At 44.8% G+C, this 117,343-nt stretch overlaps 3 protein-coding genes, 4 long non-coding RNA genes and 1 pseudogene across 14 annotated transcripts; 2 read left to right on the top strand and 6 right to left on the bottom strand.

Moving 5' to 3' along the window:
* The first annotated feature begins 17,112 nt into the window (after positions 1-17,112).
* Positions 17,113-23,433, top strand: LOC121563691 (annotated as a pseudogene).
* Positions 23,434-26,425: 2,992 nt separating this feature from the next.
* LOC121552205 lies at positions 26,426-85,717 on the bottom strand. 4 transcript variants are annotated; one of them, XM_045218633.1, is made up of 19 exons: positions 85,373-85,717; positions 85,095-85,151; positions 82,474-82,539; positions 82,275-82,361; positions 80,660-80,737; positions 80,457-80,543; positions 29,951-30,049; positions 29,712-29,816; positions 29,363-29,461; positions 29,193-29,240; positions 28,990-29,070; positions 28,650-28,886; positions 28,364-28,422; positions 27,884-27,953; positions 27,707-27,796; positions 27,163-27,261; positions 26,952-27,035; positions 26,741-26,845; positions 26,426-26,615 (listed from the first exon to the last, which is right to left on the bottom strand). In XM_045218633.1, the coding sequence occupies exons 2-19, from the start codon at positions 85,098-85,100 to the stop codon at positions 26,481-26,483; spliced, it is 1,635 nt and encodes a 544-aa protein (XP_045074568.1). In that variant the 5' UTR covers positions 85,101-85,151; positions 85,373-85,717; the 3' UTR covers positions 26,426-26,480. The 4 variants fall into 4 exon arrangements, with proteins under 4 accessions (XP_045074568.1, XP_045074566.1, XP_045074567.1 ...); XM_045218631.1 differs by lacking the exons at positions 85,095-85,151; positions 85,373-85,717 and adding exons at positions 82,919-82,962; positions 83,380-83,660; XM_045218632.1 differs by lacking the exons at positions 27,163-27,261; positions 85,095-85,151; positions 85,373-85,717 and adding exons at positions 82,919-82,962; positions 83,380-83,660.
* On the top strand, positions 35,978-53,389 carry LOC123481271 (phosphatidylinositol 4-kinase beta-like). Of its 3 annotated transcripts, XM_045218636.1 has the most exons (11): positions 35,978-36,563; positions 38,817-39,266; positions 47,895-48,122; positions 48,382-48,615; positions 48,750-48,880; positions 50,584-50,707; positions 50,822-50,935; positions 51,201-51,352; positions 51,630-51,762; positions 52,022-52,142; positions 52,296-53,389. In XM_045218636.1, the coding sequence occupies exons 2-11, from the start codon at positions 38,826-38,828 to the stop codon at positions 52,475-52,477; spliced, it is 1,860 nt and encodes a 619-aa protein (XP_045074571.1). In that variant the 5' UTR covers positions 35,978-36,563; positions 38,817-38,825; the 3' UTR covers positions 52,478-53,389. The 3 variants fall into 3 exon arrangements, with proteins under 3 accessions (XP_045074571.1, XP_045074572.1, XP_045074570.1); XM_045218637.1 differs by lacking the exon at positions 38,817-39,266 and having other exon boundaries at positions 35,982-36,563; XM_045218635.1 differs by lacking the exon at positions 35,978-36,563 and having other exon boundaries at positions 38,668-39,266.
* On the bottom strand, positions 54,587-56,826 carry LOC123487397. 2 transcript variants are annotated; one of them, XR_006659759.1, is made up of 3 exons: positions 55,070-56,826; positions 54,859-54,963; positions 54,587-54,776 (listed from the first exon to the last, which is right to left on the bottom strand). It is a non-coding gene; the product is annotated as an uncharacterized LOC123487397 (long non-coding RNA). The 2 variants fall into 2 exon arrangements; XR_006659758.1 differs by having other exon boundaries at positions 54,859-56,826.
* On the bottom strand, positions 62,258-63,608 carry LOC121565029. Its single transcript, XR_006000342.2, has 3 exons — positions 62,724-63,608; positions 62,513-62,617; positions 62,258-62,422 (listed from the first exon to the last, which is right to left on the bottom strand). It is a non-coding gene; the product is annotated as an uncharacterized LOC121565029 (long non-coding RNA).
* Positions 66,611-67,140, bottom strand: LOC121565030. The gene is made up of 3 exons (XR_006000343.2): positions 67,075-67,140; positions 66,864-66,968; positions 66,611-66,775 (listed from the first exon to the last, which is right to left on the bottom strand). It is a non-coding gene; the product is annotated as an uncharacterized LOC121565030 (long non-coding RNA).
* LOC121571795 lies at positions 76,790-79,152 on the bottom strand. 2 transcript variants are annotated; one of them, XM_045218638.1, is made up of 7 exons: positions 78,963-79,152; positions 78,677-78,735; positions 78,197-78,266; positions 78,020-78,109; positions 77,267-77,350; positions 77,056-77,160; positions 76,790-76,979 (listed from the first exon to the last, which is right to left on the bottom strand). In XM_045218638.1, exons 1-7 carry the CDS (start codon positions 79,146-79,148, stop codon positions 76,845-76,847), a joined length of 729 nt encoding a protein of 242 aa, XP_045074573.1. In that variant the 5' UTR covers positions 79,149-79,152; the 3' UTR covers positions 76,790-76,844. The 2 variants fall into 2 exon arrangements, with proteins under 2 accessions (XP_045074573.1, XP_045074574.1); XM_045218639.1 differs by lacking the exon at positions 78,677-78,735.
* Positions 81,377-81,844, bottom strand: LOC121571798. The gene is made up of 3 exons (XR_006001765.2): positions 81,801-81,844; positions 81,582-81,680; positions 81,377-81,414 (listed from the first exon to the last, which is right to left on the bottom strand). It is a non-coding gene; the product is annotated as an uncharacterized LOC121571798 (long non-coding RNA).
* Positions 85,718-117,343: the final 31,626 nt, after the last annotated feature.

Here is a 117,343-nt window from a genome sequence, read left to right as displayed (position 1 = left end):
GAGCTCCGCCCCATAGGGGAGCTCTGCTCCTAGTGGTTTACCCTCTGCCCTACGGCAGAAACAGCCTGAAGCAAAATTATGCACACACCTGCAGCCAATGGGAGCACAGGTGCCCCCTATAAGAAGGGACCCGTTCCCTCAATCTGCCTCCCATTTATCTTCAGCGACTGGACTAGAACTGAAGAAGCCAAGAAGTATTGAAGACTCAGGAAGAACTCGCCGTCGATATCCAGCCATCGACGTCTTCCAGCATGAGCACACCGGGAAATTTTCCACCCCCAAAAGCCCTTTTCAGGGCTCTATGTCGATGTACTGACATGGCGCCTACGGACCCCCACGACCTTTGCTTCGTGTGTTTGGGACCGCAGCACGCCAAGGAAGGTCTCAACGACCCCCCTAACTGCGCCTCCTGCGCCCTCCTTCCTATGAAGGGGAGGAAGCAGCGTTGGGCGTTTTTTAGGGAGGACATCCCCCTAGAGGATGTATTGTCCATTCTCGCCTCTGCTTCAGAGGCGTCTTCGGACAGTGCTGGCTCAGGGGACGACAAGGAGGAGGGCACAGAGATGGATATCCCAGTGGGACAATCCGGAGCTCTGGCGCCAACGTTCAAGACCCCCTTTCCTTTGGAGAGCGCGAGGTCTGAGGGCTCCTTGGGCGATGACGACACGGGCTCTGTTAGGTCAGAAGCCCTGTCCTTCGCGGCGGCCTCTCTGCGTTCGGACTTTCCCGAACTCATTGAGAAGGCTGCCAATCGACTGGAGATAGCGCTGCCCCCAGTTCCCCTCCCTGTGGAAGTGGATCTGATGGAGGGCGGCCCCTACTCCAAGCCAAGGAAGGCGGCTGAGCCGATGGCTCCAGCCATGCCTTCCCTTGGCAAATATGTCGAGGGCTCATGGGACTCACCTCTGGCGGCGCGTTCGCCGGCCAGAGCGTACACCCCATTCACCAGAGTGGCCGGTCATGAGTGGGCAGCGAAGGGAATCCCCAGGCTCGAAGGCGCCATGACGGCGTATCTAGTGCCGGGTTCGAGTCCCTGGGCAGCCTCCAAGAAGGCCACCCTACCGGCGCAAAAGGACAGGCTTACAGCACAGCTGGCCGAGAAGTCCTTCACGCTAGGAGCCCAGAGCGTGTCAGCGGCGAACAATATCGCCCTCCTCGCGGCCTCCCTATCCCGTCTCACAACGGGTAGGTCAGAGTTGACCGGCGAGGAAATTGAGGAGGCGTCCAGGATTTCCGGAGCCATCCTTCACCTGACACAGGCCGTGGCAATATGCGCAGGCAGAACCATGGCCACCTCGGTGGTCACAGAGCGTCACCTATGGCTATCCATGACGGCCATGAAGGAGACTGACAGGGCCTCGCTACTCAACGCTCCTGTCTCCAGCGAGGGCCTATTTGGGGTCGCTGTTAAATGGACGAGGAGAGGAAGCACCTAGCCAAGCATCTGCCGTTGGCGATGAAGGCTAGCAGAGCCCCAACTATTCCGTCCATCTCCAACGCCCCCAGTAGATCTACAGGGAGGCGACGGGCCAGGCGACAGGCGTCCACCACAGGCGGCAAGCGAGCGGGCTCGGCCCCTCCGGCGGCGACAGTGGTAGCGACGGCTCCGCCGGCGAGGGAGGTCACCGTCAAGCCGACCTGGCAGCACCAGAAGGTCTCCCAGAAGAGGCGGCACCAATGACGAGGCGAGGGGGAGAGGACGGATGACGGCTCGGCGCAAGACGCAATTGAGCCTACTGTTCCCCCCCACCCCACTGTTCAGGGCGTGGAGGGAGTGTTTTGTGATTATGTGAATAAAGAGCTGGTTCTCACTGACATTGTCAAAGAAGGACATTTCTTCCATAACACACTACAGAACACTTCACGTTCTATAATTTTCTCTCACCATCCTGAGTGTAGCTCAACCCACCAAGAGTGCGTAGTTGAGCACACTCAGGAGAGGAAAGGGAAAAAGGTAGCAAGGCGCAGCCTTAGCTCACCTGATAAGGACCTTTTACTACAGACTCCTAGGAGCTCTGTAGTAAAGGTCTCACACAGCAGGCAGCAGTCTCTGTCCCAATGTGACATGAAGACGCAGCCGCTAGCTGGGAATGACGCCTTGCTGCAGGCTAATGCCTCAGCCAGCGCAGATCAGACCCATGCGACGTTCAAGGAGGGCGGGAATACTAGAGTTACAAGTGTAACCAATGTATGGACGCCCCCAGTGTATTCAGAACGTAACAATGCCCATGGCTCTGAGTGCAGCTCACCACACATAGAGTGTGCTGCTGAGCAGCCGCATGAGACCAGTGAAGAGGTATTGTGGCACCACCTTGTGGTACCAGTCAGAGATCACACCTTTCAGACTCTGTTGAGTACTGCAGTGGATGGGTCTCATGGCAAGCAGCAGTCTCAGTCAGACAATGACATGATGACGCAATTGCTATCCGGGGAGGGCGCTCTGTCTCAGGTTAATGCCTCAGCCAGTGCAGTTCAGAACCGTGCTGCGTTCACGGAGGGCCGGATTACTGGAGTTACGGTCGTAACTAACGTATCAAGGCCCCCGATTCACTCAGAACGAGCTGATGTTTCCTCTCCCTTTCGAGGGGGGCCCGCCTTGGGCTATTCCACCAACCCAGTGTTGGGGAATAGCGGCGGCGAGGGCCATAGAGGAATACAGGTCCTTCCTACTGGACGCACCACAGCTTCGTGCGCGCCCGCTTTCTCTGCATTGCTGGCAGTGGCAACGAAGCTGTACCCTCTCACGCTGGCTAGAACAGACGTTGCAGAAGGGTTATGCCCTCCAATTCCATCGGACCCCACCCCCGTTCAGGGGAGTGGTGGAGACGGTGATGAAAACGCCGGACAAAGTAGCCGCTCTGATGTCAGAGATTACTGAACTTTTGGCGAAGGAGGCGGTCACAGTAGTTCCCCGAGAGCAAAGGAACAAAGGGCTGTATTCGCCTTATTTCCTAGTGCCCAAAAAGACGGGGGGAGTGAGGCCGATTTTGGATTTACGCATTCTCAACGAGAGCATAACCAAACGGCCCTTCCGAATGCTGACGACAAAACGTCTACTGGAATGTGTCCAGAAAGGGGACTTTTGTACAAGCATAGACCTAAAGGACGCGTACTTCCATGTGCCGATACAATCGCGTCACAGGAAGTTTCTGCGGTTCGCCTTTCAAGGGGTGGCGTACGAGTTCACGAGGATGCCATTCGGGTACGCCCTGGCACCTCGAACGTTTTCCAAATGTGTGGAGGCGGCATTGGAGCCGCTGCGTCGTCAAGGGATAAGGCTATTAGCCTACCTAGACGACCTGCTGGTTCTCGCCCCGTCAGCAGAGCTGGCGTTCACTCACACGACACAGACAGTGATTCATCTCACGCGTCTGGGGTTCGCTGTGAATTGGAAAAAGAGCGCACCCTGGCCCAGTCATCAGATTGTCTACCCGGGACTACAGCTAGACACTGTATTGATGAGGGCTCGAATATCGGACCCTCGAAGGGCAGCATTGTTGCTAGCCCTGAGGAGGTGTCGTCCGAATCACACAGTAACGGCGCTATCGATCATGTCACTTTTGGGTCTCATGTCATCAGCCCACTCTGTGGTCCCGCTGGGACTTCTGCACATGCGCAGAATACAGCGGTGGTTCGCCCAACTAAGACTAGACCCAGTGCGTCAACGTCATCGGTTGGTGGTGGTTCCTCTCTCGCTAAGAGCAGACCTGGACTATTGGAGAAACTCGAGCGTTCTCACGCACGGAGTTCCGATGGGCAAGGTGTCATCCTACATTCCAGTGTTCACAGATGCCTCTCTGACTGGATGGGGAGGGACATGTCAGTCTCAAGCGATAGGAGGTGCATGGCCTCAATCAGGTCGTCACATCAACCTCCTGGAGTTGGAAACGGTTCGACTGGTTCTGACCCACTTCGCGTCTACCCTTCGGGGTCGCGATGTGTTGGTCTGGTCAGACAACCGGACCACAGTGGCTCACATAAATCGCCAGGGAGGGGTCAGGTCTCCTGCCCTCCATCGGGCGGCAGAGGAATTGTGGCTGTGGGCTCACAAGCACCTTCGCTCGTTGAGAGCAGCACACATTCCGGACTACTTGAACGTAGGGGCAGACCTCATGTCAAGAGGGGGTCCTCGAGACGACGAGTGGTGTCTGCACCCGAACATTGTTCTACGAATTTGGGAACAATTCGGGAGAGCCGAGGTGGATCTGTTCGCGTCACGCGTGAACGCGCAGTGTCCCCTATGGTTCTCTCTGAGGGAACAGGACGAGCCACCACTGGGAAGAGACGCATTCGCGCACTACCCGTGGCCGAAAGTTCTCCTGTATGCATTCCCTCCACTGTCTTGCATTCTCCCACTGCTAGCCAGGGTGAGGTCAGAGGAGCTGTCAGTGATACTGATAGCGCCCGATCGCCCGGGGGCTCCGTGGTTTGCGGAGATGAGTCAGATGTTGATTGCGCCACCTTGGCCAATTCCACATCGACGAGACGCGTTGACCCAGGCGGGAGGCTCGATAGGGCAGTGGCCCATAATCGGCCAACCACTGAAGGCTTGGTTCCTGAATGGGACAGGTTGAGGCGCCGTGGGTTATCTGATGCAGTGATCAGAACCATACAAGGCGCACGAGCCAGTTCCACTTCTAGGATGTATACCAGCAGATGGAACGTTTTCTCACGATGGTGTGACACACAGGATGTAGACCCCATGAACTGTCAGGTGGAGAGTGTGCTCTCATTCCTGCAGTTTATGTTTGATAAGCAGAAATCGCCCTCCACCATTCGGGTGTTTGCAGCGGCAATTTCAGCTGGTCATGAAGGGTTTAATGGAAAAAACGTGTTCAGTCACCCATTAGTGAAACGTTTCTTATTGGGGACAAAGCGGCTTAGGCCAATGCCTAGAGCTACGCTGCCCCAGTGGGATTTGGCTTTGGTTCTCGAAGCGTTATGTAAGTCGCCGTTCGAGCCACTGAATCAAATACCCCTCAAGATGCTGTCTATCAAGACGGCGCTGTTGCTCGCCTTGACTACCGCTAAGCGAGTCAGTGATTTGTGTGCACTGTCGACGAGACCCGACTGCCTTGCCATCAATGGCGATCTGAGCAGAGCGGTGTTACGTCCTAACCCGGCATTTGTGCCGAAGGTTATTAACAGTGCATATAGATCACAGATCGTGGAATTGTGGGCTTTTTATCCCCCTCCCCATGGGGAGAGGAGTGAGGAAAAGCTTCATTGTCTGTGCCCAGTACGCGCTTTGGCGTGTTACGTTGAGCGCACAGCAGCGGTTAGGTCATCGCCTCAGCTGTTTGTGTGTCACGGTGCGGCTGCATTAGGTAGACCACTTTCAAAACAGCGATTGTCTCATTGGCTTTGTGAAGGTATTGAGACAGCGTACGAGGTGGCGGGGCGACAACCACCTCAGGGTATCAGAGCTCATTCCACTCGTGGAGTAGCAGCTTCTACTGCCCTCTTCAGAGGAACAGAGGTAGAGGATATTTGTAGAGCAGCGTCATGGTCGACGCCGTCTCCTTTTATCCGTTTCTATCTGTTAGATATGTCTTCTAACTCTTTGGCTCGATCTGTACTCAGTGTGGCTGAGGGAAGATCTTGAGCAAAATAGAGAGGAAAAAGCAGGATTGTGACCATGTTCATAGGGGCCGCTTTTGTTAGAAGGACATATTATGGACAGACATGTTTTTTAACTCTTTGGCTCGGTCGGCTTTCAGCAGAGCTGAAAGGCGATTTTGAGCTAGGAAGAGAGGACAAAGCAGGACCATGGACTGGTTCCAATCAGGTCCGCTTTGGTTAGGAAAACATGGTTGTTGAGGATAGGCTTTTTAACTCTCAAGGCTCGATTGCACTCAGCATAGCTGAAGGAGAATCTTGAGCGGGAGGAGAGAGAAGCAGGACGATGGACAGGTCTCTATCAGGTCCGCTTTGGATGGAAAGCATATCTTGTGGCATGTCTCCTGACTGACAGGGTCAGTATGGTAGAGACATGTATTGAATTGACAGAATGTGAGGTCATCTATCTGAGGTTCAGTTTAGTATGACTGGTATATTTTGTTCCTGCCTACTAATCTCTGGGTTCCATTGAGTGAGTAAGGCGGTTTATTGGACACATAATGTAGAATGACATTTTATGTCATTCCATTAGTGGACGATAGTGTTGTCACAGAATATTGAGGCACGGCTATCTGCTAGTACAGATTAGCATGGCTTCTATTCTGATGATCTGCCCACTAGTCATTGGCATTGCCATTGAGCTAGATGGGGCGGGTCTATAACCGATGACGCGGTATATTGTGACGCCCGGATGGGTTTTTAGTTGCAGTACTGCGGGAATTGGTTGCAGCCATTGCTAGGCTTGACCTTTTTTCATTTTTTTATGGGAAGTGTCAGGCTCGGCAGGGAGTACATTTTGGAGCGTTTCGCTCCGCCTTAAACCACTAGGAGCAGAGCTCCCCTATGGGGCGGAGCTCCACGATATAGAACGATTAGTTACCGGAGTGTAACTCCAGTTCTATGAGTGGAGCGGAGCCCCATAGGACTTAAGGCCCTGCCGACCCTCTCTAGTCTCGCTGAAGATAAATATCTCGGAAGGCAGATTGAGGGAACGGGTCCCTTCTTATAGGGGGCACCTGTGCTCCCATTGGCTGCAGGTGTGTGCATAATTTTGCTTCAGGCTGTTTCTGCCGTAGGGCAGAGGGTAAACCACTAGGAGCAGAGCTCCCCTATGGGGCTCCGCTCCACTCATAGAACTGGAGTTACACTCCGGTAACTAATCGATTGCTCTGCAGCTGGTGTCAGAGTGAGGTTGAGGGTGGGTCCCTCTCGAATGGAGAGCTTGGTGAAAAAATTGGTCACTTTCTATCATTGCAGACATTAGATTGTTTAGCAGATGCTATTGTGAGCATGTTTGTGTTGGGGCAGGATTTGTGTCAGTGTTGACGAGCGATATGGTTCTGGTGGAAGTTTTCTGCTTCCTCTTGTCTGGCCTTTCTCTCGGTCTCACTGATTGTCTGGCTTGCAACCTTCTGTCAGCCCTCTCTCTCTCTCATCAGGGGATCAGTTATTTTATGAGAAATCAAATTGGGTAGTTTTAGATGGGACAAGGTCCTGAACTATAGCAGAAAGATGGTCCCTCTCCCCTCGTTCAGCGCTTTCTTGGACTCTCCCAGGCATCTTGCTGTGTTATGCATTTTCTCCCTACTACCAATGTTTCCTCTCACCTCTAGTCTCTCTCTCACCTCTCTCTATTCTGTTTTTTTGTGCCTGTTTTTGTCATCCTTTTAAAAAATCCTCTACCCATCCCTCTCTCAGCTAATCTCCTCTCCTTCTCTTTCGCTCTCCCTCACTCTGTTTTCCTCCCCTCCCTTCCCCACGTATGCCTGCATCAAACCTCCCTGCTGATGTTGTTGTGGCCAGTGATCCCTGTTTAATCTGTGTCTGTGCTGCAAAGAATCCTGTAGGGCAGGTGGAGCACATTAACAATCCACAGAATGCAACCAACAGCCCAAAGGAGTTCAAGGGCACTTTGCTTTATTGACTTTGCTCTTTAGGATGTATTAGCAAAGATGGGCAGAAACTGCTTCTCCAATAGAAATCCCCGATCACGCTTGTAGGTGATGTTTTGGCAACGTTAGCTAGCTAAGCTCATGTGCAGAAACACATCGTCGGGTTTAACGGTCGTGCAGGCCGTCAAATCAAAGGCACATAGATTCAAGCTAGGCTTAAGTAGCGGAAACTGTCATTACTACAACCTCATGAAAGTGACAGGTTTTTATTTTCAACAAAAACAACTTTATATCAACGTTTTTGTCAAATAAAAACCTGTCACTTTCATGAGGTTGTAGTAATGACAGTTTCCGCTACTTTAGCCTAGCTTGAATCTGTGTTGCATTTAGATTTCGAGAAACTTAACAACTAAGAATACATTTTTCACTTCTCCCATTAACTTACCAAACCCTGGTCTGGTCTGCTGAGTCTGCTTCGCAAGCATTATGGGAAGTCTCGCGTGTTGCGCCTCTGGGTTTAGAAACTCTGTGGTATTAGTACACAGTGATCACTAGTTGGATGCCAAGCAGTCCATTTTGCTTTGATAATAAATACTGTACTGATAGTCCTTATTGATAAGGCTTCACACGCCATCTTGTTAGTCCTGGTTATTGGCCTAAGGACTGACCTGACTAATTTTGTTTTGATCTTTTTACTTGGCCTCTGGCTGGATTGCAACAGTGAGGAAAAACCAAGAGGCACCAATCACAGTGAAGAGGAAGAAGAATGCTGTGAAATATGTCCACAATTTTGAGCCGCGCTGTAATGTGAGTGGGACCACCCCCGCAGTGCAGATTGGGTGGGTGTTGCATTACAGCCCTTTTTTGTTTACAGTCTGGGCTCAGCTGTCAGTGCCCAGGTATGCCCTCTCCGCCACAATACTTCCCTCTTCCTGCCCACCTCGCGTCGTCTTGGCAACATAGCCGCCGGGCTGGGGCACTGTGGTGGATTCAGATAGTACCATTTCCCCCCCAGAGTGGGATTCAATGTAAACATACATGAGGGGTTTAACTACAGATGCAGCTGTCGCTTTACACAAATTATTTCTGTTTCTATATACACTACCGTTCAAAAGTTTGGGGTCACTTAGAAATGTCCTTGTTTTTGAAAGAAAAGCATTTTCTTTGTCCATTTTTAAAATAACATCAAATTGATCAGAAATACAGTGTAGACATTGTTAATGTTGTAGCTGGAAACGGCAGATTTTTTATGGAATGTCTACATAGGCGTACAGAGGCCAATTATCAGCAACCATCTGTCCTGTGTTCCAATGGCACGTTGTGTTTGCTAATCCAAGTTTATCATTTTAAAAGGCTAATTGATCATTAGAAAACCATTTTGCAATTATGTTAGCACAGCTGAAAACTGTTGTGCTGATTTTAAAGGAGCAATAAAACTGGCCTTCTTGAGACTAGTTGAGTATCTGTGTCACGGCCGTCTACGGAAGGAGTGGACCAAAGCGCAGCGTTTGTAGCGAACATGACTTTATTAAAGTTAAAGTGCACGAACGAGAAAACAATAAACAATGACGGATAGTGAAGTCCTCAGTACACAGACTGAAACATGGAACAAAAACCCACAACCCTAAGGTGAACACTGACAGTATAAATATGGCTCCCAATCAGAGATAACGAGCCGACAGCTGACACTCGTTACCTCCGATTGGGAGTCACATGACGAGACAAGACACTACAACCAAAACCAAACACAACCAAATGAACACACCCTATACCCAACACAACCAAATGAATACACCCTGGCTCAAACTACACAGTCCCGGAGCCAGAGCGTGACAGTACCCCCCCCTAAAGGCGCGGACTCCGACCGCGCCTACACCCCAAAATAGGGAAGGGCTGGGTGGGTGTTGCTCCTCGGAGGCGGCTCCGGCTCCGGGCTTGACCACCACCCCACTTCACTCCCCCCGTAGTGCCCCCGGTCCGATCTGACCCAGCTTGCTGGATCAGGACCTCCGACGCGCACCCCTGGCTTGGCGCGTGAGGTAGGAATGGACCGGAACTGGCAGACGATACGCACCCTTTGCCTGGTGCGTGGAGCCGGAACAGGCCTCACCAGGCTGAAGACTCGCATCCTTGGCTTGGTGCGAGTAGCAGGAACGGGCTGGACCAGGCCGACGACTCGTACCCCTGGTTTGGTGCGAGTAGCAGGAACGGGCTGGACCAGGCTGACGACTCGCACCCTTGGCTTGGTGCGAGTGGCAGGAACAGGCTGGACCGGGCTGGCGACGCGCACCGTAGGTTTGGTGCGAGTGGCAGGAACAGGCCGGGTCGGGCTGGCGACGCGCACCGTAGACTTGGTGCGGGTGGCAGGAACAGGCCGGACCGGACTGGCGACGCGCACCGTAGGTTTGGTGCGAGTGGCAGGAACAGGCCGGGTCGGGCTGGCGACGCGCACCGTACACTTGGTGCGGGTGGCAGGAACAGGCCGGACCGGGCTGGCGACGCGCACCGTAGGTTTGGTGCGAGTGGCAGGAACAGGCCGGGTCGGGCTGGCGACGCGCACCGTAGACTTGGTGCGGGTGGCAGGAACAGGCCGGGCTGGGCTGGCGACGCACACCGTAGGTTTAGTGCGTGGAGCAGGAACAGGCCGGGCTGGGCTGGCGACGCACACCGTAGGCTTAGTGCGAGGAGCAGGAACCGGCCGGGCAGGGCTGGCGACGCACACCGTAGGTTTAGTGCGTGGAGCAGGAACAGGCCGGGCTGGGCTGGCGACGCACACCGTAGGCTTAGTGCGAGGAGCAGGAACCGGCCGGGCAGGGCTGGCGACGCACACCGTAGGTTTGGTGCGAGAGGTAGGAACAGGCCGGGCTGGGCTGGCGACGCACACCGTAGACCTGGTACGTGGAGCAGGAACAGGCCGGTCCGTACTGGGAACACACACCACTGGCCTTAACCGGGGATCAGGAACGGGCCGGACCGGACTGGTAACACACCTCAGTCTCTCACGCCGTGCCTCAATTACTTCCCTCCCTCTACTCGCCAATGGCTCCCGTAATCCGGTAGCCTTCTCTCCACGTCTCCCTGTGGCAGCCTCCTGCTGCCCAGCCGCCCAAGCCATGTGCCCCCCCCCAAAAACTTTTTGGGGTTGCCTCTCGTCCCTCCGACGATGGCCCTGCTGACGCCGTTGCTCCTCTCTCGCCAGGGCCTTGATCCTCCCCCAAGGTCCCTTGCCCCCGAACATGTCCTCCCAGGACCACGATTTGCCCACCTGGGCCATCGCCAGCCTCTCGATCTCCTTACCCGGCGCTTCCTCCCATGTCCAGTCTCCTTGCTCCTGGACACGCTGCTTGGTCCTTTTTTGGTGGGTTTTTCTGTCACGATCGTCCAATGAGGGAGACCAAGGCGCAGCGTTTGTAGCGAACATGACTTTATTAAAGTTAAAGTGCACGAACGAGAAAACAATAAACAATGACGGATAGTGAAGTCCTCAGTACACAGACTGAAACATGGAACAAAAACCCACAACCCTAAGGTGAACACTGACAGTATAAATATGGCTCCCAATCAGAGATAACGAGCCGACAGCTGACACTCGTTACCTCCGATTGGGAGTCACATGACGAGACAAGACACTACAACCAAAACCAAACACAACCAAATGAACACACCCTATACCCAACACAACCAAATGAATACACCCTGGCTCAAACTACACAGTCCCGGAGCCAGAGCGTGACAATCTGGTGCATCAGCAATTGTGGGTTCGATTACAGGCTCAAAATGGCCAGAAACAAACAACTTTCTTCTGAAACTCGTCAGTCTATTCTTGTTCTGAGAAATGAAGGCTATTCCATGCGAGAAATGCCAAGAAACTGAAGATCTTGTATAACGCTGTGTACTACTCCCTTCACAGAACAGCGCTCTAACCAGAATAGAAAGCGCGTATTACACTGTATTTCTGATCAATTTGATGTTATTTTAATGGACGAAAAATTGCTTTTCTTTTGAAAACAAGGACATTTCTAAGTGACCCCAAACTTTTGAACAGTAGTGTGTGTGTGTGTATATATATGTGTGTGTATATATATGTCAGAATTACATGGCCAGTATTGAATAGAGGAGAATCCTAGCAAATTCTGAGCGTTTGAGAGACTGTTTTACAACCGGAGTATGCAATATTGGTTTCATCAACACACCTGTATCAACTGCATGTCGGCCATTTGCGGTTATACGTGAGTGCCGGTGGAAAGTTTATCTGGATATAGGACATCTGACATGACAATGACATTAATACATGCTAATAGTTAACTAGCGAGAACCAGCCACTCACTATGTTTTGAAATGGCTATCTAGTTAGTCTATAGGCGATATCATTATTTTACCTGCTGCGCAATGTCTCTCACCCCCTCTCTCCTCTGGCAACTACCCACTTGAACACATGCAGGTGATGGACACACCATGACTTTTCCAAGATTTTCATTGCTGACCAAAAATTGGCTATAACTGGGTAAATAGCTCACTAACTAGCAATCAATATCAACATGTTCACGTGGAGCTAGTCTCGCTTTGATCTCAAAAACACATATTGCGACTGCATGATTGAAAGACCAATCGTGCCTGTAGGCCTACAATAACAGAGGACACTTTGATCAAATTCTGATTGGGGTAGCATAATTGTTTGATTTTTAGCGTGATTTATTATTTTTTACTTATCCGTTCGGTCAAGCATCAATGTCGGGCCCAGCATTATTCACTTGAACATAAAGACGTTCGGTGGCAGGCAAATGCCTCAACATTGATTTGACTGCTGTAAAATCAGTTGTAGGTCTTTAGACTGACTTCCTCATCAGATAGGCTAGTACAGAGGAGCTATGCGTTGTCACCCGATTTTAGCTCCGCCCTTACAAAATGGTATTCTAACACGTCGCCCTGTGTTCAACAATCACCTGGACAACAAGTGCAAAGGACGTCTGCTCTACTGCTGACGTACATGCACACAGAGAAAATGCATTTCTGCCACACCTTGTTGTGTTCTGCAGGTAACCCAAGCCTCCGGCTCGGTCTCCCTGTCGACTCTATCCCCAAGGCAGTTGTCATCAGCAACGTGTACTTTGGTTACATGTCTATTGGGTGAGCAGTTACTGTCTATACAGGTACATTCCGGAAAGTATCCTACAGCTAATTGCTCATTTTAGGCTAGACTCCTGAAATGCATTACATATTTGAAAATCTAATCAGCATGAGAATTACATTTTCAGTTATTTGGATCCAGTTGCGGTCAAATACACTATATATACAAAAGTATGTGGACACCCCTTCAAATTAGTGGATTTGGCTATTTCAGCCACACCTGTTGCTGACAGGTGTATAAAATCGAGCACAGCCATGTGATCTCCATAGACAAACCATGGCAGTAGAATGACCTTACTGAAGAGCTCAGTGACTTTCAACGTGGCACCGTCATAGGATGCCACCTTTCCAACAAGTCAGTTTGTCAAATTCCTGCCCTGCTAGAGCTTCCCCGGTAAACTGTAAGTACTGTTATTGTGAAGTGGAAACGTCTAGGAGCAACAACGGCTCAGCCGCAAAGTGGTAGGCCACACAAGCTCACTGAACGAGACCGGCGAGTGCTGAAGCGCATGGCGCATAAAAATAGTCTGTCTTCGGGTTCCAAACTGCCTCTGGAAGCAACGTGAAGTGGGTTCCCATGGCCGAGCAGCTGCACACAAGCCTAAGATCACCATCCGCAATGCCAAGTGTCGGCTGGAGTGGTGTAAAGCTCACCGCCATTGGACTCTGGAGCAGTGGAAACGCGTTCTCTGGAGTGATGAATCATGCTTCACCATTTGGCAGTCCGACGGACTAATCTAGGTTTGGCGGATGCCAGGAGAACGCTACCTGCCCAAATGCATAGTGCCAACTGTAAAGTTTGGTGGAGGATGAATAATGGTCTGGGGCTGTTTTTCAATGTTCGGGCTAAGCCCTTAAGTTCCAGTGAAGGGAAATCTTAACGCTACAGCATACAATGACATTCTAGACGATTCTGTGCTTCCAACTTTGTGGCAACAGTTTGGGGAAGGCCCTTTCCTGTTTCAGCATGACAATGCCCCTGTGCACAAAGCGAGGTCTGTACAGAAATGGTTTGTTGAGATCGGTGTGGAAGAACTTGACTGGCCTGCACAGAGCCCTGTCCTCAACCCCATCGAACACCTTTGGGATGAATTGGAACGCTGACTGCGAGCCAGGCCTAATCGCCCAACATCAGTGCCCGACCTCACGAATGCTCTTGTGGTTGAGTAGAAGCAAGTACCCGCAGCAATGTTCCAACATCTTCCAACATGCCCACGATTTTGTAATGAGATATTTGACAAGCAGGTGTCTACATACTTTTGGTAATGTAGTGTATATTGTCACCCTTGCACTTTACAATGGAGTGCAATAGAGCAGAAGACTCGTTTGCTACAACACCTTGCTTGTTTCAGCAAGGAGCAAAGTTTCATCATGTTGTTGAGTCCATGAACAGTTGTTCCACAAAAAAAAAGATGGGTTATTTTATTCTTGTGCCGGCTTCATCCATAACCGAGTGGCGCAGTGGTCTAAGGCACTGCATCTCAGTGCTTGAGGCGTCACTACAGACCCCCTGGTTCGATTCCAGGCTGTATCACAACTTGCTGTGATTGGGAGTCCCATAGGGCGGCGCAGAATTGGCCCAGCGTCATCTGGGTTTGGCTGGTGTAGGCTGTCCATTGTAAATAAGAATATGTTCTTAACTGACTTGCCTAGTTAAATAAAGGTAAAAAAAATGTGTATACGGTAAATGTGCCAGCCCTAACAGGACTCGACTCTATATGATAGAGCAGATATCCACTCTACCTTTTCAAATCTATGAATTACATTTTGGGAAGTGTTACCCAGCCACTTTATTTGATTGGAACACCAATTATTTTGCCTCGTTAAGCATGGGTCCAGAATCAGTTGTTTTGAATAGGGAAATCCAATCCCAGTAACACTCGGGGACCCTTCCTCAACAGAACGTCCTGTCCACTCTGGAAGTAATGTCAGGAAGTCATGACGTTTGGTCATGATCCAGAAAATACACTTCTTCACAGGAAAGGCATTTTGACATTTGACTACAAAAGTAGAATGTTAAGGAAGCTGATTGGTTTGCCTGTCAACACAAAAAGACCAAGGAAATGCTATGAAATACAGGTTCCTCGTCCTGGAAAATCTGTGGTTTTGAATAGGCCTAACTAGGGCTGTGGTGGTCATGAAATTTTGGCAGGCGGTAATTGTCATGCAAATGACTGCCGGTCTCACGGTAATTGACCGTTAATTAACATAAACATGTTTAGCTCGCTTTTGGAACATCTAGATTTTAAAAAGTCAAAGTACATTTTTAATATAGCCATCACAATAAAATCCATTATTGATTTAGTTGTGATAGGCTTATAAACCAGGGAATGTCTTAGAAATCAAAACATAAAGGGCTGCATGATGCAACTCTATATATTGATGATTTGGAGAGGGGGAGATCTAATCAATGGAAGATGGAATTAAAAGTGAAATGAGAGGCTACAACGACCAAAAGCCAACGGGTATGCTGCTATTTACGCTATAGTCTGAGTGGAGTTATGTGTAGGCTAACGGTAGGACAGTGAAAAGCGCAGTAATGTTATGGCTAGGCTCAATTAGCCGAGTTAGCTAGCTTCTCTCAGTTTGATACAGTCAAGACAGGTACTGAATAATCGGATTGGATGATAAATAACTACCAAGAAGTTAACAGTGGTTGCGGTCTCTCTTTCAGGCTCATGGTGCTTACTCATACATTCACACACACACCGAACGGCCTCCACTCCCTAACAGCCTCGCTCTCGCTCTCTCCCCTCCCATGGGTCCGGTTGAATAAAGTAGCAAAACAATTGGCTTTTCTGCTGCTTCCCTCACTCGGATCAGACCAGTTGTCCTTTCGGGAGAGTTTTTAAAAATGTATGCATATTGGGTCCGGGGCTTTCCCGTGTCCATTTCGGAACAGGAACTGTAACTCCCATAATTATTTGTCCTCATCATTCAGATTATTCAAATTAAATCATGATGTGATTAGAGGGACAATAGAGCACTGAGTTCCAGGCCATTAGCAAGTTTGGTAGGCTATCCATCAGCACCGTTCATTTGCGCAGTTTTGGATTGGGATTACCTTTACCAACGGGAATTTAACTGCGGTCACGACTCGTGACTGGCGGTAATAAGGTCACCGCAACAGCCCTAGCCCAAATCTGTGTGTCAACGCCACCTCTAGGCTCTGTTTCAATGTCCACACCAACTAGCACATGTATGCATTGGGCATGATTTCTTTGTGGTATAAAAGTATGGACATTGGCATGTAGTGCAATGGTCTCAACCCCTTGGGTTGTTTTTCTCTCTGTAATCGGATAACTTGCTTCATGTTTTTGAAAAATGCTTCTGGGAGTTTTGGAATGGGGAGACTCAGCTAAATGTAAAGACACCTGGAGTAACCTTTACTGAAGGAGAGTCAGTCAAAGTCAGTCATAATTACACACGTTTACACATTTTACATGGTAGTCCTAAGCAACAAATACGCCACTGGCAGTAGTTCATGTGGCAAAAATTGGCCTACCTGGTATTAAAGGTAGACTCAGTGGGATGACGTAGATGCAGAAAGTAAACAGCATAGTGGGTCAATTTCCACAACAACTAAGAGCGTTGAAGTGCGAGGCTCAACTTCTCCGCTGTTTTGGTCCCTTGGCTACCATGCTGTAACAGTGCGACTGTGTGAGCAAAGTATTTTATCTCGCTCATCTCAATATCTGCGGTGCTGCTCGTGGCAACATACATTTCACTGAGTCTACCTTTAACTAAGAACTAACAAATTAACCTTTTTTTTCTTGTGTTAAGTATTTTAACAAAAATGTTAACTGTCCCATATGTTAGCCTACTTAATTGGAACTTGTTTCCATAACAAAACAAAATGTAAGTACTTTTTTTATATAGTAACCTTATGATTGAGATGTTATCTAATTTCAAAGTAGCCTTAATGGTGGACTGTAGAACAAAGGACTTCCTAGATTTGTACTTTGACCTACTATAATGGTATTGAATATTGCTCATACTTTAAATATGAAGATATTGGACACCATAAGTTGACTAAACATCTCCAAGGCCCAAGAGCTTGTTTGGTATCTGGGTTTCGCTCAAGTCTCTCATTTTAACCATTGTGGTACTGATCTCTGGTGCTGGAATGTGGTACTGCAATGGGTTGACATAATTTAATTTATTTGCTTCTTTCTCCCTGTGCCCATGCATTCTTAGTCTTATACCTCCCCTTGGTTTTCTCTTCAGATTCCGCTCCTAAAACATCCTTCTTTCAATTCCCATCATACCCATCTTCCTCCCTCCTTTCTCAGCCTCTTTTTTTTTTTTTTGTGTGTGTAGTCATTCATGGAAGGACCCTAAAAAAAAGATGTGCCACTTGTTATTTGCTGTAGCTTGTTGTAAATGTCTTCAGAACACAAAAAGCCATCTGTCTTGATCTAGATTCTAACCAGCTCTCCTCCTCCTAACCTCGCTCCTCCTCTCTGTGGCCGTTGCGCCTGACGCTGCAGAGGGAGTTCATCAAGTCTCTGATGGGCATCGGAAAGCGGCTGGCCACGCTGCCCACCAAGGAGCAGAAGACCTGGCAGCTCATCTCAGAGCTGTCACAGCTCAACCACAAGCTGCCAGCCCGCGTCTGGCTGCCCACTGCAGCCTTCGACCACCACGTGGTGCGCGTGCCCCACACACAGGCCGTGGTGCTCAACTCCAAAGATAAGGTGAGGCAACTTGTTGTAATACACATGTATAAGGAGGTACACACACACAACAGGCTCCAAAAACAAGGTGACCAGAATGCCTAGTAGTTTGACACGATTAATTAGTTAACTCATTTGTTAGTTTGTTATTTATTTCTGAGGAGCCTGGAGTTTAGATGGAGTGGGCCCCAATGCTCTTTGTCAATGGGACTTCCTGCATAAATGTACCTTACAAAAATAGGTCTAGAACTCCAGTGACCTCTTCATTCTCCCCTTCCTCTCAGGCCCCGTACATCATCTACGTGGAGGTGCTGGAGTGCGAGAGGTTCGAGACGTCCGGCATTCCCCTGCGCATCCCGGAGACATGCATCCGCAGCGCCCGCTCTGTGGACAACCTCCTCCCGGAGTGCGTTGGCATCACAGCCGAGCAGCGCGCCGGGCAGTTTCTCCACCGTGCCCAACTACGACAACGACGACGAGGCCTGGGCAGTGGATGACATCGGCAAGTTGGAAGTGGAGGTGGGTACCCATGGCAACCACATGGTGGCACCGTCTGACTTTAAGTCACATTTTGATGACTAGGTTGTTGGGGAAGGAGGAGGTGAATCAGATATGAATGTACTTTTAACTCTGGGGTCCTTCTATGGTTTCAGCTCCCAGAAGGCCACACCAGTAGCAGTGACAACATCTCCCAGTTCTCTGTGGACAGCATCACCAGCACGGAGAGCAAGGAGCCTGTCTTCATCGCCGCTGGCGACATCAGGTACAGGGTCACTGCCTGACAGAATTGCCCTGCTAGCTTGTAGTTTCTCTTTAAGACTTTCTTGTTATAGAGTTTTGGTCTGGATAGCTGTTTTACAACCGCATGTTTCTTTTGTCTTAGGCGACGTCTATCAGAGAACCTGGCCCACACCCCCACAACGTTCCGGAAAGATCCGGAGGACCCGTCCGCTGTGGCGCTCAAGGAGCCCTGGCAGGAGAAAGTCAGGTGGGTGATTGGTACATAGAAATATACACTGCTCAAAAAAATTAAGGGAACACTAAAATAACACATCCTAGATCTGAATGAATGAAATGATCTTATTAAATACTTTTTTCTTTACATAGTTGAATGTGCTGACAACAAAATCACACAAAAATTATCAATGGAAATCAAATTTATCAACCCATGGCGGTCTGGATTTGGAGTCACCCTCAAAATTAAAAAGTGGAAAACCACACTACAGGCTGATCCATCTTTGCTGTAATGTCCTTAAAACAAGTCAAAATGAGGCTCAGTAGTGTGTGTGTGTGGCCTCCACGTGCCTGTATGCCCTCCCTACAACGCCTGGGCATGCTCCTGATGAGGTGGCGGATGGTCTCCTGAGGGATCTCCTCCCAGACCTGAACTAAAGCATCCGCCAACTCCTGGACAGTCTGTGGTGCAACGTGGCGTTGGTGGATGGAGCGAGACATGATGTCCCAGATGTGCTCAATTGGATTCAGTCATAGCATCAATGCCTTCCTCTTGCAGGAACTGCTGACACACTCCAGCCACATGAGGTCTAGCATTGTCTTGCATTAGGAGGAACCCAGGGCCAGCATATGGTCTCACAAGGGGTCTGAGGATCTCATCTCGGTACCTAATGGCAGTCAGGCTACCTCTGGCGAGCACATGGAGGGCTGTGCGGCCCCCCAAAGAAATGCCACCCCACACCATGACTGACCCACCGCCAAACCGGTCATGCTGGAGGATGTTGCAGGCAGCAGAACGTTCTCCACGGCGTCTCCAGACTCTGTCACGTCTGTCACATGTGCTCAGTGTGAACCTGCTTTCATCTGTGAAGAGCACAGTGCGCCAGTGGCGAATTTGCCAATCTTGGTGTTCTCTGGCAAATGCCAAACGTCCTGCACGGTGTTGGGCTGTAAGCACAACCCCCACCTGTGGACGTCGGGCCCTCATACCACCCTCAGGGAGTCTGTTTCTGACCGTTTGAGCAGACACATGCACATTTGTGGCCTGCTGGAGGTCATTTTGCAGGGCTCTGGCAGTGCTCCTCCTGCTCCTCCTTGCACAAAGGCGGAGGTAGCGGTCCTGCTGCTGGGTTGTTGCCCTCCTACGGCCTCCTCCACGTCTCCTGATGTACTGGCCTGTCTCCTGGTAGCGCCTCCATGCTCTGGACACTACGCTGACAGACACAGCAAACCTTCTTGCCACAGCTCGCATTGATGTGCCATCCTGGATGAGCTGCACTACCTGAGCCACTTGTGTGGGTTGTAGACTCCGTCTCATGCTACCACTACCAAAACATCAGCCAGGAAGCATAGGAACTGAGAAGTGGTCTGTGGTCACCACCTGCAGAACCACTCCTTTATTGGGGGTGTCTTGCTAATTGCCTATAATTTCCACCTGTTGTCTATTCCATTTGCACAACAGCATGTGAAATATATTGTCAATCAGTGTTGCTTCCTAAGTGGACAGTTTGATTTCACAGAAGTGTGATTGACTTGGAGTTACATTGTGTTGTTTAAGTGTTCCCTTAATTTTTTTGAGCAGTGTAATTACTAGAAGAGACAAAATGGATGGGCATACACAATCCCCCACCCGAGGATACATGTCTGTCCCACTTAGTGCAGCGAAGACAACACATTGTGGCATTGTAAAGTCATTTGCTGTGTCTCACTATTTCTTTCCGCTCTCTCCATCCCTCAGGCGGATAAGGGAGGGCTCCCCCTACGGTCACCTGCCAAACTGGCGGCTGCTGTCGGTCATCGTGAAGTGTGGGGACGACCTGAGGCAAGAGCTACTGGCCTTCCAGGTGCTCAGCCAGCTACAGGTACTTGACTCTCCACAGTAGAGTCCCATTCCACAGAAATGCTCTGAATTATTTATTCTTATTAGCATTCATTCAATCACTAATTCGCTCCACTACTCCCCTTTCCTCTCCAGTCCATCTGGGAGCAGGAGCACGTCCCCCTGTGGATCAAGCCCTATAAGATCCTGGTGATGTCATCGGACAGCGGGATGATCGAGCCCGTGCTGAACGCTGTCTCTCTGCACCAGGTGAGCAGAGAAAATGAGATGGACCCAATTGTGCACTTGAAATCTCATGACAAAGTTGCCTAACAATAACTTCAAGCCGAGTTGTTTAGCTATGTAATCCAGTACCTCTTGGGATGAAAGATTTTGATAATCTAAGTAATGGTTGATCACGCACTGGAATTTCGTGTCAGTTGCTAATTCTAATGGAATGCCGTGTCGGTAGCTTTTTCTAATGGAATACTGTGTCTGTTGCTATTTCATACAAAATGCTGTTTCTGTGCTCCAGGTGAGGAAGCAGAGCCAGCTGTCTCTGCTGGACTACTTCCTGCAGGAGCACGGCAGCTACACCACCGAGGCCTTCCTCACCGCCCAGTGCAACTTTGTGGAGAGCTGCGCCGGCTACAGTCTCATCTGCTACCTGCTGCAGGTTAAAGACAGGTGGGCAGCCCTCCCTTTTCACCCCTCTTCAGTTTCACTCGTTACATTACTCACATGTTCCATTTCCCCTCTTAGCTTCCTTTGTCTTTGAGCCTGTTTGGCTACATTTACACAGGCTGCACAATTCTGATCTTTTGCCAATAATTGGGCAGAAGGTCAGAATTGGGCTGCCTGTGTAAACACAGTTTTTGTGGTCTGATATCAACTACCACATCCCACCCTCTCCTCTATTCCTATACCCTTTACTCAGTTCCCCTATCCCTCTTATCTCCTTTCTGTCTTTCTCCAGACACAATGGAAACATCCTCCTGGACTCGGAGGGCCACATAATCCACATTGACTTTGGCTTCATCCTGTCCAGCTCGCCCAGGAACCTGGGCTTTGAGACCTCCGCTTTTAAGCTCACCAGCGAATTTGTGGATGTGAGTCAAATGAATTATACTGCATGCGAATTTGCATTGTCATATAAGTGTAAACTGGAGAACACTGTGGAATTGATCATACAACTATCTAGCTAGAAACCTCACAAAATGTTCACTGCATAAATGCATACATTTGTTAGTGTTCAAAGATGCTATTAGCGAGTTTGCTGGTTAGCTGCAGTAGCCTGCATAACCTGTTGGTTTTTTATGTGTAAAGACTAACCTCTGTTGTCTGTGGTTCTCTCAGGTGATGGGAGGCCTGGATGGAGACATGTTCAACTACTACAAGATGCTGATGCTCCAGGGCCTGATAGCTGCTCGCAAACACATGGAGAAGGTGGTCCAAATAGTGGAGATCATGCAGCAAGGTACTGTTAGCTAAAACGGTATATTAGCATGACCAGTGTGTTGTGGTGTTTTTCCATAAACATTATCTATCTGCCCGGTTTCTCTGTGGTCTTGGGATTGCAACTCCTCTGACTCCCTCTCCCTGGGTCTCCCCTCTCCTCCCCCCACCAGGCTCTCACCTACCCTGCTTCCATGGCTCCAGCACCATCCGCTACCTGAAGGAACGTTTCCACATGAGCCTGACGGAGGAGCAGCTACAGGTGCTGGTGGAGCAGATGGTGGATGGCTCCATGCGCTCCATCACCACCAAGCTTTACGACGGCTTCCAGTACTTCACCAACGGCATCATGTGAACAGTTCGACACCAAACTCTACTACATGGGACAACCACATGGGAGAGCAAGTAAAAATACATATAAAGATGGTGGTGAACATGTGCATATGGACTCACGCATGTGTGCTTGCCATAGCAGCACATTTAGGAAAATGGACTTGTGTATAGACTAGTGCTACAGGACCTGTTTGCAAACTCGGTATGTTCTTTGTCTTAGACGGACCACTGTTTACCCCCTCCTTGTTTTGGCCTTGTGGAGGGGGAGTCCGCACCTCCTCTCCCTCTTGTCCTCCTATCCATAGGACATTTACCGCATTGACTGTTCTAAAACGAGGCATAACGCACAGTTCAAATCACACACGAAAAGGATAAGTATCAATATCGGAGAAGGTACTTCATTGATAAGGGGGAGGGGCAATGTGGGAGTGGTCTATATTCAGAGGAGCCAAGAATACTTTTCTCAGAATGGATGAAAAATGAATAACTGTAGATCAATTGTGCAAGAGCATCACAAAGCAGTACATATAGAATATATGTACTTATTTTTGTTCTTAGAGCAAAATTGACTTTGAGAAGTTGAGAAACCACTATGTAACGACAACGAAAGCACAAGACATATCAATTGCTGAGGTTTTCTAATGGACATTTTCTTTGTTCTCTGAAAGTTCTGTGGTTATCAAGAATGAGCCAACCCAAAGAGAGGGGAAAAAGGACTATAACAACCATTGGTGTATGAGTGTTATCTGTCTGGAAAACAACTCCTTAATCCAAGGTTTTTATGTGTTTTGAACGATGTTTAAACTTGAACTGGAAAATTGAACTAGGACCAACTAATCTCTTATTAGGGGTCCAAGCATGCAGCAAAGCTGCTGGTTGTATGTGTTTTTGTTCCCATCCTTAATAGCAGGTGCAGTTTCATTTCAATCTGGGTTTTGGACAACTGGGGCTCATTCAGTAGAGCACATCTGTAACGCACTTAGTGTTATAGATAGAAATGCAATGAATAGAAAAGAGACTGTTCTCTATCGTCACAGTTCAATTCTCTAGGGACTCTTGTCCTTACTGAATAAGCTCCATGCAACAGTCTGTCTAGTATGTGAAACCATCAGGAAAGGGCAGGACATTTTACCATTTGAATATGCCGACTGTGTCATACCAACATGCATCATGTAGATATTTTCTAGTTTCACTCTGTAAACCACCATACTTGAAGGAACATTAATGTAGTAATGAGCCTCATGCACTTGATGACAGTTATGTTGAACCAAAATGGCTACCTGTGGTTAAATTTACAAAACCATTACAATGGATTTATGCAAAAACTCAACATTGCTGTTCCACTAATGTTAGTCTTTAATCTCTAACGAAATGTGTATATTAACACATTATTATTGTATGTTATGTTAACTTAGGTTGCATATTTAAAGAATGCTCAAATGTTCCCCTGGTTGGCTCTCGGATGCATTCCTGTGAATAACTCGGGTGTCACGCTCTGGCTCCGGGACTCTGTATGTTGAGCCAGGGTGTGTTCGTTCTGTGTGGGTTGTTTCTATGTTGGGTGTTCTAGGTTGTTGTTTTCTGTGTTGGCCTAAGTGACTCCCAATCAGAGGCAACGAGTGTCAGCTGTTTGCTGGCTGTCTCTGATTGGGAGCCATATTTAAACTGTCTGTTTTCACTTTGTGTTTGTGGGTTCTTGTTTCGAGTTGGTTGTGTTATACCATGTACTGTCACGTTTCCGTCTTTTGTTGTTTTTGATATCGTTTCGATTAATAAATGAGTATGTTTGCCTGCAACGCTGCGCCTTGGTCTACTCCTTACCCTGACGTTCGTGACATCGGGCCAATCCAGAGAGAGGGTTGTCCTTGAGCAGATTATGTAAATAATGGGAGTGTTTCTCTCATTCCTCTGTCTGTTGGACTGTTTTATTTCTCCTTGTTTTGAACAGTATGAGCTCGCTATCACAAGTCAACTTCCTTGATTTATGTGAAAAATTTAAAAAAAAATTCAGTCTCAAACACAAGCATGTATTCAGTATTGAAGAGAGCGGTTTCAAGAGCTACATGCTTGGATAACTTATTATCTGCTCATGTCTTATGTTTGAAAGCTAAGTCGTTGGTGGGGGGCTTTTGTGTGTAGAAAAATGGACAACTTGTCTCTCCAAAATGCAGTCATTCCTGTGAGCAAACAGATGCCTTGATGTACGGGAGGTACAACTTTTATCAATGCAACAGTTGGGACAAGGGTGTACAGGTCATGTACCCAGGAAGTGCTTTTATCAGTTTAACACTCCTGCTTACTTTTCTCTAAATACTACTTCATTGCCTTTCCCTTCATTCATTCCAACCCAAACATTATTCTGTAAGATTATATAAATAACTAAAGTGCATTTATCTTTGCTGGAGCGGGTTCTGTCAGTCAAACCTGGGTGTTGATTTTGATGTCTCCCCATTCAGAACCATGGAGAAGCAGAATTTTTGTCTTCGTCCAGTGTCACACCAGATAAATGATTGTCCATTCAGATGGCCCTGAGGCCAAGGGGTATATTCAGTGCAGAACAATGTTCAGACTGCTCCAGATAGAAATGTATTGTATAGATCACACTTGTTTCAAATCGAAAGTGATGTCTGCTCTATATGTATTTATTCCAGTAAATTAACTATGGTTGATATGGAGTGCCTTGACCTTGATACTAAAGACATTTAGAATGTACAGGGGAAGAAATATTGTCCACTTTACATTGTATCAAAACACTAACACTTAAGAAGCGTTCTAATTCTGTTTCACTTTTCATTCACGTGGTACAGAGACTGACCTTTTATCATGTCGAGACTAAATGCATGACTCATTCAATAAATCGGAAATTGTTTAGTTTTTTACTTTTCTTGGTTTTTAACATTTTGATAAATATTACATATATAGACATTCATTCAGACTAGTAGTTTGTGTTGCAGTAGATTTATACAGTTTCCCATAAAGGATAGACTAGCCTCGACTATTGTTAGTTCAGCAGTTTAATATGGAATGACGCTCAACGTGCTATGGTAGGCTATTGTAATCAACTGGCGATTTTAAATAAATATTATGAATACTAATAATTTGCAGCGCTGATGCCACTATGGCTGTGTTGAGACGGGCAGCCCAATTCTAGTATTTTCACTAGTTGGTCTTTTGACTGATCAGCTCTGATGTGATTGGTCAAAAGACCAATTAGTGAAAAATATCAGAATTGGGCTGCCTGTGTGAATGCAGCCAATAACTTCTAATGCTAGGGTTATAGCTACTTTGTCTGGGCATGGACTCTACAAGGTGTCGAAAGCGTTGCCCACAGGGATGCTGGCCCATGTTGACTCCAATGCGTCCCACAGTTGTCTCAAGTTGGCTGGATGTCCTTGGGCCATTCTTGATACACACGGGAAACAGTTGAGGGTGAACAACCCAGCAGCGTTGCAGTCATTGACACACTCAAACCGCATGTGCCTGGCACCTACTACTAGGGGTGTAACGATTCGTTTTAACAACGATTCGATTTGTATCACGATTCGTGGTTGTCGATACGATTCAAGGACGATATTGGTTCATTTAGAACGATACGATCCGAAACGATTCAGTGACTTGAAATCGATTCAGTAACCTTTTAGCCAAAAATTCAACCAGTGTGACTGAAATAAATACCTGGATACTGGACAGTGCAGGTGAAGTTTCCTAGATTCCTGTTTCTTGTAAGGACCGCAATGTTGGATTGATAATTTCTAGCTCGTCGGCTTCTCCTCTGTCATCCGCCATGCTATGCTTTGTTGTCTTGGCGCCTTTGCGCTGCTGCTGGCGCGATGACGTCACGGATAGGCAGAGTGAATCGAGTAATGTTTAAAGACTTTATCATTAAAAGTGCTAAGAAAAAACATCCATATAAAGTCTGACGTGCTTAAATCCAATGGGTTATTTCCTAGTATCGATACAATCGATTTATTACATTTTAAAACGATGTTAGATCAATATATGTTGTCCAAAAGGCCAACTTGCCGAGCACAGATCGATGTAGTTGGATCATAGGAATATAAATCGATACATCGATGTAGTAGATGGATCGTTACACCCCTAGTAAAAACACTCCAGTGCACAAAACAGGGGCACTGGAAAATACAAGGCACACAGGGAATATTCCCGGCGATACAAAATACATGGAGCTCCACCGAGCTTCTCTCTCCTCCACAATAAACAATCACACACAAAGACAAGGGGGGCAGAGGGAACACTTATACAGGTACTAATGAGGGGATATGAACCAGGTGTGTGTAATAAACAAGACAAAACAAATGGAATGATGAGATGAGGAGCGGCAGTGGCTAGAAGGCCAGTGACGACAAACGCCGAAGCCTGCCCGAACAAGGAGAGGGGCAGCCTCGGAGGAAGTCGTGACAGATACTGTATATTTTTGAAAGAATACTATATTTCCCTTGACAGAGTAATGCTGAATGTAAAAAATTGCTCAACTTACCCCACTCTCCCCTACACATGATGTAACATTTGTTTACGATTGACAGATAATGTTTAAATGCAAAACACTTTATTTTGTGATGGGGCCCTCAGCTCAGTTTGGGAACCTTAATCCAGGCTGGACAGCAGGAACTCAACCTGTATTTCTAGATTCCGCATCACCTCCCCCGAGAGCCTCTCTGGGCTTTCATAGATTGACTCATTGAGGTTGAAGATGGATTCTAGCCATGCCTTCATCTGGTCCTGTTGACAACAGACACATCATCAACTATTATTGAGAGAGAGAGAGAGAGAGAGAGAGAGAGAGAGAGAGAGAGAGAGAGAGAGAGAGAGAGAGAGAGAGAGAGAGAGAGAGAGAGCAAATGTACCTTAACGAGGAGGTAGAAGTTCTCAGCAGCCTCTGTCCAGGCTCCTCCAGGAGGGTCAATCCTCATTATGACTTGCAGGAGCAGATAAAGGAAGCTACCAGGCTCCTGGAGAAGGAACAGGGGACATGAGTGAGTGTCTACAGATCTGATATGACAACAGTGTGTATAGCATAGATAAACAACAGGATGTTCCATTCTTAGGGCCACTTACAGATATAGGAAGAGATGTCTTTCCTTCTAGAAGGCTTAGTAGAACGAATTCATAAAAAACATCTGCGAAGTTGATGCGGTCGATCTGAAGTCAAACAAATAGGATAATTACATAATCTTCATTGACAAGCACTTTAGAAAGTCTCATTGAGTAGATGTTAGATGAGAAGACGGTGCCTGCAGCTAACGCTCAAGCTTGCATGTAGACCTACTCCTACGAGAGCCATCTCCTGCTCTAGTCGCTCCCTGTTTGCTGGCTCATTAATGAAGTTCACCAGTAGGTCGTAGGCCTGCTGAAACTGCCTCACATCCTCAAAACAAAACAATCATAAAATTCCTTAAAACTTAGATCATAAACTCAAAGATTCAGGTCTGTAATTCAAAGGGCCTCCGATTGTTTGGCTAGTATGACGTTGAAACTTTTCAACTAAACCCTATGAATCACTGTTGCCTAAAGGTAACCCACTGTGCAAGAACTGGTTGAATCAATGTTGTATCAATAAAAAATGTCAATGTGATGATGTTGAATCAAAGTGGGAAACTGATTGGATTTGAAAGAAGTCATCAACGTAAGGGAATTTCGTCTTTTAACCTAAATCCAATTACGTTAATTTTTGGGGGGATTTCACATTGAATTCACATTAGTTGACAACTCAACCAAATGTAAATCAAAACGAGACGTTGAAATGACATCTGTGCCCAGTGGGAACTATATATCTGGTCTGATGAACGTTGCACAATTATGTAATTGGTTACCTGCTGGTTGAGCTCGGATAGTCCACTCAACACCATCCTCCCAGCGTGGGTGAGGTAATTGAGGGAGGTACTGTCTGAGGATGTCAGAGCCTGTGAGAACAAGACAGTACATTTACAAATAGTCCAGAAATGTTCATGAAGTGAAATACAAAAGGTGCTAAATTCACATTTTCTCACCTCCATAGCACGTCTGATAGCGGCCAGCCTCAGAGAGAAGTTGGTTGTCCCTTGGTTTTCAAAGTAACGCCTGTAAATAGAAATGTTCAATAACAAATGTTCAACCTAAGAAGCTAAAACATCAGTGCCATGAAATTAAGAAATCATTTTATGTTAGCCTATATTATAACTGCAGGATTCAGAAAGACCATACCAATGTAGGATCTTAATTTGATCACTCTTTTGTTGCTGAGAATTTTCCTGCACGGCAGGAAATGCAAACTTGTAGCGTATTTGGAATTTTCAAGTTTGTAATTTCCACTTTGAAATTTTAGACTCGATTTGCCCTAACGAAAAATGTATCCTGTTGCTGCAGGATTATTTTCCTGCTGTAGCAAACTGTCTCAAATTAAGATCCTACATCTGTATAACTACAATATTGGGCAGATTATTTCAAAGCAAAGGTTTTTACTATAGATGAACACATGAAAGCGAACCCACCGCAACTGGGGCACATCTGCAGCATTATTTTGCTCCTCCACAAACTCCTCCTCAAACTCCTAAAACAGACATCACATTAACTTAAACTCTACTAAACTGCATTTCACCTGCAACATCAACTGAAGCAGACAAAACATTCAGTGACATCATAACAATACTTTCATCTTGACCTAACAACTTGACCCTTGACAGACAACACAAACCTATCGATACCAAAACAATGACACACACCTGTACACACAAGTACAAATGAAATAAGAATTATTGACTGTAGAAAGAGTTTTACCTGAGGAGTGCTGTCAGGGGTCTGGTCCTGGTCCTGGGTGGAGTGGTAAGGTGGAGGGGGACTGGGAGGGGAATCGGAAGGGAAAGGGGGAGGCGGAGAATTCTGGGGGAACTGGTGAGAGGAGCCAGAGGACGGCTCATGAGGGGTGGTGATGATGTCAGAGGTGGAGAACTGATATGCCATCATCTCATCCCCCCTCTCCTGGTACCCCTCCACTGTGGTGGAGATATCCACCTGCTGTTTAACACACAACATGTGACACTGTCAGCCCAACACTGAAAACCACCATATTGAAAACCCCTCAACCAAACACTGAAATAAATCATAACACGGGGTGTACCTGGGCATCCTCATAATAGGTGAACTCAGACCTCCTCTTGACAAGGCCGGACATGAGTCCATGGATCCTTCTACCAAGGAACTAAAAATGAGGCAAGAGATTAGAACGTGTAATTTCATTTTCTGTCAACATGTATTTATTCAAATAGGTAAATGGACATTTGCCACTTTACATTTTTTCTGTGAAAAATTGCCTGACTGTACCTTAATACCAATCAGCTTCTTGTTGGTGAGGACCACCTGGACGAGACCCTTTAAAAGAGACAGAGAAACATTACATTTCATCCAGGAAATATAAGTAGACCTATAGCATGTGCGTCATTTGACACAAATCAGGTGCATTTGAGACGAAAGACCAGTTGAGAATCTCTCACCCATGGGTCCAGGATTTTTTCCTGGATGACTCTGCTCCACCACAGCTGCTTCTCCACTCCCCTCACAATGCACAGGTGATGCATGTCCTCTTCATTTTGCTATAAAGAAAAAACTCCTTCAGTCTCCAGACCTCTCTCTATATGTTAGCTGTAGATGTCTATAACATTTGGCAGGCGATTTCAGTTCTGAGTATAATCCCTGGCAGTGATATAGAGCCCACATGATGTTCGTACGACAAGTTTCCCCTAGGTTTCAATTAGGGACAGACATACAAAAGAAAACCCAGAGACAATTGGGAGTTCAAATACACAGGTGTGTTCATAAATGTTAAGAATATGTCTGAAGTACCTGCACTCGTCCATAATGGATATTCCAGTAATGGAAATGAAACGAACCCCAGTTCCCAACCAGCTGCAACTTCTCATAGGGAAAACCAGAGTCTTCCCTATTTGGCTGAAAAACAAAGACATCCCCTAATTATAGAGATTGCTCTGTGATTAATAAGACACACAATTGTGGAGATAGAGGACATGGTAATGTGTACTATTACTAATCAGCTATGACTGTCTAATAATGTGATTGACTACCTGTGAATGGCTATCTGAAGGTGCTGACAGTTCGTCAAGCACTAGCCTCCCAGCTTCAGTGAGGTGAATGGTAGGCTCCTCAATAACCAATTTGGAAGTCTGTGAAAAAAAGGGAACAGGGTAAAGTAAATTCTCCCTATAAGATCAGATGAGCTTTGGTTAATAATGTGTTTGGTTACCTGTGTGTTTAACACTGCAAGCTCTGTTACCAGCATCCTCCCAGCACGAGTGAGGTAGTAGACTGGTTTGGCCTTGGAGTAGACAGGCTATAAAGACAAGGGAATATGTTTTTTCATTATGTGGTTTTATAGAAAACTAGTGACTTGATGTTAATCTTTAATATCCTCTAAAGACCAGAGAGTATCAGAATGGATAGACTCACAAAGATAGGAACACACAAGGGTCCAGACCAAGGGATTAAAGCCAGACAGGACCGGTGCCCAACCTCCTCATCCACGTACTAAGGAACAAGACAGGATCAATTTAAGAGTCAGTTTGAATGATAGACTGGTACTGCCTATAGGAGTAAAATACTGGCATAGGGAGGATCGCAAGAGGAGGCCACTGCAATGATAATTGGCAGTTGAAATACACATGTCTGAGATCTAAATGTTAAGAACATTCTGAGGTACCTGCAGATGAATGGCTACCTCTTCAAGCTGAGAGGACAGTTCCTCCCATACCATCCTGCCAGCACGAGAGAATGATGAAATGTGCTGCTCAATCTTGCAAAATCTGTAGAAAATGAGGGAACAGTTTTAAGGGCATCAAAGTATCCCACTACCATAGTGGATACTGAAGGTAATCCTGCCAATTAGATAAAATGAGCTTTGTCCAATAATCTGCATGGTTACCTGTGTGTTTAACACTGCCATCTCTCTCACCAGCATCCGTCCCAGCGTGGGTAAGGTAATAAATTGGCTGCAGTTTACAGACTATCAAAAATAGGGAATATGTTTACAGAAATGTATTTTCATATTCTTCTACAGAAAGCATCATGTTTATGTTTAAGCTACTCCCTAAAGACCAGAGAGTATCAGAATGGATGGACTTACAGAGTTGGGAACCCACAGAGGACCAGACCAAGGGATTAAAGCCAGACAGGTCCGCTGCCCAACCTCCTCATCCACATACTAAGGAACAAGACAGGATCAAATTAAGAGTCAGTTTGAATGATAGACTGGTAGCCTATAGGTCTGACAGACTGCTATAGGGAGGATCGCAAGAGGAGGCCACTGCATGATAGATTCTGAGACACTACACAGGTCTGTGTTGTAAATGTTAAAGAAACATGTCTGAGGTACCTGCCTATGAATGGCTACCTGTTCATTTTGAGAGGACAGTTCATCCCATACCATCCTCCCAGCACGAGTGAACTGTGATAATGGGCTGCTCCATTGTGAAAATCTGAGAAAATGAGGGAACAGCTTTAAAGGCATCAAAGTATTCTACCATAGTGGATACTGAAGGTAATCATCCCTATTAGATCAGATGAGTTTGTTCAATAATCTGCATGGTTACCTGTGTGTTTAACACTGCCAGCTCTCTCACCAGCATCCTCCCAGCGTGGGTAAGGTAATAAGTTGGCTGCAGTTTGACAGGCTATTACAAAAAAAGGGAATATGTTTACAGAAATGTATTTCCAGAAGTTTCTTTTAGAGAAAGTTATGTTTATGTTTAAGACCCCCCTAAAGACCAGAGAGTATCAGAATGGATGGACTTACAGCGCTTGGAACCCACAGAGGTCCAGACCAAGGGATTAAAGCCAGACAGGGCTGCTGCCGAACCTCCTCATCCACGTACTAAGGAACAAGACAGGATCAATTTAAGAGTCAGTTTGAATGATAGACTGGTACTGTATAGGTGTAAAATATTGGCATAGGGAGGATCGCAAGAGGAGGCCACTGCAATGATAATAGTTGAAACTACACAGGTCTGTGATGTAAATGTTAAGAACATGTCTGAGGTACCTGCATATGAATGGCTACCTCTTCAAGCTGAGAGGACAGTTCATCCAATACCATCTGCCAGCACGAGAATGAATGTGCTCTCAATCTTGCAAATCTGTAAGAAAATGAGGGAACGTTAAGGGCATCAAAGTATCCCACTACCGTAGTAGATACTGAAGGTAATCCTGCCTATTAGATCAGATGAGCTTTGTCCAATAATCTGCATGGTTACCTGTGTGTTTAACACTGCCAGCTCTCTCACCAGCATCCGTCCAGCATGGGTAAGGTAATAAGTTGGCTGCAGTGTTACAGACTATTACAAAAATAGGGAATATGTTTACAGAAATGTATTTTCATATTGTTCTACAGAAAGCATCATGTTTATGTTTAAGTTACATAAACCAGTCTAAAGACCAAAGAGTATCAGAATGGATGGACTTACAGAGCTGGGAACCCACAGAGGACCAACCAAATTACCAACATCCGCTGCCCAACCTCCTCATCCACATACTAAGGAACAAGACAGGATCAAATTAAAAGTCAGTTTGAATGATAGACAGGTAGCCTATAGGTCTGACAGACTGCTATAGGGAGGATCACAAGAGGAGGCTACTGCATGATAGATTCTGAGACACTACACAGGTCTGTGTTGAAAGGTTAAGGAAACATCTGAGGTACCTGCATATGAATGGCTACCTGTTCATTTTGAGAGGACAGTTCATTCCATACCATCCTCCTAGCTATCTGTGAGAAAATGAGGGAACGAACATCAAAGTATTTCACTACCGTAGTGGATACTGAAGGTAATCCTGCCTATTAGATCAGATGAGCTTTGTCCAATAATCTGCATGGTTACCTGCGTGTTTAACACTGCCAGCTCTCTCACCAGCATCCTCCCAGCATGGGTAAGGTAATATGTTGGCTGCAGTTATAAAAAATAGGGAATATGTTTACAGAAATGTATTTCCATATTGTTCTTCAGAAAACGTCATGTTTATGTTTAAAGTACATAAACCAGTTTTAAGACCAGAGAGAAGACCAAAGAGTATCAGAATGGATGGACTTACAGAGCTGGGAACCCACAGAGGTCCAGACCAAGGGATTAAAGCCAGACAGGGCCGGTGCCCAACCTCCTCAACCACATACTAAGGAAGAAAATCAGGATCAATTTATGAGTCAGTAAAATGACAGTTTGAATGACAGATTGTTATTGAACCAATCCTGCTAATGAAGCAGTATTGTTATAGCCTGGGTGCCAGTCTGTTTCAGCTCTCTGTCCACTCCTTATGGGATTGTGATGCCAATATCATATTGCCACGATGGAATTGGCAAGAGAGCAGAAAGACTGGCACCCAAGCTATTGATAGGCCTGCAGCATTCTTACCTGAACAAGGACTGGGTCCTCCTGGTCCAGGGTGGGCTCATTATCTTTATGAAAAACAATAAAGGATTGTTTTCTCTAAGTTTAAGAAATACTAGCTACAAGACACCAGACATCTGTCCATGTAGTTAGGCTGATCATATATTTACTTGTGTTTTATATTGTATGACATCAAATGTATTTATGTGTCTGCATAATGTACCAACATGTTCAATTAAACCTAAAGCAAAGGTTTGGTTTCAAAGGAGCAAGTTTGTTTGTTGTTGTTAATCTAGGGCTACACTGTAAAAAATGTCATCACCATGATTGCTACCTAAATGACACCCTATTCCCTATTTAGTGCACTACTTTTGACCAGCGCCTTTTAACCATAGAACTATGGGTCCTGGTCAAAATAAGAAATAGGGTATTGGGTGGCATTTGGGACTATTACTATTTAGACATTGTCAAATATGTAAACTTACCCTCCTCAACCGTGACAACACGGTCCACGCTCTCCACGGTGGCCAGTGCATCCTCACCGATACCGTAATATTTGCTATAAAAGTAGACTGCCGAACCGGACGCAAACAACAGGCCAGCTGCACTCAGAAGCGGCCTCTCGCGGAGGAATCTCAGCGGGGTCGCTGTCAACAAACGACTGAACATAGACCTACTCATTATCGCTCTACATACTGCAGTGATTTTGACTGAGTTCAAAACCATCTGACAATTCTTTCTTAGAATTACAGGGTTTTATAGGGACCATTAATACGTCAAATTCTTCCATAAGTCATGGTTGGCTATGTCACAATGGGACAAACATGTTTATCAAACTGATTAAAAAACACTCAACAGTGACATCAATTAAATTGAATTTTGAGCATGATTTGGGAGTTTATACAATTGTAAACTATGAAACCATTGTTTAGAGAACAGTAGGAGTATAACCATTTAGAAAATACTGTATCAATGGCTCTGAGTAGGAGTAGAAGGGACAGCGTCACAATGCGCTCGCCATGGTTCTGAAAAAGAACGTTGCTGCGTTCATCAGCTCTGTGATGTTCTAGGCGGAGACACTCACTGAACCACTCACTTTCACGTTCAAGGTGTCAAAGCGTTCAACCAACATGCATTGGACTAAAACATCATTCAAATAGTTACTAAAAAGCCTACAGATATGTTTTACATTATTATTTTAAATCTCCTGCATAAATCAGCTGAGATAGCCTACTCTTCTCATCTCTTCGCCCTCCTGCCCTGGTGGTTATATCTGAGCGTTTTGATAACTGATTGATTTTGATTATTCTCATGCTGATTGTGTCATATTTATAATGTAGGCCTAGTAGCCCACGTTTCATGACATAACCCTAATCCTAAAATAGACTAAAATTGAAACCCTGGGCGAGCACACAAGCTCTGGCTGTACAGCCGGCAACAATAATACATCCAAAGAGGGTGGCTGTTGAGGAAAACCAGTACACCAACACACATCTTCATTAGGAGATAAAAGTAATCAGAGGCTAAAAGAAAATGGCAGACAATAGAAATCGAATGCGTATGTTACGGCTGGTTAGTGTTTTAATTACGAAGGACTCCCACAAATCTATTGTCTCTCTAAAAAACTGTAGGCTGCATATTGGTGGTCAAAGTGGTCGAAACGGTGTAGTGATCCTCGCTAATACAGTGAGCCACATTACAATTCTGACCAAGTGGGTTAAATCTGTTGGAGCGATGCGTAGGGTGTGTGCCTTTCACGCATGTAACCTGGGTTCGCTTCCCCGCCCCTTGTTTGCTACAATATTTTAGGAAAGGGACATCTTCATGACCAACAATCTTACTCTAAAAACGTTTGTGAAAAAAGTTTGGTCAGTCTGTGAAAGTTAGAAAAGGTTGGTTAGTCTGTGAAAGTTAGAAACTTCCAGCAGGAATTGACAGTCATCAGTCAAGGTGGTTGGATTATATAGCTACAGTGGTGCTATGGTTCCAAAAGTGCTGGTGATAAAATTAACATTACTGGCATACACATTTCAAAACAAAAGCCTATGATCAGGTATGGAGTTTTGGAAATGTTGTTAAACCCAACAGTCTATACTCTATAGCACAAAGTGTGATGTCCCCAATGATAAAATTGCATGTTACTCTAATTGTGAGATGTGTTACAGTTTACAATAGGCTACTTGGGTCTACTATACCTTCATCCTTTATTAAAGCATTCGGTTGCTAGCATTATCTCCACAAGCAAGGGTATCCTGGGGAAAGACACATCTTCTCCTCCCAGTAGACTAACTGAATCAAAGCCTCTAACATTACTCCTAGATAGCCATGTAAACACGAACCTCAGTGGCAGAGCTAAAGCTCATCTGAGATCTTGCATAGGCTGCTGTTTACCATAATCAGGATATTTTTTTACAAACCTTGGCGATACTTTCTTTGTTCTCGATTCGGAAGAAACTTGTCTCTTATGAACATCTGTGTGCAGTTGCAGGTGGAACTCCAAAAAACAGAGAATATTCAGAAAAATATTAAATCCACTTTTTGTATTGAGCGATAAATACCCCTTGCATATGTGTAGATCTTTCTTTTGGTCGCACTGTGGGAAGTGCTGTCATTAAGTCTACTTCTACAAGCGGCCGCAGCCGCTTCGCATAGAAACGACTAGTTACTGCAACGGTGTTGGGAAATGTGAGATGTGCACAGCTAAAATGCCGAGGACTTTGCAAAAGGTGGATTTAATATATTTTTTGTCGAATTTTCTCTAGTTTTTGGAGTATGCTACCTGTAACTGCACACAGACGTTTATAAGAGACACATTTCTTCCTAGGTTAGGGGTCTATAATTGTAAAATAAATGTGTTTGATTGAATAACTAGCCTAATCTAACTATCGTGGTCATACATCTGGACTCTTCATCATCATCATCAACACTTTGAATTACTAAGGAATATTCCTATAGCAACTGGTTGCTAGGGGAAACGAGACACTAGCATTATCCTCTTGTTGTGAGACTGAGAGGGAGGATTGGAGAAGTGCACGAGGAGGGGTGGGAAGCAGAGAAGACGGAGCATGGTTGAAATTCCACCAAATGGATAAGAAGAGGCAGACAAAGTTTGACACATTTATGTTTTCAGTGGTTGACCGACACGAATGAACGAGTAAACCTTGTTTTAGCCTAGTGAAGTATCACAAATTAATACCTCAGTATTAATTATCCACTGCACGGAATCTCCATGAGGGCACAAGTCTGCATGACGATTTTCGCGTAAAGAGAGGCAGCGCGGGAGAGCTGACTTGTCGCCTGGCAGGTATGTTCTGCTATTTTGAATAAAGCTAGCCATACAGCTAATATAAGTTTTAGGCTATTATTAATTTCGTATAGCTAACTAAATAAATGAAGCTATCTAACAGCAATGCTGTTGTGGGCTTACACATGTAATAATTACAACCAGGAGCCTATAATGGAGGAAGTCAGCTTTTCAGTCAGTCCTATCATTTAAATTGAAAATAGGTTATTATAACACAAGGTAAACACACATTTACAATAATTGTTAGGTCTATGTTATTAGCCAAAAATGTACTGATACAAGTACATAAACATTCATAGCCAGAGGCAACCTAGGCTACACTGCAATTAACACTATACTTATTATACACGCTATGTTCTACAGTGCTGATTCTAAGAACAGGGTTAATTCCCATAAAGTATTAGTATCTCTGTCTCTATCACATACATGCATGGCCAAGGAAGATAGGTTGCATAAACAGATACAAATATAGAGCGATAAGGCGCAAGGGGAAGAGAATAAACAGTGAGAGGGAAAGAATTGGTGAGTACGCTCTGTCCTGTAAATGCCAGAGCACATCAGCGCCGGAGCTACATCTAGTTTGATGTAAGGAAGTAGCCTACTCGATTGCCTATCCAGGGGCCTTGTATGTGATCAGACCTGTTGAAGGTGGGGTTCGTGTGTGAATGTGAGTATGAAAGTGTGAGTATGTATAGCTGTAAGTATGAGAACGTATCAGTGTACCATACCCCGTTCAAAGGCACTTAAATATTTTGTCTTGCCCATTGACCCTCTGAATGGCACACATACACAATCCATGTCTCCAGGCTTTAACCTCTCCTCCCCTTCATCTACGCTGATTTGAAGTGGATTTAACAAGTGACATCAATAGGATAATAGCTTTCCCCTGGTCTGTCATGGAAAGAGCCATCAAAGATGGAGCAGAAAAAGATGGAAAATGAGAGACAGAAGTAGGAGAAGAACAAGAAGTTGGGACAAAAGAGGCATCACAAAGATATGAAGTTTAAGAAGGCCCAGAAGGATTTCATAAAGGAGAAATGGGTCAAGGTAGTCAGAAACAAGTATCTGGCTGCTTTTAAGAGTGAGAACGAGTGGGACAAACTTACACAGAAACGGATTAAAGCTGACTAGAAGAAACAGGAGGACCTCAAGACAAAGGAAGATATGAGAAAGGTGGAAACCAAAGAACACAAAGGCAGCCAGAAGAGAAGAGGCTGCAAGGGAAGAAAAAACCTATGATTGGTTTTGGAAAAACTGCAATGGTCCTGCAACAAGTGGAAAATAAATATGTGTGTTTGTATGCGTGAGTAACTTCCATTTTAGTGTCCGGTTCCACTGTAACCCTTTAAGAACATTCAAAAACGTTTCCACAATAATTAGAAAATGGAGCTTGGCAGGTAAAAACAACAGATATAAAACCAGCTGTGTACAGTATCATTACATATTGGTTGAATGAGTCAATTGTGAAATAATGAATGACATTCACCAGACAAATTAGTCATTGGACACCATGAGTTTGTTTAGATTTTCCTTTACTGACATGACAAATTAAATACAAAGCAAGAAGTGGCGACGATTAAGACTTCAAGGTGTGGTCTAGTACTGTAGTGTGTTGCTGAAATTCCCTCCCCCTGAAGCTACTTCAAAAGGGCCTGTATATCCGACCTTCGCAAAACTGCAGTAACCGCCTGAACTGACCTTTGTTCGTAAGTACTGTAAATCAAATGCCGACTTCTCATAGTTGGTTCAAGTCCCAGGTTTGCTTAAAAACCTTAGTGTAGTCAACATGATTTTCCTGTGTTTTATATATATTCCACACTGAGGTTGGAATAACAGTGAAATTCTGAAAGATTACAATGCCGTTTTTAGTGTAAGAGCCATTTTAAAAGACGCCTGAAATGTCATTCTATGGTGGTGAGACGAAATGTTGGCCTGCCTGGTGACATCACACCTCCAAACCGCTGTCAATAACAGCTAGTTTTCCCCCTCCCCACTCACACCACTCCCAGACAGTCCTATCAAAATTCTTGCTTGAGAAATGTCTCTTTGCTAAGAAGCTATTAGTTTCTTTTTGACCATTTTAATTTAAAATAAATCACAGTAAGGTACTTAATTGTTACCCAGAAACTATTTTAAATTGAGAGAAAACAGCTGCATTGGACCTTTAAATGGGACTCTTCTTCTCTTACTCCCATATAGTCATCTTTAACTTTAGCTCTAATTTTAACCAAACTTTTTTGCATCTCCTATATGGACGAGGATATGGGCGACGCCATCCGGCCCTACGTGGTGCACCGCTGCCGCCAGAGCATTGCCTTCTCCCTGCAGACGGCATGGCTGCTCGGCGCCTACTCCTCCGACATGCACATCTCTACCCAGCGCCACTCGCGCGGCACCAAGCTGCGCAAGCTAATCCTCTCAGACGAACTAAAGCCCCACTCAGCTTCTAAAGGTGTGGGTCCCGCCGGTGCTGCGGACGCCAGCCCTGGGCTGCGGGACGTTGCCCACATTCGACACCACCAGCGGCACACCGTGGAGCCGCCCCCGGCCCCCGACAGCCAAATCATCCCTGCCGATGCCTACCTCTCGCCTTCCAAGCGGACACATCAGCGATCCAAGTCGGACGCCACGCATTGCACAAGCCTGGGGAGTAGCCTCAGGAGAACAGCCAGCAACCCCAAGGTGGAAAGCGGCTACGATGAGGTGAGTACCTTTTTTAACATATTTTGTCATACAAAAAGAGGGAAGGGAGAGTGGGATCAGAGTTGTAGAGTATAGAATGTCTTTGTACGTTTTTAATCTTTAATAGTAGGCCTGTTGCATACATGTTCTCTTTTATAGTCCCTATGGATGATAAAGCACAGGAAACCCTGAGTAACCTGAATACCAAGTTTTTCTCCATCTGTGTGTCAGTAGTAAATGGTTGTCCTACAGAACACTGTGGGATTCAGCAAGGGAAACTTGGATCAGCCATGCTGGAGTGTGCTGAGTCAGCAATACTTTTTATTATTCGCAGGTGCAGCGTTTGCTTGCGACTTGCAGGCTCATCTTCCATGTCTCACAATAATATTACTTGTGCAAAAACTGTTCTGTCAAAATTGAACATTCTTTGGGAGCCCAGGAGTACGAGTTTTGGACATTGAAGAGCGTTATTCCAGCTCTTTCTATGGTCTAGCCAGACTACCCTCAGTCTAACTAATAAAGAAGGGGGGTGGGGTTAGGTAGCATCTGTCCCACATCTCCAGAGTTCCCTCCCCTATTGTTTTGGGCGTGCAGTGTCCTCCCTCTCCTTTTTGGCTGGACTTCTCAGCCAGATTGCTCTGCAGCTGGTGTCAGAGTGAGGTTGAGGGTGGGTCCCTCTCGAATGGAGAGCTTGGTGAAAAAAATTGGTCACTTTCTATCATTGCAGACATTAGATTGTTTAGCAGATGCTATTGTGAGCATGTTTGTGTTGGGGCAGGATTTGTGTCAGTGTTGACGAGCGATATGGTTCTGGTGGAAGTTTTCTGCTTCCTCTTGTCTGGCCTTTCTCTCGGTCTCACTGATTGTCTGGCTTGCAACCTTCTGTCAGTCCTCTCTCTCTCATCAGGGGATCAGTTATTTTATGAGAAATCAAATTGGGTAGTTTTAGATGGGACAAGGTCCTGAACTATAGCAGAAAGACGGTCCCTCTCCCCTCGTTCAACGATTTCTTGGACTCTCCCAGGCATCTTGCTGTGTTATGCATTTTCTCCCTACTACCAATGTTTCCTCTCACCTCTAGTCTCTCTCTCACCTCTCTCTATTCTGTTTTTTTGTGCCTGTTTTTGTCATCCTTTTTAAAAATCCTCTACCCATCCCTCTCTCAGCTAATCTCCTCTCCTTCTCTTTCGCTCTCCCTCACTCTGTTTTCCTCCCCTCCCTTCCCCACGTATGCCTGCATCAAACCTCCCTGCTGATGTTGTTGTGGCCAGTGATCCCTGTTTAATCTGTGTCTGTGCTGTGAAGAATCCTGTAGGGCAGGTGGAGCACATTAACAATCCACAGAATGCAACCAACAGCCCAAAGGAGTTCAAGGGCACTTCGCTTTATTGACTTTGCTCTTTAGGATGTATTAGCAAAGATGGGCAGAAACTGCTTCTCCAATAGAAATCCCCGATCACGCTTGTAGGTGATGTTTTGGCAACGTTAGCTAGCTAAGCTCATGTGCAGAAACACATCGTCGGGTTTAACGGTCGTGCAGGCCGTCAAATCAAAGGCACATAGATTCAAGCTAGGCTTAAGTAGCGGAAACTGTCATTACTACAACCTCATGAAAGTGACAGGTTTTTATTTTCAACAAAAACAACTTTATATCAAAGTTTTTGTCAAATAAAAACCTGTCACTTTCATGAGGTTGTAGTAATGACAGTTTCCGCTACTTAAGCCTAGCTTGAATCTGTGTTGCATTTAGATTTCGAGAAACTTAACAACTAAGAATACATTTTTCACTTCTCCCATTAACTTACCAAACCCTGGTCTGGTCTGCTGAGTCTGCTTCGCAAGCATTATGGGAAGTCTCGCGTGTTGCGCCTCTGGGTTTAGAAACTCTGTGGTATTAGTACACAGTGATCACTAGTTGGATGCCAAGCAGTCCATTTTGCTTTGATAATAAATACTGTACTGATAGTCCTTATTGATAAGGCTTCACACGCCATCTTGTTAGTCCTGGTTATTGGCCTAAGGACTGACCTGACTAATTTTGTTTTGATCTTTTTACTTGGCCTCTGGCTGGATTGCAACAGTGAGGAAAAACCAAGAGCCACCAATCACAGTGAAGAGGAAGAAGAATGCTGTGAAATATGTCCACAATTTTGAGCCGCGCTGTAATGTGAGTGGGACCACCCCCGCAGTGCAGATTGGGTGGGTGTTGCATTACAGCCCTTTTTTGTTTACAGTCTGGGCTCAGCTGTCAGTGCCCAGGTATGCCCTCTCCGCCACAATACTTCCCTCTTCCTGCCCACCTCGCGTCGTCTTGGCAACATAGCCGCCGGGCTGGGGCACTGTGGTGGATTCAGATAGCACCATTTTCCCCCCAGAGTGGGATTCAATTTAAACATACATGATGAGTTTAACTACAGATGCAGCTGTCGCTTTACACAAATTATTTCTGTTTCTATATACACTACCGTTCAAAAGTTTGGGGTCACTTAGAAATGTCCTTGTTTTTGAAAGAAAAGCATTTTCTTTGTCCATTTTTAAAATAACATCAAATTGATCAGAAATACAGTGTAGACATTGTTAATGTTGTAGCTGGAAATGGCAGATTTTTAATGGAATATCTACATAGGCGTACAGAGGCCAATTATCAGCAACCATCTGTCCTGTGTTCCAATGGCACGTTGTGTTTGCTAATCCAAGTTTATCATTTTAAAAGGCTAATTGATCATTAGAAAACCCTTTTGCAATTATGTTAGCACAGCTGAAAACTGTTGTGCTGATTTTAAAGGAGCAATAAAACTGGCCTTCTTGAGACTAGTTGAGTATCTGGAGCATCAGCAATTGTGGGTTCGATTACAGGCTCAAAATGGCCAGAAACAAACAACTTTCTTCTGAAACTCGTCAGTCTATTCTTGTTCTGAGAAATGAAGGCTATTCCATGCGAGAAATGCCAAGAAACTGAAGATCTTGTACAACGCTGTGTACTACTCCCTTCACAGAACAGCGCTCTAACCAGAATAGAAAGCGCGTATTACACTGTATTTCTGATCAATTTGATGTTATTTTAATGGACAAAAAATTGCTTTTCTTTTGAAAACAAGGACATTTCTAAGTGACCCCAAACTTTTGAACAGTAGTGTGTGTGTGTGTATATATATGTGTGTGTATATATATGTCAGAATTACATGGCCAGTATTGAATAGAGGAGAATCCTAGCAAATTCTGAGCGTTTGAGAGACTGTTTACAACCGGAGTATGCAATATTGGTTTCATCAACACACCTGTATCAACTGCATGTCGGCCATTTGCGGTTATACGTGAGTGCCGGTGGAAAGTTTATCTGGATATAGGACATCTGACATGACAATGACATTAATACATGCTAATAGTTAACTAGCGAGAACCAGCCACTCACTATGTTTTGAAATGGCTATCTAGTTAGTCTATAGGCGATATCATTATTTTACCTGCTGCGCAATGTCTCTCACCCCCTCTCTCCTCTGGCAACTGCCCACTTGAACACATGCAGGTGATGGACACACCATGACTTTTCCAAGATTTTCATTGCTGACCAAAAATTGGCTATAACTGGGTAAATAGCTCACTAACTAGCAATCAATATCAACATGTTCACGTGGAGCTAGTCTCGCTTTGATCTCAAAAACACATCTTGCGACTGCATGATTGAAAGACCACTCGTGCCTGTAGGCCTACAATAACAGAGGACACTTTGATCAAATTCTGATTGGGGTAGCATAATTGTTTGATTTTTGGCATGATTTATTATTCTTTTTTACTTATCCGTTCGGTCAAGCATCAATGTCGGGCCCAGCATTATTCACTTGAACATAAAGACGTTCGGTGGCAGGCAAATGCCTCAACATTGATTTGACTGCTGTAAAATCAGTTGTAGGTCTTTAGACTGACTTCCTTATCAGATAGGCTAGTACAGAGGAGCTATGCGTTGTCACCCGATTTTAGCTCCGCCCTTACAAAATGGTATTCTAACACGTCGCCCTGTGTTCAACAATCACCTGGACAACAAGTGCAAAGGACGTCTGCTCTACTGCTGACGTACATGCACACAGAGAAAATGCATTTCTGCCACACCTTGTTGTGTTCTGCAGGTAACCCAAGCCTCAGGCTCGGTCTCCCTGTCGACTCTATCCCCAAGGCAGTTGTCATCAGCAACGTGTACTTTGGTTACATGTCTATTGGGTGAGCAGTTACTGTCTATACAGGTACATTCCGGAAAGTATCCTACAGCTAATTGCTCATTTTAGGCTAGACTCCTGAAATGCATTACATATTTGAAAATCTAATCAGCATGAGAATTACATTTTCAGTTATTTGGATCCAGTTGCGGTCAAATACACTATATATACAAAAGTATGTGGACACCCCTTCAAATTAGTGGATTTGGCTATTTCAGCCACACCTGTTGCTGACAGGTGTATAAAATCGAGCACAGCCATGTGATCTCCATAGACAAACCATGGCAGTAGAATGACCTTACTGAAGAGCTCAGTGACTTTCTACGTGGCACCGTCATAGGATGCCACCTTTCCAACAAGTCAGTTTGTCAAATTCCTGCCCTGCTAGAGCTTCCCCGGTAAACTGTAAGTACTGTTATTGTGAAGTGGAAACGTCTAGGAGCAACAACGGCTCAGCCGCAAAGTGGTAGGCCACACAAGCTCACTGAACGAGACCGGCGAGTGCTGAAGCGCATGGCGCATAAAAATCGTCTGTCTTCGGGTTCCAAACTGCCTCTGGAAGCAACGTGAAGTGGGTTCCCATGGCCGAGCAGCTGCACACAAGCCTAAGATCACCATCCGCAATGCCAAGTGTCGGCTGGAGTGGTGTAAAGCTCACCGCCATTGGACTCTGGAGCAGTGGAAACGCGTTCTCTGGAGTGATGAATCATGCTTCACCATTTGGCAGTCCGACGGACTAATCTAGGTTTGGCGGATGCCAGGAGAACGCTACCTGCCCAAATGCATAGTGCCAACTGTAAAGTTTGGTGGAGGATGAATAATGGTCTGGTGCTGTTTTTCAATGTTCGGGCTAAGCCCTTTAAGTTCCAGTGAAGGGAAATCTTAACGCTACAGCATACAATGACATTCTAGACGATTCTGTGCTTCCAACTTTGTGGCAACAGTTTGGGGAAGGCCCTTTCCTGTTTCAGCATGACAATGCCCCTGTGCACAAAGCGAGGTCTGTACAGAAATGGTTTGTTGAGATCGGTGTGGAAGAACTTGACTGGCCTGCACAGAGCCCTGTCCTCAACCCCATCGAACACCTTTGGGATGAATTGGAACGCTGACTGCGAGCCAGGCCTAATCGCCCAACATCAGTGCCCGACCTCACGAATGCTCTTGTGGTTGAGTAGAAGCAAGTACCCGCAGCAATGTTCCAACATCTTCCAACATGCCCACGATTTTGTAATGAGATATTTGACAAGCAGGTGTCTACATACTTTTGGTAATGTAGTGTATATTGTCACCCTTGCACTTTACAATGGAGTGCAATAGAGCAGAAGACTCGTTTGCTACAACACCTTGCTTGTTTCAGCAAGGAGCAAAGTTTCATCATGTTGTTGAGTCCATGAACAGTTGTTCCACAAAAAAAAAGACGGGTTATTTTATTTTTGTGCCGGCTTCATCCATAACCGAGTGGCGCAGTGGTCTAAGGCACTGCATCTCAGTGCTTGAGGCGTCACTACAGACCCCCTGGTTTGATTCCAGGCTGTATCACAACTTGCCGTGATTGGGAGTCCCATAGGGCGGCGCAGAATTGGCCCAGCGTCGTCTGGGTTTGGCTGGTGTAGGCCGTCATTGTAAATAAGAATATGTTCTTAACTGACTTGCCTAGTTAAATAAAGGTAAAAAAAATATGTATACGGTAATTGTGCCAGCCCTAACAGGACTCGACTCTATATGATAGAGCAGATATCCACTCTACCTTTTCAAATCTATGAATTACATTTTGGGAAGTGTTACCCAGCCACTTTTGGAACACCAATTATTTTGCCTCGTTAAGCATGGGTCCAGAATCAGTTGTTTTGAATAGGTAAATCCAATCCCAGTAACACTCGGGGACCCTTCCTCAACAGAACGTCCTGTCCACTCTGGAAGTAATGTCAGGAAGTCATGACGTTTGGTCATGATCCAGAAAATACACTTCTTCACAGGAAAGGCATTTTGACATTTGACTACAAAAGTAGAATGCTAAGGAAGCTGCTTGGTTTGCCTGTCAACACAAAAAGACCAAGGAAATGCTATGAAATACAGTTTCCTCGACCTGGAAAATCTGTGGTTTTGAATAGGCCTAACTAGGGCTGTGGCGGTCATGAAATTTTGGCAGGCGGTAATTGTCATGCAAATGACTGCCGGTCTCACGGTAATTGACCGTTAATTAACATAAACATGTTTAGCGCGCTTTTGGAACATCTAGATTTTAAAAAGTCAAAGTACATTTTTAATATAGCCATCACAATAAAATCCATTATTGATTTAGTTGTGATAGGCTTATAAACCAGGGAATCAAAACATAAAGGGCTGCATGATGCAACTCTATATATTGATGATTTGGAGAGGGGGAGATCTAATCAATGGAAGATGGAATTAAAAGTGAAATGAGAGGCTACAACGACCAAAAGCCAACGGGTATGCTGCTATTTACGCTATAGTCTGAGTGGAGTTATGTGTAGGCTAACGGTAGGACGGTGAAAAGCGCAGTAATGTTATGGCTAGGCTCAATTAGCCGAGTTAGCTAGCTTCTCTCAGTTTGATACAGTCAAGACAGGTACTGAATAATCGGATTGGATGATAAATAACTACCAAGAAGTTAACAGTGGTTGCGGTCTCTCTCTCAGGCTCATGGTGCTTACTCATACATTCACACACACACCGAACGGCCTCCACTCCCTAACAGCCTCGCTCTCGCTCTCTCCCCTCCCATGGGTCCGGTTGAATAAAGTAGCAAAACAATTGGCTTTTCTGCTGCTTCCCTCACTCGGATCAGACCAGTTGTCCTTTCGGGAGAGGTTTTAAAAATGTATGCATATTGGGTCCGGGGCTTTCCCGTGTCCATTTCGGAACAGGAACTGTAACTCCCATAATTATTTGTCCTCATCATTCAGATTATTCAAATTAAATCATGATGTGATTAGAGGGACAATAGAGCACTGAGTTCCAGGCCATTAGCAAGTTTGGTAGGCTATCCATCAGCACCGTTCATTTGCGCAGTTTTGGATTGGGATTACCTTTACCAACGGGAATTTAACTGCGGTCACGACTCGTGACTGGCGGTAATAAGGTCACCGCAACAGCCCTAGCCCTAATCTGTGTGTCAACGCCACCTCTAGGCTCTGTTTCAATGTCCACACCAACTAGCACATGTATGCATTGGGCATGATTTCTTTGTGGTATAAAAGTATGGACATTGGCATGTAGTGCAATGGTCTCAACCCCTTGGGTTGTTTTTCTCTCTGTAATCGGATAACTTGCTTCATGTTTTTGAAAAATGCTTCTGGGAGTTTTGGAATGGGGAGACTCAGCTAAATGTAAAGACACCTGGAGTAACCTTTACTGAAGGAGAGTCAGTCAAAGTCAGTCATAATTACACACGTTTACACATTTTACATGGTAGTCCTAAGCAACAAATACGCCACTGGCAGTAGTTCATGTGGCAAAAATTGGCCTACCTGGTATTAAAGGTAGACTCAGTGGGATGACGTAGATGCAGAAAGTAAACAGCATAGTGGGTCAATTTCCACAACAACTAAGAGCGTTGAAGTGCGAGGCTCAACTTCTCCGCTGTTTTGGTCCCTTGGCTACCATGCTGTAACAGTGCGACTGTGTGAGCAAAGTATTTTATCTCGCTCATCTCAATATCTGCGGTGCTGCTCGTGGCAACATACATTTCACTGAGTCTACCTTTAACTAAGAACTAACAAATTAACCTTTTTTTCTTGTGTGTCGTTAACTGTCCCATATGTTAGCCTACTTAATTGGAACTTTTTTCCATAACAAAAAAAATGTAAGTACTTTTTTTATATAGTAACCTTATGATTGAGATGTTATCTAATTTCAAAGTAGCCTTAATGGTGGACTGTAGAACAAAGGACTTCCTAGATTTGTACTTTGACCTACTATAATGGTATTGAATATTGCTCATACTTTAAATATGAAGATATTGGACACCATAAGTTGACTAAACATCTCCAAGGCCCAAGAGCTTGTTTGGTATCTGGGTTTCGCTCAAGTCTCTCATTTTAACCATTGTGGTACTGATCTCTGGTGCTGTAATGAGGTACTGCAATGGGTTGACAGAATTTAATTTATTTGCTTATTTCTCCCTGTGCCCATGCATTCTTAGTCTTATACCTCCCCTTGGTTTTCTCTTCAGATTCCGCTCCTAAAACATCCTTCTTTCAATTCCCATCATACCCATCTTCCTCCCTCCTTTCTCAGCCTCTTTTTTTTTTTTTTTGTGTGTGTAGTCATTCATGGAAGGACCCTAAAAAAAAGATGTGCCACTTGTTATTTGCTGTAGCTTGTTGTAAATGTCTTCAGAACACAAAAAGACATCTGTCTTGATCTAGATTCTAACCAGCTCTCCTCCTCCTAACCTCGCTCCTCCTCTCTGTAGCCGTTGCGCCTGACGCTGCAGAGGGAGTTCATCAAGTCTCTGATGGGCATCGGAAAGCGGCTGGCCACGCTGCCCACCAAGGAGCAGAAGACCTGGCAGCTCATCTCAGAGCTGTCACAGCTCAACCACAAGCTGCCAGCCCGCGTCTGGCTGCCCACTGCAGCCTTCGACCACCACGTGGTGCGCGTTCCCCACACACAGGCCGTGGTGCTCAACTCCAAAGATAAGGTGAGGCAACTTGTTGTAATACACATGTATAAGGAGGTACACACACAACAGGCTCCAAAAACAAGGTGACCAGAATGCCTAGTAGTTTGACACGATTAATTAGTTAACTCATTTGTTAGTTTATTTATTTCCTGAGGAGCCTGGAGTTTAGATGGAGTGGGCCCCAATGCTCTTTGTCAATGGGACTTCCTGCATAAATGTACCTTACAAAAATAGGTCTAGAACTCCAGTGACCTCTTCATTCTCCCCTTCCTCTCAGGCCCCGTACATCATCTACGTGGAGGTGCTGGAGTGCGAGAGGTTCGAGACGTCCGGCATTCCCCTGCGCATCCCGGAGACATGCATCCGCAGCGCCCGCTCTGTGGACAACCTCCTCCCGGAGTGCGTTGGCATCACAGCCGAGCAGCGCGCCGGCAGTTTCTCCACCGTGCCCAACTACGACAACGACGACGAGGCCTGGGCAGTGGATGACATCGGCAAGTTGGAAGTGGAGGTGGGTACCCATGGCAACCACATGGTGGCACCGTCTGACTTTAAGTCACATTTTGATGACTAGGTTGTTGGGGAAGGAGGAGGTGAATCAGATTTGAATGTACTTTTAACTCTGGGGTCCTTCTATGGTTCCAGCTCCCAGAAGGCCACACCAGTAGCAGTGACAACATCTCCCAGTTCTCTGTGGACAGCATCACCAGCACGGAGAGCAAGGAGCCTGTCTTCATCGCCGTGGCGCTCAAGGAGCCCTGGCAGGAGAAAGTCAGGTGGGTGATTGGTACATAGAAATATACACTGCTCAAAAAAATTAAGGGAACACTAAAATAACACATCCTAGATCTGAATGAATGAAATGATCTTATTAAATACTTTTTTCTTTACATAGTTGAATGTGCTGACAACAAAATCACACAAAAATTATCAATGGAAATCAAATTTATCAACCCATGGAGGTCTGGATTTGGAGTCACCCTCAAAATTAAAGTGGAAAACCACACTACAGGCTGATCCATCTTTGCTGTAATGTCCTTAAAACAAGTCAAAATGAGGCTCAGTAGTGTGTGTGTGTGGCCTCCACGTGCCTGTATGCCCTCCCTACAACGCCTGGGCATGCTCCTGATGAGGTGGCGGATGGTCTCCTGAGGGATCTCCTCCCAGACCTGGACTAAAGCATCCGCCAACTCCTGGACAGTCTGTGGTGCAACGTGGCGTTGGTGGATGGAGCGAGACATGATGTCCCAGATGTGCTCAATTGGATTCAGTCATAGCATCAATGCCTTCCTCTTGCAGGAACTGCTGACACACTCCAGCCACATGAGGTCTAGCATTGTCTTGCATTAGGAGGAACCCAGGGCCAGCATATGGTCTCACAAGGGGTCTGAGGATCTCATCTCGGTACCTAATGGCAGTCAGGCTACCTCTGGCGAGCACATGGAGGGCTGTGCGGCCCCCCAAAGAAATGCCACCCCACACCATGACTGACCCACCGCCAAACCGGTCATGCTGGAGGATGTTGCAGGCAGCAGAACGTTCTCCACGGGCGTCTCCAGACTCTGTCACGTCTGTCACATGTGCTCAGTGTGAACCTGCTTTCATCTGTGAAGAGCACAGGGCGCCAGTGGCGAATTTGCCAATCTTGGTGTTCTCTGGCAAATGCCAAACGTCCTGCACGGTGTTGGGCTGTAAGCACAACCCCCACCTGTGGACGTCGGGCCCTCATACCACCCTCATGGAGTCTGTTTCTGACCGTTTGAGCAGACACATGCACATTTGTGGCCTGCTGGAGGTCATTTTGCAGGGCTCTGGCAGTGCTCCTCCTGCTCCTCCTTGCACAAAGGCGGAGGTAGCGGTCCTGCTGCTGGGTTGTTGCCCTCCTACGGCCTCCTCCACGTCTCCTGATGTACTGGCCTGTCTCCTGGTAGCGCCTCCATGCTCTGGACACTACGCTGACAGACACAGCAAACCTTCTTGCCACAGCTCGCATTGATGTGCCATCCTGGATGAGCTGCACTACCTGAGCCACTTGTGTGGGTTGTAGACTCCGTCTCATGCTACCACTACCAAAACATCAGCCAGGAAGCATAGGAACTGAGAAGTGGTCTGTGGTCACCACCTGCAGAACCACTCCTTTATTGGGGGTGTCTTGCTAATTGCCTATAATTTCCACCTGTTGTCTATTCCATTTGCACAACAGCATGTGAAATATATTGTCAATCAGTGTTGCTTCCTAAGTGGACAGTTTGATTTCACAGAAGTGTGATTGACTTGGAGTTACATTGTGTTGTTTAAGTGTTCCCTTTATTTTTTTGAGCAGTGTAATTACTAGAAGAGACAAAATGGATGGGCATACACAATCCCCCACCCGAGGATACATGTCTGTCCCACTTAGTGCAGCGAAGACAACACATTGTGGCATTGTAAAGTCATTTGCTGTGTCTCACTATTTCTTTCCGCTCTCTCCATCCCTCAGGCGGATAAGGGAGGGCTCCCCTTACGGTCACCTGCCAAACTGGCGGCTGCTGTCGGTCATCGTGAAGTGTGGGGACGACCTGAGGCAAGAGCTACTGGCCTTCCAGGTGCTCAGCCAGCTACAGGTACTTGACTCTCCACAGTAGAGTCCCATTCCACAGAAATGCTCTGAATTATTTATTCTTATTAGCATTCATTCAATCACTAATTCGCTCCACTACTCCCTTTTTCCTCTCCAGTCCATCTGGGAGCAGGAGCACGTCCCCCTGTGGATCAAGCCCTATAAGATCCTGGTGATGTCATCGGACAGCGGGATGATCGAGCCCGTGCTGAACGCTGTCTCTCTGCACCAGGTGAGCAGAGAAAATGAGATGGACCCAATTGTGCACTTGAAATCTCATGACAAAGTTGCCTAACAATAACTTCAAGCCGAGTTGTTTAGCTATGTAATCCAGTACCTCTTGGGATGAAAGATTTTGATAATCTAAGTAATGGTTGATCACGCACTGGAATTTCGTGTCAGTTGCTAATTCTAATGGAATGCCGTGTCGGTAGCTTTTTCTAATGGAATACTGTGTCTGTTGCTATTTCATACAAAATGCTGTTTCTGTGCTCCAGGTGAGGAAGCAGAGCCAGCTGTCTCTGCTGGACTACTTCCTGCAGGAGCACGGCAGCTACACCACCGAGGCCTTCCTCACCGCCCAGTGCAACTTTGTGGAGAGCTGCGCCGGCTACAGTCTCATCTGCTACCTGCTGCAGGTTAAAGACAGGTGGGCAGCCCTCCCTTTTCACCCCTCTTCAGTTTCACTCGTTACATTACTCACATGTTCCATTTCCCCTCTTAGCTTCCTTTGTCTTTGAGCCTGTTTGGCTACATTTACACAGGCTGCACAATTCTGATCTTTTGGGCAGAAGGTCAGAAATGGTCTGCCTGTGTAAACACAGTTTTTGTGGTCTGATATCAACTACCACATCCCACCCTCTCCTCTATTCCTATACCCTTTACTCAGTTCCCCTATCCCTCATCTCCTTTCTGTCTTTCTCCAGACACAATGGAAACATCCTCCTGGACTCGGAGGGCCACATAATCCACATTGACTTTGGCTTCATCCTGTCCAGCTCGCCCAGGAACCTGGGCTTTGAGACCTCCGCTTTTAAGCTCACCAGCGAATTTGTGGATGTGAGTCAAATGAATTATACTGCATGCGAATTTGCATTGTCATATAAGTGTAAACTGGAGAACACTGTGGAATTGATCATACAACTAGCTGCCTAACAATCTAGCTAGAAACCTCACAAAATGTTCACTGCATAAATGCATACATTTGTTAGTGTTCAAAGATGCTATTAGCGAGTTTGCTGGTTAGCTGCAGTAGCCTGCATAACCTGTTGGTTTTTTATGTGTAAAGACTAACCTCTGTTGTCTGTGGTTCTCTCAGGTGATGGGAGGCCTGGATGGAGACATGTTCAACTACTACAAGATGCTGATGCTCCAGGGCCTGATAGCTGCTCGCAAACACATGGAGAAGGTGGTCCAAATAGTGGAGATCATGCAGCAAGGTACTGTTAGCTAAAACGGTATATTAGCATGACCAGTGTGTTGTGGTGTTTTTCCATAAACATTATCTATCTGCCCGGTTTCTCTGTGGTCTTGGGATTGCAACTCCTCTGACTCCCTCTCCCTGGGTCTCCCCTCTCCTCCTCCCCCACCAGGCTCTCACCTACCCTGCTTCCATGGCTCCAGCACCATCCGCTACCTGAAGGAACGTTTCCACATGAGCCTGACGGAGGAGCAGCTACAGGTGCTGGTGGAGCAGATGGTGGATGGCTCCATGCGCTCCATCACCACCAAGCTTTACGACGGCTTCCAGTACTTCACCAACGGCATCATGTGAACAGTTCGACACCAAACTCTACTACATGGGACAACCACATGGGAGAGCAAGCAAACATACATATAAAGATGGTGGTGAACATGTGCATATGGACTCACGCATGTGTGCTTGCCATAGCAGCACATTTAGGAAAATGGACTTGTGTATAGACTAGTGCTACAGGACCTGTTTGCAAACTCGGTATGTTCTTTGTCTTAGACGGACCACTGTTTACCCCCTCCTTGTTTTGGCCTTGTGGAGGGGGAGTCCGCACCTCCTCTCCCTCTTGTCCTCCTATCCATAGGACATTTACCGCATTGACTGTTCTAAAACGAGGCATAACGCACAGTTCAAATCACACACGAAAAGGATAAGTATCAATATCGGAGAAGGTACTTCATTGAAAAGGGGGAGGGGCAATGTGGTAGTGGTCTATATTCAGAGGAGCCAAGAAGACTTTTCTCAGAATGGATGAAAAATGAATAACTGTAGATCAATTGTGCAAGAGCATCACAAAGCAGTACATATAGAATATATGTACTTATTTTTGTTCTTAGAGCAAAATTGACTTTGAGAAGTTGAGAAACCACTATGTAACGACAACGAAAGCACAAGACATATCAATTGCTGAGGTTTTCTAATGGACATTTTCTTTGTTCTCTGAAAGTTCTGTGGTTATCAAGAATGAGCCAACCCGAAGAGACGCTCAACGTGCTATGGTCGGCTATTGTAATCAACTGGCGATTTTAAATAAATATTATGAATACTAATAATTTGCAGCGCTGATGCCACTATGGCTGTGTTGAGACGGGCAGCCCAATTCTAGTATTTTCACTAGTTGGTCTTTTGACTGATCAGCTCTGATGTGATTGGTCAAAAGACCAATTAGTGAAAAAATATCAGCGTTCCACAGGGATGCTGGCCCATGTTGACTCCAATGCGTCCCACAGTTGTCTCAAGTTGGCTGGATGTCCTTGGGCCATTCTTGATACACACGGGAAACAGTTGAGGGTGAACAACCCAGCAGCGTTGCAGTCCTTGACACACTCAAACCGCATGTGCCTGGCACCTACTACTAGAGGTGTAACGATTCGTTTTAACAACGATTCGATTTGTATCACGATTCGTGGTTGTTGATACGATTCAAGGGACGATATTGGTTCATTTAGAACGATACGATCCGAAACGATTCAGTGACTTGAAATCGATTCAGTAACCTTTTAGCCAAAAATTCAACCAGTGTGACTGAAATAAATACCTGGATACTGGACAGTGCAGGTGAAGTTTCCTAGATTCCTGTTTCTTGTAAGGACCGCAATGGTGGCTTGATAATTTCTCGCTCGTCGGCTTCTCCTCTGTCATCCGCCATGCTATGCTTTGTTGTCTTGGCGCCTTTGCGCTTGCTGCTGGCGCGATGACGTCACGGATAGGCAGAGTGAATCGAGTAATGTTTAAAGCCTTTATCATTAAAAGTGCTAAGAAAAACATCCATATAAAGTCTGACGTGCTTAAATCCAATGGGTTATTTCCTAGTATCGATACAATCGATTTATTACATTTTAAAACGATGTTAGATCGATATATGTTGTCCAAAAGGCCAACTCGCCGAGCACAGATCGATGTAGTTGGATCATAGGAATATAAATCGATACATCGATGTAGTAGATGGATCGTTACACCCTAGTAAAAACACTCCAGTGTGCAAAACAGGGGCACTGGAAAATACAAGGCACACAGGGAATATTCCCGGCGATACAAAATACATGGAGCTCCACCGAGCTTCTCTCTCCTCCACATAAACAATCACACACAAAGACAAGGGGGCAGAGGAACACTTATACAGGTACTAATGAGGGGATATGAACCAGGTGTGTGTAATAAACAAGACAAAACAAATGGAATGATGAGATGAGGAGCGGCAGTGGCTAGAAGGCCGGTGACTGACAAACGCCGAAGCCTGCCCGAACAAGGAGAGGGGCAGCCTCGGAGGAAGTCGTGACAGATACTGTATATTTTTGAAAGAATACTATATTTCCCTTGACAGAGTAATGCTGAATGTAAAAAATGGCTCAACTTACCCCACTCTCCCCTACACATGATGTAACATTTGTTTACGATTGACAGATAATGTTTAAATGCAAAACACTTTATTTTGTGATGGGGCCCTCAGCTCAGTTTGGGAACCTTAATCCAGGCTGGACAGCAGGAACTCAACCTGTATTTCTAGATTCCGCATCACCTCCCCCGAGAGCCTCTCTGGGCTTTCATAGATTGACTCATTGAGGTTGAAGATGGATTGTAGCCATGCCTTCATCTGGCCCTGTTGACAACAGACACATCATCAACTATTATTGAGAGAGAGAGAGAGAGAGAGAGAGAGAGAGACAGACAGACAAATGTACCTTAACGAGGAGGTAGAAGTTCTCAGCAGCCTCTGTCCAGGCTCCTCCAGGAGGGTCAATCCTCATTATGACTTGCAGGAGCAGATAAAGGAAGCTACCAGGCTCCTGGAGAAGGAACAGGGGACATGAGTGAGTGTCTACAGATCTGATATGACAACAGTGTGTATAGCATAGATAAACAACAGGATGTTCCATTCTTAGGGCCACTTACAGATATAGGAAGAGATGTCTTTCCTTCTAGAAGGCTTAGTAGAACGAATTCATAAAAAACATCTGCAAAGTTGATGCGGTCGATCTGAAGTCAAACAAATAGGATAATTACATAATCTTCATTGACAAGCACTTTAGAAAGTCTCATTGAGTAGATGTTAGATGAGAAGACGGTGCCTGCAGCTAACGCTCAAGCTTGCATGTAGACCTACTCCTACGAGAGCCATCTCCGAAAGTTCTGTGGTTATCAAGAATGAGCCAACCCGAAGAGAGGGGAAAAAGGACTATAACAACCATTGGTGTATGAGTGTTATCTGTCTGGAAAACAACTCCTTAATCCAAGGTTTTTATGTGTTTTGAACTATGTTTAAACTTGAACTGGAAAATTGAACTAGGACCAACTAATCTCTTATTAGGGGTCCAAGCATGCAGCAAAGCTGCTGGTTGTATGTGTTTTTGTTCCCATCCTTAATAGCAGGTGCAGTTTCATTTCAATCTGGGTTTTGGACAACTGGGGCTCATTCAGTAGAGCACATCTGTAACGCACTTAGTGTTATAGATAGAAATGCAATGAATAGAAAAGAGACTGTTCTCTATCGTCACAGTTCAATTCTCTAGGGACTCTTGTCCTTACTGAATAAGCACCATGCAACAGTCTGTCTAGTATGTGAAACCATCAGGAAAGGGCAGGACATTTTACCATTTGAATATGCCGACTGTGTCATACCAACATGCATCATGTAGATATTTTCTAGTTTCACTCTGTAAACCACCATACTTGAAGGAACATTAATGTAGTAATGAGCCTCATGCACTTGATGACAGTTATGTTGAACCAAAATGGCTACCTGTGGTTAAATTTACAAAACCATTACAATGGATTTATGCAAAAACTCAACATTGCTGTTCCACTAATGTTAGTCTTTAATCTCTAACGAAATGTGTATATTAACACATTATTATTGTATGTTATGTTAACTTAGGTTGCATATTTAAAGAATGCTCAAACGTTCCTCTGGTTGGCTCTCGGATGCATTCCTGTGAATAACTCGGGCCAATCCAGAGAGAGGGTTGTCCTTGAGCAGATTATGTAAATAATGGGAGTGTTTCTCTCATTCCTCTGTCTGTTGGACTGTTTTATTTCTCCTTGTTTTGAACAGTATGAGCTCGCTATCACAAGTCAACTTCCTTGATTTATGTGAATTTTTAAAATATTACTTCTTTTTTTTGCAGTCTCAAACACAAGCATGTATTCAGTATTGAAGAGAGCGGTTTCAAGAGCTACATGCTTGGATAACTTATTATCTGCTCATGTCTTATGTTTGAAAGCTAAGTCGTTGGTGGGGGGCTTTTGTGTGTAGAAAAACGGACAACTTGTCTCTCCAAAATGCAGTCATTCCTGTGAGCAAACAGATGCCTTGATGTACGGGAGGTACAACTTGTATCAATGCAACAGTTGGGACAAGGGTGTACAGGTCATGTACCCAGGAAGTGCTTTTATCAGTTTAACACTCCTGCTTACTTTTCTCTAAATACTACTTCATTGCCTTTCCCTTCATTCATTCCAACCCAAACATTATTCTGTAAGATTATATAAATAACTAAAGTGCATTTATCTTTGCTGGAGCGGGTTCTGTCAGTCAAACCTGGGTGTTGATTTTGATGTCTCCCCATTCAGAACCATGGAGAAGCAGAATTGTTGTCTTCGTCCAGTGTCACACCAGATAAATGCTTGTCCATTCAGATGGCCCTGAGGCCAAGGGGGTATATTCAGTGCAGAACAATGTTCAGACTGCTCCAGATAGAAATGTATTGTATAGATCACACTTGTTTCAAATCGAAAATGATGTCTGCTCTATATGTATGATTTTTGCCTTCAAAGTTCTGAACATTGTGCCTTCCTGAAAGAGACATGGTTTTAGACGGAATTGGTTCACACCAAGCAAAGCATTTATTCCAGTAAATTAACTATGGTTGATATGGAGTGCCTTGACCTTGATACTAAAGACATTTAGAATGTACAGGGGAAGAAATATTGTCCACTTTACATTGTATCAAAACACTAACACTTAAGAAGCGTTCTAATTCTGTTTCACTTTTCATTCACGTGGTACAGAGACTGACCTTTTATCATGTCGAGACTAAATGCATGACTCATTCAATAAATCGGAAATTGTTTAGTTTTTTACTTTTCTTGGTTTTTAACATTTTGATAAATATTACATATATAGACATTCATTCAGACTAGTAGTTTGTGTTGCAATATATTTATACAGTTTCCCATAAAGGATAGACTAGCCTCAACTATTGTTAGTTCAGCAGTTTAATATGGAATGACGCTCAACGTGCTATGGTAGGCTATTGTAATCAACTGGCCGGAGAAGATGGCTGCCGTTTTACAGCCCTCTAACCAATTGTACTATTATGTGTGTTTTTCCGCGTTATTTGTAATTTATTTTGTACATAATGTTTATGCCATCGTCTCTTATAACCAAAAAGAGCTTCTGGATATCAGGACAGCGATTACTCACCTCGCATTGGACCGCAAGACTTTTTCTTCAACGAGTCGGACGCGAAGGATATTCTACAGACACCCGGCAAGGCCCAGATCCCCGTCATTCGCCTGAGGAAGAGACGGAGATATCGTGGGCGTAGGTCGGGTGCCTTGTATGGATCCGACGGCGGCGAGTAAACTGCCTCTCCCATCAATACTATTAGCCAACGTTCAATCTTTTGAGAATAAAATTGACGATTTAAGATTACGGTTATCCTACCAACGGGACATTAAAAACTGTAATATCTTATGTTTCACGGAGTCGTGGCTGAACGACAACAATGATACCATTCAGCTAGCAGGCTACACGCTACATCGGCAGGACAGAACGGCTGGCTCCGGTAAGACAAAGGGTGGCGGTCTCTGTATATTTGTAAACAACAGCTGGTGTACAAAATCAAATACTAAGGAAGTCTCGAGGTTTTGCTCGCCTGAGGTAGAGTATCTTATGATAAGCTGTAGACCACACTATTTACCAAGAGAGTTTTCAGCTATATTTTTCATAGCTGTCTATTTACCACCACAAACCAATGCTGGCATTAAGATTGCACTGAATGAGTTGTACAAGGCCATTAATCAACAGGAAAACGCTCATCCAGATGCAGCGCTCCTAGTGGCCGGGGACTTTAATGCAGGGAAACTTAAATCCGTTCTACCTAATTTCTACCAGCATGTCAAATGTGCAACCAGAGGGAAAAAAACTCTAGACCACCTTTACTCCACACACAGAGACGCATACAAAGCTCTCCCTCGCCCTCCATTTGGCAAATCTGACCATAACTCTATCCTCCTGATTCCTGCTTATAAGCAAAAACTGAAGCAGGAAGCACCAGTGATTCGGTTAATAAAAAGTGGTCAGATGACGCAGATGCCAAGCTACAGGACTGTTTTGCTAGCACAGACTGGAACATGTTCCGGGATTCTTCAGACAGCATTGAGGAGTACACCACATCAGTCACTGGCTTCATCAATAAGTGCATCGATGATGTCGTCCCCCACAGTGACCGTACGTACATACCCCAACCAGAAGCCATGGATTACAGGCAACATCCGCACTGAGCTAAAGGGTAGAGCTGCCGCTTTCAAGGAACGGGACTCTAACCCGGAAGCTTATAAGAAATCCCGCTATGACCTCCGACGAACCATCAAACAGGCAAAGAGTCAATACAGGTCTAAGATTGAATCATACTACACTGGCTCTGACGCTTCGTCGGATGTGGCAGGGCTTGAAAACTATTACAGACTACAAAGGGAAGCACAGCCGCGAGCTGCCCAGTGACACAAGCCTACCAGACGAGCTAAACCACTTCTATGCTCGCTTCGAGGCAAGCAACACTGAAGCATGCATGAGAGCCACCAGCTGTTCCGGACGACTATGTGATCACGCTCTCCGTAGCCGATGTGAGTAAGACTTTTAAGCAAGTCAACATTCACAAGGCCGCTGGGCCAGACGGATTACCAGGGCGTGTACTCCGAGCATGTGCTGACCAACTGGCAAGTGTCTTCACTGACATTTTCAACATGTCCCTGACCGAGTCTGTAATACCAACATGTTTCAAGCAGACCACCATAGTCCCCGTGCCCAAGAACTCTAAGATAACCTGCCTAAATGACTACCGACCCGTGGCACTGACGTCTGTAGCCATGAAGTGCTTTGAAAGACTGGTCATGGCTCACATCAACAGCATAATCCCAGAAACCCTAGACCCACTCCAATTTGCATACCGCCCCAACAGATCCACAGATGATGCAATCTCTATCGCACTCCACACTGCCCTTTCCCACCTGGACAAGAGGAACACCTACGTGAGAATGCTATTCATTGACTACAGCTCAGCATTCAACACCATAGTGCCCTCTAAGCTCATCACTAAGCTAAGGATCCTGGGACTAAACACCTCCCTCTGCAACTGGATCCTGGACTTCCTGACGGGCCGCCCCCCAGGTGGTAAGGGTGAGGTAACAACACATCTGCCACACTGATCCTCAACACGGGGGCCCCTCAGGGTGCGTGCTCAGTCCCCCTCCTGTACTCTCTGTTCACCCATGACTGCATGGCCAGGCACGACTCCAACACCATCATTAAGTTTGCCGACGACACAACAGTGGTAGGCCTGATCACCGACAACGATGAGACAGCCTATGGAGGAGGTCAGAGATCTGGCCGTGTGGTGCCAGGACAACAACCTCTCCCTCAACGTGACCAAGACAAAGGAGATGATTGTGGACTACAGGAAAAAAAAGAGGACTGAGCACGCCCCCATTCTCATCGACGGGGCTGTAGTGGAACAGGTTGAGAGCTTCAAGTTCCTTGGTGTCCACATCACCAACGAACTATCATGGTCCAAGCACACCAAGACAGTCGTGAAGAGGGCACGACAAAGCCTATTCCCCCTCAGGAGACTAAAAGATTTGGCATGGGTCCTCAGATCCTCAAAAAATTCTACAGCTGCACCATCGAGAGCATCCTGACTGGTTGCATCACCGCCTGGTATGGCAACTGCTTGGCCTCTGACCGCAAGGCACTACAGAGGGTAGTGCGTACGGCCCAGTACATCACTGGGGCAAAGCTCCCTGCCATCCAAGACCTCTATACCAGGCGGTGTCAGAGGAAGGCCCTCAAAATTGTCAAAGACTCCAGCCACCCTAGTCATAGACTGTTCTCTCTGCTACCGCACGGCAAGCGGTACCGGAGTGCCAAGTCTAGGTCCAAAAGACTTCTCAACAGCTTCTACCCACAAGCCATAAGACTCCTGAACAGCTAATCATGGCTACCCGGACTATTTGCACTGCCCCCACCCCATCCTTTTTTACGCTGCTGCTACTCTGTTAAGTATTTATGCATAGTCACTTTAACTCTACCCACATGTACATATTACCTCAACTACCTCAACTAGCCGGTGCCCCCCGCACATTGACTCTGCACCGTTACCCCCTGTATATATAGCCTCCCTACTGTCACTTTATTTTACTTCTGCTCTTTGTTTTTCTCAACACTTTTTTTTTTGTTGTTGTTTTATTCTTACTTTTTTGTTTAAAATAAACGCACTGTTGGTTAAGGGCTGTAAGTAAGCATTTCACTGTAATGTCTGCACTTGTTGTATTCGGCGCATGTGACCAATAAAATTTGATTTGATTTGATTTGATTTAAATAAATATTATGAATACTAATAATTTGCAGCGCTGATGCCACTATGGCTGTGTTGAGACGGGCAGCCCAATTCTAGTATTTTCACTAGTTGGTCTTTTGACTGATCAGCTCTGATGTGATTGGTCAAAAGACCAATTAGTGAAAAATATCAGAATGGGCTGCCTGTGAAGCAGCCAAACTCTAATGCTAGGTTATAGCTCTTTGTCTGGGCTGGACTCTCAGGTGTCCGTTCCACAGGGATGCTGGCCCATGTTGACTCCAATGCGTCCCACAGTTGTCTCAAGTTGGCTGGATGTCCTTGGGCCATTCTTGATACACACGGGAAACAGTTGAGGGTGAACAACCCAGCAGCGTTGCAGTCCTTGACACACTCAAACCGCATGTGCCTGGCACCTACTACTAGAGGTGTAACGATTCGTTTTAACAACGATTCGATTTGTATCACGATTCGTGGTTGTTGATACGATTCAAGGACGATATTGGTTCATTTAGAACGATACGATCCGAAACGATTCAGTGACTTGAAATCGATTCAGTAACCTTTTAGCCAAAAATTCAACCAGTGTGACTGAAATAAATACCTGGATACTGGACAGTGCAGGTGAAGTTTCCTAGATTCCTGTTTCTTGTAAGGACCGCAATGGTGGCTTGATAATTTCTCGCGTCGGCTTCTCCTCTGTCATCCGCCATGCTATGCTTTGTTGTCTTGGCGCCTTTGCGCTTGCTGCTGGCGCGATGACGTCACGGATAGGCAGAGTGAATCGAGTAATGTTTAAAGCCTTTATCATTAAAAGTGCTAAGAAAAAAACATCCATATAAAGTCTGACGTGCTTAAATCCAATGGGTTATTTCCCTAGTATCGATACAATCGATTTATTACATTTTAAAACGATGTTAGATCGATATATGTTGTCCAAAAGGCCAACTCGCCGAGCACAGATCGATGTAGTTGGATCATAGGAATATAAATCGATACATCGATGTAGTAGATGGATCGGTACACCCCTAGTAAAAACACTCCAGTGCGCAAAACAGGGGCACTGGAAAATACAAGGCACACAGGGAATATTCCCGGCGATACAAAATACATGGAGCTCCACCGAGCTTCTCTCTCCTCTACAATAAACAATCACACACAAAGTCAAGGGGGCAGAGGGAACACTTATACAGGTACTAATGAGGGGATATGAACCAGGTGTGTGTAATAAACAAGACAAAACAAATGGAATGATGAGATGAGAAGGAGCGGCAGTGGCTAGAAGGCCGGTGACGACAAACGCCGAAGCCTGCCCGAACAAGGAGAGGGGCAGCCTCGGAGGAAGTCGTCACAGATACTGTATATTTTTGAAAGAATACTATATTTCCCTTGACAGAGTAATGCTGAATGTAAAAAATGGCTCAACTTACCCCACTCTCCCCTACACATGATGTAACATTTGTTTACGATTGACAGATAATGTTTAAATGCAAAACACTTCATTTTGTGATGGGGCCCTCAGCTCAGTTTGGGAACCTTAATCCAGGCTGGACAGCAGGAACTCAACCTGTATTTCTAGATTCCGCATCACCTCCCCCGAGAGCCTCTCTGGGCTTTCATAGATTGACTCATTGAGGTTGAAGATGGATTGTAGCCATGCCTTCATCTGGCCCTGTTGACAACAGACACATCATCAACTATTATTGAGAGAGAGAGAGAGAGAGAGAGAGAGAGAGAGAGAGAGACAGACAGACAAATGTACCTTAACGAGGAGGTAGAAGTTCTCAGCAGCCTCTGTCCAGGCTCCTCCAGGAGGGTCAATCCTCATTATGACTTGCAGGAGCAGATAAAGGAAGCTACCAGGCTCCTGGAGAAGGAACAGGGGACATGAGTGAGTGTCTACAGATCTGATATGACAACAGTGTGTATAGCATAGATAAACAACAGGATGTTCCATTCTTAGGGCCACTTACAGATATAGGAAGAGATGTCTTTCCTTCTAGAAGGCTTAGTAGAACGAATTCATAAAAAACATCTGCAAAGTTGATGCGGTCGATCTGAAGTCAAACAAATAGGATAATTACATAATCTTCATTGACAAGCACTTTAGAAAGTCTCATTGAGTAGATGTTAGATGAGAAGACGGTGCCTGCAGCTAACGCTCAAGCTTGCATGTAGACCTACTCCTACGAGAGCCATCTCCGAAAGTTCTGTGGTTATCAAGAATGAGCCAACCCGAAGAGAGGGGAAAAGGACTATAACAACCATTGGTGTATGAGTGTTATCTGTCTGGAAAACAACTCCTTAATCCAAGGTTTTTATGTGTTTTGAACTATGTTTAAACTTGAACTGGAAAATTGAACTAGGACCAACTAATCTCTTATTAGGGGTCCAAGCATGCAGCAAAGCTGCTGGTTGTATGTGTTTTTGTTCCCATCCTTAATAGCAGGTGCAGTTTCATTTCAATCTGGGTTTTGGACAACTGGGGCTCATTCAGTAGAGCACATCTGTAACGCACTTAGTGTTATAGATAGAAATGCAATGAATAGAAAAGAGACTGTTCTCTATCGTCACAGTTCAATTCTCTAGGGACTCTTGTCCTTACTGAATAAGCACCATGCAACAGTCTGTCTAGTATGTGAAACCATCAGGAAAGGGCAGGACATTTTACCATTTGAATATGCCAACTGTGTCATACCAACATGCATCATGTAGATATTTTCTAGTTTCACTCTGTAAACCACCATACTTGAAGGAACATTAATGTAGTAATGAGCCTCATGCACTTGATGACAGTTATGTTGAACCAAAATGGCTACCTGTGGTTAAATTTACAAAACCATTACAATGGATTTATGCAAAAAACTCAACATTGCTGTTCCACTAATGTTAGTCTTTAATCTCTAACGAAATGTGTATATTAACACATTATTATTGTATGTTATGTTAACTTTAGGTTGCATATTTAAAGAATGCTCAAACGTTCCTCTGGTTGGCTCTCGGATGCATTCCTGTGAATAACTCCGGGCCAATCCAGAGAGAGGGTTGTCCTTGAGCAGATTATGTAAATAATGGGAGTGTTTCTCTCATTCCTCTGTCTGTTGGACTGTTTTATTTCTCCTTGTTTTGAACAGTATGAGCTCGCTATCACAAGTCAACTTCCTTGATTTATGTGAATTTTTAAAATATTACTTCTTTTTTTTGCAGTCTCAAACACAAGCATGTATTCAGTATTGAAGAGAGCGGTTTCAAGAGCTACATGCTTGGATAACTTATTATCTGCTCATGTCTTATGTTTGAAAGCTAAGTCGTTGGTGGGGGGCTTTTGTGTGTAGAAAAACGGACAACTTGTCTCTCCAAAATGCAGTCATTCCTGTGAGCAAACAGATGCCTTGATGTACGGGAGGTACAACTTGTATCAATGCAACAGTTGGGACAAGGGTGTACAGGTCATGTACCCAGGAAGTGCTTTTATCAGTTTAACACTCCTGCTTACTTTTCTCTAAATACTACTTCATTGCCTTTCCCTTCATTCATTCCAACCCAAACATTATTCTGTAAGATTATATAAATAACTAAAGTGCATTTATCTTTGCTGGAGCGGGTTCTGTCAGTCAAACCTGGGTGTTGATTTTGATGTCTCCCCATTCAGAACCATGGAGAAGCAGAATTGTTGTCTTCGTCCAGTGTCACACCAGATAAATGCTTGTCCATTCAGATGGCCCTGAGGCCAAGGGGTATATTCAGTGCAGAACAATGTTCAGACTGCTCCAGATAGAAATGTATTGTATAGATCACACTTGTTTCAAATCGAAAATGATGTCTGCTCTATATGTATGATTTTTGCCTTCAAAGTTCTGAACATTGTGCCTTCCTGAAAGAGACATGGTTTTAGACGGAATTGGTTCACACCAAGCAAAGCATTTATTCCAGTAAATTAACTATGGTTGATATGGAGTGCCTTGACCTTGATACTAAAGACATTTAGAATGTACAGGGGAAGAAATATTGTCCACTTTACATTGTATCAAAACACTAACACTTAAGAAGCGTTCTAATTCTGTTTCACTTTTCATTCACGTGGTACAGAGACTGACCTTTTATCATGTCGAGACTAAATGCATGACTCATTCAATAAATCGGAAATTGTTTAGTTTTTTACTTTTCTTGGTTTTTAACATTTTGATAAATATTACATATATAGACATTCATTCAGACTAGTAGTTTGTGTTGCAATATATTTATACAGTTTCCCATAAAGGATAGACTAGCCTCAACTATTGTTAGTTCAGCAGTTTAATATGGAATGACGCTCAACGTGCTATGGTAGGCTATTGTAATCAACTGGCGATTTTAAATAAATATTATGAATACTAATAATTTGCAGCGCTGATGCCACTATGGCTGTGTTGAGACGGGCAGCCCAATTCTAGTATTTTCACTAGTTGGTCTTTTGACTGATCAGCTCTGATGTGATTGGTCAAAAGACCAATTAGTGAAAAAATATCAGAATTGGGCTGCCTGTATGAATGCAGCCAATAACTTCTAATGCTAGGGTTATAGCTACTTTGTCTGGGCATGGACTCTACAAGGTGTCGAAAGCGTTCCACAGGGATGCTGGCCCATGTTGACTCCAATGCGTCCCACAGTTGTCTCAAGTTGGCTGGATGTCCTTGGGCCATTCTTGATACACACGGGAAACAGTTGAGGGTGAACAACCCAGCAGCGTTGCAGTCCTTGACACACTCAAACCGCATGTGCCTGGCACCTACTACTAGGGGTGTAACGATTCGTTTTAACAACGATTCGATTTGTATCAAGATTCGTGGTTGTTGATACGATTCAAGGACGATATTGGTTCATTTAGAACGATACGATCCGAAACGATTCAGTGACTTGAAATCGATTCAGTAACCTTTTAGCCAAAAATTCAACCAGTGTGACTGAAATAAATACCTGGATACTGGACAGTGCAGGTAAAGTTTCCTAGATTCCTGTTTCTTGTAAGGACCGCAATGGTGGCTTGATAATTTCTCGCTCGTCGGCTTCTCCTCTGTCATCCGCCATGCTATGCTTTGTTGTCTTGGCGCCTTTGCGCTGCTGCTGGCGCGATGACGTCACGGATAGGCAGAGTGAATCGAGTAATGTTTAAAGCCTTTATCATTAAAAGTGCTAAGAAAAAACATCCATATAAAGTCTGACGTGCTTAAATCCAATGGGTTATTTCCTAGTATCGATACAATCGATTTATTACATTTTAAAACGATGTTAGATCGATATATGTTGTCCAAAAGGCCAACTCGCCGAGCACAGATCGATGTAGTTGGATCATAGGAATATAAATCGATACATCGATGTAGTAGATGGATCGTTACACCCCTAGTAAAAACACTCCAGTGCGCAAAACAGGGGCACTGGAAAATACAAGGCACACAGGGAATATTCCCGGCGATACAAAATACATGGAGCTCCACCGAGCTTCTCTCTCCTCTACAATAAACAATCACACACAAAGTCAAGGGGGCAGAGGGAACACTTATACAGGTACTAATGAGGGGATATGAACCAGGTGTGTGTAATAAACAAGACAAAACAAATGGAATGATGAGATGAGATGAGGAGCGGCAGTGGCTAGAAGGCCGGTGACGACAAACGCCGAAGCCTGCCCGAACAAGGAGAGGGGCAGCCTCGGAGGAAGTCGTCACAGATACTGTATATTTTTGAAAGAATACTATATTTCCCTTGACAGAGTAATGCTGAATGTAAAAAATGGCTCAACTTACCCCACTCTCCCCTACACATGATGTAACATTTGTTTACGATTGACAGATAATGTTTAAATGCAAAACACTTCATTTTGTGATGGGGCCCTCAGCTCAGTTTGGGAACCTTAATCCAGGCTGGACAGCAGGAACTCAACCTGTATTTCTAGATTCCGCATCACCTCCCCCGAGAGCCTCTCTGGGCTTTCATAGATTGACTCATTGAGGTTGAAGATGGATTGTAGCCATGCCTTCATCTGGCCCTGTTGACAACAGACACATCATCAACTATTATTGAGAGAGAGAGAGAGAGAGAGAGAGAGAGAGAGAGAGACAGACAGACAAATGTACCTTAACGAGGAGGTAGAAGTTCTCAGCAGCCTCTGTCCAGGCTCCTCCAGGAGGGTCAATCCTCATTATGACTTGCAGGAGCAGATAAAGGAAGCTACCAGGCTCCTGGAGAAGGAACAGGGGACATGAGTGAGTGTCTACAGATCTGATATGACAACAGTGTGTATAGCATAGATAAACAACAGGATGTTCCATTCTTAGGGCCACTTACAGATATAGGAAGAGATGTCTTTCCTTCTAGAAGGCTTAGTAGAACGAATTCATAAAAAACATCTGCAGAGATCACGTGACCCTTGAACGAGATGGCCGCATGAACTAGGAGCTCCGCACAAGTAGTTTCCAATTCCTAATCTTACCTCCACTTCAAGTTTAAACTCATTTAGCTTTAGTCAAAAAGTCATGGCGGCTTCAAAAGGCAACACTACAGGTGACATTTTTACCCGGACTCGAGTACTAGCGACGGAAAAAGCCTCCAAGAAGCAGCTAGCTTCAGAAAAAGCTAGCGCCATTAGCCAGGAGAAAGAGGACCCGTCCCCCCCCGAGGCCCAACGAATGCCAACCTCGCACTCTGTCGAAGACATCTTTTCTGAGCTGAGATCCCAACGTACAGAACTCAACACTAAACTAGATGCCATTAACGCTCAGCTCAGTGCGATAGGGGGCAAGGTGACAATCCTGGAAAATGCCTTGCCTGACATAAACAACAAGATAACCATAAACGCGGGCGCCTGGACGAGGCAGAGGGGCGAATCCTATCCACGGAAAACTTATTGACAGACGCCATGGAAACAATAGCATATGCTAAAAAAAAATAGAGCAGCTGGAAGAGAAAACAGAGGACCTGGAAAACAGGGGGCGAAGGAATAATTGTGTTCTATTAAATCTGGGCGAAAAAGAAGAGGGAAACATGCCACTGATCCGCTACCTGCAAGACAAACTTCCCGAGTGGCTCCACCTGTCCACCGACAGGCCCATAGAACTCGAGAGAGCTCACCGAGCACTGAGGCCCCCACCAGCAGCCAGACAACCACCGCGCCCAATCACCATACGTTTCCTGAGATTCACCGACAAGGAACGAGTCCTACAGGCGGCGAAAACCAACACCATTACAGTGGGAAACGCCAAACTCACCTTACTCCAGGACCTGTCAGCTGGAATACGCCGAAAGCGCCGAGAGTTTGACGAGGTGAAGAAATGCTCCATTGACCGAGGCATCTTTAGGGGATTCAAATACCCAAACGAGCTCAGGATTCTTCACCAAGGAGCCCTGCGACACTTCAAAACTCCCGAAGAGGCAAAACGTTTTTTGAAAGACAACCCCGGTCAATGAGAAATGGACCATTGACTAAATGCGATTAATGCGATTACTGTTATTACTAAAGGAGGTAAGACAACATATAGCCGATATCCAAAGACCCACCGCCCTGCTAAATTTCATTATAGCCGTCCAATCTATATTTATGTTCCTTTAGCTGAGAGGGATAGGCCCCATATTATAACTTAGGCCTACTGTATGTAGGCTGGGCTATTGATTTTATTTTCTCCCTTTCTTAATGTGGTCTGGACGGGAGCTACGTTGTCAGTTACTCAATGCGGGCGGAGAGGATGAGGCATTTCTTTGGTGGGGAGGGGAAGACGTTGTGCGTTGCTAACTGTTCCCGGTCTTTTTTTTTTGTTGGAACACAGAATTGTGACTGAGCGGGGAGGTAATAGATCCAACGGGATATGTCGAGTTGTTTGGGAACTCGGCTGGGGTGTTCAGAGATTGTTATTTTATGTAAACCATTTATTTTCCTTTTATGTGAACGCAGCTGTAACTACGATCCACCTTTACCCAGAGATGACTTGCACTAAAGTTCGATTACTGTTCGATGACGATGACTAGTACCTTAAATCTATTGACATGGAACTGCCACGGTCTAGGCCATGCAATAAAACGGAAAAAGATACTATGTGCTCTAAAAAAGGAAAAAGCAGACATCGCGCTATTGCAAGAGACACACCTCTGTGATGCTGAACATGCCAAACTCCGCAGAGCTTGGGTGGGACAGGTGTATTTCTCATCTTTCAAATCCAACAGTAGAGGTACAGCAATACTTATCCATAAGAATGTTCCATTCATAATTGACAAAAACATATCTGATCCGGAGGGGAGATTTATCTTGATAACTGGGTCACTGTATGGGCAACCAATTACTATCTTAAACATATACGCCCCTAACACAGATACTCCTGCTTTTATGTCGAAAATGATAACCCTGTTGAAGGTAAAAAGAGATAAGTTCCCTTCCATACAGGGACAACGAATTTTTCTTCCCGGGGTCCGGGGAATAGAACCAACGACCTATTTTTATTGGCAACACGCCCCAACCCCATACGCTACCTGCCACAATGAGCATTGTGTTTCCTTTGGAGTGTTGGCCGGAGATTTTAATTGTACCCTGAACCCAACCCTAGACAAATCATCTCAAATCACCACCACAAATCCTAGATCTGCAAAGATGTTGAACTCTCTTACTAAAGAGATGGGACTGATAGATATCTGGAGAGAGACTAATAGCTCAGCTATGGACTATACATACTACTCTAATGTCCATAACACCTACTCCCGTATAGATTACATTTTTATCCCAAAGAGTTTCATAAATTCAGCCACGTGTACAATCGGACCCATAGCGCTTTCGGATCACGCCTTTGTCCACCTCCGCTTTGACCTCTGCAAAAACATCCTGAGATCAAAGAGCTGGAAATTCAACACCTCCATGCTATCAAACGAAGCATTCCATACATTGGTAACTACATGGATAGACAACTACACACAAGACAACAAAGATTCTCCTGTTTCTCCGGCCACAATGTGGGACGCTGCTAAAGCCACACTAAGAGGTCATCTAATTGCATATGCTTCCTCTAAGAAAAAAGCAATGGAAGCACACAGGCTAGATATGGAGAGGGAGCTGGAACGCTGTGAAAAAGTACATAAACAATCCCCAGACAGCACCTCCTGGAGTCAACTTAAAGCAGCCAAAGCCAAACTGAATTTGGACTATACTCGGGAGATTAAAAAAAAAGTTTTCTTTACTAAACAGAAATACCATGAGTATAGCAATAGGCCTAGTAGATTGCTTGCTTATCAATTAAAAAAGAGCAGTCAGAGCGTACAATTATGGCTATCCGAACAGCAGAGGATGAGGTCACATATGATCCAAAAAAGATCAATTTAACTTTTCATGATTTTTACTGCAAACTATATACCTCTGAGAGAAAACACACGGAGGCAGAACTCCACTCCTTCCTAGAGGGAATCTCGCTACCTAAACTATCAGAGACCGACCAAGAAGATCTCAACTCCCCCTTCACTCCTGAGGAGATCCTGGAGGCAATTACCTCCATGCCACCTAACAAGTCCCCAGGCCCAGATGGATTCCCCAGAGAGTTCTACAAAGCTTTTTGGCCCCAGCTTAGCCCTATTTTCATGCCAATGCTGGAGGATTTTTGCAAAAACTGAGTTCTCCCAGACTCAATGCACACAGCTCGCATTACAGTGTTGCTCAAAAAGACAAGGATCCCCTATCCTGCTCCTCCTTCCGGCCCATAAGCTTGTTGGATTTCGACTACAAAATAATCACCAAATTGCTCGCCAAAAGACTAAACACTCTTCTTCCCAAAATAATAAAAGCGGACCAGACGGGATTTATTAGAGACAGATACTCTTCTGATAACATTCGCCGTCTTTTTGATATTATTGATCAAGTAAACGCACAGAAGACCCCTGTCCTGCTGGCTTCACTGGATGCTGAGAAGGCGTTCGACAGGATGGAGTGGAGCTTTCTGTTCTCAGTCTTAGAGAAGTTCAACATGGGCCCAAACTTTATTAAATGGATCAAATCACTATACTCTCATCCAAATGCCATGGTGACTACTAACGGACTGAACTCTGACAGATTCCCTTTGGGACGGGGCACAAGACAAGGGTGCTCGCTGTCCCCCTGCTCTACTTGTTGGGGGCGGAGCCTCTGGCAGAGTTGATAAGGAGCAATCCAAGTATTATGGGTGTTCCTGCAGGCGGCCTGCAGCACAAGATTTCGCTTTACGCGGATGATGTCTTGCTCTACATATCCAACCCTGAGAAATCCCTTCCTCCCATCTTAGATACAATTGCTCAGTATGGCACGTTTTCAGGTTATAAGATTAATTTTAACAAATCCACTGTCTGCCCTCTCAATATTATACTCACCAGTTCTATGAAGACACTATGCCCATTCCAATGGAAGACACAGGGGTTTCAATACCTTGGGATATTCATAACACCAGATCTGAATAGGCTTTTCAAAGAGAATTATCTTCCACTCCTGGATCAAATCAAGAACAACCTCCAAACCTGGATCTCCCTCCCAATTAGCTTAGTAGGAAGAATTAATGTAATCCGTATGAACATCCTCCCTAGACTGAACTATTTATTTCAGATGCTCCCATGCTATCTCCCAGCTTCCTTTTTCAAAACAATTAACCAAAGCATCACCAAATTTATATGGGGCAATAAAAAACCTAGGATCAAGCTTTCCACTCTATCGAAAACCTGAATCTAAGGGTGGTCTTGCCCTTCCCTCCCTTCAATTGTACTACTGGTCTGCCCAAATCCGCAACATGCTAACATGGATCACAAACAGACAAGAGTCAACGTGGAGCCAGATAGAAGCCCAATCTTGTGGTTCATTGCCACTAAGCTCAACTATATTCATTGATAACTTTAGTGAAGTGGGCAACATAGCCAAAACATTTGTGATTTACAGTACCCTACGAGCGTGGAGGGACTGTAAGAAATACTTGGGCATCTCCTCCCAAATATGTTCTCACTCGCCTATAGTAGGCAACCCAGACTTGCCAAAAGCCCTGAGAGATGCCAACTTTAATCTTTGGCATACTCTAGGAATCAGGACCTTTTCAGACCTATTTCATCAGAAGACCACTACACTGAAATCCTTTCAAGAGCTCTGCAATGAATTCAATGTGCCAAGATCCCATTTTTTTAAATATCTACAAATTAGACATGTCATCTCCTCATTTACTTCCAAGAGGAGGTTTAGAACTCAGTTGAATGAAGTTGAAACCCTTCTTGTCACAGCACAATCCATTAAAGGCAAAATATCCTATATCTATAGACTCCTTTCTGAGAAAGGAGGATCCTCCTTTACTCCTTTGAAAATAATATGGGAAAAGGACCTTGGTCTGACTATCAGTGATGAGTTATGGGCGGAGGTTTGCGACAGGGTATACTGCTCCTCTACTAATGTAAAAATGAAAGAATCTAATTACAAATTTTTGTACAAATTTTATTACACTCCCCTGAGACTCCATAAAATGAAAACAGACATTTCTCCTAATTGTAATAGATGTACCTCTGAAAGTGGAACCTATATGCATGTATTTTGGAGCTGCAGAGAGATTGCCAGATTTTGGCAATCTATACATACTGCTGCACAGAAAATACTAGATGTACAGTTTGATATGACCCCGTGTCTCTATCTTCTTAATGCCCAGCAGGACTTTGTTCTTGATCCTGACAGAGAAAATTTGCTCATGACCATTACATACTTTGCTAAGAAATGTATTCTTCTATTGTGGGCCTCTAATACTTCTCCTACATTTAAAATGTGGATTGACAAGATTGTTGACTTTCTCCCTCTTGAAAAGCTCACTTATGACCTCCACAAGAGACAGCCCAAGTTTGATAGACTCTGGTCTCCACTACTCAACTATATTTCAAATTGGACAGAGTGAATGGGGGAATCAGGGAGATGGGCAGATGCGTGTTGTGTAAGGTGCTGTAAAACCTAAAAACTAATTATTGGCTCGTCATCTCAGCTAAGGCTGGAAATAGCTAATAAGAACCTTGATAGTGCTGCTGCAAGTTCTATAATTTAAATTTTGTTATAATTATTATTTGTGTGTGTATGTATGTATGTATGCATGTATGTATGTATGTATGTGTATGTATATATATATACATATATAAAACAATTTTTTATTATTATTATTTTTATTTTTAATTCACATCTGTGAATGTGGAATGTGTTTGGTTGGTTGATTGAAAACTTAATAAAACTTTAAATTGAAAAAAAAAAACATCTGCAAAGTTGATGCGGTCGATCTGATGTCAAACAAATAGGATAATTACATAATCTTCATTGACAAGCACTTTAGAAAGTCTCATTGAGTAGATGTTAGATGAGAAGACGGTGCCTGCAGCTAACGCTCAAGCTTGCATGTAGACCTACTCCTACGAGAGCCATCTCCGAAAGTTCTGTGGTTATCAAGAATGAGCCAACCCGAAGAGAGGGGAAAAAGGACTATAACAACCATTGGTGTATGAGTGTTATCTGTCTGGAAAACAACTCCTTAATCCAAGGTTTTTATGTGTTTTGAACTATGTTTAAACTTGAACTGGAAAATTGAACTAGGACCAACTAATCTCTTATTAGGGGGTCCAAGCATGCAGCAAAGCTGCTGGTTGTATGTGTTTTTGTTCCCATCCTTAATAGCAGGTGCAGTTTCATTTCAATCTGGGTTTTGGACAACTGGGGCTCATTCAGTAGAGCACATCTGTAACGCACTTAGTGTTATAGATAGAAATGCAATGAATAGAAAAGAGACTGTTCTCTATCGTCACAGTTCAATTCTCTAGGGACTCTTGTCCTTACTGAATAAGCACCATGCAACAGTCTGTCTAGTATGTGAAACCATCAGGAAAGGGCAGGACATTTTACCATTTGAATATGCCGACTGTGTCATACCAACATGCATCATGTAGATATTTTCTAGTTTCACTCTGTAAACCACCATACTTGAAGGAACATTAATGTAGTAATGAGCCTCATGCACTTGATGACAGTTATGTTGAACCAAAATGGCTACCTGTGGTTAAATTTACAAAACCATTACAATGGATTTATGCAAAAACTCAACATTGCTGTTCCACTAATGTTAGTCTTTAATCTCTAACGAAATGTGTATATTAACACATTATTATTGTATGTTATGTTAACTTAGGTTGCATATTTAAAGAATGCTCAAACGTTCCTCTGGTTGGCTCTCGGATGCATTCCTGTGAATAACTCGGGCCAATCCAGAGAGAGGGTTGTCCTTGAGCAGATTATGTAAATAATGGGAGTGTTTCTCTCATTCCTCTGTCTGTTGGACTGTTTTATTTCTCCTTGTTTTGAACAGTATGAGCTCGCTATCACAAGTCAACTTCCTTGATTTATGTGAATTTTTAAAATATTACTTCTTTTTTTTTGCAGTCTCAAACACAAGCATGTATTCAGTATTGAAGAGAGCGGTTTCAAGAGCTACATGCTTGGATAACTTATTATCTGCTCATGTCTTATGTTTGAAAGCTAAGTCGTTGGTGGGGGGCTTTTGTGTGTAGAAAAACGGACAACTTGTCTCTCCAAAATGCAGTCATTCCTGTGAGCAAACAGATGCCTTGATGTACGGGAGGTACAACTTTTATCAATGCAACAGTTGGGACAAGGGTGTACAGGTCATGTACCCAGGAAGTGCTTTTATCAGTTTAACACTCCTGCTTACTTTTCTCTAAATACTACTTCATTGCCTTTCCCTTCATTCATTCCAACCCAAACATTATTCTGTAAGATTATATAAATAACTAAAGTGCATTTATCTTTGCTGGAGCGGGTTTCTGTCAGTCAAACCTGGGTGTTGATTTTGATGTCTCCCCATTCAGAACCATGGAGAAGCAGAATTTTTGTCTTCGTCCAGTGTCACACCAGATAAATGCTTGTCCATTCAGATGGCCCTGAGGCCAAGGGGGTATATTCAGTGCAGAACAATGTTCAGACTGCTCCAGATAGAAATGTATTGTATAGATCACACTTGTTTCCAAATCGAAAGTGATGTCTGCTCTATATGTATGATTTTTGCCTTCAAAGTTCTGAACATTGTGCCTTCCTGAAAGAGACATGGTTTTAGACGGAATTGGTTCACACCAAGCAAAGCATTTATTCCAGTAAATTAACTATGGTTGATATGGAGTGCCTTGACCTTGATACTAAAGACATTTAGAATGTACAGGGAAGAAATATTGTCCACTTTACATTGTATCAAAACACTAACACTTAAGAAGCGTTCTAATTCTGTTTCACTTTTCATTCACGTGGTACAGAGACTGACCTTTTATCATGTCGAGACTAAATGCATGACTCATTCAATAAATCGGAAATTGTTTCGTTTTTTACTTTTCTTGGTTTTTAACATTTTGATAAATATTACATATATAGACATTCATTCAGACTAGTAGTTTGTGTTGCAATAGATTTATACAGTTTCCCATAAAGGATAGACTAGCCTCGACTATTGTTAGTTCAGCAGTTTAATATGGAATGACGCTCAACGTGCTATGGTCGGCTATTGTAATCAACTGGCGATTTTAAATAAATATTATGAATACTAATAATTTGCAGCGCTGATGCCACTATGGCTGTGTTGAGACGGGCAGCCCAATTCTAGTATTTTCACTAGTTGGTCTTTTGACTGATCAGCTCTGATGTGATTGGTCAAAAGACCAATTAGTGAAAAAATATCAGAATTGGGCTGCCTGTGTGAATGCAGCCAATAACTTCTAATGCTAGGGTTATAGCTACTTTGTCTGGGCATGGACTCTACAAGGTGTCGAAAGCGTTCCACAGGGATGCTGGCCCATGTTGACTCCAATGCGTCCCACAGTTGTCTCAAGTTGGCTGGATGTCCTTGGGCCATTCTTGATACACACGGGAAACAGTTGAGGGTGAACAACCCAGCAGCGTTGCAGTCCTTGACACACTCAAACCGCATGTGCCTGGCACCTACTACTAGGGGTGTAACGATTCGTTTTAACAACGATTCGATTTGTATCACGATTCGTGGTTGTCGATACGATTCAAGGACGATATTGGTTCATTTAGAACGATACGATCCGAAACGATTCAGTGACTTGAAATCGATTCAGTAACCTTTTAGCCAAAAATTCAACCAGTGTGACTGAAATAAATACCTGGATACTGGACAGTGCAGGTGAAGTTTCCTAGATTCCTGTTTCTTGTAAGGACCGCAATGGTGGCTTGATAATTTCTCGCTCGTCGGCTTCTCCTCTGTCATCCACCATGCTATGCTTTGTTGTCTTGGCGCCTTTGCGCTGCTGCTGGCGCGATGACGTCACGGATAGGCAGAGTGAATCGAGTAATGTTTAAAGCCTTTATCATTAAAAGTGCTAAGAAAAAACATCCATATAAAGTCTGACGTGCTTAAATCCAATGGGTTATTTCCTAGTATCGATACAATCGATTTATTACATTTTAAAACGATGTTAGATCGATATATGTTGTCCAAAAGGCCAACTCGCCGAGCACAGATCGATGTAGTTGGATCATAGGAATATAAATCGATACATCGATGTAGTAGATGGATCGTTACACCCCTAGTAAAAACACTCCAGTGCGCAAAACAGGGGCACTGGAAAATACAAGGCACACAGGGAATATTCCCGGCGATACAAAATACATGGAGCTCCACCGAGCTTCTCTCTCCTCCACAATAAACAATCACACACAAAGACAAGGGGGCAGAGGGAACACTTATACAGGTACTAATGAGGGGATATGAACCAGGTGTGTGTAATAAACAAGACAAAACAAATGGAATGATGAGATGAGGAGCGGCAGTGGCTAGAAGGCCGGTGACGACAAACGCCGAAGCCTGCCCGAACAAGGAGAGGGGCAGCCTCGGAGGAAGTCGTGACAGATACTGTATATTTTTGAAAGAATACTATATTTCCCTTGACAGAGTAATGCTGAATGTAAAAAATGGCTCAACTTACCCCACTCTCCCCTACACATGATGTAACATTTGTTTACGATTGACAGATAATGTTTAAATGCAAAACACTTTATTTTGTGATGGGGCCCTCAGCTCAGTTTGGGAACCTTAATCCAGGCTGGACAGCAGGAACTCAACCTGTATTTCTAGATTCCGCATCACCTCCCCCGAGAGCCTCTCTGGGCTTTCATAGATTGACTCATTGAGGTTGAAGATGGATTGTAGCCATGCCTTCATCTGGCCCTGTTGACAACAGACACATCATCAACTATTATTGAGAGAGAGAGAGAGAGAGAGAGAGACAGACAGACAAATGTACCTTAACGAGGAGGTAGAAGTTCTCAGCAGCCTCTGTCCAGGCTCCTCCAGGAGGGTCAATCCTCATTATGACTTGCAGGAGCAGATAAAGGAAGCTACCAGGCTCCTGGAGAAGGAACAGGGGACATGAGTGAGTGTCTACAGATCTGATATGACAACAGTGTGTATAGCATAGATAAACAACAGGATGTTCCATTCTTAGGGCCACTTACAGATATAGGAAGAGATGTCTTTCCTTCTAGAAGGCTTAGTAGAACGAATTCATAAAAAACATCTGCGAAGTTGATGCGGTCGATCTGAAGTCAAACAAATAGGATAATTACATAATCTTCATTGACAAGCACTTTAGAAAGTCTCATTGAGTAGATGTTAGATGAGAAGACGGTGCCTGCAGCTAACGCTCAAGCTTGCATGTAGACCTACTCCTACGAGCCATCTCCTGCTCTAGTCGCTCCCTGTTTGCTGGCTCATTAATGAAGTTCACCAGTAGGTCGTAGGCCTGCTGAAACTGCCTCACATCCTCAAAACAAAACAATCATAAAATTCCTTAAAACTTAGATCATAAACTCAAAGATTCAGGTCTGTAATTCAAAGGGCCTCCGATTGTTTGGCTAGTATGACGTTGAAACTTTTCAACTAAACCCTATGAATCACTGTTGCCTAAAGGTAACCCACTGTGCAAGAACTGGTTGAATCAATGTTGTATCAATAAAAAATGTCAATGTGATGATGTTGAATCAAAGTGGGAAACTGATTGGATTTGAAAGAAGTCATCAACGTAAGGGAATTTCGTCTTTTAACCTAAATCCAATTACGTTAATTTTTGGGGGGATTTCACATTGAATTCACATTAGTTGACAACTCAACCAAATGTAAATCAAAACGAGACGTTGAAATGACATCTGTGCCCAGTGGGAACTATATATCTGGTCTGATGAACGTTGCACAATTATGTAATTGGTTACCTGCTGGTTGAGCTCGGATAGTCCACTCAACACCATCCTCCCAGCATGGGTGAGGTCATTGAGGGAGGTACTGTCTGAGGATGTCAGAGCCTGTGAGAACAAGACAGTACATTTACAAATAGTCCAGAAATGTTCATGAAGTGAAATACAAAAGGTGCTAAATTCACATTTTCTCACCTCCATAGCACGTCTGATAGCGGCCAGCCTCAGAGAGAAGTTGGTTGTCCCTTGGTTTTCAAAGTAACGCCTGTAAATAGAAATGTTCAATAACAAATGTTCAACCTAAGAAGCTAAAACATCAGTGCCATGAAATTAAGAAATAATTTTATGTTAGCCTATATTATAACTGCAGGATTCAGAAAGACCATACCAATGTAGGATCTTAATTTGATCACTCTTTTGTTGCTGAGAATTTTCCTGCACGGCAGGAAATGCAAACTTGTAGCGTATTTGGAATTTTCAAGTTTGTAATTTCCACTTTGAAATTTTAGACTCGATTTGCCCTAACGAAAAATTTATCCTGTTGCTGCAGGATTATTTTCCTGCTGTAGCAAACTGTCTCAAATTAAGATCCTACATCTGTATAACTACAATATTGTGCAGATTATTTCAAAGCAAAGGTTTTTACTATAGATGAACACATGAAAGCGAACCCACCGCAACTGGGGCACATCTGCAGCATTATTTTGCTCCTCCACAAACTCCTCCTCAAACTCCTAAAACAGACATCACATTAACTTAAACTCTACTAAACTGCATTTCACCTGCAACATCAACTGAAGCAGACAAAACATTCAGTGACATCATAACAATACTTTCATCTTGACCTAACAACTTGACCCTTGACAGACAACACAAACCTATCGATACCAAAACAATGACACACACCTGTACACACAAGTACAAATGAAATAAGAATTATTGACTGTAGAAAGAGTTTTACCTGAGGAGTGCTGTCAGGGGTCTGGTCCTGGTCCTGGGTGGAGTGGTAAGGTGGAGGGGGACTGGGAGGGGAATCGGAAGGGAAAGGGGGAGGCGGAGAATTCTGGGGGAACTGGTGAGAGGAGCCAGAGGACGGCTCATGAGGGGTGGTGATGATGTCAGAGGTGGAGAACTGATATGCCATCATCTCATCCCCCTCTCCTGGTACCCCTCCACTGTGGTGGAGATATCCACCTGCTGTTTAACACACAACATGTGACACTGTCAGCCCAACACTGAAAACCACCATATTGAAAACCCCTCAACCAAACACTGAAATAAATCATAACACAGAGAAACAACGGGGTGTACCTGGGCATCCTCATAATAGGTGAACTCAGACCTCCTCTTGACAAGGCCGGACATGAGTCCATGGATCCTTCTACCAAGGAACTAAAAATGAGGCAAGAGATTAGAACGTGTAATTTCATTTTCTGTCAACATGTATTTATTCAAATAGGTAAATGGACATTTGCCACTTTACATTTTTTTCTGTGAAAAATTGCCTGACTGTACCTTAATACCAATCAGCTTCTTGTTGGTGAGGACCACCTGGACGAGACCCTTTAAAAGAGACAGAGAAACATTACATTTCATCCAGGAAATATAAGTAGACCTATAGCATGTGCGTCATTTGACACAAATCAGGTGCATTTGAGACGAAAGACCAGTTGAGAATCTCTCACCCATGGGTCCAGGATTTTTTCCTGGATGACTCTGCTCCACCACAGCTGCTTCTCCACTCCCCTCACAATGCACAGGTGATGCATGTCCTCTTCATTTTGCTATAAAGAAAAAACTCCTTCAGTCTCCAGACCTCTCTCTATATGTTAGCTGTAGATGTCTATAACATTTGGCAGGCGATTTCAGTTCTGAGTATAATCCCTGGCAGTGATATAGAGCCCACATGATGTTCGTACGACAAGTTTCCCCTAGGTTTCAATTAGGGACAGACATACAAAAGAAAACCCAGAGACAATTGGGAGTTCAAATACACAGGTGTGTTCATAAATGTTAAGAATATGTCTGAAGTACCTGCACTCGTCCATAATGGATATTCCAGTAATGGAAATGAAACGAACCCCAGTTCCCAACCAGCTGCAACTTCTCATAGGGAAAACCAGAGTCTTCCCTATTTGGCTGAAAAACAAAGACATCCCCTAATTATAGAGATTGCTCTGTGATTAATAAGACACACAATTGTGGAGATAGAGGACATGGTAATGTGTACTATTACTAATCAGCTATGACTGTCTAATAATGTGATTGACTACCTGTGAATGGCTATCTGAAGGTGCTGACAGTTCGTCAAGCACTAGCCTCCCAGCTTCAGTGAGGTGAATGGTAGGAGCTCCTCAATAACCAATTTGGAAGTCTGTGAAAAAAAAGGGAACAGGGTAAAGTAAATTCTCCCTATAAGATCAGATGAGCTTTGGTTAATAATGTGTTTGGTTACCTGTGTGTTTAACACTGCAAGCTCTGTTACCAGCATTCTCCCAGCACGAGTGAGGTAGTAGACTGGTTTGGCCTTGGAGAAGACAGGCTATGAAGACAAGGGAATATGTTTTTTCATTATGTGGTTTTATAGAAAACTAGTGACTTGATGTTAATCTTTAATATCCTCTAAAGACCAGAGAGTATCAGAATGGATAGACTCACAAAGATAGGAACACACAAGGGTCCAGACCAAGGGATTAAAGCCAGACAGGACCGGTGCCCAACCTCCTCATCCACATACTAAGGAACAAGACAGGATTAAATTAAGAGTCAGTTTGAATGATAGACAGGTAGCCTATAGGACTGACAGACTGGAATAGGGAGGATCGCAAGAGGAGGCCACTGCATGATAGATTCTAAGACAATTGGCAGTTGAAATACACATGTCTGTGTTCAAAGGTTAAGGAAACATCTGAGGTACCTGCCTATGAATGGTTACCTGTTCATTTTGAGAGGACAGTTCCTCCCATACCATCCTCCTAGCAGGAGTGAAACTGATGATAATGGGCTGCTCCATTGTGAAAATCTGAGAAAATGAGGGAACAGCTTTAAAGATATCAAAGTATTCTACTAGTGGATACTGAAGGTAATTATCCCTATTAGATCAGATAAGTAATGGTTAATAATCTGAATGGTTACCTGTGTGTTTAACATTGCCATCTCTCTCACCAGCATCCTCCCAGCGTGGGTAAGATAATAAATTGGCTGCAGTTTGACAGGCTATAAAAAAAAGGGAATATGTTTACAGAAATGTATTTCCAGAAGTTTATTTTAGAAAAAGTTATGTTTATGTTTAAGCCCCCCTAAAGACCAGAGAGTATCAGAATGGATGGACTTACAGCGTTTGAAACCCACAGAGGTCCAGACCAAGGGATTAAAGCCAGACAGGGCTGCTGCCGAACCTCCTCATCCACGTACTAAGGAACAAGACAGGATCAATTTAAGAGTCAGTTTGAATGATAGACTGGTACTGTATAGGAGTAAAATATTGGCATAGGGAAGATTGCAAGAGAAGGCCACTGCAATGACAATAGTTGAAATACACAGGTCTGAGATATAAATGTTAAGAACATGTCTGAAGTACCTGCAGATGAATGGCTACCTCTTCAAGCTGAGAGAACAGTTCATCCAATACCATCATGCCAGCACGAGAGATGAAAATGTGCTGCTCAATCTTGCAAATCTGTAAGAAAATGAGGGAACAGTTTTAAGGGCATCAAAGTATCCCACTACCATAGTAGATACTGAAGGTAATCCTGCCAATTAGATAAAATGAGCTTTGTCCAATCATCTGCATGGTTACCTGTGTGTTTAACACTGCCAGCTCTCTCACCAGCATCCGTCCAGCATGGGTAAGGTAATAAGTTGGCTGCAGTGTTACAGACTATTACAAAAATAGGGAATATGTTTACAGAAATGTATTTTCATATTGTTCTACAGAAAGCATCATGTTTATGTTTAAGTTACATAAACCAGTCTAAAGACCAAAGAGTATCAGAATGGATGGACTTACAGAGCTGGGAACCCACAGAGGACCAGACCAAGGGATTAAAGCCAGACAGGTCCGCTGCCCAACCTCCTCATCCACATACTAAGGAACAAGACAGGATCAAATTAAAAGTCAGTTTGAATGATAGACAGGTAGCCTATAGGTCTGACAGACTGCTATAGGGAGGATCACAAGAGGAGGCTACTGCATGATAGATTCTGAGACACTACACAGGTCTGTGTTGAAAGGTTAAGGAAACATCTGAGGTACCTGCATATGAATGGCTACCTGTTCATTTTGAGAGGACAGTTCATTCCATACCATCCTCCTAGCAGGAGTGAAACAGATGAAAATGGGCTGCTCCACTTTGAATATCTGTGAGAAAATGAGGGAACGAACATCAAAGTATTTCACTACCGTAGTGGATACTGAAGGTAATCCTGCCTATTAGATCAGATGAGCTTTGTCCAATAATCTGCATGGTTACCTGCGTGTTTAACACTGCCAGCTCTCTCACCAGCATCCTCCCAGCATGGGTAAGGTAATATGTTGGCTGCAGTTATAAAAAATAGGGAATATGTTTACAGAAATGTATTTCCATATTGTTCTTCAGAAAACGCTGGGAACCCACAGAGGTCCAGACCAAGGGATTAAAGCCAGACAGGGCCGGTGCCCAACCTCCTCAACCACATACTAAGGAAGAAAATCAGGATCAATTTATGAGTCAGTAAAATGACAGTTTGAATGACAGATTGTTATTGAACCAATCCTGCTAATGAAGCAGTATTGTTATAGCCTGGGTGCCAGTCTGTTTCAGCTCTCTGTCCACTCCTTATGGGATTGTGATGCCAATATCATATTGCCACGATGGAATTGGCAAGAGAGCAGAAAGACTGGCACCCAAGCTATTGATAGGCCTGCAGCATTCTTACCTGAACAAGGACTGGGTCCTCCTGGTCCAGGGTGGGCTCATTATCTTTATGAAAAACAATAAAGGATTGTTTTCTCTAAGTTTAAGAAATACTAGCTACAAGACACCAGACATCTGTCCATGTAGTTAGGCTGATCATATATTTACTTGTGTTTTATATTGTATGACATCAAATGTATTTATGTGTCTGCATAATGTACCAACATGTTTAATTAAACCTAAAGCTAAGGTTTGGTTTCAAAGGAGCAAGTTTGTTTGTTGTTGTTAATCTAGGGCTACACTGTAAAAAATGTCATCACCATGATTGCTACCTAAATGACACCCTATTCCCTATTTAGTGCACTACTTTTGACCAGCGCCTTTTAACCATAGAACTATGGGTCCTGGTCAAAATAAGAAATAGGGTATTGGGTGGCATTTGGGACTATTACTATTTAGACATTGTCAAATATGTAAACTTACCCTCCTCAACCGTGACAACACGGTCCACGCTCTCCACGGTGGCCAGTGCATCCTCACCGATACCGTAATATTTGCTATAAAAGTAGACTGCCGAACCGGTCGCAAACAACAGGCCAGCTGCACTCAGAAGTGGCCTCTCGCGGAGGAATCTCAGCGGGGTCGCTGTCAACAAACGACTGAACATAGACCTACTCATTATCGCTCTACATACTGCAGTGATTTTGACTGAGTTCAAAACCATCTGACAATTCTTTCTTAGAATTACAGGGTTTTATAGGGACCATTAATCGTCAAATTCTTCCATAAGTCATGGTTGGCTATGTCACAATGGGACAAACATGTTTATCAAACTGATTAAAAAACACTCAACAGTGACATCAATTAAATTGAATTTTGAGCATGATTTGGGAGTTTATACAATTGTAAACTATGAAACCATTGTTTAGAGAACAGTAGGAGTATAACCATTTAGAAAATACTGTATCAATGGCTCTGAGTAGGAGTAGAAGGGACAGCCCTCATCACAATGCGCTCGCCATGGTTCTGAAAAAGAACGTTGCTGCGTTCATCAGCTCTGTGATGTTCTAGGCGGAGACACTCACTGAACCACTCACTTTCACGTTCAAGGTGTCAAAGCGTTCAACCAACATGCATTGGACTAAAACATCATTCAAATAGTTACTAAAAATCCTACAGATATGTTTTACATTATTATTTTAAATCTCCTGCATAAATCAGCTGAGATAGCCTACTCTTCTCATCTCTTCGCCCTCCTGCCCTGGTGGTTATATCTGAGCGTTTTGATAACTGATTGATAATTTGGATTATTCATATCCAAAGTGAAATGCTGATTGTGTCATATTTATAATGTAGGCCTAGTAGCCCACGTTTCATGACATAACCCTAATCCTAAAATAGACTAAAATTGAAACCCTGGGCGAGCACACAAGCTCTGGCTGTACAGCCGGCAACAATAATACATCCAACGAGGGTGGCTGTTGAGGAAAACCAGTACACCAACACACATCTTCATTAGGAGATAAAAGTAATCAAAATGGCAGACAATAGAAATCGAATGCGTATGTTACGGCTGGTTAGTGTTTTAATTACGAAGGACTCCCACAAATCTATTGTCTCTCTAAAAAACTGTAGGCTGCATATTGGTGGTCAAAGTGGTCGAAACGGTGTAGTGATCCTCGCTAATACAGTGAGCCACATTACAATTCTGACCAAGTGGGTTAAATCTGTTGGAGCGATGCGTAGGGTGTGTGCCTTTCACGCATGTAACCTGGGTTCGCTTCCCCCCCCTTGTTTGCTACACTATTTTAGGAAAGGGACATCTTCATGACCAACAATCTTACTCTAAAAACGTTTGTGAAAAAAGTTTGGTCAGTCTGTGAAAGTTAGAAAAGGTTGGTTAGTCTGTGAAAGTTAGAAACTTCCAGCAGGAATTGACAGTCATCAGTCAAGGTGGTTGGATTATATAGCTACAGTGGTGCTATGCTTCCAAAAGTGCTGGTGATAAAATTAACATTACTGGCATACACATTTCAAAACAAAAGCCTATGATCAGGTATGGAGTTTTGGAAATGTTGTTAAACCCAACAGTCTATACTCTATAGCACAAAGTGTGATGTCCCCAATGATAAAATTGCATGTTACTCTAATTGTGAGATGTGTTACAGTTTACAATAGGCTACTTGGGTCTACTATACCTTCATCCTTTATTAAAGCATTCGGTTGCTAGCATTATCTCCACAAGCAAGGGTATCCTGGGGAAAGACAAATTTATTATTTAAATTTTAATCATTTAGCAGACGCTTATCCAGAGCGACTCACCAATTCTTCTCCTCCCAGTAGACTAACTGAATCAAAGCCTCTAACATTACTGCTAGATAGCCATGTAAACACGAACCTCAGTGGCAGAGCTAAAGCTCATCTGAGATCTTGCATAGGCTGCTGTTTACCATAATCAGGATATTTTTTTACAAACCTTGGCGATACTTTCTTTGTTCTCGATTCGGAAGAAACTTGTCTCTTATGAACATCTGTGTGCAGTTGCAGGTGGAACTCCAAAAAACAGAGCGTAGAATCCCGTATTATCGTCATATTCAACAGCGTTTAAGAAATATATTACCTTCAACAGTGTTATCTTGTGATCAAGCCTTCAATGTTTTGTGATTATTGTTGTCGTAAAAATGTTAGCTAACGGTTTAGCAATTAGCAAGTTTGACATTTCATTTGAAAATATTACTGTTATCTGCTTTTGATAAGCGGTTTAGCAAAAAAAATACGTCCCGTATTATCTGTATACGGCCCCCAGTTATTGGGCACCTTACTATTTTGTTCAAGTACAAGATATATCCGTTTAATTTTGTTGAAAAAAGAGACACCAACCACGTACCCGAAGTGTTTACTAGATAGCTGACTAGTTGGCTAGTCTTCAGGTAAAAAATAATGACTTGCCTGTCAACTTTTCATTGCGTAGCCCGGTGCGCCCTCTTGTGGACTCTTAAAAAATGGTTCTTCACCAACATATTCAGTGTTGTAACCAAATGAAATATGAGTATTAATAATTTACATCAAATACACTTTAATTTCAGTTATGTGCATTAACATAAAACAATGAAAACACTGTTGGAGTTTGTGTTGCAGAGGTGCACTTGGAAAGTAAAGGAAGAAATACACAAGATGGGTTCAATAAATATATATATTATATTTTAGACATTTATTTTTTTGAACAAATAAATAATTTCATATGAACACAAACAAAACAAACAATTAAATCTCGACCTCCATCCCTATATTGTCACAAAAATCACAATAAAAATCCAGCTCCACCGCTACCTCTTGATCCCACTGCACACACCTGCAGTGGAACCAGTGCTGGCAAAAGTCACAGCACACCCATGGCACCTCGGATCTACACTCCTGAGGGGAGCTTGCAGGCGGATCACGCTCCCCCAGCGAGCACAGCAGGTGGTGTCTTCTTTTATAAAAAATTAAATAATAATACAAATTGATTAATATGGTTTTGCAAAATGTAGAAGTTCTTCAACAACAATAGTAATTGATACAACTGAGAGAGCGAGAAAAACAGATTATGAAGTACCTGAGAGTGGTGCCATGGGTGGTGTGACAGATGTGACCGGTGTAGCTTTTCTCTTCCTTTTCTGTGCTGCAGTTTGAGAAAAAGTAGTGTTAGACAGAGCATGTTGCATGAAAACCCTTTTCAACTTTTTTTTACATCAATACCTCTGGAGGAAGCTGCAGAGGTTTTGGAGGAGGCGGAGATGACTTGAGGGCTGGTGCTATTTACTGTAGATATATAAAGATATATATATTTTTTTTACATTGCTGTTTTATAAAACAGATAACAAACAGTCATTTTTCGTAATTTAACATGTGTTTACCTGTGGAGGTGGTGGTATTCAAATTGCAGGGGGCAGGGACACCAGACGAGGCTGCTATGGTGGTGTGACCAGGGGAGACGGAGGAGGAAGTTGGTCCAGAGGAGGCCGTGTTGGTGGTGACAGACATGGGGGGTGGTGTGCATTGGGGTGGTGGTGGACAAAACCGCCGACGATGGCTTGGAGGAGCTGGTGTTTGTAATGGTGGGGTTGAGGGGCCGACGATGGTGTGGCCGGGAGAGTAGGCATGTGGCCTTCTTCTGCAGCTGGGGACTCCGGCGGCTCCTACAGGTGTTGCACACTGGGAGGCACTGGCAGTGGTGATGCAGCTGTCAGGAGTGGTTCCAGCAGGGGTCCAGCAGAGGCGATGGCGTCAATGGTCTCATCCATGGCAGCCCTCTCCTGTGCCCTCTGTGTTCTGAGGGCTGCCCGACGCTCTTTCTCCTCTGCCCCGGCCCTCTCCTTCTCACCCCTCTCCTGCCACTGGCGCGTGTATTCCTCCCCGGGTGAGGCATGTGGCGACCACAGGGAGTCTTCTGTATCGGTCCAGCCGATACTTCAGGACAGTAAGGATGTGCCCCAGGTCCTTCGCTATCAGCCCCCCCTCTATTAGGGGGTGCTCTTCTAGAGATAGGGATAGGACTGGAGCAGCGGCTGGGACTGGGGCAGGGGCTGAGGGTCCTCCTGTGGTCGCTGGGGAGGAGGTGCTGATGGATGGCACATTGCTGCTGGTTCCAGTAGAGGCGGTGTTGGGACCCGGTAGGGTCCGAGACGGCATTAAACGGGACCCTTCAATGGCTGAAGGGTCAAAAGGGAAGAGGCCACACTTCTTAAACCCTTCCACCACATAGCGCATGTCCTTGCATCGCTGGTACGGGTAGCGGAATACTCTGGCAAATTCTGATTTGTTTACCATGTAGGAGTGGTCAAAATGGCTAAGGTCTCCAGCTACCTTGGAGAACTCAGCCTTTAAAGGGCCAAAGTATGCCACGTCCAGCGGCTGCAGGACATGGGTGCAGTGTGGTAGAAGACAAAGAAGTATAACCCCTTCCCTTAGTGCCACCGCGAGCACTTCCGGGTCCATGTGGCTCTTGTGCCCATCAAAGAGGAGAAGGAGAGGGCACTCTTTCACTGCATACTTAATGAAGTGCAGAAACCACTTCCTGAACAGGTCCCCGTCAATGTAGCCACTGCTTGACCGTCCATACAAGGCTTGGGGGGGCCTCCCAGTGTGTAGTGGCCACCGGGAAACACTTGGGGTAGATGATAAACGGGGGGATGTCCTCCCCAGTTGCGTTGAAGCAGGCCAGCACTGTGATGTGCTCCTTGGTCCCCGGAGCCTGCTGGTACACGTGTTTTGCGCCCCGGGGGAGCCAGCACTTTGTGCCTGCTCTGGTCGCTACGAAACCCAGACTCATCGCAGTTATAGATTTGTCTGGGTTTCTCCCTCAACCCACTCTCCTCCAAGTGCTTCTCATAAGAAGTGAAGAAGGTGTCCATCGTCGGACGTGTGGCACACTCAGCTCTCCCCCTGTCCAGGGTGTCCGGCCTCCTCATGCTTAGGTTCTTGTGCCTCCTCCTGAACATTTCCCACCACCTCTTCCCCAGTGGTGGGATTGTTTCCCCTGGGTGCCGAAACCTACAATAGAATAGAATATATAATTGTCCATCCAGGATGAAAATGTTTGTTTTGGCATCACCATACACATCCACATTTACATCACACACATTGATAACAGTCAGTCCAGCATTCTACATACATAAACACATAGAACACCAAATACCTGCGTATTTTGTCGGCGTATTTCATCAGCCTCTGTCTGGTGAAGGGGGAAACCCATGGCTGGCGCAGTAGATACAGTACTGCACCAGAGACTTTTCATCCTCTGGTGCAAGCAATGTGGGTGGTCCACTGCGACAACCATGGGTCACCCGGCCGCTCAGCCTGTCCGCCAGGGTCTGCCGAGGTACACCATGCACCTTGGTAGATAAGAAAAGAAAACTGTTACTAGCAGATAAAATTCACATACACATGGTAATCTCCTAAAAACAAAAGATGCCTAACCTTGGCAGCCTAGCGGATAGCCATCCCTGCCCCGCAGTCCTCCATGGCATGGAACATGTCCACCTCACTCCACTGCTTCCTCTTGACTTTCTCCATGCTGCAGTGGTAAATACATGTAGCTAAATAACTTGGCATACTATACACATTTTAGAAAGATAACTCAATCTGAATATGTATAAACATTTACATTTCAAAGCTAAGGCATTGAAAGGTGATGAACGTTTTCACAATAACTGAAAGTGTACCCACGTTTTTTGTTTGATGTTATCTGTAATGAAAATTAGTGTCCCAATTAGTGTAATATTGATGCATACATTGTACCATTTAACTAAATACTGCCTCTATGTAGCTGTTGTAAGATGAAATATAGCCAACAGTGATAGGTGTCGAAAAAGTTCATGGTTCAAAAGTTCCAAATACATTTTTGCAGATTGTGCAAAACGCCTCCGTCAGAGGACTCCAATTTTGATACGGTAAAGCTTGACAACATGCAGCTGTTTTCGTGATATGTATTGTAATGACCCAGCTGGGTCATAAAGTAAAAGAGAGACGGGCACCAGGTGTACAGGCAGAACACAGGTTTATTCCTGAATGGGTTATTGTTCAGGCCACAACCCACGCCGCTAAACCTCGAACATACACAAATAGAACATGTCAAATCAAGGGTCCCGAACAGAAGAGAGAGATGAGACCGTAACCCCTATTTAAGCATTTCACAACCCCGCGGGATTACCCATCATACCCCCCCAACCTTTCCATCTGTCCTGGCATATTTAACCCCTGCTAGCACCCATGAGAACGGTAACACACCCATGAACACAGAACACAATACAGGGTCGTTACATAGCCCCCCCCTTTCTAAACCCTAGCCCCTAGGGTTACAAAACGACCCGGAGGTCGCATCAGTCTCTTGTGCCTCCCCTTGACTCTCACTGGTGGACCCCCAGAACACTCATCTGCCCCAATGTAATTTCCAGCGCCCTCCGAAGAGGCAGCCCCCGTCCCAGGCTCAGCTTGCACTAGAGTCTCCTCGCTAGACTGTCCCCGTGTGCTCACATCAGAGTCCTCACTTCCATTCCCTACCGTTTTCCTCCCTCTGTAGGGCGCCAATCGGTCCCGGTGGACCACCACCTTCCTGCCCCGTGGGGAACCTCCACCCGGCACGTCACCTCCCCCACTCTCTCTATCACCAGGCACGGCCCCACCCAGGCACTGTCCAGCTTTGGGCACCGCCCCTTCTTGCGCGTGGGGTTGTGAAGCCACACGCGTTCTCCCGCTCCAAAGTGCCTCCCCCTAGCGCGTGAGTCATAGTGGCGCTTTTGGCGCATTCCTGCGTTCTCGAGTTGCTCTCTTGCGAAGGTGTGAGCCGCTTCTAACCGGTTCTGCAGTCGACGAACATAGTTCGGGCCAGGCAAAACCCCGTTGTCGATTATCAGGAGGGTGGCCAAACGTCAGTTCGGCTGGGGTGCGCAACTCACGACCTAACATTAGTAGCGCTGGGGAGCACGCAGTCGATTCCTGAACAGCCGACCTACATGCCATAAGAATAAACGGTAAGTGGGTGTCCCAATCTCTCTGGTGTTTTGAGGTAACGATAGCCAGCTGTTGTGCTAATGTTCTGTTAAATCTTTCCACCAGCCCATCACTCTGGGGGTGAAGCGGAGTAGTGCGCGTCTTCTCCGCGCCTAACCGTCTACACAACTCTGAGAACACCCGTGACTCAAAGTTTCTCCCCTGGTCGCTGTGTATAGACTGTGGCACCCCGAACCGACTGATTATTCCCCCTACCAATGCATCAGCTACTGTTTCTGCCTCCTGGTCTGGGAGAGCGTAAGCCTCTGGCCACTTGGTGAAGTAGTCCATAGCAGTTAGAATCCACCTGTTACCGCTGTCTGTGGTTGGAAACGGTCCAACTATGTCTACCCCCAGTCTCTCCATGGGCTCCCCTACTGGGAATTGTTGTAGGAGGGCGTGTGACTGACCTGGAGGTCCTTTCTTAGCAGCACACTCATCGCACTGCCTGCAAAAGTCCTCCACATCCCTCCTGTGCCTGGCCCAATAGAAGCCTTTACGTACGCGCTTTAACGTTTTGGAGACCCCAAAATGCCCTGCGCCTACTCCCCGTGAAGCTGCTGTAACACGCTCCCTTGCAGCCTTTTGGGAACCACTACCTGCCACGTCATTTCTCCAGTAGCTGGCTTTTTCCACCCCCTCTGGAGCACTCCCTCAGCCACTCTAAGGACTGAGAATTTAGCCCAGAGTCCTTTGGTGACTGGTGATAGAGGGGCTACTTCCCCATGGCGGTCGTCTTCTCTCTTCCACCCACCCCAGCACAGGACGCAGCTCTGCGTCCTCCTCCTGGCGACGCCTCCACTCCCCGACGTCCACAGCCTCAAGCTCCCGGCACTCTGTCACCCTCAGCTGACTCACCGTGGCGGTGACTCCCTCCTCCATGCACAGTTCCCTCTCTCGCTCCACCCGTTTGGCGCAGTACCCACAGCCGTCCTCAGCACACGGGGCGGCGGGACAAGGCGTCTGCATTGCTGTGGCGAAGGCCGGCCCTGTGCTCCACCTGGAAGTCGTAGGGTTGCAGCTCTTCCAACCAGCGGGCGATCTGACCCTCTGGCTCCTTGAAGGAGAGAAGCCACTGCAGGGCGGAGTGATCCGTCCGCACCACAAATGGCAGGCCCCCCAGGTAGTACTTGAAATGGCGTACTGCTGCCACGACAGCCAAAAGCTCCCTCCTTGTCACGCAGTAGCGTTTTTCAGCCTTATCAAAAGTTCTGCTGTAATAAGCTACTATGTGCTCCCCGTCAGAACCACGCTGAGCCAGCACGGCCCCCAAGCCCTCATTGCTTGCGTCGGTGTCCAGGATAAACGGACGGTTTGGGTCTGGTGAGGACAGGACAGGGGCCTCCACCAGGGCATGTTTGAGGGCCTCAAACGCCCGCTGGTGCTCTTCGGTCCACTGAAAAACAGTGTCCTTCTTGAGAAGGTGGTTCAAAGGAGCTGCTATCCCCGCAAACCCTTTCACAAACCTACGATAGTAGGATGCCAGACCCAGGAAGCTCTTAACCTCTTTTTTTCCCCTTGGAATTGGCCACCCCCTCACAGCCTCCACTTTGTCTGGCATCGTGCTGATACCCTCACCACCCAGCTGATGACCCAAGAACGCCACCTCCCTTTGCATGAAATGGCACTTTTCCGGGTGTAATTTTAGCCCCGCCCCCGAGATCCTCTCCAGCACTCTCCTAAGTGCCCCCAGTGCCCCCTCAAACGACGTGCCGTGTACCAATATGTCGTCTAGGTACACGACACACTCGTCTCTCGGAACCCCCGCCAGCACTCTGTCCATGAGCCTCTCAAAGGTGGCAGGAGCATTACAAAGCCCGAAGCACAGCACCTTGAACTGCCAATGGCCCCTATCCGTGGAGAAGGCCGTTTTCACGTGCCCCAGGCGAGAGGGGCACCTGCCAGTAGCCACTGCGCAGATCAAGGGAAGAGAACCACGAGGACCCTCTGACGTGGTCTAGCGACTCATCGATCCTCGGTATGGGGTAAGAGTCTTTAATGGTGACAGAATTTAGGCCCCTGTAGTCCGCACAAAACCTAAGTTTACCCCCTTTCTTAGGCACCATGACGACCGGCGCGGACCATGGGCTATCTGATGGCTCAATGAAATCAGCCCGCAACATGTCAGCAATAGCTGTGGCTGCTGCTTCCCCTCTTGGCAAGGGGAATGCGACGGGGCCGAATTTTAATGGGTTGGTTGTCCCCAGTGTCGATGTCGTGCTGAACCAGGTGCGTTTGCCCTACCTCATCTTCCCCCCAAGCGAAGCTATCTTTAAAGTCAAACAGCAGCTGCTTTAACTGTCTCTGTTGTCTCTCGTCCAGACCTTGACAGTTTTTCAGCCACACAGCCTCCACGGCGTCGATAACTTCCTCCTTCCCCCGGCCGGGCTGATGGGGTGAAGGAGCCAGTGTGTTTTGGGCTACTGGGATGCCTGTGCTTGCACCATTATGGGGAGTGAAGGTCGTTGCCGCCGGAGACAGCTGCTGGGATGGCACAACGACCAAGGGAACAGCCGGGACGACCAGTGGAGTTTCGGCAAGCTTGGAGGAAGACGGAGGGACAGCCCTGCCCCCTGCTGGCCCTCCCGAAGGCGACATTCCCACTGTGGGCCCCCGACAGCCTCAAAGTGCCCGAAGCTAAGTCCAACTGAGCCCCACAGTTTTTCAAAAAGTCCATTCCCAGTATACAGGGGTCCTGTACGCTGCTACCCACACCGGACACCCCACAGTTCTCCCCCCCACAGTCACAGACAACCGACACTTCCCCTAACATGGGGGCTAGCTCCCCCGTGACAGTCCGTAGCTGGACAAGGGTCGGCTCCACCCGCACCCCAACAGGTAGTATGTCTGGTCTCACCAGGGTTGCTGTAGAGCCCGTGTCGACCAGGGCCAAACATTCCACCCCCTCTACCTTGACGATGACATTGCAGAAGTCCCCAATGGTGGTAAGTCCCACCACAACTACCGGACTAGGAAACACGGTGGCAGCTACACCCTGGGGAAGCAGGTCCCCACCCTCTTGCCTGCACTGCTGGGTACCTCTTCTGCTTACTGTGGGTTCGGGGGCGGAGGAATGGGCCCGCGCTGCCCCCCTGCGCGAGAACCCGCTGTCGCTTTCCCTGTTGACTGGAGAATCTGCCACACTCCCGCTGAATGTGGCCAGGCTGGCTACAACCCCAGCAGACAATGGAAGTTGAGCTGACACTGCGATGTTGTCTGGAGCCCCTCTCAATGACAAGCGAAGCGGTCTTGACTAACCCTCCCAACTCGTCGACCCACTCTGGTTTGGTGACCCCCGGCACCCCGGCCGCCGCTGCTCTCACCTCTGGTTGACTGGCAACCTCCACTCTCACTCCCTCACCCCAGATCAGCTCCCCTCTTCCTGGCTATCTCCACTGCAGCCCGCAGAGATGCTGGGTCCGACATCTGCACATGCTTACCCAGTTCGGTGGGGGAGAGCGCTCTAATAAAACTGTCCCGTGCCAGCTCGTCTTGCACCCCAATCGGCATAGTTGCATAAGCCCGCCTGGTCAGGCTCAGAATATCACTTGCCAACGCCTTTAATGATTCCCCCTGAAGTCTCTTTTTGTTATTCAGTTCAATCCGCAGCATGTTGGGCTGTGCATCGCTGCCGAAACGGCCCCCCAATGCCTCCACTAGCGCACCGTAGTCGCCTCTCGTCCCGGGGCTAGCGTTAGCAGGCATTCCGACGCCTCCTCTGACAGGCTCAGGGCAAGCTGTAACCCTTTCGTCTCGTCAGACCACCTCCCGGCTCTAGCCAACAACTCGAATTGAGTGAAAAAAAACTTCCCATTTACCTTGTCCATTGAACTTTGGAAGTTTAGCCGCTACCGTGGCCAATGGCAATAGGGCGCCGCCATCTCTGTTTACATAAGGAGACCCAGCCATTTCGCACGCGGTGACGTCGATATCTCCGTCGCCGTGACGTCTGTTCTGGTCGAGCGGTTTGAAGGAAAACCCGCCGTTCTGCCATCTTGCTGACTGACAATTTAACTCCCGCCATGTGGCTCTCCAGCTCTTCTACAGCCGTCATCGCCTGACCCTCCCGACCGGGTACCCCGAGCCCACAACGGACACTTTGTCCGACTCTTCCCTTAACTTTCCGCCTCTCCCCGATCATCATGACCGTAGACGCGAGTCACGCTAAAGCTAACCACGGCCTATACTGAAACAGCTAACTCGCCTAATCTCGATCTATCCCGTCGTTCGAAAGCACTTCTGACACCAATGTAATGACCCAGCTGGGTCATAAAGTAAAAGAGAGACGGGCACCAGGTGTACAGGCAGAACACAGGTTTATTCCTGAATGGGTTATTGTTCAGGCCACAACCCACGCCGCTAAACCTCGAACATACACAAACAGAACATGTCAAATCAAGGGTCCCGAACAGAAGAGAGAGAGATGAGACCGTAACCCCTATTTAAGCATTTCCACAACCCCGCGGGATTACCCATCATACCCCCCCCAACCTTTCCATCTGTCCTGGCATATTTAACCCCCTGCTAGCACCCATGAGAACGGTAACACACCCATGAACACAGAACACAATACAGGGTCGTTACAGTATTATCTAACACTTACAATTTCTTTCCTTTTTGTTACTTAGCAGTTCTATCAACATTTAGCAACTAAGATAGCAACATTAGAAAATCCGTTAGCTATATTTCAGAGGTAAAAAGTTGGATATTAAATTAGGTGTGGTCTGTCGCGCAGTCGAATTTTTACAATATGCAGCGTGTTCCACAAAATGTGTACATATAACTTTTTTGAAAACTCTCAAAACCTAACTTAACTTACATAAATTGCACTGAAAATCGGTGGTCAGCTAGCTAAAAGGGTGTCGTTAGTCACAAAACGTACCGTTATTTTTCAGTCCATTTAAATGTTGAGCTCGAGGTGATTCAGTCCTCCAACCGCTAGAAAGTGTCCGAGGTCAGGGGGTGTCTGATGTTTGGGGAAAATTAGCGAGAATATTCAGAAAAATATTAAATCCACATTTTGTATTGAGCGATAAATACCTCTTGCATATGTGTAGATCTTTCTTTTGGTCGCACTGTGGGAAGTGCTGTCATTAAGGCTACTTCTACAAGCGGCCGCAGCCGCTTCGCATAGAAACGACTAGTTACTGCAACGGTGTTGGGAAATGTGAGATGTGCACAGCTAAAATGCCGAGGACTTTGCAAAAGGTGGATTTAATATATTTTTGTCGAATTTTCTCTAGTTTTTGGAGTATGCTACCTGTAACTGCACACAGACATGTATAAGAGACACATTTCTTCCTAGGTTAGGGGTCTATAATTGTAAAATAAATGTGTTTGATTGAATAACTAGCCTAATCTAACTATCGTGGTCATACATCTGGACTCTTCAACATCATCATCAACACTTTGAATTACTAAGGAATATTCCTATAGCAACTGGTTGCTAGGGGAAACGAGACACTAGCATTATCCTCTTGTTGTGAGACTGAGAGGGAGGATTGGAGAAGTGCACGAGGAGGGGTGGGAAGCAGAGAAGACGGAGCATGGTTGAAATTCCACCAAATGGATAAGAAGAGGCAGACAAAGTTTGACACATTTATGTTTTCAGTGGTTGACCGACACGAATGAACGAGTAAACCTTGTTTTAGCCTAGTGAAGTATCACAAATTAATACCTCAGTATTAATTATCCACTGCACGGAATCTCCATGAGGGCACAAGTCTGCATGACGATTTTCGCGTAAAGAGAGGCAGCGCGGGAGAGCTGACTTGTCGCCTGGCAGGTATGTTCTGCTATTTTGAATAAAGCTAGCCATACAGCTAATATAAGTTTTAGGCTATTATTAATTTCGTATAGCTAACTAAATAAATGAAGCTATCTAACAGCAATGCTGTTGTGGGCTTACACATGTAATAATTACAACCAGGAGCCTATAATGGAGGAAGTCAGCTTTTCAGTCAGTCCTATCATTTAAATTGAAAATAGGTTATTATAACACAAGGTAAACACACATTTACAATAATTGTTAGGTCTATGTTATTAGCCAAAAATGTACTGATACAAGTACAGAAACATTCATAGCCAGAGGCAACCTAGGCTACACTGCAATTAACACTATACTTATTATACACGCTATGTTCTACAGTGCTGATTCTAAGAACAGGGTTAATTCCCATAAGGTATTAGTATCTCTGTCTCTATCACATACATGCATGGCCAAGGAAGATAGGTTGCATAAACAGATACAAATATAGAGCGATAAGGCGCAAGGGGAAGAGAAATAAACAGTGAGAGGGCAAGAATTGGTGAGTACGCTCTGTCCTGTAAATGCCAGAGCACATCAGCGCCGGAGCTACATCTAGTTTGATGTAAGGAAGTAGCCTACTCGATTGCCTATCCAGGGGCCTTGTATGTGATCAGACCTGTTGAAGGTGGGGTTCGTGTGTGAATGTGAGTATGAAAGTGTGAGTATGTATAGCTGTAAGTATGAGAACGTATCAGTGTACCATACCCCGTTCAAAGGCACTTAAATATTGTGTCTTGCCCATTGACCCTCTGAATGGCACGCATACACAATCCATGTCTCCAGGCTTTAACCTCTCCTCCCCTTCATCTACGCTGATTTGAAGTGGATTTAACAAGTGACATCAATAGGATAATAGCTTTCCCCTGGTCTGTCATGGAAAGAGCCATCAAAGATGGAGCAGAAAAAGATGGAAAATGAGAGACAGAAGTAGGAGAAGAACAAGAAGTTGGGACAAAAGAGGCATCACAAAGATATGAAGTTTAAGAAGGCCCAGAAGGATTTCATAAAGGAGAAATGGGTCAAGGTAGTCAGAAACAAGTATCTGGCTGCTTTTAAGAGTGAGAACGAGTGGGACAAACTTACACAGAAACGGATTAAAGCTGACTAGAAGAAACAGGAGGACCTCAAGACAAAGGAAGATATGAGAAAGGTGGAAACCAAAGAACACAAAGGCAGCCAGAAGAGAAGAGGCTGCAAGGGAAGAAAAACCTATGATTGTTTTTGGAAAAACTGCAATGGTCCTGCAACAAGTGGAAAATAAATCTGTGTGTTTGTATGCGTGAGTAACTTCCATTTTAGTGTCCGGTTCCACTGTAACCCTTTAAGAACATTCAAAAACGTTTCCACAAGAATTAGAAAATGGAGCTTGGCAGGTAAAAACAACAGATATAAAACCAGCTGTGTACAGTATCATTACATATTGGTTGAATGAGTCAATTGTGAAATAATGAATGACATTCACCAGACAAATTAGTCATTGGACACCATGAGTTTGTTTAGATTTTCCTTTACTGACATGACAAATTAAATACAAAGCAAGAAGTGGCGACGATTAAGACTTCAAGGTGTGGTCTAGTACTGTAGTGTGTTGCTGAAATTCCCTCCCCCTGAAGCTACTTCAAAAGGGCCTGTATATCCGACCTTCGCAAAACTGCAGTAACCGCCTGAACTGACCTTTGTTCGAAGTACTGTAAATCAAATGCCGACTTCTCATAGTTGGTTCAAGTCCCAGGTTTGCTTAAAAACCTTAGTGTAGTCAACATGATTTTCCTGTGTTTTATATATATTCCACACTGAGGTTGGAATAACAGTGAAATTCTGAAAGATTACAATGCCGTTTTTAGTGTAAGAGCCATTTTAAAAGACGCCTGAAATGTCATTCTATGGTGGTGAGACGAAATGTTGGCCTGCCTGGTGACATCACACCTCCAAACCGCTGTCAATAACAGCTAGTTTTCCCCCTCCCCACTCACACCACTCCCAGACAGTCCTATCAAAATTCTTGCTTGAGAAATGTCTCTTTGCTAAGAAGCTATTAGTTTCTTTTTGACCATTTTAATTTAAAATAAATCACAGTAAGGTACTTAATTGTTACCCAGAAACTATTTTAAATTGAGAGAAAACAGCTGCATTGGACCTTTAAATGGGACTCTTCTTCTCTTACTCCCATATAGTCATCTTTAACTTTAGCTCTAATTTTAACCAAACTTTTTTGCATCTCCTATATGGATGAGGATATGGGCGACGCCATCCGGCCCTACGTGGTGCACCGCTGCCGCCAGAGCATTGCCTTCTCCCTGCAGACGGCATGGCTGCTCGGCGCCTACTCCTCCGACATGCACATCTCTACCCAGCGCCACTCGTTTGGCACCAAGCTGCGCAAGCTAATCCTCTCAGACGAACTAAAGCCCCACTCAGCTTCTAAAGGTGTGGGTCCCGCCGGTGCTGCGGACGCCAGCCCTGGGCTGCGGGACGTTGCCCACATTCGACACCACCAGCGGCACACCGTGAGCCGCCCCGGCCCCCGACAGCCAAATCATCCCTGCCGATGCCTACCTCTCGCCTTCCAAGCGGACACATCAGCGATCCAAGTCGGACGCCACGCATTGCACAAGCCTGGGGAGTGCCTCAGGAGAACAGCCAGCAACCCCAAGGTGGAAAGCGGCTACGATGAGGTGAGTACCTTTTTTAACATATTTTGTCATACAAAAAGAGGGAAGGGAAGTATAGAATGTCTTTGTACGTTTTTAATCTTTAATAGTAGGCCTGTTGCATACATGTTCTCTTTTATAGTCCCTATGGATGATAAAGCACAGGAAACCCTGAGTAACCTGAATACCAAGTTTTTCTCCATCTGTGTGTCAGTAGTAAATGGTTGTCCTACAGAACACTGTGGGATTCAGCAAGGGAAACTTGGATCAGCCATGCTGGAGTGTGCTGAGTCAGCAATACTTTTTATTATTCGCAGGTGCAGCGTTTGCTTGCGACTTGCAGGCTCGTCTTCCATGTCTCACAATAATATTACTTGTGCAAAAACTGTTCTGTCAAAATTGAATATTCTTTGGGAGCCCAGGAGTACGAGTTTTGGACATTGAGGAGCGTTATAACAGCTCTTTCTATGGTCTAGCCAGACTACCCTCAGTCTAACTAATAAAGAAGGGGGTGGGGTTAGGTAGCATCTGTCCCACATCTCCAGAGTTCCCTCCCTATTGTTTTGGGCGTGCAGTGTCCTCCCTCTCCTTTTTGGCTGGACTTCTCAGCTAGATTGCTCTGCAGCTGGTGTGAGGTTGAGGGTGGGTCCCTCTCGAATGGAGAGCTTGGTGAAAAAATTGGTCACTTTCTATCATTGCAGACATTGGATTGTTTAGCAGATGCTATTGTGAGCATGTTTGTGTTGGGGCAGGATTTGTGTCAGTGTTGACTTGAGCGATATGGTTCTTGTGGAAGTTTTCTGCTTCCTCTTGTCTGGCCTTTCTCTCGGTCTCACTGATTGTCTGGCTTGCAACCTTCTGTCAGTCCTCTCTCTCTCTCATCAGGGGATCAGTTATTTTATGAGAAATCAAATTGGGTAGTTTTAGATGGGACAAGGTCCTGAACTATAGCAGAAAGATGGTCCCTCTCCCCTCGTTCAACGCTTTCTTGGACTCTCCCAGGCATCTTGCTGTGTTATGCATTTTCTCCCTACTACCAATGTTTCCTCTCACCTCTAGTCTCTCTCTATTCTGTTTTTGTGCCTGTTTTTGTCATCCTTTTTAAAAATCCTCTACCCATCCCTCTCTCAGCTAATCTCCTCTCCTTCTCTTTCGCTCTCCCTCACTCTGTTTTCCTCCCTTCCCCTTCCCCACGTATGCCTGCATCAAACCTCCCTGCTGATGTTGTTGTGGCCAGTGATCCCTGTTTAATCTGTGTCTGTGCTGTGAAGAATCCTGTAGGGCAGGTGGAGCACATTAACAATCCACAGAATGCAACCAACAGCCCAAAGGAGTTCAAGGGCACTTCGCTTTATTGACTTTGCTCTTTAGGATGTATTAGCAAAGATGGGCAGAAACTGCTTCTCCAATAGAAATCCCCGATCACGCTTGTAGGTGATGTTTTGGCAACGTTAGCTAGCTAAGCTCATGTGCAGAAACACATCGTCGGGTTTAACGGTCGTGCAGGCCGTCAAATCAAAAGGCACATAGATTCAAGCTAGGCTTAATAGCGGAAACTGTCATTGCTACAACCTCATGAAAGTGACAGGTTTTTATTTTCAACAAAAACAACTTTATATCAAAGTTTTTGTCAAATAAAAACCTGTCACTTTCATGAGGTTGTAGTGAATGACAGTTTCCTTAAGCCCAGCTGAATCTGTGTTTCATTTTAGATTTCGAGAAACTTAACAACTAAGAATACATTTTTCACTTCTCCCATTAACTTACCAAACCCTGGTCTGTTGAGTCTGTCACATTGGAAGTCTCGCGTGTTGCGCCTCTGAGTTTAGAAACTCTGATATTAGTACATTTACATTTACTTTACATTTTAATCATGTAGCAGACGCTCTTACTTTAGGAGCAATTAGGTTGTGCCTTGCTCAAGGGCACATTTACGTCATTTAGAGACGCTCTTATCCAGAGCACCATAGGGTGGGACACCACTTTACAATTTTTTTGGGGGTAGAAGGATTACTTTATCCTATCCCAGGTATTCCTTCAAGAGGTGGGGTTTCAAATGTCTCCGGAAGGTGGTGAGTGACTCCGCTGTCCTGGCGTCGTGAGGGAGCTTGTTCCACCATTGGGGTGCCAGAGCAGCGAACAGTTTTGACTGGGCTGAGCGGGAACTATAGCTTCCGCAGAGGAAGGGAGCCAGCAGGCCAGAGGTGGATGAACGCAATGCCCTCGTTTGGGTGTAGGGGACTGATCAGAGCCCGAAGGTACAGAGGTGCCGTTCCCCTCACTGCTCCATAGGCAAGCACCATGGTCTTGTAGCGGATGCGAGCTTCAACTGGAAGCCAGTGGAGTGTGCGGAGGAGGGGGGGTGACGTGAGAGAACTTGGGAAGGTTGAACACCAGACGGGCTGCGGCATTCTGGATGAGTTGTAGGGGTTTAATGGCACAGGCAGGGAGGCCAGCCAACAGCGAGTTGCAGTAGTCCAGACGGGAGATGACAAGTGCCTGGATTAGGACCTGTGCCGCTTCCTGTGTAAGGCAGGGTCGTACTCTCCGAATGTTGTAGAGCATGAACCTGCAGGAGCGGGTCACCGCCTTGATGTTGGACGGAGAACCACAGGGTGTTGTCCAGGGTCACGCCTAGGCTCTTCGCACTCTGGGAGGAGGACACAGCGGAGTTGTCAACCGTGATGGCGAGATCATGGAACGGGCAGTCCTTCCCCGGGAGGAAGAGCAGCTCAGTCTTGCCAGGGTTCAGCTTGAGGTGGTGATCCGTCATCCATACTGATATGTCTGCCAGACATGCAGAGATGCGATCGCCACCTGGTTATCAGAAGGGGGAAAGGAGAAGATTAGTTGTGTATCGTCAGCGTAGCAATGATAGGAGAGGCCATGTGAGGATATGACAGAGCCAAGTGACTTGGTGTATAGGGAGAAAAGGAGAGGGCCTAGAACTGAGCCCTGGGGGACACCAGTGGTGAGAGCACGTGGTGCGGAGACAGCTTCCGCCACGCCACTTGGTAGGAGCGACCGGTCAGGTAGGACGCAATCCAGGAGTGAGCCGCGCCGGAGATGCCCAGCTCGGAGAGGGTGGAGAGGAGGATCTGATGGTTCACAGTATCAAAGGCAGCAACAGGTCTAGAAGGACAAGAGCAGAGGAGAGAGAGTTAGCTTTAGCAGTGCGGAGAGCCTCCGTGACACAGAGAAGAGCAGTCTCAGTTGAATGACCAGTCCTGAAACCTGACTGGTTTGGATCAAGAAGGTCATTCTGAGAGAGATAGCAAGAGAGTTGGCTAAAGACGGCACGCTCAATAGTTTTGGAAAGAAAAGAAAGAAGGGATACTGGTCTGTAGTTGTTGACATCAGTGGGATCGAGTGTTGGTTTTTTGAGAAGGGGAGCAACTCTCTCGCTCTCTTGAAGACGGAAGGGACATGGCCAGCGGTCAAGGATGAGTTGATCAGCGAGGTGAGGTAGGGGAGAAGGTCACCGGAGATGGTCTGGAGAAGAGAGGAGGGGATGGGGTCAAGCGGGGCAGGTTGTTGGGCGGCCTGCAGTCACAAGTCGCAGGATTTTATCTGGAGAGAGAGGGGAGAAAGAAGTCAAAGCATAGGGTAGGGCAGTGTGAGTAGGACCAGCAGTGTCATTAGACTTAACAAACGAGGATCGAATGTCGTCAACCTTCTTTTTCAAAGTGGTTGACGAAGTCATCCACAGAGAGAGAGGGGGGGGAGGATTCAGCAGGGAGGAAAATGTGGCAAAGAGCTTCCTAGGGTTAGAGGCAGATGCTTGGAATTTAGAGTGGTAGAAAGTGGCCTTAGCAGCAGAAACAGATGAAGAAAATGTAGAGAGGAGGGAGGAAAAGATGCCAGGTCGGCAGGAGTTTAGTTTTCTTCCATTTCCGCTCCGCTGCCCGGAGCTCTGTTCTGTGAGCTCGCAATGAGTCATCAAGCCACGGAGCTGGAGGGGGAGGACCGAGCCGGCCGGGAGGATAGGGGACACAGAGAGTCAAAGGATGCAGAAAGGGGAGGAGAGGAGGGTTGAGGAGGCAGAATCAGGAGATTGGAGGGAGAAGGATTGAGCAGAGGGAAGAGATGATAGGATGGAAGAGGAGAGAGTAGTGGGAGAGAGAGAGCGAAGGTTGCGGCGGCGCATTACCATCTGTGTAGGGGCAGAGTGAGTAGTGTGGGAGGAGAGCGAGAGAGAAAAGGAAACAAAGTAGTGGTCGGAGACATGGAGGGGAGTTGCAGTGAGATTAGTAGAAGAGCAGCATCTAGTAAAGATGAGGTCAAGCGTATTGCCTGCCTTGTGAGTAGGGGGACGGTGAGAGGGTGAGGTCAAAAGAGGAGAGGAGGGAAAGAAGGAGGCAGAGAGAAATGAGTCAAATGTGGACATAGGGAGGTTGAAATCCCCCAAAACTGTGAGGGGTGAGCCATCCTCAGGAAAGGAACTTATCAAGGCGTCAAGCTCATTGATGAACTCTCCAAGGGAACCTGGAGGGGCGATAGATGACAAGGATATTAAGCTTAAATGGGCTAGTGACTGTGACAGCATGGAATTCAAATGAGGAGATAGACAGATGGGTTAGGGGAAAAATTGAGAATGTCCACTTGGGAGAGATGAGTATTCCTGTGCCACCACCCCTCTGACCAGATGCTCTCGGGGTATGCGAGAACACATGGTCAGACGAGGAGAGAGCAGTAGGAGTAGCAGTGTTTTCAGTGGTAATCCATGTTTCCGTCAGCGCCAGGAAGTCGAGGGACTGGAGATTAGCATAGGCTGGGATGAAGTCAGCTTTGTTGGCAGCAGAACGGCAGTTCCAGAGGCTGCCTGAGACCTGGAACTCCAGGTGTGGGGTGCGTGCAGGGACCACCAGGTTAGAGAGGCAGCAGCCACGCGGTGTGGGGCGTTTGTGTAGCCTGTGCAGAGAGGAGAGAACAGGGATAGGCAGAGGCATAGTTGACAGGCTGTAGCAAATGGCTACAATAATGCAGAGGAGATCGGAATGAAATGAACTAAACATCTGGGAGAGTAGAGAGCAGGGCCTCCCTCACCAAAAACTTCTACCTCAGAAACTATAATTGTTTCACTGAACCACCCGAACAAAAACTCTACCAACTTCCACCTTTAGAAATCAGAATTGTTGTGAACCACAGCGGTTCAATGTTTAAAGGAATAGACTCAACCCACTTTATTCAGCTAGCTAACTATGACACCGTAGCTAACTAGCATGCTAGCATCCAAAAACACACAGTTTAGCACCAACACTTGGTCACAACAAACCACCAATAGTGTGTTAACACACTAAGCAGATAATTCGTGTCCGTGTCTGTTGGCTAGCTAGCAATGGCCACTGTGTTGACCTTGTTTGAAGAAACGGCTAGCTAGCTAGCTCCGTGCTACCCCGGCACCGCCGAAAAACAATGCCAACCCACAGTAACTACCCACAACAGCCCACGATGCCTAGCTATGACGCCATAGCTAACTAGCATGCTAGCATCCAATAACACACAGTTTAGCACCAATACTTGGTTACAACAAACTACCAAGAGTGTGTTAACACACTAAACAGATAATTCATGTCCGTGTCTAGTTCCTTTCATAACGCAGCAAAAATTAAACGTTGGCTAGCTAGCACATTAACATTGGAAACAACTCTCCACCGTTGCACTAAACAGATAATTACCAATAAACGTTACCAGTAGCTACCCGCTAGCTAGCTAGCATACCAAGAGTGTGTTAACACACTAAACAGATAATTCATGTCCGTGTCTAGTTCCTTTCATAACGCAGCAAAAAATTTAACGTTGGCTAGCTAGCACATTAGCTAGCACATTAACATTGGAAACCACTCTCCACCATTGCACTAAACAGATAATTACCAATAAATTAGCTAGCTACTAGTACACAGTGATCACTAGTTGGATGCCAAGCAGTCCATTTTGCTTTGATAATAAATACTGTACTGATAGTCCTTATTGATAAGGCTTCACACGCCATCTTGTTAGTCCTGGTTATTGGCCTAAGGACTGACCTGACTAATTTTGTTTTGATCTTTTTACTTGGCCTCTGGCTGGATTGCAACATTGAGGAAAAACCAAGAGGCACCAATCACAGTGAAGAGGAAGAAGAATGCTGTGAAATATGTCCACAATTTTGAGCCGCGCTGTAATGTGAGTGGGACCACCCCGCAGTGCAGATTGGGTGGGTGTTGCATTACAGCCCTTTTTTGTTTACAGTCTGGGCTCAGCTGTCAGTGCCCAGGTATGCCCTCTCCGCCTCACTACTTCCTCTTCCCTGCCCACCTCGCTCGTCTTGGCAACATAGCCGCCGGGCTGGGGCACTGTGGTGGATTCAGATAGCACCATTTTCCCCCAGAGTGGGATTCAATGGAAACATACATGAGGGGTTTAACTACAGATGCAGCTGTCGCTTTACACTAATTATTTCTGTTTCTATATACACTACCGTTCAAAAGTTTGGGGTCACTTAGAAATGTCCTTGTTTTTGAAAGAAAAGCATTTTCTTTGTCCATTTTTCAAATAACATCAAATTGATCAGAAATACAGTGTAGACATTGTTAATGTTGTAGCTGGAAACTGCAGATTTTTAATGGAATATCTACATAGGCGTACAGAGGCCCATTATCAGCAACCATCTGTCCTGTGTTCCAATGGCACGTTGTGTTTGCTAATCCAAGTTTATCATTTTAAAAGGCTAATTGATCATTAGAAAACCCTTTTGCAATTATTTTAGCACAGCTGAAAACTGTTGTGCTGATTTTAAAGGAGCAATAAAACTGGTCTTCTTGAGACTAGTTGAGTATCTGGAGCATCAGCAATTGTGGGTTCGATTACAGGCTCAAAATGGCCAGAAACAAACAACTTTCTTCTGAAACTCGTCAGTCTATTCTTGTTCTGAGAACTGAAGGCTATTCCATGCGAGAAATGCCAAGAAACTGAAGATCTTGTACAACGCTGTGTACTACTCCTTCACAGAACAGCGCTCTAACCAGAATAGAAAGCGCGTATTACACTGTATTTCTGATCAATTTGATGTTATTTTAATGGACAAAAAAATTGCTTTTCTTTTGAAAACAAGGACATTTCTAAGTGACCCCAAACTTTTGAACAGTAGTGTGTGTGTGTATATATATGTCAGAATTACATGGCCAGTATTGAATAGAGGAGAATGCTAGCAAATTCTGAGCGTTTGAGAGACTGTTTTACAACCGGAGTATGCAATATTGGTTTCATCAACACACCTGTATCAACTGCATGTCGGCCATTTGCGGTTATACGTGAGTGCCGGTGGATATAGGACATCTGACATGATAATGACATTAATACATGCTAATAGTTAACTAGCGAGAACCAGCCACTCACTATGTTTTGAAATGGCTATCTAGTTAGTCTATAGGCGAAATCATTATTTTACCTGCTGCGCAATGTCTCTCACCCCCTCTCTCCTCTGGCAACTGCCCACTTGAACACATGCAGGTGATGGACACACCATGACTTTTCCAAGATTTACATTGCTGACCAAAAATTGGCTATAACTGGGTAAATAGCTCACTAACTAGCAATCAATATCAACATGTTCACGTGGAGCTAGTCTCGCTTTGATCTCAAAAACACATCTTGCGACTGCATGATTGAAAGACCACTCGTGCCTGTAGGCCTACAATAACAGAGGACACTTTGATCAAATTCTGATTGGGGTAGCATAATTGTTAGATTTATGTGATTTTTAGCGTGATTTGTTATTATTTTTTACTTATCCGTTCGGTCAAGCATTATTCACTTGAACATAAAGACGTTCGGTGGCAGGCAAATGCCTCAACATTGATTTGACTGCTGTAAAATCAGTTGTAGGTCTTTAGACTGACTTCCTTATCAGATAGGCTAGTACAGAGGAGCTATGCGTTGTCACCCGATTTTAGCTCCGCCCTTACAAAATGGTATTCTAACACATCGCCCTGTGTTCAACAATCACCTGGACAACAAGTGCAAAGGACGTCTGCTCTACTGCTGACGTACATGCACACAGAGAAAATGCATTTCTGCCACACCTTGTTGTGTTCTGCAGGTAACCCAAGCCTCAGGCTCGGTCTCCCTGTCGACTCTATCCCCAAGGCAGTTGTCATCAGCAACGTGTACTTTGGTTACATGTCTATTGGGTGAGCAGTTACTGTCTATACAGGTACATTCCGGAAAGTATCCTACAGCTAATTGCTCATTTTAGGCTAGACTCCTGAAATGCATTACATATTTGAAAATCTAATCAGCATGAGAATTACATTTTCAGTTATTTGGATCCAGTTGCGGTCAAATACACTATATATATATACAAAAGTATGTGGACACACCTTCAAATTAGTGGATTTGGCTATTTCAGCCACACCTGTTGCTGACAGGTGTATACAATTTAGCACAGCCATGTGATCTCCATAGACAAACCATGGCAGTAGAATTACCTTACTGAAGAGCTCAGTGACTTTCTACGTGGCACCGTCATAGGATGCCACCTTTCCAACAAGTCAGTTTGTCAAATTCCTGCCCTGCTAGAGCTTCCCCGGTAAACTGTAAGTACTGTTATTGTGAAGTGGAAACGTCTAGGAGCAACAACGGCTCAGCCGCAAAGTGGTAGGCCACACAAGCTCACTGAACGAGACCGCGAGTGCTGAAGCGCATGGCGCATAAAAATCGTCTGTCTTCGGGTTCCAAACTGCCTCTGGAAGCAACGTGAAGTGGGTTCCCATGGCCGAGCAGCTGCACACAAGCCTAAGATCACCATACGCAATGCCAAGTGTCGGCTGGAGTGGTGTAAAGCTCACCGCCATTGGACTCTGGAGCAGTGGAAACGCGTTCTCTGGAGTGATGAATCATGCTTCACCATTTGGCAGTCCGACGGACTAATCTAGGTTTGGCGGATGCCAGGAGAACGCTACCTGCCCAAATGCATAGTGCCAACTGTAAAGTTTGGTGGAGGATGAATAATGGCCTGGGGCTGTTTTTCATGGTTCGGGCTAAGCCCTTTAGTTCCAGTGAAGGGAAATCTTAACACTACAGCATACAATGACATTCTAGACGATTCTGTGCTTCCAACTTTGTGGCAACAGTTTGGGGAAGGCCCTTTCCTGTTTCAGCATGACAATGCCCCTGTGCACAAAGCGAGGTCTGTACAGAAATGGTTTGTTGAGATCGGTGTGGAAGAACTTGACTGGCCTGCACAGAGCCCTGTCCTCAACCCCATCGAACACCTTTGGGATGAATTGGAACGCTGACTGCGAGCCAGGCCTAATCTCCCAACATCAGTGCCCGACCTCACGAATGCTCTTGTGGTTGAGTAGAAGCAAGTACCCGCAGCAATGTTCCAACATCTTCCAACATGCCCACGATTTTGTAATGAGATATTTGACAAGCAGGTGTCTACATACTTTTGGGAATGTAGTGTATATTGTCACCCTTGCACTTTACAATGGAGTGCAATAGAGCAGAAGACTCGTTTGCTACAACACCTTGCTTGTTTCAGCAAGGAGCAAAGTTTCATCATGTTGTTGAGTCCATGAACAGTTGTTCCACAAAAAAAAAGACGGGTTATTTTATTTTCGTGCCGGCTTCATCCATAACCGAGTGGCGCAGTGGTCTAAGGCACTGCATCTCAGTGCTTGAGGTGTCACTACAGACCCCCTGGTTCGATTCCAGGCTGTATCACAACTTGCTGTGATTGGGAGTCCCATAGGGTGGTGCAGAATTGGCCCAGCGTCGTCTGGGTTTGGCTGGTGTAGGCCGTCATTGTAAATAAGAATATGTTCTTAACTGACTTTGCCTAGTTAAATAAAGGTAAAATATATACGGTAATTGTGCCAGCCCTAACAGGACTCGACTCTATATGATAGAGCAGATATCCACTCTACCTTTTCAAATCTATGAATTACATTTTGGGAAGTGTTACCCAGCCACTTGGAACACCAATTATTTTGCCTCGTTAAGCATGGGTCCAGAATCAGTTGTTTTGAATAGGGAAATCCGATCCCAGTAACACTCGGGGACCCTTCCTCAACAGAACGTCCTGTCCACTCTGGAAGTGATGTCAGGAAGTCATGACGTTTGGTCATGATCCAGAAAATACACTTCTTCACAGGAAAGGCATTTTGACATTTGACTACAAAAGTAGAATGCTAAGGAAGCTGCTTGGTTTGCCTGTCAACACAAAAGACCAAGGAAATGCTATGAAATACAGGTTCCTCGTCCTGGAAAATCTGTGGTTTTGAATAGGCCTAACTAGGGCTGTGGCGGTCATGAAATTTTGGCAGGCGGTAATTGTCATGCAAATGACTGCCGGTCTCACGGTAATTGACCGTTAAGTAACATAAACATGTTTAGCGCGCTTTTGGAACATCTAGATTTTAAAAAGTCAAAGTACATTTTTAATATAGCCATCACAATAAAATCCATTATTGATTTAGTTGTGATAGGCTTATGTCGTATATGATGAATGGTGGTCGTCATTGCTGATGAACAAAAGGAGTCTGCTCATACTGAACGTTGATCATAAGGTTTATTCAGATCACAAGCTTCAGCATGAGTAACAGACTTGCAGGGTCTGGAGAGCAGTGTCCTCCAATTCTGATGTCTGCTCTGTCCTATCTTCTTCGTGTACCCCTATTTATAACCAATGCAACAAGATGGGCTCCCTCTGCTGGCCAGTTTACAATACACTTCCTGTCTATTATATGTTACCTTATACTAAATATTGCCTTTTGATACTAACATAACCAACATTCCATTTCGTCATGAAAAACATTTAACAAAGGCATAATCTTCAGATACTATATTCCCCCCTTTCGAGACGAACTAAACGTCTCAAACCAAACAGAATAGGATTATGACTAGTAACAACTTATCTTATTGAGTATCTTTAACCTTAAACCAAAACATTCTCCTCTAGAGTGTAAATACATTTCTTATGAAATATGAATAACTGTTGATGAAGTGTGAACACATTACTATGAATTATGAATAAATCTTTATGGAGTGTAAGAGCGAAAAACTGTCCGGCAGCCATAATCCATCCATCAATCAAGACAGTAAAATTCTCTCACGGTCCCTCTGCCCCAGGCAACCACCGCGGTACTCCAGATAAACTCACAAATCATGTAAAGACATTTGAAACTATGATGCCATTAAATACACATGTTTCCCCTGCAAACAAAATCCTATCCAGAAACATCCACTCTCAAGCTGGTCAACCCATAGAACTTGAAAGGGACTCTCTCCCTGCCTAAACGTCCTTTCCCTAACCCCATCGAAATAAACAAAAGCATCTAAGATCCTCATCTGCATTCAATAACATCAAACATCATTCTACTAAAATCAATACCTAAGAATATGACACAATTATGTATTGCACATCAAATATGTCTATATTTCATTGCAGACACTGGAATGTAGTCCACTACACTTCATCTCCTCCGTAGTCTCGACTTCCAATGGACTTGTTAATGATGGAATCAGCCACATCCTCCTTGTTTCATCTCCTCCAGTCATATTGTCCCTTCATATTGTCTTTTGTTTGAGTATTCCAATCTCCACATGTTCTCCCAAATGCTTCTGGAATGACAAGAAAATAAACGACCAAACAGTATCTTTTGCAAAACAACATTTTCAAATTAAACCTCAACATCAATTTAAGAATATAAAAATGATCTATAAATGATGTATGAATCACATTAACCTATCCCCCTTGATTCATAAATCATACCAAAATCATACTAAAAAAATGTTTTCCTTGAAACAATAAAAATAAAATGATCAAATAATCAAAAAGGATATTTATCCATTCAGTAGTCCATCTAGACCCCCTCGTCCGTCTTCGTCCAGATCCGGAACAGTCAACACCGGCATCATTCTCCAACCTATTTCAATCTCATAGCTTCCTCAAAAGTCAGTAACATATTACACCTTGCTATCAAAGCTGTCATTAACCCATCACTGCCCCTACTGGCCTAATTGATCTTGAACTAATATTTATCAATATTATCTTCCCAAATGTTACACCATACCATGAATGAAGTCCCCCTTCTCCCTTAAATTCATCCTTCAATGATAGGCTTGAAGACTATGACATGTCACCCTTTTAACCCTAGATTTAACTGTGTCCGGTGCTATCCCTCTTATAATAGTAGAAACCTCATATGGAAGCTTCAACGTTGACATGTACCCAAATCCTGTCCATCCCTAATGTAAGAATATAGATGCTTTATCACCCCCAAACCCCCTAAATATCTCTAAAATTCCCCATAGTCACATTGTCAGTCAAAAGCTAATCATTTAACCATCAAAGTCCTGCTTTTCTACTACCTGGTACATAAAAAGTTACATTATATTTGTCATCTCTAACCTTATGTTCGTGCTTATCCAAAGTTATCATATAACATCCCAATATGATATTCCCATAAACATACCCTTTACCTCATATGTTTTATTAGAACAAAAATAACTTTTAGCCCTCAATGTTTCACCTGAATACTTCAGGATTCCGTTGTTACCTGATTTTCCTTTCCCATTTAACAATTCCCATAGGGTAATTCATTTACCCAAGAACACTACCCAAACCCTAGGCTTAAACCACTGTTCTGACAACGACATTATTTTATCGGTCAATGACTGTTGCCGATACCACAGTCATGACAAAGCATAACTCTAACCCATACCTGCCAGAGGCACACGACCGTCCTAACACGTCTTGGGGCTGGCATCCCCAACAGACATCAACCCTCAAGATTCCTCACTGATTCTTACAGAATGAGTTAATCTATCTCTAATTTTTCACAACAGAGGAACGAGCAGTACTGATCAGATACCCCCCTGTCATCAAAATCAAAAGACCCCATCCTGCAGCTTCCATGGTGAATCTATATTCTCCATTTCAGATTAATCTATATTGTTTCTATCTGTTCTCTTCTTTTAACCCCATTCGTACCATAACCTCCTGAGTCCCTCTTGCTACCTCTACTTTCAGAACAGTTGTTGTCATCCTTCCTACATTTGCTATTACCATCGTATCATTAATCCCTTCCCAAAGTTACCATTAACGTTGTTGATTTAGTTGATGAATTAAAACCCTTAATTCCCTCTAGTGGGAAACTACCAACATCCTATTCGATTATTCCCTGTTGGAGTGACTACTGTAATAAACTTATCCTTAACTCCCTCTGTGACTGTGGAAAGTTTTACAGACTTCAAATCTTCCATTATAAGCATCACCTTACAAATTACATAGCCCTTTAACCAATAATTCTTAACCGGAACAAATTTCTATGCTTTCACTAGATAAGTACACATATTCTCCCTGATCTTTATCTGTAACCTTACGCAAAATAAGTGAACAGTCACTCCTAACCCTCTTCTAAACTATACCTCCTTTTACTCCTGGTCCTGATAACAACACTTATTCTCCATAATTATCTCTCCATATGAGAGAAACGTCCCCATCCTAAACCCTAATAAGTGTTTTCCCCCTAAAATTGGTGCTGTATTGGTTCCCTTATAATCAAATGCGATATATTTATGACTTTAATACCTATCAATGTTGAAAGAGTTAAATTGCTTCTCTCTGTTGTTCTAATAGACTGAAGTGTTAATGTCCTTATTTACTCCTAGTTTCCCCCAGTTTTCCCCTAAAACTTTGAACTCTTTCCTTGTACTTCCATCCATCACCACTAGTGTCACTTTTTCCCCAAATCTCAGTCCTTTCTCTAAATCCCTGACTTTCAAACTTTTTGATTACACAAAATACCCCTATAATTACCTTGATCTTCCTGCTGGAAACTGTAACTATAGATACTCAATCACCCTCAATCTTCTCTTATCCATGCCTCGACTCCTAACAGATCTAAACTCCTACCATATCTTCCCACTAAACTTTAAAATGTCCTTCATCACTGTTCTCTCTCTCTCTTTCTACTACTAACTTTGAAACTTAGCTTACTGTCTTAGAGTCCCTTCAACCTAGCCTACCCCCTAACTTATTTTAATCTAATCTTTTCTCTCATAACATTTAAAACCTTTTCCCCTGACTTATTGACAAAATCTCTTACCACCAAATTTGTAGAATATGTGATTGGGAAAGTTCCCCACCTGCTTCTGACTCATTACACAAGACTTGGCAAAACCGACTAAACACCTTTAGCCTAACCTCAAATCTCTTTGTGTCAGGATGTAACCCAGAATAACAGTCACTCTATTAAGTTTATTTTCCCAGACAGATTGTCTAACAGGTAATCTAATACATTATCATCCTTCCTATGATATTATCTTTTAAGCAAATGATTCCCAAAAAACCCTACTTCTTAAAATATTCTACCAGACAGTCAGTCGTCTAGTGTGCCTCTGATTGAACACTTCAATTTACACCATGCATCTCTTCCCACAATGTCATTGGTATATTGTCTCTTTTAATTCCTATTTGACTTCTATAGCAGAGCTCAATTGATTCCTTAAGAGTAATTAAACTGTTTTACAACTTCCAATCCCTATCCTAACCTAATTAGTTTATTTTACAGAGTGATATGTTTAACCTCTTTAGACTGAACCCAGATAAGTTTTTCCCCTATTCACTATCACTTCTAATGGCCGGTTGTTTCAACTGTTAGCTATTTTCTCTTCTCCTCTAATCGAGGCTCTCGGCAATGCACCCCCCTTCCGGATCTCCTCTAGACACTAACAGGTGATCTTGAATTGCCCTGTATCTTCTTAAAAATGTTCTCTGTTCTTCCTCCTAACTTGTTGCATGAACAGGTAAAGTACCCAATCTGTCCATAATTATACCAGTCTTCTGAAAGTTGCTGAAAGTGTAGCTGAAATATTCCTCCTTCTTCTTTGTTCTTCTCCCTCCAATTCTGTGTCTGTCCAGAAACTGGCGGTCGATATGAAACATCTGGTCCCCCCTTGGCTGGTACAATTGCCTTTGATATTGTTCAGTTGAAGCTGTAACAGTGATTGTTGATTTGGTTCACCCTGATTCTTCATCACAGCTTCTCCACCCGTTGTATGATTGAGTTTTCAGAGTTTCTTCTTCTCCAATTCTTGGGATCCTCTCAGCATTTTCTTAGTCCTGTTCCTTCTCGTCGTTGACATATCAGTATTCTTCAACCTTAGTTCTAAGTTCTGCCTCGAAATATCATCTTCCATCATCTTCTTACTTTTCTTCTGTGCCAGTCCTTGTAGGACAAACTCCTCTTGAAAATAAAGCACCTTTAATCTCCAAATCTTCATCGCTTCTTCATCTTCAACTTCCATCAGAGATCAAATCTCGTGTACCCTTCTTTCCTCTCTTGCCACTTCCTTCTGATCACAGAGTCATATCCACCCATGCATGACCTCTCATCAATCACTCATCTTCATCATCCTCTTCTCCTTAAGTTCCCAGACATCCCGGGTTTTCCTTCCTTCTGGAGTTTTGAATTCATCTTCATCGTCGTTTCTGCTCGATTCGTCTTCATCTCTGATGCCATAATCACCCTGCTGGATGATGTCTTTCTGCTGAATCCATATGTGAGAAAGGTGTACTAACTTCTGCCATTAGTCTCTCCTAACACTACTCTAACCCTACTTTGATTAAAAAATGACTATTTTAATCAATTTTCCCCTATATCAAGCCCTTTATATTCCTTTATTGTGACCTATGTTATTTTAGACTGTATAGCCTATGGCTATGACTTCCCCTTAAATTATTAATATAACCCTAAGAACCCCCAAAAAAAAAAAAAAATCAAATTAAATAAAATATGAATATTAAAAATTCAATTAAAACACCTTATTCAAAAAACCATTTTAATTAAAAATAAAAACCAATTAAAAAACCTCAATCAAAAATTATGAATAATTTAAAACAATTCTTTTATTCCTATATTCTATGTCACCAATTTATCAATTAGTGGTGGCTATATTACCACAACCCATCAACTGCAAGTAAATGCAAGTTTGTCATCTTCAGACTAAAATACCCATAAACAAAGCCTTTAACCCCTTGCTCTATAACCCTAATTATCATAAATTTACAGAAGAATCCTCAATCCATCCTGGATTCCCAACACATCTGTAATCAAACCCCCAGTGATACACAGAGCCACCAAAAATACAACTTTTAATGAAATAGTATTTGCCAAGCCGATGTAAAATTGTCATAACATCACATATCTTGTAACAGTAACCTGTTTGATGACTTGATCTTTTGCCGCGCCACGGACGTGCACGTCAGCACTTCCTCTCTCTCTCTCCTTTGCTTCGTCTGTCGTCTAGTCCTATTGCTCCTCTCTATATGACAGAAGAACATACACAGAAAAAGACTTTAGTAGTTAATGCAATCACTGATTATTTCCAACCGTTCCATATTCGTTCGTTTCTACATTATTCACTCTAAGACGAAACTCAGGACTAATTATAGATCGCCCAAAAACATTTTGCTTTTAATCCGTCATTTAATTATTTAATTCAATCTATTATAATCCGTTATCCTATATTTAATTTATAAATTCAATAGGCTACAAAACAAGTTTCATCTTTAACCAATCGCAGTTTAAACTTATAAGATTCGTGTTAAACTCTCCCTGTGCCTATTTGTTCCGTGTCTGTGTTCCTCTGTCTCCCTGCAGTTTAACCAATGTGTTGTTTTACAGAATCCCTACGCATGCGTAAATATCATTTTAAAATTAAACGCATCCCCATACATTTACTAAATAGATCGCTCCAAACCATTTCATTTAATTTTAATCGTCTTATTTTAATTAATTATACTCCGTCAACATATATTTGATCTATAAATGTACTACATCTCGCCAAATAGTTTAACGTTCACATAACAGTTACTTTAACGATTTTAAAAGAGTCGTGTTCACCTCTCTCTTCCGGTAGCCCTTAAACCCCTGAAAAGGAAACCCCTGAAAAGGAAACCCCAAACAAACATATGACCTTACGCCACCATTTTGTTTCGTCGACCGCATGTCGTAGATTTAGTGCCGTAAACCAAAACGTGTCCTAATCTCGTGTCATAAACTCCCCCTTTCTGTAGTGTAGTGTCGCAAAATTAAACGCATGCGCACAACCATTCAAAAACCCCTTTTTCACCGTGGGAAGAAAGATTCTCTCTTCTCTCTCCCCAAACAGAATAATACCAGTCCAGCTGTAATTCCCATTTCCCCCTTATAGTCAAACAACATTTAACAGCGCTCACAAAACATACAACCTGACTTACAGACAGTGACAAGTTTAAGAGACTTTAATCCATCGCAATGGAATCTCTAAGGATATCCGTTAGCATGTAGCACGTAACACAATTAGCCTGTAGCATTAGCCTTTAGCTTAGCCTAAGGTACACCGTGGCACAAAACACAATTAGCCGTTAGCCTTAAGCATTAACATCAGCATTTGTTACGATGTACCACGTGGCCTGAAACAATCAAGAATGAGCTTTAGCCTCTAGCTAACTGCGGCCTACTAGCTATACAAATGAACACCCCGCACCGTGGCCCAATCATTGTCCATGATTATCAATAATATCTCCCCGTCTAACTTTATGCTGCCTTGAAAGATGAATCATATCAAGCGTTACCCCCCAACCAATTTCCGTCGCCAGAGGAGAAGTATAACATAAATACACCAATTCACTTCATAATTCCCGCTTAAGGAATCAACCTGACCCAACCTAACTAAGTCCAGGATTTGTAGCCCACTCCAAAAATAACAATAATTATTACTTAGTCGCCCCTTTCGAGGTCTTTTCCGTATTCACGGTGCCCTAACTATGCAGATATCTTCCCAACATTATTCTCTACCAATCCATTTGTACAATCCATTGTTGTAAACAGCGTTTACACATCAACCAAATTTAAAATATTTTCCGTTCAGACTCCCAGTTAACAACCATAACGCCACCAAACACGGTCGTAAGGGTACATTCCTCCAGTGTACATAGCAGTAACAAAACCAACCACTTAGCTGTGTCTAGTCGGGTCATGACTCCAGACCAAAGTCAGCTCGAGTTAGCTTGTCGACTCCAAATGCAGCAAAGAAGGATTGCATCATCCTCCTGGCAAGCTCGCCATTATGTCGTATATGATGAATGGTGGTCGTCATTGCTGATGAACAAAGGAGTCTGCTCATACTGAACGTTGATCATAAGGTTTATTCAGATCACAAGCTTCCAGCATGAGTAACAGACTTGCAGGGTCTGGAGAGCAGTGTCCTCCAATTCTGATGTCTGCTCTGTCCTATCTTCTTCGTGGTACCCCCTATTTATAACCAATGCAACAAGATGGGCTCCCTCTGCTGGCCAGTTTACAATACACTTCCTGTCTATTATATGTTACCTTATACTAAATATTGCCTTTTGATACTAACACAACCAACATTCCATTTCGTCATGAAAACATTTAACAAAGGCATAATCTTCAGATACTAT

The sequence above is a fragment of the Coregonus clupeaformis genome, unplaced genomic scaffold (genome assembly GCF_020615455.1).
Source record: "Coregonus clupeaformis isolate EN_2021a unplaced genomic scaffold, ASM2061545v1 scaf1699, whole genome shotgun sequence".
Classification (NCBI taxonomy): domain Eukaryota; kingdom Metazoa; phylum Chordata; class Actinopteri; order Salmoniformes; family Salmonidae; genus Coregonus; species Coregonus clupeaformis.
Note: the sequence above shows the minus strand (reverse complement) of the source record. Positions and strands in the feature narration are given on the sequence as shown.

Coding starts and splice junctions, on each gene's coding strand:
- LOC123481271 (XM_045218635.1), top strand. CDS start 38,814: ATGGACGAGGATATGGGCGACGCCATCCGGCCCTACGTGGTGCACCGC. Junction 48,881..50,583: donor CCCTGGCAGGAGAAAGTCAG/GTGGGTGATTGG, acceptor TCCATCCCTCAG/GCGGATAAGGGAGGGCTCCC. Junction 51,763..52,021: donor TCACCAGCGAATTTGTGGAT/GTGAGTCAAATG, acceptor TGGTTCTCTCAG/GTGATGGGAGGCCTGGATGG.
- LOC121571795 (XM_045218638.1), bottom strand. CDS start 79,148: ATGATGGCATATCAGTTCTCCACCTCTGACATCATCACCACCCCTCAT. Junction 78,736..78,962: donor CCCCTGACAGCACTCCTCAG/GTAAAACTCTTT, acceptor TGTCTGTTTTAG/GAGTTTGAGGAGGAGTTTGT. Junction 77,161..77,266: donor AGACATCTCTTCCTATATCT/GTAAGTGGCCCT, acceptor TTCCTTCTCCAG/GAGCCTGGTAGCTTCCTTTA.
- LOC121552205 (XM_045218631.1), bottom strand. CDS start 83,620: ATGGTTTTGAACTCAGTCAAAATCACTGCAGTATGTAGAGCGATAATG. Junction 26,846..26,951: donor AGACATCTCTTCCTATATCT/GTAAGTGGCCCT, acceptor TTCCTTCTCCAG/GAGCCTGGTAGCTTCCTTTA. Junction 26,616..26,740: donor ACTTCTACCTCCTCGTTAAG/GTACATTTGCTC, acceptor TGTTGTCAACAG/GACCAGATGAAGGCATGGCT.